We start from the raw sequence: 144179 nt of genomic DNA, 5'->3' as shown, positions 1-144179 counted from the left end.
TTCCGCCTTCATATTGAGTGGATACATAAATGGGGAAATTATTGTTAGCTAATGCTACACACTACCGCAAGGCCGAGAGATAAATACGTAAACTTGACTCACCAGTGGAGGGATGTGGACGAATAGAGTGGGAATAGCGGTTGAGAGCAATTTTTGCCTCGCTCGCGGTGTGTTCTTCTTTATTAGCAATGATGTGGAGTACATGTCTGAGCTAAAGTGCCTGCTGCAGATGCGGTATCGATCACCCCTCTTGTCCGCAAAGACTTCTAGGACTCTACTTTCAAGCTCAGACGGTGGATATCCGCAATATCGGACCCATTCTCTTATCTGATCTATTGTTTTAGGGAAAACATGCATTATAGTACCTTCAGATTTATTATGGGTCTTCGAAGGGCAACCGCCAATGGAACAGGCAGGCATTGTGGAAAGTTCTGAAAAGTAAAGATCAACAATTCTCTATGAATACCAATGTAAACTCAGAACATGTGACTAGTTCCTTGCATGTACTGTCTTGAACGAAAAGAAATTGGACGCAAAATGATTATGGTACATGGCCTTACCTTGACGAACAAACAGTTAGATGCAGGGATCAGAGTAGTTTCTTGTCGTAGAACAGGGAGCAGTTCACAGGTTGCAAACTGAGGAGTTTCCTCGAAGTGTTCACGGAAGTTCACAGAGACGAAGAGCAGATAACCAGCACCTTCACGGGTTGACTAGCAAAGCGCAAAGAAGTGCTCATTAGAAATATGAAGTGGGTTATAAAGAATTCGAAACAGGGGTGTGTTTGTGAATGAATGACGTGTATGTGTCGTGGCATTATGCGGTTTGCAGGGGGCCGCCCAGAGTGAGGGGGGATGCTTGGCAGGAGACACGGGGTCTGGAGGTAGACATGGGAACAACAACCCATGCTCTATAGACCACCTTGAAGTGTACATGGTCTTTGGCACCTCTTGGCCTTTATCGCTCCCTGACAGCTCCACTTGGCAGCACAAGTACCCCGGTGCGAACTGGCGAACTGCCTTTGATAGGCCGGGGGGTGGATTGGGGCGGTGGTCGTGCAGACAAGACACAGGAAGACTCGTGAATGGAGACACACTTATGTGGATTGCAGGGGGCCGTCCAGCATGAGGGGGGATGCTTGGCAGGAGACACGGGGTCTGGAGGTAGACATGGGACCAACAAACCATGCTCTATAGACCACTTTGAAGTGTACATGGTCTTTGGCACCTCTTGGCCTTTATCGCTCCCTGACAGCTCCACTTGGCAGCACAAGTACCCCGGTGCGAACTGGCGAACTGCCTTTGATAGGGCGGGGGGTGGATTGGGGCGGTGGTCGTGCAGACAAGACACAGGAAGACTCGTGAATGGAGACACACTTATGTGGATTGCAGGGGGCCGTCCAGCGTGAGGGGGGATGCTTGGCAGGAGACACGGGGTCTGGAGGTAGACATGGGAACAACAAACCATGCTCTATAGACCACTTTGAAGTGTACATGGTCTTTGGCACCTCTTGGCCTTTATCGCTCCCTGACAGCTCCACTTGGCAGCACAAGTACCCCGGTGCGAACTGCCTTTGATAGGGCGGGGGGGTGTGTGGATTAGGGCGCTGGTCGTGCAGACAAGACTCGTTTGCCGCAGGGCCTCACCAAGGAGAGGCCATCTAACTGCATGTAAGAGGCAGGCTGAAGGATCTAGTACATGGAAGGCAGGGGGGTGAGTTTATAAATATCTCAGCCTCCCAGGAGAATATATGGGTGCAGTTCACCCTGGAGACCCTGGATGCCTAGGCAGTTAGTCAGCAGCAGGCTGGCCTGTGGTGGCAAGGCGGCACGGGCCAGAGGGGGTCATCTCTGTACCCGGTGCCCAAAAGGATGATTTATTATGATCAACCATATTGATTATTTACCTATAACCATGTTTTGTATCAATAAAATCCAACGGCCTTCCTTTTATTGCCAACGCTTGAACAAAGTGGTGTGGTAAGTATTTTTGGGGGAGGAGGCAAGGCCGGGAGGCTTGATGCCAACCCGCAAAATAACATATGTATGTCTGCTGCAAATGGGTTCAACGGTTATGTGGATTAAAGGTGGGCGGCCAGCGTGAGGGAGGATGCTGGCCGGAGACATGTGGTGTGACAAGACAAGGCACAGGAAGACTATTCAATGGAGACACACTAGATTCATTTAAAAAATCAAAACAACCATTGTTAAAATATATGTTGGGTTTTATTTTAGATCTTAATTTCAATTGAACATAAATAATAAACATTACACATTGTAAAGTTCCGGTTGCAGCACATCCAGGGAAAATCCGCGGTATTGTCCACTGTCGCTGGGGAAATGTTGTCTAATGGCAAGTACCGCACAGGCAGGTATTACTCTCCGAACGCGGTGTCCGAGCCTCCCGTGAAGCCACCAAGTGAAGCAACGATAGGCCACCAGCCTGTACCACCTGTGAAAATGAAAGATGCAAACTGTATTAAAATGACAAAACTTTCTTATCACTGTCGATTCAGGTAAAAAATGTCATTCTGCTTTGAAAAAAATTCTATCTAGAAAATGCACAATATGGAACCAATTTACATGCATTCGAATGATATGTAGATGTAATTTTATATGTTGGAGACGACCATGACATAGTAGTGGCATCACTGACATCACAACCAGAGTATACTTACTCGTTACTCGGATTACGCGGACGAACAGTGCCGCGAAGTTCGCGCATAAGCACCATCATCATCCTCAACACGGTCCGTGAGAGGCAGGCTTCCCTGAACTCTGGCAGCTTGGTGATGCATTGCGGACTTGGCTCGCCTTCCGAAATGTAGGCCAAGCACCCGGAATTTTCACGGCAGCAGCAGTTCTCCTCCTCAGTTGGCATTAGCTCGCACCGATTGCACGTGCACTAGGTGGAGACGCCGTCCATGCGACATGGTCCAGGCTCTTCATCCGTTGACTGGTCCTCCCAACTGCCGTCCGAATCCCCATCGTTTCCGCGTGCTTGCCTTTCCAGTAGTTCCTCCTCGGTGTACTCGGGCTCGTACATATACGCCCAATCTCCATTACTCCCTTCCTGGGCAAGCTCCTGGAGAAACTGGCCATCTCCCAGCTTAACCTCCATGCTGAATATGTTGGTAATCTTCATGACCATCAATCCGGCTTCAGAGCGGCCAGAAGCACGGAAACTGCTCTCCTGAACATCCGTGAGGACCTGCTCCTGAACCTCGATTCCAACACTCCCTGTGTTCTCATTCTCCTCGATCTCTCCTCTGCCTTTGACACTGTCAACCATGCCATCCTGCTCAACCGTCTCCGTGATAACCTGGGTATCACTGGTCAGGCTCTGGCATGGCTGACCTCTTTCCTTTACGGTCGACCCTCCCAGGTCCAAATGGGCTCCTTCCTCTCTGACATCTTTTACTCCACCTGTGGTGTCCCCCAGGGATCCAACCTCTCTCCCTGGCTTTTCAACCAGTATCTGGCACTCCTTGCCCACCGCATCGCCGCTCTCTGCCCCCACTTTCAGTGCTATGCGGACGATACCCAGCTCATTTTCAGGCTACCCTCGGCCTCCTCCTCTCCTTCCCTCATCTCCGACTGTCTGTCTGCTATCCAGGAATGGTGTGCCGCCAACGACCTCTGCCTTAACGCCAGTAAGACTGAGATTCTACTCATCGGCACACCCACTCCCTCCTTTCCTGCAGCTCTCTGGCCGGCCTCCCTTGGCCCCCTTCCTGCCCCTACCTGCAAAGCTAAAAACCTCGGGGTCATCTTCGACTCCACACTCTCCTTCTCTCCTCATATATCTGACGTCTCTAAGAAGTCACACTACCAGCTGCACCTCCTCAGAGGTATTCTTCCCTTCCTCTCCTTCCCCCAGAAGCTCACTGTCTCCCGAGCCCTGGTTCTCTCAAGGCTGGACTACTGTAACAGCCTCTATCTTAATCTGCCTGCCTCCACTCTCCGCCCTCTGCAACTTATCCAGAACAGAACTGCGAGACTTGTCCTTGGCCTCAAGCCCAGGGACCGTATCTCTCCAGGACTGAAATCTCTTCACTGGCTCCCAGTGTCTGCGAGGATTAAGTTCAAAACCCTCAGCATTGTCCACAAGGCCTTCTGGGGCCTGGGGCCTAAATACCTTCAACTCTCTCTTCCTAAATATCTGCCTTCACGAGCCCTTCGCTCATCCGTCTCCAACTCCCTCATGGTCAGCCGCTTCTCGAAGCAACGAGCTGGGGGTAGATCTCTCCGCAGCAGGGCCCTCCCTCTGGAACAGCCTTCCTGCCTCCCTGAAACTTGAGGAGAACCATCTCCGGTTCCGGAAGCACCTCAAAACCTTCCTCTTCGCTTCTGCCTTCTCTCTCCCTCTCCCTTGCTAAACCTGCTAAACTCCCCACTGAAGTCTGCACTAAACCTGCATCTGGGCCACTCTGTGACCTCGGTCCAGGGCCCAGCCACTCTCCACTTGCACTGCCTCCCTGGCTCCTCCTGCACTGTGGGACTGTCACTGCATCCCTACAGCCCCCTTCCCAGCACTTGCTCTGCACTTAATCGCACTTGCCACCAGCTGGCCCTTTTATTTATTATTTATTATTTATTATTTTATTACGCTACTTACCTTGTACTGCACTTTCCCCCCCCCACCTCCTCCCCCTGCACTTTCTCCTTTTCCCCTTACCTCTGCACTTGCACGATCTGAATGACACCTGGCCTAGTAGGATCGTTTGTCTGTCTTCCCCTTGTTTCCCTCCCTCCCTGCCTCGTCGCGCCTTGAAACACTTGTGTATAGGCGCGTTACAAATACCATATCATATCATATCATATCATTATTGTAGCCATTGTGTGGTAAAGAAAGTAAAATAATTTACAGAGATGGTACAGGTGTTCACAAGGCCTAGAAGCGGCGAAGGTAGCTGACCAGAGCACAGAAACGAGTCACAGAATACTCAAAGTAAGACAGAGAGAGGAATGGAATCGAAAATCTGCTGCTGTGTGTTGTGAAACGGTGTGTTTATACTTATTGAGGAAAGAGGCGTCCTGCCATTTCCATGGCGACACTTCATTAGCTGAGGCGCAGCGATTGTTGACACGAAACGTGCTTTGGCGTTGGGAAATGGGCGGTACGCGACTGCTGATGTCAGGCTCAGGGGCGGGGGATTTGATTTAGTGCCGCAAAAGCAGGTGAGCCAGGGCGATGGGGGGAAATGATAGGATTATCAGAAAATGGCGGCTGATTTCGAGTGCGTTAATGGACGAAAAGTCGGGTAAGGTCCATAGGAAAGTTTTCTACGATCTACCGATTTATGCTTAAAAACACATGGCCGAACCATAGGAACAATAAAAAAAAAGTCCCGGAACTATCCTTTAACCAAGTTTTGAAGAGCACTCAACAAACTAGGAACAGTGATGTATCCCAAATGGACACCACCCCAATGCAGTACCATTACATCCGGACTCTTCACATGAAGAAAGTCTTACAAGCTCCAACTACTGCCTGCATATTGGAACCTGAAACAGTTGACCAAAAAACTCCAGTCCTTCAAAACCAAAACTGGCAGCCTTATGTTTAAACATAGCATACCTCTCCAAACCATTTACAAATAGAACTCCAACAGCAAACACTCTCACCTCTGCTATCTTCACTACACACACACCCTCTCTTCCTGCAAAGAACAACTTCAACACCTGATTGGCTAATCCCTACAGTCCCCTTTCCATGCTGGATTTTCTGAGAAACCCCAGATGTGGCACGCCCTGCCGCAAACAGCCGCGGTGTCCGCAGAGCACGTAACACTGGGTCAGCCCTTCTACCCTTTCCACTTCACTCTCTGCACTATTCCCTCATTGGCTACTATTAAGCAGTCACACAACCATCCACCAATGTCATCCAAGAACTCTACATCTAACTCATCATCACAGTTCAGCACTTTAGATGTACTGTTGATCATTTTGAGTACAATTCTGCTGTGATTGAAAAGTGCCTACAGCAATAACAACTGTAAAACTCTCCAAGGTTTCTGCTTGCAGATTCATGCACATCCACATGCATGAACGCAAACTACAGATATTAATATTTTGTGCACAGTATATGTACAACTCTTGTATAAATGCATTTGAACAGGGTACCTGCCAGTAACCCTGTATAACCAGCAAACATGTGTACTGTCATTTCTCCCATCTGCTATGATCAAGTGTCACTTACAAAGCTGTGTGCTTTCCAAATGTTCATTTACCCATATTACTAATTGTAATGTGCAAACTGTTATTCTCTTCATTCATTCTCTCATGTGTGTAACCACTGCCACCTATTTATCCACATGTCAAGCATAATAGTCTTTCATGCATTATAGTGCAAAGGATGTACATAAAGTTGCTTTTGTGTACATTCTGGGCATTTTACATACAATCTATAATTTGAATTTGCTTTAGAAATGATTCTAATAGAAATCAGACACAGCACACACAGCTTTCTAACAAAGTGTCATTTCATGTTAAAAGATGGGAGAAATAACAGTATGATTGTAAATGGCAAGAACCATATTCAAATGCATGCAATGTATGGTTTCCTTTTCTGTGTTGTGATATGGGTAAATGCAAACGTGTAAAACACACACCATTGAAAGTGACACTTGATCATAGCAGATGAGAGAAATGACAGCATGACATGTTTACTAGTTATCCAGGGTAAGTAGCAGGTACCCTGCATTGTAAATACATACATTGCATGCTTTTCACCAGAGGTCATGCCATTTACCCTGTATAACTAGCAAGAAAAACATACTGTTATTTCTCCTATCTCCTAACATCATATAACACTGCCTTAAAAAGGCAAGTGTGCTCTGTGTGCTTACTATTGTAATCATTTGTAGGGCAAATTCAACTGACAGATTCTAAGTAAAATATCCAGAATTCACATAGAAAAAGGAAACTCCATGTACATGCTATGCACAATTAACAGAAAGCACTATTACTACAAAAATAAACTAATACATGTCTACATTAAGAACAGTGCTATTACCACACATATGTACTAACATCTTTCTTTCACAATTGCAGTGAAGACCACTCTCCTGAAAACCAGCAGTGTCTGAAGTTCAAAAGAGAACTCAGAAGAAACCTACTCTTTCCATCCAAAAAAGTAAGTGCAATACTGACAAAATGTTCTAACTGTTACTCAAACACTGTAGAATAATTCTAGTATTGTAATTCAAACAATTGTATTAACAATGCAGAATTAGACTCAGTATTACTGATTGCACCTCAGCAGGTGCACACTTTGTATTGTCATCTGAGCACCATTATAGTAACACACAAATATGAGAATAGCCTTCCAAACCTAAAGTAGCAGCCTATTCCACAATCACACACCTCTACATGCATGCCTACCATCATACTCAGACAATCATGCACAATGCACACATACATTGCACAACATCCCCAACCCACACTTTCCTTTTTTCTCCAACAGATCCCAAAGAATGCTTACCAAAAAGCAACTCTGTAGAAAGCAACGCAAAATAGAGAGAATCAAAATAAAAGTATACAAAATAAGCATCCACCTCTAGCAGAATGTATTCAAAAAGTTCAAACAAAACAGCTAATACAGTCACTAAGCAAAACAAAAGCAGCTTCCAGTAAATAAACTTTGACTCCTCTTTCAAAATGTAAAACTAAGCACAAAGTTATTAAAAAGACTGCAGCTAGCACTAGTGCTAACACTGCACTTATAAATCTTGATGTAGCCACAAGTAAGCATACCAAAAGAATTATTTTACAAAAAAATGTTCCGCCACATAGTCCTTCAGAGCCTTATGAAAACAGGAGAGAAATCATGCACAACCCTTAAAACCTACCGTAGAAAATTAATCCTGGAAGTTCTCATAGACAGTACAATCCTTCTCGAAAGGAAATTATTTATTTTATTTTTAAACAGAATTAAACCACTAACAAAACTAACTACTAACCTACAAAAAAGACTTCTCAATAAATAGAATATCAACAAAGATAGCTTTGCAAACATCTGCGGTGGCGAACTGAGTCACACCACCAGCACAGAACCATATTTCAATGAAGAAGCATACAAACAAAAGCAAAGAAACCCAATTGCCATACATAGCAATGGACGAGGGTATGAAAAAATGTATAATACCATTATGGAACAAGAAACGCTGCTCACAAAAATATCCCCAGCAAACTTAGTATCAACTCTCCATTCCACTGAACCAATACGTCCAGTCTACAAATGGCTGTGCATATCAATGTGCAACATAGGCAACAAATCTTTCACATCTTTACGCCACTTCCTCAATCAGTATGTGAAAGGCAAAGACAAATCGAAAATAAAACTATTACAAACTATGGTTTTGGACCTATTTGCAAAACCACCTTCCACAAAATCAAAATGATAGGAACACACCATTCAACTGTAAGAAATCTTGTTCATAAACTCTACTATGCCAAAAGTCCTGCTTTAGCACTGTCCAATTTAAATAACGTTCTTCTACATGGTACAGCCAAAGAACTACTCGAAGAAATAGACCACATCCATAAAAAATATTTTGAAATTGAAAGACACTTACGAAATTCAATATATTTAGAACAAATTAGCAACAACTTTACAGATGACAACCTTCTGCTACACACATACAAAAAAGAAATACTAAAGTTTAAAAGCACATCTGCTGAAGTACCAAACCATGTGTGTGTGTGTTGCCGCAGGAACTTTTATAAGAATAGCACAAACATTGTAGACATAATGTCCAAAATAGAAGACAATGAAGAATCCAAGTGGTTCCAATTAGCTCTCTATCTTATAGCAGAAAACAAATACGAAATTACTAACCCATTAATACTTTGCAGTTACTGCACTGCAAAACTTGACAAAAACTAAATACCTTCACGTGATATCACTAATAACTTGGAATTATTCCCACTACCAAAACCCTGCAACAACATAACTTGTATGAGAGCATCATAACTCAAACAGTGTACCCATTACAAGCAATAATATGCCTTGAACCAAAAACAGCAAAACTACCTCCCTCTGAATTACTAAAAGGCATTCATGGCAAAGTAGTTTATTTGCCATTAGATCTCAAGGAAAATGTACACACTCTGGGAGTGCAACATCCAATAGATCAATCTTTGATTATCCTAGTAAATGGCGTACCTACAAAAGACAAAAAAAAATGGCAGCAACTAGTGGACTTACATAAAGTTAGAGAAGCCCTGCAATATCTAAAAGACAACAACGAATACTATAAAGAAATAAACATCAAAGAAAACCTGAGTGAAACCACCGAAATAATTCAAGACTCATCAGGAACTGGCCAATTTCAACTTCTAGATCCTACTACAGAATCCAATATTTAAGACCATTGTACAATTCTCCCATTGCACTCTAGAGACACCATAGATGATGCACTGGAAACTTACCAAATGCGACAAGCCAAAGGATCTCCAATCAGCATATGGGAAAAATGTGTAGAAGCATGAGACTTTCCTCTACTCTTTCCTATTGGAAAAGGAGGACGGTACGATGAAAGACCCACACAAATAACAGCATCAGAATGCCGCTCTTCACAAATCTATTCTAAAGACCCCAGATTCAGACAAAATGTGGAATACATATTCCACCTTCTCTTTGAAAGTGAACTAGCAACTCTATGCTATGGAGTTGCAAACACATTGAAATAAGGTACCAATTTTCAAAATATGTCAGCTAAGCAATTACTACAAAAAGGGCAAGAAAAAGATGAAGTTTTACAATCAAACATTACAAACCTTTTAGCAAACATGCGTGGTACAAAAGAATACTGGTTCCGACATCATGCAGATGTACGCTGTATGATAAGAAACCTTCGGCCACCCACAGGGTTTGTGACATTAAGATGTGCAGAACATACATGGTAAGATTTGCACGATTTCCTACGCATAGCAAACAAAAATAAAACAAATATAGATATGAAAACACCAGGAGAACTCTACTCGCTAGATCCTGTAAATGTATCAATATGTTTCCATCATTGCTTCATGGCTATGCTACACCTCATTTGTAATAAAACAATGCCTCCCCTCGGAGAAGTACAACACTTGTTTTGAGAAAAGAATACCAAGCTAGAGCAGCACCACACATCCAAATGCTTTTGTGGATTAAAGATGCTTCTAACTTTGGTCAGGACAGTGATGCCACTGGTTTACAGTTCATTCAGAAATATGTCACTTGTGAAATCCCTTCATAAATTACACATAGTGACCTACACGCACACATTTTATAATTTTAAAGACACAAGCATGGAAAGTATGTTGTCGCAAATATTAAAAAAAGGGAAATACTACACCAAGTGCTGCTTTGGTTGCCCTAGACCAGTTTCAACAACACGTCAAGTGAACAACTTCAAGTCTTCAGTTAGACATAGTGTCAAAGGTAAATCACCTAAGAACACAGAGTGAATTAAAAGAACGGAAGGATCAGAATACATAAATTATTACAATGCAATCATTGCCCTCCTAGGGAATGCAAATATAGATGTGCAATACATTGCAGACAATTCCACTGCAGTGGCACGATATGTTACAGCCTACTTAACCAAAGCAGAAAAAAACAGAGCTCAAAGACCTCTGGGATGATATATCATCTGACAAAACACTGTCAAAGAAATCATACAGTTTAGGCATAAAAATGCTTTCCCATAGAGAATGTGGCTGCTATGAAGCCGCAGATCGTTTAACCGGTTCTGCCTTGTATGGAACATCTGAAAACATAGAATGGCTAAACCTTGGTACAGCTAAATCTAGAAAAAGAGTTCTAAAATCATATGAAGACATAGAAACAATAGCCAAAAATTATCCCAACAGCGAAGACATTTTGAAAAACAATTTACTAGACACATACTACCCAAACAGGAGTACCACTTTAGAAACCATGTGTCTATACCACGTAGCCCAAAAATTCAGATACAAAAATATTAAACCAGATGAGGAGAAAGGTAGATACAGTTTGGAAAATTGAGAAGGCAGCCTAGTGAAATTTACCAAATGAAGCTTAATTAATCATATGAAATTGTCATTAAAAACTCCTCAACATAAAGAAATATATTACATGTCCCTACTACAACTTTTTAAACCATAGGGAAAAGAAGATTTACTAGGTACCCATGACTCCTATGAAGATGATTTCAAAGCAAATGAAAGCACTATAACAGACATAAACTTTACGCAGTATAAAACAATGTTACACAATCAACAGCAACAAGAAAAAGAACTCCAGGAGCAACGAAATGTAGACACTCCAAACAACAGTCAACCTTCTGTCAGTATGAGCAATCTGCAGAAGACTTTGCTCTACTGAAATCACAACTAAACAATGAGCAGCGTAGCATTTTTCTAGAAATAACAAAACAAATTGAACATGATATGCAGCACAAAACTAAAAATTGTACCTTTCAAGGCAAAACATTCTTAATAAAAATCATCAGCAAGTTCCTCCAACAATTGACAAACAACAAACTGTCACCTGTTGAAACTGCCCCCACAGGTTTAGCTGCCTACAACATAGGCGGTGTCACTTAAGTGGGATTACTACTCCTTCCAGTAGAACACCAAAACAAATTAAACTACCCCAAACTTTCTCCAGAAGCTGCAATGGATCTACGCAGAGTTTTGAAACAAATGAAAATGCTGCTAATAGATGAGGTGAGCATGGTTCCCAACCTGATGTTAGCCTTGATTCACCTCCGATTACAAGAGGTCCTGAAAACAGACTACGAAGAACTTTTTGGTGGAAAACACAATATAGTTTTCAGAGATCTTCTTTAATTAACACCAGTTAAAGGTAGACCTATTTTTAAAACCTTAGGGCACAAACTATGCCATAAAACTCTTGGCTGAATAGGAAATGTGAACCTTTGCCAACATTTCCAATATAAAGAATTAACTGAAAACATGTGTCAGTCTGCAGACCTCACGTGTGCGAAAAACATAAAACATAACTATAAAACAAAAACATAGCTATAAATGAAATCTTACAGATTTCATACATGTGGAAACATACATGCACTCTCAGCAGCCATGTGGCACAGGAAAAAGCCCTTAATGAATCCATTCCACATTTAAACTTTAGTATTTCTTTTTTGTATGTGTGTAGTAGAAGGCTTCCATCTGTAATGTTGTTGCTAGTTTGTTCTAAAGATATTGAATTTTGTAAGTGGCTTTCAATTTCAAAATATTTTTTTGGGATGTGGTCTATATCTTCGAGTAGTTCTTTGGCTGTACCATGTAGAAGAATGTTATTTAAATTCGACAATGCTAAAGCAGAACTTTTGGCATAGTAGAGTTTATGAACAAGATTTCTTACAGTTGAATGGTGTGTGCCTATATTTTTGATTTTGAGGAAGGTGCTTTAGCAAATAGGTCCAGCAATGCAAGCTAATGAATGTCTTTGTAGTCCTGTGTATTTTCGCACTGGACAGGAGTCCATAGTTTGGAATAGTGTTATGTTCAATTTGTCTTTGCCTTTCACATACTGATTGAGGAAGTGGCGTAAAGATGTGAAAGATTTGTTGCCTATGTTACATATGGATGTGCATGGCCATTTGTAAACTGGACATATTGGTTCAGTGGAATGGAGAGTTGATACTAAGCTTGCTGGGGATATTTTTGTGAGCAGTGTTTCTTGTTCCATAATGCTATTATTAAATTTGTCATACCCTCGTCCATTGCTATGTATGGCAATTGGGTTTCTTTGCTTTTGTTTGTATGCTCTTTCATTGATATATGGTGCTGTGATGGTGTTGTGATTCCATTCACCTCCACAGATGTTTGCGAAGCTATCTTTGTTGATATTCCGTTTATTGAGAAGTCTTTCTTGTAATTTAGTAGTTAGTTTTGTTAGAGGTTTCATTCCGTTTAAAACTAAAATAAATAATTTCCTTTTCAGAAGGATTGCATTGCCTATGAGAGATTCCAGGATTAATTTTCTATGGTAGGTTTTAAGGGTTTTGCATGATTTCTCTTTTGTTTTTATAAGGTTCTTAAGGACTCTGTGGTGGAACATTTTTTGCAAAATATTTTTTATGGTATGCTTACTTGTGGCTACATTGAGATTTATAGGTGCAGCATTAGCACTAGTCTTAGCTGCAGTCTTTTTTAATAACATTCTGTTAAATTTTACATTTTGTAAGAGGAGACAAAGTTTCTTTAATGGAAGATGATTTTGTTTTGCTTAGTGACTGTATTAGCTGTTTTGTTTGAACTTTTTGTATAAATTCTACTAGAGGTGGATGCTTATTTTGTACACTTTTATTTTTATTTTCTCTACTTCTGCTTTGCTTTCTATGGAGTTGTTTTTTGGTATGCATTATTTGGGGTCTGTTGGAGAAAAAAAGAAAGTGTGGGTTGGGACGTTGTGCAATTTATGTGTGCATTGTGCATGAGTGCCGGAGTATGATGGTAGGCATGTATGTAGAGGTGTGTGATTGTGGAATGGGCTGTTACTTTAGATTTTGAAGGCTATTCTCGTATGTGTGTGTTGCTATACTGGTGTTCAGATGACAATACAAAGTGTGCACCTGCTGAGGTGCAATCAGTAATACTGAATCTAATGCTGCAGCATTAATACAATTGTTTGTTTTACAATACTAGAATTCTACAATGTTTGAGTAACAGTTTGAACATTATGGCTGTGTTGCACTTACTTTTTTGGATGATTTGATTTTGATTTGGTTTTTTCCATTTATAGCGCGCACCAAACTAAATGAACCGCATATGACACAACTGAAGGTAGATAAGAGAAATCAAGAAGGATCCCAGATGAAATGGGGCCATCTACCTAAAAAGGAAGTTCTTCAGTGCCTGGTGAAATTTCAGAAGGGAGCTCTTAGTTCTTAACGGTAGCAGCAAAGAATTCCACAGCATGGGACCAAAAACGGAGAATCTTAGGTCGGCTCTAGTTATAAAAACTGAGTCAGGGATAGTCAGGAGATGTCTGTCGCATGATCGCAGTTGACTCATGGGATGATATGGCTGTATTAGCTCTTGTAAATACAGGGGACTAATGCTGTTGATACATTAATAGACAATACAAGCTGTCTTAAATTTGAGGCGATCGTCGACTGATAGCCAATGCAACTTCCGCCAGAAAGGCGATACATTGTCAGTTTTCTCAACCTAAATATCAGTCTGACGGCCACATTTTGTGCCCTCTGAAGCCGCTGAAGCTGTTTGGCAGGAATACCCAGCAGTTGACTATTGCAATAGTCTAAGTGGGCACTGGTTAGTCCTCCTACCACAGATGCATGATCTTTGGTTGGTATATAGGGGAATGCTTGATGTAGCATTCGGAGGACAGAATATACTGCTTTAGTCTTGGCTCCCACCTGGGCTTCACAGCCCAGGTCTTCTTGCCAAATACAACCCAGATTTTTAACTTTGGACACGCATTTGAGACTCTTTCCCAAAAGTGATGGAATAGGCAGCTTCTTGGCTGCTAACAGCAGATTTTTAGGTCCAAATAGAATAAATTCGGTTTTAGCAGCGTTCAGTTGCAAATAATTTTTGGACATCCAGTTGCCTATTTCTTCCAGGCAAAGCCCCAATTTGCTAAAAGCCGCCTGGAAATTGACAATTTGTATGAAAATCTGGGTGTCATCAGGAAGCAAAGAGTAGGTTTCTTCTGAGTTCTCTTTTGTACTTCAGACACTGATGGTTTTCAGGAAAGTTGTCTTCACTCCAATTGTGAAAGAAAGATGTTAGTACATATGTGTGTTAATAGCACTGTTGTTAATGTAGACATGTATTTGTTTGTTTTTGCAGTAATAGTGCTTTCTGTTAATTGTGCATAGCATGTACATGCTGTTTCCTTTGTCTATGTGCATTCTGGATGTTTAACTTAGAATCTGTCAGTTGAACTTGCCTTGGAAATGATTACAATAGTAAGTACACAGAGCACACTTGGCTTTTTAAGGAAGTGTTATTGGATGTTAGAAGATAGGAGAAATAACAATATGCTTTTCCTGCTAGTTATACAGGGGAAATGGCAGGAACTCTGGTGAAAAGCATGCAATGTATGTATTTACAATGCAGGGTACCTGCTACTTACCCTGTATAACTAGTACAAATGTCATGCTGTGATTTCTCTCATCTGCTATGATCAAGTGTCACTTTCAATGGTGTTTGTTTTACAAGTTTTCATTTGCCCATATCACAACACAGAACAGGAAACCATCATTGCATGAATTTGAATATGGTTCTTGCCATTTACAATCATACTGCTATTTCTCCCATCGTTTAACATGAAATGACACTTTGTTAGAAAGCTTTGTGTGTTGTGTCTGATTACTATTGTAATCATTTCTAAAGCAGGTTCAAATGATAGAGTTTATGTAAAATGCCCAGAATGTACACAAAGGAAACTGTATGTACATCCTTTGCACTATAATTCATGAAATGCTATTATGCTTGAAATGTGGAAAAAGAGGTAGCAGTGGTTCCAAAAATGACAGAATGAATGAAGAGAATAACAGTTTGCACATTACAATTAGTAATATGGGTAAATTAAAATTTGGAAAGCACACAGCTTTGCAAGTGACACTTGATCATAGCAGATGGAGGAGATGACAGTAAGCTTTCTTTGCAGGTTATACAGGGTAAGTGGCAGGTACCCTGTACAAATGCATTTATGCAAGAGTTGTAAATGTACTTTGCACAAAATAATCATACCTGTAGTTTGTGTTAATGCATGTGGATGTGTATGAATCTGCAATCCGAAATCTTGGAGAGTTATACAGTAGTTATTGCTGTAGGTGCTTTGCAATAACAGCAGAATTGTACTCAGAGTGATCAACAGTACATCTAAAGTGCTGAACTCTGATGATGGAGTTAGATGTAGAGTTCTTGGTTGTGATTGGTGGATGGTTGTGTGACTGTTTACCAGTAGCCAATGAGGGAATGTGCAGAGAGTGAAGTGGAAAGGGTAGAAAGGCTGCCCCAGTGTTCCGCGCTCCACTGACACCACGGCTGTTCGCAGACAGGGCGTGCCACATTCGCGGATTCTCAGCAAATCCAGCATGGAAAGGGGACTGTAGGGATTAGCCAATCAGGTGCTGACGTTGTTCTGTGCAGGAAGAGAGGGTGTGTGATTGCCTCCAACCTTAATTTTAAGATTTCACTTTGTTTCTTAGTATCAAATCATTGCTAGTGTGTGTGTGCAACTATCCAAAGTGGCTCCCATATGGATTTAAACAATTTCAGGAATTTAAACCATATTTAGTGTTTTTACCCAATACATTCTCAAGATAACTTAAAAACCATTCTGACCGCTTGCCAATCAATTCTGTTTTTCTCTTGTGTTGCTGGGGGGAAATTGGGATTGATATTTTGTTTGAATTCTTCCATTCCTGAATACCTGCTCTCTCCTTCTATCTCTTTACATTGCCTGTGGGGGGTTGAGGGGTGTGCAGGGGGAACTCGTAACCACACTGCTATTTGATCTGAACACACACACAAAAGTATTATTTCTGTGCTGAATTGTTTTGCTCACTATTACTCCTTGTGTATTAAAGATTTTATTTAATGTTACATCACCACATTGGTGATCATTGTGTACCCATTACATTAAAACATAGTGTGATTAATTTGTAAATACATAAATAAATATGTTAACTTTACAAACCAGCCTGATTCCTGGTTCAGTGTGACCGGGTGGGGGGGGTTCCATGAGAGGGGCGTGATATGAGAGGTACATTGTTCAGAATAAAATAACTTTTGGACACAAATAAATAAGGATTCCAGTTGTGCATTACACGCTAGGCGTTGATTTAGGTTAGTGCCGGATTGATAGCACTTACAGTTTGGAGGCTCATCTCGAGATCCTGAATTAGACATACCACTTGTGACAGTCTAACACAGCGTGCTAACTGACGGGGTACATACACCTTGTTGGGCTACCACACTGTGCTACACTGTAAAACGCCCTTCAATAGAAATACTCAAAGGAGTTTGGCCTGTTTTTCAAAGGTAAAAGTAACCCTGAGATAAGTCAGAAGGAAATTAATATTTCCGGAATGGCGACCCCAGTGGGAAATTGATATGGCAAAAGAACACCTACTGCACAAATTGTTTATCAGGGGTGAATGGGTTGAGCAGGATGAGAACATTTGGCTGTAGGAAATCAAACAACAAGCCACTGCCACAGAATTAGATATATGGCAGGACCAGGGTCCATTACACCAGGCACTTAGTGAACTGAATATGGCCCCAAGGGTAAAAGAAGAGCAATGTAAAATTGCCAACATAGCGGTGTACCTGCACCTCCACATTGGAGTAATACAGGAAAAATATGCCAAAAACCTAGATCTGGCAAAAAGGCAAGTACAAGCCCTAGAGAAAACCCAAACTGATCTGGACTCTGCAGAGCAAAGGCTTCAAAAGAGCCAAAAATCAGAGAGAGAAACCAGACAGAACCTGACAAAATTAAAAGAAGATCTGGATCTCCTGCAGCAAGAGAAGGGAGAGCAGGATACCAAATTACTGGCACTGGAAAAAGAGTGTCAAGAAAGGTTGGACTCTCTACTACAGAGCAAACAAAAGCTGTAACAGCAATTAACCTTTAACAGAGCATGCGCAGAACAGATGGTCACTTCAGAGAACCGCATAGGCAAATTAAAAGAGGAAAATAATAAATTAATCCTCAAAGACCTTGAATCCCAAACAGAATTTGATTAAGAGCGCCAGATAGCTGGTGCATTCAAAAAACAAAGAGACGACATGGCTGCACAGAGGGGTACTCTAATTCAGGAAAGGGACACCTTAGGTCAGGAAGTGAACTATTTAAAAAACAAGGTGGGAGAAAATCACCTGGCCCTTCAGGGACTAGGTGAACTCAAAATGGACTATGAAAAACGGTTAGAGCACACCAGGAGGGTGGAAGATGCTCTGGCAAAGAATGACCAGGCCGGTAAGGACAGAACTCAGGAGGTGAGCCTCCTGCTGCAGAAATTGGCCCAATACTCCCAAATCAGACAGGAAGCACAGAGAGACAATGAGGCCCTCTGTGAGAAAAATGACAGGCTCCATAGACAAATAGCCATGCAAGAACAACTAATAGAGACCAGTAAGGCTTTAATAGAAGAACAAAAGTGTCAGATCCTTGCATGCCTTCTGGGAGTAGGTTCTGAGAGAGATGAGGTCAGATGGGAGAGGGAAACCCCTGAGCATAACCTCAGGAACCCTGGCACCAGAGACTTTAATCTACTCAATTCCATGGACTCTGCCTCCGCCATGTCCACTGGCTCACATGAACCAAGGGCCACGGGGATGGTAGACTTCAACCCAATGGGCAATATGGGGCTAATAGGTCAGTGCCTCCCAGAAATGGATGGGCAGGCATCTATGTACAGGTTCCCAAATGCTAGGACCATCTTCTCTGATCAGGGAGACGTTGGTGAGGGGAGAATCAGAGAAATGGATCCTCAGAAATATAATTTACCCAGAGATCAGACAGTAAAATTTGTTTGGGAACTCCATGAGACTAGGCCCACTAAGAGCATACTAAAAACCTATTGCCAGCTAGGACAGTGGTGATGGGGGGGGTACTCAGCCAATCCTGGGAGCAAGCAAGAGTCAGAAGACTCTTCTGAGCGCCACAGGTCCCTAGAAACTAGGCCCCCACATTATGCCAGCCATTCCCAAGCTTGCAGAATCGGGGAGAGCCTAGAAGACCAGACAGCCATCTCTGGTAGCAGTGCCTCTGAGTCAGAGGATGAGTGGACCAAGGTGACAAGGACTAAAAAGGCTAACAAAGTTAAAAGGGATTTACTCAAGGATCCCCTGAAACAAATAAAAGCTATTAGGAGTGTCATCACGCCCTACTACAAAAATGCCAAATATTCGGTTTGGAAACACCTTGAATTATTTGAACAGAGGATGGAGACTTTCCATCTGAAGGACAGCCAAAGCTGTATTCAGTATGCAAAGAGGACATTTTCTCCTGAGTACTCCAGCTTCTTTGCGGGGCTGGAGGATCAGAACCATTCCAGATGGTGCACCTATAGGGTGGCCATCCTGAAACATTTTTCCATTCATAGTAACCCTCAAGAGGCTCGCAAGGCAGTCTGCAACTTACAATGTGGGGAAGACCAGGCCCCACAAGAATTTGTTCAGGAATTAAAATGTGCCTTTGCGCAGACCACTAGAAGGGTCCGCAATGACAGTACGGAATTTGTGAACACCTTATTTCATACTCTCCCTAAGTATATTATGACCCACCTAGTGAGGGACTATCATGAGAAAAGATCACTAGACTGGGTCATTGAACAAGCAACGCACATCTATGAAGTACAGAAGCTGTTGGAAAATTAAAATAGTAGCAAAAACCCCAAAACAACCAACAACCATGCTGCTGCTAAGGTGGCAGAGGTGAAGGTTGCCCCCATTTTAGATCTGGGGATGGGGGCCTAAGAACCTTCCCGTGAAGAATCCAACCAACTCCAAACACAGAAGGCCCTCGGGCCAATCCCAAACAGGGGGCCAGGGAGGTAACCCCACAAATGGGACCCCTAACTCCCTGACTACATCAGCTCACGCTACAAGGGAAATAGACCCATCCTGGGCTATGTGTGGACTCCTCCAGCCCAAGGGGGGGGGGATTCAACCAGACAGCAGGAAACCCAGGAAACTTCCCTCCTCACTTTCCCCAGGAGGGCAGTAGTCCTCAAAATGCCGGACCAAATTCCTTTCCCCGGTACCCGCCAAACTTCAACCCCCTGAACAACCCTTCTTTCTATCCCCACTTTCCTGAGCCCAGACAGCCTAATCCGGGAGAGGGGAGGCCAAGGGTGGAGGGGTACCCAAACTTTCCGAACCAGGGGTATTTTGCGAGAAGGGATAGTTACCCTTCCCGGGATCATCCCAGGGTATTTCTGAGGACCCCGTACCAGCCAGAGTGGGTGTCCCAAATAGAGCGCCAGGTCCAGAACATGGCACAGGATCTGGGTCGCATGCTGAGGGCTCAGCAGAATCCTGAGATGAACATGGCGGTTCAGAACTCCTCCAATCCAGGGTCTGGTGCTCCAGAACAATGGCGGGGTAAGAACCTCGACAACCCAACGGTTCCCAGGGAGGAGGCACAAGGGGAAGGGGGTGTAAAGCCTTGGAGGAAGGTTCCTTCCCCACTTTTGAAAAGCCCCTGGAAATGCAGGAACCGGATCCGAAATCTGCTGCCCCCGAAATTCTGCAACCCAAGGAGCAGAGGGTGGGTAGGAGAAATAAATAGCCCAAAAAGGCCCATTTTGTGGAGCAGGTACAATTCTTCCAGTTTGAAGGAGAGGGGTCCTCAGAGGATCCTGGGAAAAGGATCTGCTCCTTCAGGGATGGGGGAACTCCTCCCAAAGAAAAATGGGTCCCAAAGGATCCAAATTCAGACTGGGTAGATGTGGGGACCGAGTTAAAACCACCCATCATCAGTACCCAGAATGACCAGCACGAAAAACCCCTGGTTCAAACCCATGCTGTTGACTGCCTCCAAAATGAGGGGGGCAGCCCAGAATCAGAACCAGGAGAATCCAAAACGTCCCCCATATCTAGCTGTCACCTTTTTCTTACAGATTCCCAAGAGCCCAAACAAAATCCTGCCCAAATCACCTCTCTGTCAGTATCCAAAGCAAAGAAACTAACCCACCAGTTGGCCAAAAATGTGCATTATTTTTTTATTTTTTTTATTTACTTGTTTATAATCAAAACAAAAATTTGATTTTTACAAGAAGTCGTTTCACATAAAAGAAACAGGGAGGGGAACAAAGAATACAGATAACAAAATGGGAGAAGAATCACAGTTGAAAGCAGATAAGCCGTTCTTTTCCATGGAAGAAAAAAAAATAGTAAAACTGTGTTAAGTGATACTGGCTTAATTGATAGTCTCTGTTGCCAGTCTAAGTGCAGCTTCCAGCATCTTAACTGCCGCTGTAGACCATTTTGTTTTTTCACCTGACACCAGGCGGCACAACCATGTTTCTTCCTCTCAAAGTGGTGAATCATACATCAAGGGTAGCAGATAAGCTTCTCACAAATGCACGGTTTTAGCACAGTTCAGAAGTAAATGTCTTATTGTTTCCACCGCTTCAGTCTCTGAACATTATCTGCAGGTTTTTAATAGTGATTTGGTCCGGGTAGCTCTGATTACTTGAGTTGGCATTTGGTTGAATCTTATTTTCATAACTATTTTCTGCAGTCTTTTGTGAGGAAATTTTATGCAGTAATTCAAAGGTAAATTCAACTTGTTTGTTGTTGGAGGTAAGTGAGCGAGTAACTTGTTTGCCGCTGTAGTCTCACACGTTTGGATCCAGTCTTCTTGGGCTATTTTTGTTTTTGTCCTCTCAGGATTTTGCATGAGATCCTCAGACATGTAAGCCAAGTCTGACAACTTTTTTGTGAGTTTTTGTTCCCACTTGTTCAAAGCGTTACAACGTCCTTGGTTGAGTTCCACCTGAATCGATTTGTATATCGGAAGATTGTCTGGTGAAATAATTTTCCGAAGGAGTCTCATCAACTGATGCTTTCAGCGATAATAGGCCCAGTTCACGTCTGATAGCTGAAATTGATGACGATTTTGGAAGGCCCAATGTGGCTTTTCACACGAAACCTTCCAGTTTTGGCCATATAGTATCGTGAATATTCAGGGCCACGTCCATACCATATATTACCGATGGAACTACCTTTTGTTTATAGAATTGAATTGCAGGTAGTAGGGAAAATTTCCCGTATTTCCGGTCAACTGGTCTGGTTTGGGTTGTCAATGTTTTGATTTTGGCCCACAGCACCAGGTGGGTTGCTTTTTCGGATCTTGTTGAATCAATCATTATTCCCAGATATTTTATACTAGCGACGGTCTCTACCTTCATGTTATTCAAACACCAGCGTCCATTGTCTGTTGTTGTTAATCGATTTTTCCCCATCGTCAAGATTTTGGATTTGGCGATGTTTATCTCCAGATCGTTTTCATGTATGTACTTGGCCAGGTTGGTTAATTGGCGCTGAAGACCTATTTGGGTCTGATCCATAAGGATCAGGTTGTCCGCATAGAACAATCTTGATATTTGGATGTTACCCACTTTGGGTGGGAACGCTCTTACCGCTGGTTGAGTATGTTGGAAGTCCCCCAGGATAGCAATAAAGAGAGCCGGGGCGAGCGTACATCCCTGCTTCACACCGCGTTCCAATGAGAACTGGTCTGACAGCATTCACTGTCTATTTAAACAGACTCTGAGTTTTGTGTCCGTGTGAAGTGCAGTCATCGGATCTAAGATTTCCACAGGACAGTTCCAGTTTGATAGTTTGGACCACAGCTTTTGCAGGCTGATTTTGTCAAAAGCTTGCATCAAGTCTATAAATGCTATGTATACTTTCGGAGCACCATTCTTTACGTTTTCTTTTATGATGTTTAGGATCATGATGTTGATGCTGGTGCTTGCGTTCTTGACAAAGCCCGTTTGAAGTTGGTCCAAACAAGGAGATGTTCTTGCCCATCTGTGGAATCTGCTTAAAAGAAGAAGTTGCACATATCTTGCCCATGATGTCTAGGAGGGCTATAGGATGGTAGTTAGCAGGATTATCTCTATTTCCCTTTTTGAAAATAGGGACTATTACCGCATCAGTCCATGTTTTAGGGATTTGTTTAGTGGCTTGACATTGCTTGAAAATTTTTGTTATTAAAACGGACCGTTCCTGTGGATGTTGTTATAGATCTATATTAATTAGACCATCAGGTCCTGGTGCACTTGACGTTTTCTATTTCAATATCGTAGCCAGTATCTCGTCTTGGTATGCGAGATCTACCCACGTTGACACTGAGGACCGTGTGTAGTTGCTTGAAATTTTCGGTAAAGATGTGAATTGGGATGTGAAGAAGGTTGTCCAAGTCAGTTCCGATACGCCGTTTGACAATTGATTATTTGTCTCACTGTTTTTGTTTTTGATTAAGGCCCAGAATTCTCTTGGATCTTTTGATGCTAAGGTTTTGAGCATTTGTTCTGCGTCATTTTGATACATGGCGGCTTTATGCTGTATCAACCATGATCTATATGATTTTGTTGCCGCTTTAACAATATCTTTTTGATCCCTGTTGTCAGAGGCTCTGGCTAACCGCTTCAGTTTGCGCAATTCTCTTCTTTTCGTGATCAGTTGGATATCGTATTCATGGACGCTGATTCCATTTGCTGAGATACGGTTTCCTTGTTTTTTCCTGTGCATCAGGAAGAATGGAAGATAGTTCACCTTTTTCAACCATCTCCACGGCCCGGATGGCTCTCTTTTTTTGTTGTGAGACCAGTCAGAACTTTGGTCGCTCGATGCAAAGTGTCTACTGTTTTTCTCCATTCTGTAGTTTTTTCTTGTGTTTTCTACATATTGAGTTTTTCTGTGGTTTGCATTCTCGTTTTCCGAATAGTACTTTGATTGGAATTTCCCTCGACGTACCTCACCATCCTCCTTGTAATTCTCCCTTCTTTTGTGTAAATGCTGGTCTTCAGTTTTCAATCGATGGTCTGGACTCTTTTCAGTCAGTTTACTTGAGGGATGCATGTTATTTACAACTGGTTCTGACACAGAGATTTCCACTAGGGAAAAGCCCATTTGGTTCAAGGCCAGGTTCATGTCTTCTTTTAAATCTGTGCTCACTGCGTTTTTGACGTGGAGATATGCTTTTGCCTTTTTGTCTCTATGGTATGGTTCGATCAACACGAAATCTGCCGTGTTCAGGGATTTCAGGATGGGAATTTCGTTTAAGATTTTTAAGACCGTCTTTCTGTTTAGGAATAAGAAGTTTTTCCCAGCCGTCAGTTGTTCCATCTTGAAAATTCGGTTTGGGGTTGCTCTGGTGTCAGTTGTGGACTTTGTCTGCACCCTGGCCGTGTTTTTAGTTTTGTTGCATTTCGATGTTTGGGAGGGTGTTTTCATAGTCTTCTGGTGCTTGCTTATGATTTGATTGTATTTTCTTAAATATCAGGTCAGATATAACTTCTTGCCCCCCTTCACGAGCAACGTCTTTAGACCTGTCTGGTCCTGGAGCGGTCGTGGCCAAGATTAATTTCTTGTTTTCTTTCTGGGTAGTGGCTTTACCTGCTGCATTTGAGTTCAACTCTATATTTTGTTGATTGCTATCAAGGGGGTTGTTGATCTCCTCTTGGTCCAAATGGACCGTTAGGTCTAAAAGTGACGAGTTCCCTAACGACTCTGCCTCATTAGGACCAGAATTTTCTAATTCAATTATCGTTTGCTCTCTCGATGTATTATGAGAATCTGGGCCTTGAGATGTTACGGGGGTGTCGCTACTTTGATTAATGCTGATGAGGTTGATTTTGCGATGTTGAAAATTGTAGCGACTTTTACAGGTTATTTATTTTGTTTCTCATTCTGTGATTTAGTGTCGGGCCGGCGAGTCTTCGGAGTGGGACTTTCATTTTCAGCAACGGTTTTTGTCTCATTTACATCTGGTGGAGGGGTTTGTTCTGTTTGAAGACTCGGCTGGTTTGCTCGGGAGCAGCTTGCGTTCTTTTTGGTTCCAATTAGGGTTTCAAGTCGCGCGATTTTTAAATCCCATTGCCTTTCTTTCTCAATGTTTTGTTGATTTAAGGCTCTAATGAAGACTTCCAAAAAAGTTACTTTGGTATTCGTCATAGATGAGAGCGTTAATGAGTCTTTCATTGTTTCGTTTATTGACTCATATAGCTTTACGAAGGGTGTAAATCCCACCGAGATAGCTGACATAATTGTTACAAGATCCGTTTTTTTTTGCTGGAGTGTCTTTTGGTAGATTTCCAAACATGTCGCTAGGCCTTCTGTTTCTGGCCGGGGTTGAGGTATCTTTTGGAGGGTCATTGTGAATTAATGATCTCCTGGGTGGGAGATCAGTGGAGTTTGTTCTTTGTCCAAAATGAGCCATCACCGGTTGAGCCAGTGTAGAATGGAACGAGCTCCTTTGGTCCGGTCCATTGATTATGGATGTATTGACTGACGGCATTAATAAATCGTTCCCGGGTCCACACTTCTCAAATCGATGCGACAGGACGTATTCGTCAAGCAGATTAATTGAGACCGTCGCTACTCCCCTAGGAAGTAATTTGGCAACGTTGTTTCTCGCATCGAAGTCGCCAGGACTGCCTGAGCGTGGAGCAATGTCCTGCAAGCCGGGGGCCTCTACCAGAACGTTTTGACAAGGATTTTCTAAAGTTTTCCTTTGTTTGGGGGCCATAGGCGCTTCTAAGACTGTGTCAAGCATTTCTGCATCCGAAAGCTCTACCTCGGCTTCCAGTTTCCTCTTTGTTTGCTTGGAGAAAAAGTCTTTCAGGGCATGAGACGTCAGGGGATTCTGGAAGGTTGACTTTCCTGTTTCTCCTTTTTTTGATATTAATCAACCTGCTTTTTTTGCTGTTGGCATCCTTGATATAGTAACTCCCCCTGCTCCTTAAGGATCTTCTTCGTCAGTGCTCTTTTTTTTAGTATTGCCATTGCTATGTCTCTTTTTTGAGCAATGAAATCATTAGCAGAGACGTTAGATGGACTGAAAGTTGTTTCGTGGTCTATGCCCACCTCCAGAAACTCACCCTCGCCGTGATCGCAGGAAGCGTTTTGGAGAATGACTTTTTTTTGTTGGATAGGCTTGGCCGTGAGGGGGCAGAAGGGGGAGGAGTGGATTTCCACTTGTATGCTAAATTGAGGAATTTGCTGATCGAAAGCTTTATTGATTGCTGCTGATGGCGGTTCGACGTGCGCAACACCAGCCGGAGGCACACTGTCCATGGCACGCACCAAAGCAGCATCTGCTGAAAATTCACCTGGTTCACCGCTGACTGTAGAATCCACGGGCCGCAAGCTAAGGTCGGCACCGCGGCATCCTTCGACTCCGCTTGGCTCCACCTCACTCGCTGCAGCGGCGGCTTGCGGGATGCGTTCATCCAGTGACAGAGGAATCTGGATCGCCGAGGGCGTGTCTGCCAATGGTGGGTCGGATAGTGGATGGATGCCGCCTCTCTGATCGAGGCTGGCCCCCCCGCAGGTAGGTGTAAAGCTGGCGGGGATGTAAGGTGAAAAGGGGAAGGTAATGATTCGGGACGGGAAGATGAAGCAGGCATAGAGAGAGAATCTTCCTCTGTGCTTTCCTCCGAATCTCGAGGCAACGCTCCGCTCTGAGCATCCTCGTAGTCAATGCCCACTCCCTCAGAGAGGCAGGCGGCCGTTGTGTTGGAAGCTGTAGACAATGATGAGGCTGTGGTCGCCGCCTTTCTCTGTGGTGCGACGCTGAGGCTGGAGTTGTTACCCTAGTTTTTTCTCGCACCACAACCTTTTCAAGTGTTTTTTCGATTTTCTAATCGGGTATATTTGCTCCTCAGCACCCTGCCTGAAGGACTTTTCAGCTGGGGCGTTGAATTGTCAAAGTTGTCGATATTTGAGTCTTTAGCTCTGGGGAGCAGCGGTGCTTTGAGGTCTGCTTGCACGTCCATTATTCCTTGCCTCCTTGCATCCTATCCTCCGTAGACTGCTGTTGACTGCTCGCACCTCAGCGAGCAAACTTCGCATGCCGCTCCACGTGGATGCTGGCGGTTTTAACCACTGGCACTGTAGAAAGACTGCAGGCATAAAGACAGGTAGAGACTGCTGTTGACTGCTTACACCTCAGCGAACCAACTCTGCGTGCCGCTCCACGTGAATGCTGGGGGTTTTAACCACTGGCACTATAGAAAGACTGCAGGCAGAAAGACAGGTAGAGACTGCTGTTGACTGCTCGCACCTCAGCGAGCCAACTCTGCATTATCTTTGCCCCCTTGAGGAAAAGGAGGGAAGATTTTATGCCCCAGTCCAAATACAGGGGCAATGTACAATTTTGGCACTGGTGGACACTGGATCCCAAGCTACCCTTCTGTCAAAAAGGGCCTTTGATCAACTGAATTTGGTAAGGGGGGAGAAATCCCAAATTCCTCTGACCCTGCTTCCTGGACAACTTCAGAACTTCGACGGGAAGGAAATTCCCGTGAAGGGGACTGCGGATTTGGACTTTAAAATTGGGTGACACAAAGTGAAGCATCCGGTCATAGTTGTGACTCCAGAGGGCACACCTTTTTTACTAGGGAATGACATCCTGCGTAGATTGTCTCCCCTCATAGATTGTGTAAACAAGGTCCTCTGGACCCAGACTAACCGACCTATGAAATTAAAACAGAGTGTCAACCATGTTAGTTTAAATGGCACATGCCACATGGTTGAACAAAACCTGACCAAATAGAATTTCACTTCCAGAATAATCAAATCCCAGACGTGACAGTAATTGCAGTAGGACAACAAACTGGTGATGGGGAGTCCTCTCCATTTCTGAAAATCACCCTTCCTTCCAGTCTAAGGTGGCATTCCACACTGAAATTCTATACAAATTCACAATCAGAAAATTCCATTCCTATAGTCCAAAAAGATGAGAAATCAGCTCAAAGCTTGGCTCATATTCAGAAAATTGGAGAGCAGTTGTTCATCCCCATTCAGTTAAATGAGTTGAAGGACTCTGTTCTTGACCGAGTATGTGTGAACAATGGTAAGAGCTTCATCAGTGAGGCCATGTTCCGCAAACTCCCAAAAGATGCAGCCATTCCCACATTTAAACTGGTAGACAAATCAGAAATGGACCTGGAAACACCCAATTACAAACATCTCCTGCCTAGCAGGTGTATGCTCAAAATGTCCATAGACAACAAGAACATAGTCCATAATTGTTGGGTCGTGCGAGATGTCCCTGTTGCATTTGACTTAGGTAGTGACATTCTCAATCGCTTTGCCATTACTTTGGACCTAATAAACCTCAAAGCCTGTTCCCAATTAGTGGGTAATCCCATGGACTTTGATGACCCAGAGAAAGCATTTTGGTCAGCTCTACTACTGCCATGTGCGGTTGAAATTCAGATTGGAGAGGAAGTCACCATCCCAGAACAGACCCAACAATTCTCACTGGAAGTAAAAATTAAAAGTGGACAGAAACTGAAAAACCCTGATGCCTATGTCCATCTTAATGCTCATTTCCAACAGCAAGGGTTGGGGGTAAACCTAACACCACTAGTCAACCTAGAACACGACACCATTCCAATAGAGGTGGAAACCGCTACCTAAAGAGTATCACTCTGGCCGCAGGCACCATTCTTGGAATGGCGGTTGATGACTGACATTTTACCATAGATTTAGGTAATGAACTGTTAGAACCAATCCCCAAGGACTGTTTTGACAGTGATAGCGATGATGACACAACACCAGACAGGATCTTCATCCGGCATGGGGGGAATTTCCTGATGTACTCCTCCTGCCCTTATGGTAAGGAAGATGTGACCTGTGACTTCAAGCGAGATGAGGTGATCTTCCAAGTCCACAAGGAGTGCCTTCCCTACCTATAGCCAAACTGGAAGTCTTTCCAGGCTTCAGGCAGATGGTTGAAGTGAGAGGCAACCTAGCAGATTCCTGTGAGACTCGGGAGGAAAACCAAAAATTGGGACAGGTTTTCTTAGATTTTCAAGATCTCTTTGCGGTGGACTCATATGACTGTGGTTGCACCAACATCCACACCACAACAATTCCCACGGACCCTGGCATGACTCCAGTGTTTGTGAGGCAATATCGCTTGTCTCTCGCATCAATGGAGTCCCTTACTGAAATAATTAAGAACCTTGAGTCCCGTGGGAAAATTCATCCAGTCCACAGCACCTTCAATAATCCGGTGCTGGGGATTTTGAAACCGAACGGCCAGTGGAGACTCTGTGCTGACCTAAGGGAGCTCAACAAATGGGTCCATACTTCCTGATGGCCTCTTCCTTACATTAAACAAGGGCTGGCCCAGATCCAGGGGACAAAGGTATTCACTGCCATTGACCTGACCAATGAGTACTGGACTGTACGTGTCAGTAGGGAGCCAATACAAGCTGGCCTTTACCTTCGTGGGGGCAGTAGTACACTTGGACCCGGACTCCCTTTGGATACATCAACTCGGCCAATGAATTTAACATTTTTCTACACAAGGCCATGCCCGAACTGGGTGAAAGTGGTAACCTGGCCTATGTAGATGATGTTCTAGTCAAAAGCTCAACTGTGGAGGAACACGTAGCGGAGATCCGTTATGTTCTTACACAGTTGAGGGCTGCCGGAGCAAAACTCTCCTTTGAAAAGGTACAGTGGTGTATAACCCGTGTCAATTTCTTGGGGCATGAGATAACTCCACAGGGTTTCTGTCCCCATGAAAAGAAAGTGGAAGCACTCCAGAAATTAAAAGACCCCACAACTCTGCGGGAACTAAGGAGCCTCCTTGGACTAACTAATTACAGTAGAAAGTTCATTGAGGACTACGCAGAGATCACAAGACCCCTGATCCATCTTTTGAAGGGGGAGGTCAACTGGGAGTGGGGTCCAGAACAAGCCGAGGCAGTAAGACAACTCAAAAGAAGCCTCTCACAAGCGCCTTGCCTAGCTTACCCTGTCAAAAACAAGGAGTTCTTCTTGGAGACAGGGTTCTCAAATTCATGCTTGACTGCAGTATTGTATCAAAAGCATGACACGGTCAGTAAAGTAATCTCCTATGTGAGTAAGACTTTATCCACTGTGGAGGAAACATTCAACGATTGCGAGAAGGCACTCCTGGCAATGGTGTGGGCATTGAAGAATTACCGCCTGTTTATCCAGGGGGAACACATTATAGTAGAGACTCCACACCAACCTTTGCAATATCTTCAAAGTGACAGAATCCGGGCCGGAAATGTGAGTAATTCCCGAATTACTTCCTGGATCCTGTCAATGCAAGGCTTTCCTGTGGAGGTCAGATATGGCCAAAACAAGAAGAGCCCCCTCGCGCAAGGTCTGGCTGACTTACAAGATTGTGCCAGAGAAAACTGTCTCTAGGATCAAAGTCTCAAAATCAAGGAAAACATGGAGGTATACCTTAATTCCCCACACACAGTCTATGAAGAAGACCAGTGTGAGGTAATTCCCACTGTCTATGTGGATGGGTGCTCCTACCATGTTGACAAGGACAGAGAAAAAGAACTTGTGGTCGGTGTAGGGAATGCATGGGTGAATGATGCCCCAGAACCCTCCACTGGGTACAAAAATCGGTCCCCGAAGTAGTCAAGTGGCAGAGCTGATGGCTGTGCATCAAGCCATCCTCACTGCTGTCCAACACCAACTCCACAAACTGGTCATAATCACTGATTCAGATTATGTACGGAGCAGGTTCGTGGAGCACCTGCTTAACTGGAAAACAAGGGGCATGCTATGTGCTAATAATAAACCACTGAAACATGGGAAATTAATACAAAATACTGACAATCTGGTCACCTCGAATGGGATGACCATCTACTGGAAAAAGATCAAGGGTCATTCTAAAGTAGATGGACCAGACAAAACTGGAAAGGACCGAGCTGATCAGCTGGCAAAAACCGGAGCCATCCAAGGTGATCTACTTGAGATTAAGTCCCTGTTGGGGGAAATCGAGGTCACTGCGATCACTAGGTCCCAGACAAATGCTCACAATTAACTCTCAACTGCACAATGGAGTAAGGAGACCCAAGAGGCTGATTTGATTATGGCTCAAAAAGGGGATCCAATAATTGGTAAGTTTTATCAACACATTGAGGACCCTGAGAACTTCCCCCTGACGGATACCGATTACATAGGGAAAGAGGAACTCAGAGTGTTGATGAAATGTCCAAAAATGTTCCGAATCCAAGACGGTTTGTTGGTAAGGAGATCCATAGCTGGCCATGATCAGTGGGTGGTCCCTACCTCATTCTGAAGCCTGATGCTAAGTCACGCCCATGATGCGGCCACAGACGGTCATCGGGGGTTTCATACGACACTAGAAATCTTGAGAGAGGTTGTATACTGGCCACACATGGGGCAGGACTTCGACCAATACTTGAAGGGGTGTCTTGTGTGTGTACAATTTCAGGCAACATCACTCACACACTGTGCTCCCCTCCAAAAGAGGGGGATGACACTGCCTTGGTAAGATTTACAAGTTGATTTTATCGGGCTCATGATTCGCTCCTCTAGGGGGAACAAGTACATGTTGACCGTAACATGCTTGTTCACTAAATGGGTGGAATGTCTCCCAGCCCCAAATTGCAAGGCAGAAACAGCAGCTGCCCTGATGCTCAATCACATCGTCTTGCATTTTGGACAACCCCAAAGAATTGAGTCAGACCGAGGTAGCCACTTCACTAGCGAAGTGATGACAAAGATGTGGGAGATACTTGGGGTCAAAAGGAAACTACACATTGCCTACCGGCCAGCCTCTAGTGGTGGAGTTGAGAGATACAAGACTATTGTGAGCATATTAAAAAAGTTTGTGGCAGATTCTGGGCCAAGTTGGGACATTCAATTACCTCTTGTCCTGATGGCCATCAGATCTACCCCTTCTTCGGCAACAAAAATGTCCCCGTTTGAGCTGATGACTGGACAAAGGATGGTGCTTCCCCAGCATCTGCTCTACAGAACCCAAGAGCAGACCTTGATAAATGCCTCCACAACTCATGAGTATGTTGAGAATCTGAGAAAACACCTTCAACATGCTTTTGCCTACGCTCAGCGGAATCTAGAAAGAGCTGCACACAGCATGAAGACCCACTATGACCTTAAGACAACTAAAAAAGAATACCAAGTCGGAGACCGGGTCTATTTGTACAATTTCCAAAGGAACCAAGCCAAACAGCGCACATTTCTCCCTAGTTGGTGGGGTCCTTTTGAAATTGTAGACAGAATCTCACCAGTCACCTACAAAATCTGCATCCGCAAGGGTAGTTTGGCAGAAGGGGAAGACAAGTGGGTCCACATCAACCAGCTGAAGAGTTGCCATCCTAGGCATACTCTGCGGCAAATAGAGGAGCCAACCGGAAACCCAGAGGTGGACATTCCGGGTCCCTAGAAAATTCCAACTGTTAAAACCATTCCACCTGTTAAAATCATAGGAATTACAGGTGGGGGATATTGTAATTGATATGTCAAATGTATGCATCTGTCACACTACATGAATAGTAGTTGGGGAAATTCTATAACCATGCTCTGTTCTGTCTCATAGCACTAAAACCAAGGATTCTAAGTACCAAGGAGGACAACTCGGGGACTGGGAGGAAAGACCCAATGGGCCTGGAGTATAGTTCCATACTCCCATCCAGAACCGGCGAGGAGAGCATGTCGATCCAGCACCGATGTGAGAAGCAGATGACTTTCTCCACCTGGACCAAAGAAAGAACATCCCAATCTCCCGAATTCCCCTTGACGGGCGGTCAAACTCACGTCAGCTGGGGGGGCTCTGTGGGATGTCTTGACCCACCTTTGCTCTGCCATGCAGCATCACTTTGTTCTGATGGTGCCCGAAAAATCAAAATGGCCGCAAAACCCTTGTGCTCCCCGAAACCTCTGAAAATCGCGCTCTGCAAAGCACAAATAGATAGCTGCCCAATCTACCACACATGTTGTCAGTGGTGGAACAGAGATCTCACTCCTGAAATATGTCACTGGGCTCCACAAAATGTGAAGATGGAGTACAGAGGGAAAAGCAGTGTTCTGCTAAAAGAAATCCAAAATCTTGCTTTAAATCCTTTTTCTTTGTTGCTGAAACTGCAGAATGCCAGCACAAAACACCCTTAAACATCCAAAATTCTTACTGGGTGCTACAATTCACTTAGTTCAAGAAATCATTGTGAACTTACAATATCCTGAAAAGCTGAAAGCATCAAAGAAACATCCAAAGCAAAAGTTGCCTGCCTGTGGAATCTGTCAAAATCTGGGCGCAGTACCCTCGGCTGCCTGAATGACAGCTGTCAGAAGCCTGCATGATAAACTTTAAAACCTGTATAAACTGAAATGAAATGTGTGCAATCTAAGTGGCCTGTTACTGACAGTAATCTTTGTGGTAATTGTTTCAGCCCATGGTTTAAAATCTGGAATAAGTGTTCTAGCTGCTCGTTTGAAATCACAAGTTTGTGTTAAGCTAAGGAAAAATGCAACAGAATTAACATTTAAATTTAAGCCTGGATAAAAGCCACACAAACTGGAATAACAGCTTTCCTCACAGAAGCAAGGCCTCTCCCTCCAGCTCTCCACCAGGAAATCACACCTAAGTGATGATTACATGGTGGGGGAAGAATTTGGTCTGCAATGGGGAAGAAGACAATGGACATCCTCCAGCTAAAGGAAATGTGAGGTGTGAAGGGTCGTAAATGGCCTCTGCCCAGGAGAAACAGGGAGGAGATGCTCCTGGGTCCCTGGGAGAAACCAAAGGGGTGGAGCTAAACAACCATGTGTTGCTTAACAAGGACAAAAGACACATTTTAAAAAGACTGATAACTTACTATGTAAAATGGTGCAAAATATAGAAATAACAGCATTGTTAATGTAATTTCTGGATGCACGAGTGAAAAGGCGCCAGAACTCTGTGAGATGTTCTGGGAAGAAACGGCGGAAAAGGTGATATTACACAAAATTTATTTCTGATAGAAGTATGAAATTTTATACAAGTATGCCCATGTTCAATGGGCACATTTGTAGAGATTTGCTCCTAAATTGGATATTGTGTTCCGGATGAAAAGGGCAAAATTCTGTGAAAAGCAGACACAAGATCCCACAGCGACGGGACTTGGAGGAGTATCTGCTACACAAAATATGTAATCTGTATAAATGATTGTTATAGAGGTTGCACATGTGGAAATATGTATTGTACCAACAGCAGATTTTGTGTTCAAGAGGATAGGGGTGGACTCTAGGCCTCATAAACCCACACCATAAAGGTGACACCCTGTTTTTCTCCTCCTATCAAGGCAGAGAGGAGAGCTTGACCAATCCCTGTCAAAGGGGCGAGCTTAGGAAAAACCAGCAAACACACCCCTTTTATCATAAGCATAAATAGAGACAGCTTAGCACTCAAAAACACAGACAGATTCACCCACTATCCGAATGCTGACAGAGCACCCTGCTGCAGAACTATCCATCTTACTTGCTCCAGACTCCAGAAACTTGGCAAAGCAGAAAGGCCCATTGCATAGCTGAACCGTTTTCAGCTAGGCCTTAAATTTCCAGAACCAGAACCAACCCCAGAAACCTGAGGGGAACCAAAAGACAGCCGGGCTGTGCTGTACTGCTTGCCTGCTGAAATAATCATCATCAGAACCAAAAGATCCAATCCAGTCCTGTGTCATGCTGTGACCAGAGCCATTGCAGATCTGATCCAGTCCTGTGCCGTGCTGTAAACAGTCCCAGTCCAATCCGATGTGCCCAGCTGTCTGTCCCAGAACCAGATTCCCTTCCCTGACCAGAATTTTGATAGACCAGAATCATGACGATTCCGTTTCAAAACATATCTAGTGAGCATCTATAGATAGAACTGTATCACTAGCATATGTACTGTCCATAGTAATACCTGTCTTAAATCCATTCTATATTGTCATCAGAACCTGATATTGTTAGGAGTATTGTTGAATTGTCAGAACTTTCTCTTATTTGTATTCTAAAATCAATCATAAGTCATTAGTGTTGTGAGTAACTAAAGTGAATCCCAGAAAGAAATGGAGTATTTTTTTTTTCTTTTTATATTTGTGTTTAATCAAAAAGATTTTTACAAAATGACGTTCTGTCATGAAATTCACATAAAACGGAGGGTCTCGCTAAAATGTGCCCTTGTCGCGGGCTATGTCCGTGGCAGATTTACTGATTCCAGTATTTTGTACGTAGCTATCTGCCATTTTGTCTTATCTCCTCCCATTAAACGAGCCCAACAAGTATCTTCATCAGCTATAATAAAGTCTGAAAAAAATGTGTCTTAAGTAACGACTTCTTACTTGTTGGTTTGCGGCACATTTTAGAAGTAAATGTCGTATCGATTCTATTTCTTGTGCATTGCAAAAACGACAAAAGTTAGATGTGGCTTTGCCTCTTATTGCCAAGATCTCTTTTGTAGGCAGAAGGTTGAGGCGAGCACGTAACAGCATGTCTCTCCCCTTCCTACAAGGGAATTTTTTGATGTATTCTTGTAATTCGTTTAGTCTTTTAACATTTGGCGGCAGGTGTGCAGTTAATTTATTTTTTCCTGCAATTTCCAAAGTTAATATCCAATCATATTCTCGTAATTTTTTGAGGACTTTTTTCGGATTGGTGATTAGTGTATCTTCGTTCTCCTGTATTTGTTTCAACACTCGGATGTTATCTTTTTTCCATTTCATTAGACTTCTAATAGTGGCTCGTTTAATTTCCTGATTTATCAAATTATAAATTGATGGAGGCTCCGCCATCCGGCATTTCCTGTAAAGCATCAATTTCGCCTGTTCTACGGAGCTTTTAAGGGACGGCAAACTAAGCTCTTTACGGATTGAAGCACCAGATGTTGAGTTAGGCAACGTGAGGACTTTCCTCCAAAACTTTGCCTCCATTTTGGTCCAGATATCCAATGGCAAGTTTATCATGGCGTCACCTCCATATGATAGTGTTGGCATCACCTTTTTCTTGTAAAATTCTCGCACTGGCATCAGCGAGTATCTGCCAAACATTCTATCTATGGCCCTGGCTTGGGCTGCCATTTTATTTACTTTCCCCAATAATGATGTTTGCATAGCTTTATCTTGTTTTGTGCTGTCTAATGTGACTCCTAGATATTTGAAGTCCAAGACTGTTTCAATCGGCTTGCCCTCAAGATTTAAGCATGGTCCTTTTCTTTTTCTGGTCGACGTCTCGAATCTCAGCAGTTTTGTTTTTTTAACGTTAATTTCCAGCATATTTTCTTGCATATAACTCTGCAAACTTGCCATTTGTCTCTGTAGTCCCACGGGAGTGTAGTCCAAAAGGACTAAATCGTCCGCATATAGGAGCCTCGTTATAGGCGTTTTGCAGAGTTTTGGTGGAAAAGATCGTGTTGCTATGTCTGAGCCATTTATGTCGCCAGTGAATGCCAAGAACAAGGCCGGGGTCAATGGGCACCCCTGTTTCACACCTCTGGCTGTTGATATCGGGTTTGATAGTAATCCGTTTTTATCCAAACGGATCTGCATGTTGGTGTCTGTATACAATGCCTTAATTGGATTTAGCAGGGTAGCTGGACAATCCCACGCCTCCAGTTTAGACCAGAGCCTAGATCTGTCTATGCGGTCAAAGGCCTGGGTCAGGTCGATGAATGCCACAAAAATGTTTGGACCACCTTCCAGGACTTTGTTTTTCAGCACGGAAAGGAGTAGAATGTTGGCCGTCGTACCCATATTTTTCTTAAATCCCGTTTGAAACGGGTCTTCGCATGAGGCATTTGCTGCCCATAGCTTAAAGTGATCTAACAACATTGATCCAAACACTTTCCCTATGACATCAAGCAACGCGATTGGTCTGTAATTCGCTGGGTCCTTTTTATCACCTTTTTTGAAAATTGGTACCACTGTTGCTGATTTCCAGGACGGCGGTATGGTTCTCAAATCCGAACATTTTCTGAAGATTTTGCTCAGTAAACTTGCCCACTCTTCAGGGTTTGTTTTTAAATCCACGTTGGTGACCCCATCGGGCCCTGGGGCTCTTGAGTTCTTTAGACTTGAGATCTTTAGTCGGATCTCCTCTGGATCATCCACTTTTAGCCATGGGCCAGGCTCACATCCAAAATATTTGGTAGTGGGTTTCGTTGGAGCCGAATACATTGTTTCAAAGTGTTTTACCCATGTTACTTCACCCACCTCACTTATTAAGGATTTTTCTTGTACATCCATCGTGGCTCTCAAAGTGCTCCAGAATTCCCTTGTGTTTCTACCACCTATAATTTTTAAGATGTTTTCCGAGTCTTGTTGATAGAGTTTTAACCTGTGTCCTCTTACCCAGGATTTGTAGTGTTTTGCTGCAGCCACTGCTTCTTCGTATGCCGCAGGTGTGTCTTTAGTTTTCGCTCTACGTTGGATTTTGCGAAGGATACAGCGTTTCTCCACCAGAGATTTATCGAACACGTGTTTTGGTGGATTTCCGCCGAACTTTTTTACACATGCAGTTTTTTTATACTTTGTTAGAAGCGGAATATAGTTGGTTTTATTCGCATCCGCTATCTCCGTCATGGAATTAAATCTGTTCTCTATTTCCACGATGTGCTCCTTTGATAGTTTAAGATGATTTCCTTGTCCATTGATTGCAATATTGGCTTCCATATGGTCGTTCGGGGGCCTTGATGCCTCCCAAGAAGTTGAGAGCAGATTATGGTCACTAGCCCTTGTTCTAATTATTCCAAAATCTTTCGTTATGGCCAAAATCGGTTCTGTAACAAACATGTGGTCTATTGTTGCCTTTGAATTGTTTCTTTCCCATGATGGCAGACGCTTTGGGTCTGGGAAGGCTTCATGTAAATTGTGTAAATTTCTCGATTCCATCAGACGGGTCCATAGTTCTCCACGCTGTTCTCCCGGTGATCTGTTTACTTGTCTATTTCCATTCCCTGGGAATGCAGAGCAGATTGCATTTAAATCCCCACAGATCAGGAAGTGTTTTACTAAGTGACCTGCCAAGGCTTCATCTATTGCTTCTTCAACTTTTTCCAGGAAGGTAGTTGTTTCTGTGGCCGCTGGATTCCAATAGACATTTGCTATTATTAATGGTGTTTTTCCGTAACCCTCCTTGTTGTTTGTCTTGCGGGTCCATGAGGCTTTCACCATCAATATATCAAGGTTACTGATCAATGTCTTTTCTAATCTGATCCCGCATCCATTTTTACAGGCGATCAGAAGCCCTGAAGATGGTCTTCCCAAACGACCCTGCTTAGCGGGTGCCAGGATTAAATCAAATCCCCTCATGGAGGGTGGTTCACACAACCAGGTCTCCTGAAGGCATATTAGATCATATGCTCCCAAAATCATGTCACTTGCGGATAGGAGATGAAGATGTCCTCTCGTGTTCCACAAGCACATTTTTATTGACTGCTTCTGTTGTCCTGACTTACATTTTCCTCGTTGAATGTGCTCGTCTCCAATAAACTGCTATTTTTGCTTCTTTTCTGTTAACGCTTTTGGCAACCGGGACCATATTCCTTTCATTGGGACACATTTTAGTGGAAGTTCGGTCTCGATTTTGTTTTGTTGTTGTTCCTGATTCTGTTCCTTTTGGGCTGTTGTTTTCCTAACTCTATGGGTCTTTCTTGTGTCTTCTTGTTTTTGTTCCTTATTTTGATCCTTTTGAGGGGATGTTTCCCTGACACTATAGGTTTGTCTCTTGTCTGCTCTCTCACTTCTTCCGTGGTGGATGGTTTCCTTTGGGTTCAATGGCTTTTGCCCTTCTCGCTTTTGCATTACTCGTGTCTTTTCCTTAACTCCGGGACTTGTATGACTTTTCTTTGTTTGAAAATTGAAATTCCGCTGTTTATTCAAGTTTATGCTTTCCTCTTCCTTTCTTTACTTTCGTATTTCTGCCCTATCTGCGTCACCGGATACACTCTTAAGTCGTATCCCATATTTTCTAGTTCTCTTTTATTTTCCAGGAAGGTGTTTTTTAGCTTCGTTGACGCTATATGCAAGTAAGTTCTGGCCTTGGTGTTTCTATGGCTTGGCTCTACCACAAGTAACTCTTCTGATTTGATATATTTTAAATTTCGGATGTGTTTGAACAGTTTTAACACCGAATTTCTATTTAGTGTTACCTTGTCCTCATCTTCTTCCACTTGAGTTAATTTAATCTGCCATTTCGCTTGGTCCCATTTCCTTGGTTTTTGATTAGACCACTTGGTCCTACTAGCTCTGTACTGCGAACTCATTTCCCCTAAGCCCCTTGATGAATTTGCAGAGGTCTTTTCGTTTTCTCCACGTTTGCCATATTTGGGTTTCGTGTCAACGCGCATTGGCGTATGCCCTCTTGAGCTTTTACTTTTACTCTTTTGCTCATCTTGGCGATACTGAAAGTCGTCACGCTGTATCCGGTTGGAACGTTCACCCTCCCAGGCCTCTGATCTTGCACGGGAACGATGATCTACCTTCTCTAAGTTTCTACTACTCTGATTTTCCGGTGTTCTTGATCTAGCCCTTTCTCTCTCCTTTTTTGTGTCCATCATTTGTTTTAGAATTTTTTGTCTCGAAGTTTCAGTTACCTGGGTTTCTTTTTTGTTTTGACTGCTGATCTTTACCATTTTTTGTTTTTGACGTTGTTCATTCCATTGTGAATTTTCCTCTATGTTATTATCTGCTTTATTTGTTTTACTGGCAGATTGTGGAGGCGAAATTTTAGAAGTTTTCTTTGGGCTCATGCCTGAAATAGAGTCTTCCGACACATATTGACTCAGGTTCATCAGTTCCTCATTTGCCAGAAAATCGTTTGTTGTCGTCGGTGATGGTGTCTTGTTCGTTTCCGAGCTTTCCTGTCTTTTCCTGGGTTCTATATTTACGTCCAAACTCTCCCCAAGGCATACTTTGTCTTTGTGGTTTACTGGCCGCTTAAAAACTTGAAAAATCGCTTCTACTGATTGAGTACCAGGCTTGGCCAGCCTAGATGACAGTGTCTTTGTTCCCCCTTTTTTTTGGACGGTTTTTCGCCCTTGAGATTTTCCTCCTGATACTTCAATTGTAATTTCTGGTTTATTTGAGTTCAGTATAATATCTGGATGGCCTGGTCGGGTGTTCGTCTCTGCTACGTTAGTGGCTTCTTCTACTGATGATTTGCTCGCTGTTAAATCTATCATGGTAATTGTTTGAGTCTCTATAGTTTTTCTCGCCACTGTCTGAGCCTCACCTTTCCGGCATGCTTGTTTAGGTGTGACTGATGAATCTTGATTCGCTTCTCGGTTGTTTGTTTTTCTTGCTTCTAGGGCCATGATGTAGGCTTCTAAAAAGATGACTTTGCTATACATCATTGCTTGAATACTAGTGTGGTCCTTCAATGAGTCAGCGATGGCTTCATAGAGCTTCATAAATGGAGAGAGTGCTATGTTTACCGATGACATAATGGAGAGTAGGTCAGTCTTTTTGTTTAAATGTTCCGCTGGACTCGATGAGTGTTGTTGCATTGAGGATCTCCTTGTTGGGGCGTCAGTTATAATTGTTGTCGTATTTCCCCCTTGATTTTTTAACGGTTCAGCAATATCCAGTGAGCATCTTCGATTCTCCGTCGTATCCAGTCGGGGGCTAAGTGGTTCAAGGCCCCACAGGTTTTGATGATGGTTCTGCAAATGTTTCTTCGTTTGAACCTGAACTGGTATTGTCAAATTGGACGGGGTTGGTAGGTCTACTGAATGTATATTTTTCTCCTTCTTGCTCAGATGTCGTTCCCGTCTAGTACCATTGATTAGTTTCGGATCGGGCTCCTGAAATGGTTTAGTAGATGTTACGTAATCTCGTTCAAACGTGCCTCCTTTATCAAGCTGTGAAGATGATGTGGTATCTACTTCCCGCAATATTTTATTTGACTTGTCCGTCCCTGTTGGTATGCCACCAGAGACTTCTTCTTCATCCCTGGTGTCTGATTTTTCATATGGACTTTCTATTTCCAGTTGGTTTATTGATTTCTCCTGCTCCCTGGCAATCGAATTATCCAGTTTCTCCCCCTCTTCTCTCTTTTCTATGTCGGCTTGTGGATGCAAATCGCCATTTGGTGTCTCCATTTCTTGTGAAATCGTTAGGAGGAGTGGTGACTTGGATGTCTCCGGCTCTTCCCTTACTCCTTTTTCTAGCTGGTTCAATGACCCATCTTTCTCCTCCAGTGGTGAAGCGTCCCTGGCACTTTGCTTTTTTCCACTATTTTTACAATCTAGTCTTCATAGTTTAGAAGGCAAGCATTCATTTAGAGCATCGAGAATCTCCATATCCGATAGCTCCATGTGATGTCTGTTAACCGCTTTTGTGTTTACTCGAGACGTAAAGTAATTTGTCACTGAATTCTTTTCATTTGTTGTTGGCCTATTTTTGTTGAAGTATTTACCACCATTTTTTCTTTTAGTGGTAATTTTAACCATTTGTCTTTGCCTTTTTTTGTAATTGGGCGTTTTACTGACTTTACTGTCCACAAAAACTGCTTCCGTGTCTGTTTGATCATCCTTATCGTCTATGCTGCCCTCCGCCTCCACGTGGATCACCGCCTCTACTTGGATCCGGGCCGGCGTCAACTCCGGAGGCGGCGACCGGGGCGTGACCCACTCCCACACGGCTCCCGCCGTCCGAATCTCATCCCCAGGGACACGCTCCTCCACGTCCTCCGCGGATGCCGTCTCACCCCTCGAGCAACTCCTGCCCTCCCCCCCAGCACCCGACACGGATGGGGGCCCCCCTCCGAGGGACTCCTCCATGCGGCGCGGCTCACCTTGTTGGGCCGCGCTGGGAGGGATTTGGCTCGGCTCGCCGGGTGGTGCGCTTCGCAAGGACTCCACCGCCTCCCCACCTTCCCCGCCTCCCTGGCCGCTCCACTCCCCACTCATGGAAGGGGGACCAACTCCATGAGCCCCCGGCATCCAAACCGAGGGATCCCCACGCAGGTCAACCAGGTCAACCAGGACCGGGACCGGCTCCAAGACGGGATCGGGGTCGGGATCAGGCTCAGGCAATAATTGCAATGGTAGCGATGACTGCGGTTGTAGTTTTTTCATTTCGTTTAGTGTGCGCGCCCATGATGAAGTCGTTGACGATTTTGTGGGTTCTGTTTGTTCTGTTTGTACAATTTGTTCTGACTGCGTGGCCAAAATCTGGTGTAAAGTCTGTTGGCCTCCCTTCTCTGGCAGACCCCATTCACTGAGTCTGCCATTTTCGTTTATCTTGGGACTACATGCCAGTATTCCCTCCTGACTCTTAAGGATAATTCCCTGTTGTTTTTGTGACATTTTCGTACTTCTTAAACACCGACCTTCGTCTTCTTCTAGGGGGGATTCCTTTAGTTCAATTTTTCTGTTTGCTCTTGCAGCCCTGACAGTCATGACTGCATGACTGCCACTCGTCGTCCACTCCGCGTCCGCTCCGCGGGTGGATGGTGATTTTAAGCAGGACCTCCCACAATAGTCCAGCAACAGAAAGAGGAGAAAGACTCTCCGGCACAGCACTCCAGGACTGCTACTCGTCGTCCACTCCGCGTCCGCTCCGCGGGTGGATGGTGATTTTAAGCAGGACCTCCCACAATAGTCCAGCAACAGAAAGAGGAGAAAGACTCTCCGGCACAGCACTGCAGGACTGCCACTCGTCGTCCACTCCGCGTCCGCTCCGCGGGTGGAAGGTGATTTTAAGCAGGACCTCCCACAATAGTCCAGCAACAGAAAGAGGAGAAAGACTCTCTGGCACAGCACTGCAGGACTGCCACTCGTCATCCACTCCGCGCCCGCTCCGCGGGTGGATGGTGATTTTAAGCAGGACCTCCCACAATAGTCCAGCAACAGAAAGAGGAGAAAGACTCTCCGGCACAGCACTGCAGGACTGCCACTCGTCGTCCACTCCGCTCCGAAATGGAGTATCCACCACATGAAGGGTTCCCTGGCCAGGAACTGTGGAGATTCATGTGTGGCCTTCTCTTTTTCTATAGTCATAATCTAGTGTAAGAAATCCCATTTGTCTTTTAAAAGTGCATTTCTGTTTCCCATTCTTGCGCCTATCTCGAAAAAAACCACCTCCACTAATATGTCCATAACGTCCTCAGTTTTTGTGCTAGAAACAGGATTTCAACTTCTGCTTGTAGCTAACATCCACAGCTTTAAATTACCATATCCCAAATCCATACGGTACTCCCATAATTGCGATTATCGGACACTGAAATGTTTGCTGCAAATTTCGTTTTAGGGAAATTCTGACATGTGTAAAACAGCTTTTGATTGCTTCTGACCTTAATTTTAAGATTTCACATTGTTTCTTAGTATCAAATCATTGCTAGTGTTTGTGTGCAACTATCCAAAGCGGGTCCCATAACAATTTAAACAATTTCAGCAATTTAAACCATATTTAGTGTTTTTACCCAATCCATTCTCAAGATAAATTTAAAACCATTCTGACCACTTGCCAATCAATTCTGTTTTTCTCTTGTGTTGCTGGGGGGAAATTGGGATTGATATTTTGTTTGAATTCTGCCATTCCTGAATACCTGCCCTCCCCTTCTATCTCTTTACATTGCCTGTTGGGGGGTTTGAGGGGTGTGCAGGGGGATCTAGCAACCGCACTGCTATTTGATCTGAACACACACACAAAAAAAGTATTATTTCTGCGCTGAATTGTTTTGCTCACTATTACTCCTTGTGTATTAAAGAGATTATTTAATGTTACATCACCCCATTGGTGATCATTGTGTACCAATTAAAACATAGTGTGATTAATTTGTAAATACATAAATAAATATTTTAATTTTGCAAACCAACCTGATTCCTGGTTCAGTGTGATCGGGGAGTTCCAGGAGAAAGGTGTGATCTGAGTGGTACATCGTTCAGAATAAAAGAACTTTTGGACACAAATAAATAAGGATTCCAGTTGTGCATTACACGCTACGCGTTCACTTAGGTGTGTGGCTGATTGAAATCACTTACACAGCGAAACGCTTCTGGTGAGCAAAACCGATTTTGGTGACACCAACATACCAAAGGTTATGAAGAAAAACTTAATGTGGGTCTCTCTGTAAATGTGAGAACCATAAACATTTGAGAATATATGTAAAATGTGATCCATATTCAGCCCATCGTACACCATATTTTTCATTATTATAGTTCGGGTGTAAATGTGCAATACTGTAGCTTCGCACCAGTAGGTCGCACAGACACCTGAAAAAGTTTATTGGATTCACTGAAAAATATAGTATTAATAAAAACATGCTGTCATATGTGTCCAAATATGAAGATGAACGGCATTTGTCATACATTGAGATTTCCATGTGCAAAAACCAGACGGAGCACCCAGTCCAAGTTAGACAAAAGCCAGACCAGCCCCCTGTCCTCCCCTGGTTCCCACAACACTCCCACATTCTCTGGACCTATCGACCCACAGATGGTAGGGAACCCTCCAACACTGCCAAATCTATTTTGTGAGAGAACCATGACACATAGGTGATGTCACTTGCCTTATAAATAAGTCACTCTGCCTCAAATCTGGACTCTCCCCACCAAACCTTGAGGCGTGAAGCTGAGAAAATCTGGAACCATACTAACAAAGTGAGACCTAAATCTTTGAGTGGAGCCAGGAGCTGTATTAGCTGGATTGGGACACTTTTTGGAGGACAGAAAGAATCATTCACTGACTTCTTGATTGTCCCAGCAGTGATGCTCCGATGCCCCACTGATGTCCATCAAGCCCTCTCCTGTAAGTATAGACATCCTCTGAGCCAGGGACTGAATAAGTCCTATCCTCTTCTGCAGTGCCATATAGATTTCCCCATGAAAAAATCCCCTATCTTATTTGTTTGTGCAATTCAGTCATTTTCCTCATTTTCCTTATGAAAAATAATTTACTTATTTGTGCATTGTAATCATTTTCCCATTGAAAAATCCTTTGTTTGCCTGTGTATTTCAGTCATCTCCCATTGAAGAATCTCCAGTTGCTTGTGTAGATCCTTAGGATATTTTTCTCAGTAAATTAAATTCATTTCCACATTTATTTCATGGGATTGGGATAGTTGGAATTCAAAACCAATTATCTCTTCCCAGTGCATTGTGAGTCGTTACAGTTATAAAGTGTTCCCTCAAAGAAGTCATTTCATTGTGAGCTGAAAAACGTATTTGTTCATGCATTTAAATTGTGTCCTACAAAACGGATTTCTATCAGCATTTGTATTTTCTCCTGACTCTGCCATCCTAACCCAAAACAATGATTTTCCTATTGTAAGCTGTTCCTTTTCCCAGATCATACCTGTTATTTATCTTTCACGTAACCCCAAACCGATTTTCCTATTGTGAGTTATGCCTTTGCCCAGAGCCTACCAGTTATTTGCCTCTGTCATTTTGACTAATAGCCGATTTTCCTATTGTGAGTTCCCTATTGCTTAGAGCTTTCCTGTCATATACAGCCTTAATAAAAAAGAGTTTCATTTGCATTTTCTTTTCCATTGAAAGTGAGATTGGCCTTTTGAAAACCGGTTTTCCTAGTATGTTGTTCTTCCCCTACTGTATTTTTAGAACACATTTCCAATGGTATTCCTTTTCGATTGGCCTATCTGTTGCCTATTCTAAAATCAATTTTTGTGTGCTAGCTAGTATGTTCTAAAGCCCTATTGTATTCTAAGCATAAGCAGTATGAATTACCTTTTGTGCTGTCCCATAGCAGGTGTCCTAACTAGTTAATAAACAATTTTCCTGGTGCAGAAAATCGAATTGTTCCATTCATTGCTGACTCCCCATATTGTTTCTGAAAGCCCCACTCAAAATCTGATGTTAACCTTGTGTTCCCATTCCTCGCCACTGCCTTCCATTTAAAGCTGACAAGCTTAGTGTTGGTCTAAAGGGGGTGAGGGTTCCTGGGAGTCAAGAATTCTTTGTGTGTGCATGCACTTTCCTGTGAGTTGCATTCATTTTCATGGTGTTTTGAACTGTTTTGATAGTAGCAGTGAAATAAGTATTTGTGCTCTGCATTTTTGAGTAGTCTCAGTGTGCCGCTTGACCGAAAAGACTCTGACATATGTGTTGCCACACTTTGGTGGCTATTGTAACGGTTTATTCTATTTTCCCATTAGATCATAAATTAATCAAATATTCATTGTTAGCACACCGGCCTGGTTCCTAGTCTACTGTGACAAATGGGTGCTTGGTGTGAGACGGGTTGGAGGCCTCCTTAAAAAGAGTCTAGGTGGTAAAAATAAAAAGCAGTTTTATTGTGCGCCACATTCTTTGCAGGGGAAAGATATCCCTGACTTGCTTGTTCTGTATAATATATTACGATAAAAGCCCGCAATGTACTGGTTGAGGAGATCCAACGCCACTTACAGCCCCTACCAAAAGTACTTTTTCATTTGCATAGCCCCCTATGTACTGGAAGGAGAGATCCCAGACTAAATGAATATACAGACCCTCTATCCATATCCTTTTTTCTTCCATCATACAGCACTGCCTTCTCCCCTATCACCTAAGGAGAGGATCCCGTTTCTCCACAAACCATAATATAAAAACTGCAGGAAAAATAAATACAACTGTCTGCTTCATCAAACCAAACTCTCCTTGTCACAAATACATACTCAATCTCCTTTACACTCCCCACCACTCCACAACACGCATACTCTCCCTTTACACCTGCACTTACATCTGAACATTCCCCTGAAGTTCTCCATCACCGGGTCCCCTCAATTGCCTGCACAATCCGGGAACAGCGCCCAGCTCCAAAGAACAGACACAAATTCTGATCATTCTAATAACACAGCTCCTATAAACCAATAAAGGTTGTGCACAAAGGGGACTGGTCACTGTAGGTGGGTGCGGCCCCTCCAGATGTGCGGCCAGGAAACTGCAGTCTTCGCTGCGGTCACTAGGATCACATTGGGGTCACCAAAAATGTGGGGCAACTCCCAGTGATCAAACCAAGAAAATACAACCTGCTAAGGTAAAAGGCTATGTGCACCTTCTTTGAGAAAGGCTAATGCTTTATTTTGTATACAAAAGGAAAAGGTAACAGGCTATTACAAATCCACTGCCAATGAGCTCTCTATCATCTTTCATACAAGATTCATGTTATAAACAGACAAATCGCCACTCATGACGCACTCGATATACAGTGTTACTCCCGCACCTTCATTGACTGTTTCCAATATAAATGCTAATGATAAAATATTGCCCTTTCCTCCAATTGGTTCTGCTGTGTTCTTGCTCCTCCACCACGTAATTAACGTTCTCGTCCATCATGGAATGCTGCAAAGCAATTGGTTAACATAAGCTGGCACCACGCTACCTTTGATCCTTACCATGTGATATGCCCCTGGTTATCAATGTGAATTCAGTGGGCAACTTCCAGGTCAGCCTGGTCCTTGCAAACAAAGCAGCCATTTGGCCCCCCATCATGCCCTCCTCGCCGTATGAACATCATTCTTAGCTCAACTTGGCACAAAACATAGATCATGTCATTGTCTGCTTTTCCCTTTATCAGCTCCCCTCCACAAGAGTAAACCTAGCGTCCCACCAATCAATCCAATTCACGAAAGATTTAGGGCCCATTTCCTTGCACATAAAGTAGTTCAAATAGAGTGACTGTGCTAGTGTCTTACATTTTGGTTTGTGTTTTTCAATCCTAAGAGCTCTGTATTCGCTCCCAAGAATATGACCTTGGTACTAGGCTGCAGCCCGTCACTTCGTTGGCTGCACACATTCCAACCTAATTGGTTCAAAGGCCTAACTGATGTGGGGGCATATGCAAGTTCTTTGTCCCACATGGGAATCACCATGCAATGGTGAGACGAGGGATAAGGCCTGGTTGTTCTGTATGTGTTTCTGTGAAAACATGGCCTGCGAGGATTCAGGCCTACTCGTAAACGTGGTGTTAGTTAATGTTAGAACTATCGTGTATATGTGTATTATACATCCTACATAGTTCAACTGAAACACTAGTGGATAACTTCCCCTGTATGATTTCCCACTCCTGCCATTTATCCACACCCATAACACAAACCCATCCTCCTACACCATCCCGTGTTCATTTTCATATTTTAATATTTTTTTTGCAATCTAAATCATCTAGGTGGGGCGGTGGTCTGAACATGCATCCCAATACTATTCCAGAATCTTCGATGAGTAAACCCAGAGGCTCCATGTAAACCCAGAGGCTCCATGTAAAGGTTAAAAAGGATTGGTTAGAGGATGGAACCATAGGAAACTATGCAGGAGACTGGGAGTGGGATAGAACGCAATGTGTTCATCTGGATGGCCAGGTGTCTGCTCGAGTAGTAGGAGGTAAACCAATTCAGGACAGTGTCAGAGAATCTCATCCTGTCCATGAGGAGGGCGAGGAGGATATGATACGGCGGTCGAATGTATCAACTTCAGCCAAGTGGTAAAAGACTAGGCCTTATCCTCTGGCTTGATGCTTTGGAGTTAATGTGATAAGAGATTTTTTGTATGCAATAACAGTCTTTCCCCATTTCCCCTTTGGATTTTGGCATTTTTCTGCATGTAAACACTATCATTACTGCACGTGCATCAGTAACGGCCAAATACGTGGAGACACTCAGATCCCTAATGTTCCAACATTAATAATTAAGTGCAGATGTTTTGTTTTAAAATCCTCCAAACTCAAAACGAGGCCATATTAGTTCTGTAAACAGATTTCAACACCTTTCATCTTTAAATCCTTATAATTCGCCATACTTTGTTTGTTGTTGGATACATATCCATTACTGAAATTTAGCAACCCCAACACTACCTGTATGGCCATGGTACGTACTTGCTAGCGTAAAGATTCAGAAAAATCGGACCCCGCGTTTCTTCTCTGATGGCCGTTAGGACGAAGCACAGAGAAGCAAAGCTGAGGTGGCACGTGGCTGCGTGCCTCAGATTGAACTGCATGGCAACGGTGCTGTTGTCATTCATCTCGTTCCAGGAACTCTGCAAGGCTCCAGAGAATGTTGATCAGTCCACTCTTCCAAGTGATGCCCAACCTAACTGCGTTTGCTACAGTCATTTACAGACTGAGCCTTAGCTCCATTCGTCTGCTGCTCGCAAGGCTTTCCAACAGTGCTTTAGTACCGGACGCTAACACTCAGTGCGAGCGCACACAGAAAGACATGACTTCTCAAGGAATCTGAGGTAAAGTGGAACTGCATGAGGCAAGAGGAAAAAAAGCAAGTGGCACCTCAATAACATGAAATAACTGCAGGGATATGGCACAGGAAATACAGTTGGTAAAGAGGGAACATGAGCTCTTTCTCTGAAACTCTTTGGATAGACTTGGTCGCTGGTTACTTAGTACAGAAAGAAATCTCTATAAACAGAGTGCTGCATTTAAAGATATCTCCAGCGCAATTAAGCGTGCAAGTATGGAATTGGAATATGTCACACAGGATGCTAATCTTCCTTTGGAGTGCCTCTGCCACAGTTAGGGAGTGTGAGAAGATCCCCTGCTCGGTCTGAGAATGATCAATGCAGTGACTCAAGGGGCAGGGTGCCACCTCAAACTGGTGGATGTTGGACGCATGGTGGTATGGGAAGGAACCCCTTGTAAATTGGCTTATTCCATGGAAATTGTCCGGGGACAGTCACATCGACTCAACCCCAGCCACTCCCAAATTCAGGCCTGGCCCACCTCGTTGACCTCTCAGGGCAAAGCAGTGGTGTCTCTGATGAAGACCTTTGTGATCGTCTACACACTAGTGGAAAGGCTCCTCCTCCTCAATTCAGGGCCCAAAGCTCCACGTAACCAGATCCAAGTCTACAACACTGTAATCAAATTATTTCCCTTTAATGGAAAGCTTTTCATTGTGATCAATGAAGATAATGAGGGCAGCACTACTGTTACTATTTCATCCCCGCACACCGAAAGGACTTTTATTTGAAGGACCACGGCAGAGATGTCGCTCGGTGGGTTTGGGGGAATAGCGGAGGGGGCTGTATCCCCAGGTCTTTTGGTTGTAGCCCCAGATAGAAGCTCAGGTGCTAAAACCAAAGGTCGCTCACACCGAGGACCAACAGTCCTGACATTAGCGTAGCTGCAGATCTTTTACAAACCTAGCAACGCTGGTAACCACAGAATTTTCGATGAACATCGCAGTCCCAGGGATACATTGTTTCAAATCCAGGACTCTCTGAACAGGGGAAATTCACATGGAAAGCAGCATACATTCTTTTGGCAAACATAGTGTCCCCCTCCCCATGCACATCATGCCAACACTGAATCAAACAATGCAGAGGGCTTACCCAGCATGGTTGCAATCAGTAATCTACACAAGTGGTTTCCTCAATGAACTTCTGATGTAGCTTTGGAGTCAGAGGGCCGCATGCCACGCTTTATATGTCAATGGTGTGAGCAACGTAAAAAACTAGAAATCTATTTTATTTCTGCAACTAATCTGAGTTTTGGGTGAGAATTGTTTCCTATATTGATGTTTAGAAAGATACTGTGAAAAGAAATAATTGAAAGAAAAGCAGAAAGCATGTAGTGCTGCAAGTGGCTTTAGTACAAGCTGCTGCGTTTACAACCTGGAAAAGATTGGAAACGTTGATTATCCTTTTTTTTGTTGAACTTTTATTTTCCAGTTAACAATACAGTAAACATTATCATACAAACCCATAAAGCATAATAATTAAGAAGCAATCAATTACCAAACTATATACACCCCCACCCCCCACCCCCACACATACATATCATCTAATTAGTATAAGAATAGGAATGTTCCCCAGATTTTATCAAACAGACCAATCTTCCTCTCTCTCCTGTACAGCTCCCTTTCCAATTCTGCCAAGTCGTGCATTTCACTTATCAACAACTCAAAGTTCAAGGTCAAATTAGTTTTCCAGTTGCACAGAATTATCTTCTTACCCATCATGGTTCCCCTGAACAACCATTTCTCCTGACGTGCATTTTGGACGATTTTATACAATGTTGGTTATCCTTGTGGTGCATCGTCTCTGTCATAATTAAGTATTTGCTTGTATTGTGTCACCTTAATAATGAATTGTCATGTTTTGTGGTGGGCGACAGTAGCAATGTCTTCATCTACACAGAGTCGTGTTAGACTTACTCAGAGTGCTTGTTCCTGCACACTGAAGCAATGAAACACAATCCCACAGAAATGGTGTGTAGTTGAAATGATTGTAATTAGGTTTAACTTTTACTGGAAGGCCTTAGACTCGCTGACGTATTGTGAGGGCACTGAAATTTAGCACTAAATCAAGGCGCAGAAAGTCGATTTCCTCTTTGAGGAGGCCAAGTGGTGAGGATTCTTTTTCACACGAAACTGATCAAACGTGAGCTCTTCTGTCAGTTTACATTTGAAAACACGGATTATTCCACCTCGCAACTGTTTCTATGCCCCACCCCGTCGTCCCCATTTTCTTCCACAAGAGACCATTACAACCCTTCCTGCCGCTTTACACTTTTTATGGCATCCCTCCGTTTGATACCCAGGATCCTCATATTAATGCCCTTTAGCTGTTGTGCCCAGCAGGGATAGACGGGGAACCAAAAGAGGCCTTGGAAATAACCTTGCAAATGGCCCCATATTACACATTTTTAGCCAGGCCAAGCCTTTTCCTGTGAGAACATTTGGAAATAAAATAGGGTACCACACAAAAGAGGCCCCGGTGGAGAGGCCTCCTGGGAAATCTCAGGAGTTCGCTATAGGCCAGTCCACCCCTGGTCCCGAGTAGTAATACTATCAGGGCAGTCTGAAGCAAGTGTGTAGGTTCTCTGGACAACATCTTGGTTCTTGGGCCTTCTTTCTGTGTAGTTTACCATCATAAGAGGCATCCAAAATCAAGCAATGGGGGTGGGGGGCGTTAGATGGTAGAGCACAGAGCCTCGTACATTCTCTTCATTAACTGGCTCGCCTTGCCATTTCCTTTAGAACATACTCTTCCAGTCTTGGGTTTTTCATTTCATTTGAGACTTGTAGTCCTTTGTTTACAATAGGGAAAAACAATATTACAAGTCCCACAATGGAAAGAACTGCAAAGCAGTGCTTGATGGGCACCCCGGTTGAACAATTGGATTGGTGGCATGTGTGCTACCATTGTTTGCAAGGGCCACCGCCAAAGGAGTGAGGCTGGTTGTCTGGTCTTCAGGGAGGAGCTTCTTGGGAAGGGGTTCACATGGACATTATATTTTTCTGTGGGGAGGGAGAGTGGACAAGTGTGATATATCATGAGACCCAGGCTAGGGCTTTCACTGAATCACTTATTACCTTTTCTGTGGGGCCTGGAACTCAATTTTTGTACACAGCAACTCCAGCCTATTACCACGTTAAGGACATATTTTTCTATGTATTCCTTGGGATAGGACATGATTGAAAAGGAGATGGTGCATAGTTACATAACTGCTCTCCAGACCCCCTCCACCATTTAGGGTGTCTTCTCCAATTTTGCGTGCAAATATTTTTTCCATTTTGGTATTTCAGACACTACAAATGTGTCTGCATGGTCCGCAATGGTATGACTGCTCAGCTAGTTTGGACTACTGCGGGAGAGAGATACCACCTGGCATTGCAATCCTCTGTCTGGCGCATTGAGAGTTTTAGACAGTGCCAGTGGTGAAAACCTTGCCTGTCCTTGACTGTTCCTCAGATATATTTCCCCAATACATTCCTAAAGAAACACCTCAATGCAAGACGAATTAAAATGCAGACTACGTGGTAAATACATTAAATTGTAAAAGAGCACGGTTAATATGCAGGCTATCTGCTATCATTTGCTTTACCAAATAGTTCAAAAATCATTTTATCACAGTCCAGTTCCTTGAAGCGGGTCTCTTCCTTGGGAGTAGTTACCGGGAGAACATGCAATCATAAGTGACCTGGTAGCCGTCATTGTACATGTAGAGCTTGTGGTCGTTGGCATTGTAGCTCAGACTCTGCACAGTCTCCATCATCTTGTCCATCATGATGCTCACTTGCCCTTCTTGGCCTGTATTTGTATCGTACGTGTAGAATATCTCTTCCCTGCGGGTGTTCACTGGCCTGGTCACGTAGAGCACTCCACAGATCATGAAGGCATTGGTCAACCCTGGCTTATACTGAGAAGTAGTCCAGGTATTCTCCACCATCAACGAAGAATTGAGTTTCGCGATGATCATATTGCCTGCACTCGCCTCACTGGAAAAAAGGGCCCAGACACCTTCTTCGTCAGCTGCAATGTCGATGTCCTGGTAGGTGACTCCGGCGTAGGAGAAGCGGTTATTGAACACAGCATTGTTCAAGGTCTTACGCTCTACGGTGTTGGTGTCCATGTTCCACTTGCACAGATCCCTGCTGTTGTAGCAGTTGTAGAGGAGGGAACTGTTAAAGGCAATCATGCCACTTCCTTGGCCACAGCTGCTGTAGTCGTAGGTGTTACCGTAGAGCAATCTGGAGAGTGCCCTGTCTGTTGGATTCTTGTAGAGAAGGAGGTCATCATAGGACTGATAACGACGGAAGGATTCCATCATACGAGCATCTGGGTTCAACGGGGCCACCCAGTACATGTCCTTTTTAGTGCTGCCAATGAAGGAGTCCTTGCCCCATCCACCATATTTAGAGCTGAAGCCTTTCCAATTGAGCTGCACAACAAAGGGCTTGCTGACATTCACCAGACCACCGTGGCTGCAGGAACCTGTAGACAAATAGAAAACGTTAAAAAACGGGATTAAGAGAAAGGATATTGTAGAGTATGGTGCCGTGTGGAATGGTAGGGTATGGTTTGGTAAAGTATGGTATGCTACGGTACAGTGTGATATGATATAGTATGGTCCAGTATCTTATGGCATCCTGATCACGGTACCTTGAGTTGGTTTCTTGTGATAGGGATAGTTAATAATGATATTCCCTTTAATGGATGTTTACTTGTTTATGACATGGTAGTGAAATAACTAATTGAGTAAAGCTCCGGCTAATTATATATGTATCCAACCTGCAAATAATGTGTTTCAAGAGAGCTGGCTCCATCAGCCATTCACCTAAAGAGGTTGACAAAATATGTACCTAGGGCATGGTAAAAAAAATAACACCTGTTCTCTTAGAGCACTGTGAAGCTGCAGGTTGGTTACAGTAAAATGGTATGGTATTGTGAGTAGTTGTTGTTCAACAAGCTGTATTCCTTGATGCCAAATCTACGCACGGTGCTGACTTTACACTATGGCTCACTGGCTTCAAAGTATAGCAGAACGCGAGGCGGAACTGTAGACTCTAGCTTCCATTAGCACCGCAGGGCGTGGTGCCAGCCTATCGAGATGTTGGGATCCTGGGCATTATCCCTTGAGACAAGACTGTGTTCCATTCCCACCACCCACACCACTGACTCCCCAGAGCTCCAAAGTGTTTTGCCCTCCGCTGCCCTGGGACGGCTTTCAGCCCTGTCACTCCTTCCCTCCCCACCACACACACCTGCATGCATCTATTTCTGCCAGCATTGCCAAGCCCAGCATCCTGGCCGTGAGTAATGGTGTCAGAAACAGGAAACAGAAAGTACATTTGAAATTTTCCTCTTAGTGATATCGCTCAAATGTGATGAAGTTAAAAAAAAAAGAAATTGGTAATGCACCATTCAAGCAGCACCCACTTCCATTAAAAAAAAAAAAATAATAATAATAATTATATATATCACACACATCTGGTGGCAGCCCGCCGCCAGTTGTTAATGTCATTGTTTCTCTCTGGACATTACCTAGGTATGCGCTGCCTTACCACACATTGCAGCTCATTCCATTCTTTGTCAACTCGCCTGCTTTTGGCGAGTGACACCCGCAAGATTGTCAGTCTCCTCACCCGCCAATCCTCTTGCCGTTTCACCCGCATTTTCAATTATAAGGTTAACAGGTATGCCTCCCGGGATGCCATTATCCTTAGTTACATGTCTGCGATTTCCAGGGAAGCTGACAGCGCTCTATCGCCATGCAGGCCTGAGCACTCACTGCAAATTGAATGTGTTCTGACTCGCCTATGCTGTGCTGTTCAACAGCCCGCACTGGAAATGTAGCCTTCCTATGTCTTCAGCGTTCATGTACAATAGTAGCAAGAAAGAACAAGCATTGGCAATGCCAATAATGTTGGTGTTTACTGCTGTTCTTTGCATTTTGCATTTATAGGCACCAGGGTGCAAGGAGGAGAGTGAAAAGTTTCAACAGAGGATGTGATAAGGGGTGCAAGTGTGCAATAGAATGAGAAGGGGAATAGAGGAAGGAAGGAAGCCATTGACAGAGGTTTCCATCAGTGATGATAAGAGGAAATATGAGCAAAAAAGGGTGAGAGTGAGAGGGTAAAGTGAGAGTATCAGAGGATTGATGAGAGGGCATAGAGAGATGGCTTAAGGTGGGTGAGGGAATAGATGGGGTAGGGTGGGTTTGGAATAAAGGGTGTAGGGTGGGTGGAGCTAGAGAGATGTAGGGTATGTGACTGGGTAAAGAGAGTGGGGGGAAGGTTGAGAAGAGAAAGGGGGTAGGATGGATGGCAGTTAAGAGAAGGGGGTAGGGTGAGTGATGATAAAGAGAGACTGAGTAGGGCGAGTGTGTGGGGGTAAAGCGAGAGAGAGAGGGGATGATTGGGGATAACAGAGGGTGTAGGGTGGGTTGGTGGGGCAGAGGGGGTTAGGGTAGGATGGCTGGGGGTAAAGAGAGTTGTTAGGGTGCATGGGGGTAGAGAGAGTTGGTACAGTGGTTGGGTGGGGTTAGAGAGAAATGGTAGGGTGGGCGGGTGTAGGTAGAGACAGTTGGTAGGGTAGGTGGATTGGGGTATAGAGTTGAAAGGCTTGATGGGTGGGGCTTGAGAGAGTTGGAACGGTGGGTGGGGTAGAGAGAGTTGGTACAGTGGTTGGGTGTGCTCAGAGAGAGTTGGTAGGGTGGGTGTGTGTAGGTAGAGATAGTTGGTAGGGTAGGTTAGTTGGGGTACAGAGTTGGAAAGCTGGGTGGATGGGGTAGAGAGAGTTGGAAGTCTGGGTGGGTGGGGGTAGAGAGAGTTGGGTAAGCTGGGTGGGTAAGGGTAGAGAGAATTGGGTTTTTAGAGAGAGTTGGTTGGGGTAGAGTGGGTAGGGAAGAGAGAGTGGGGTTTGGTAGAGAGAGTGGGGGTAGGGTGGGTGAGTGGGGGTAAAGTGGGTGGGGAAGCGAGAGTGGGGGTTGTGTGGGTGAGGGTAGAGAGAGTGGGGGTTGGGTGGGTGAGGATAGAGAGGGTGAGGATATAGAGGGTGGGGTAGAGAGAGTGGGGATAGGGTGGTTGGGGGTATAGAGGAGGGAATGCAGAAAGTGGGTGGGTGGATGTAGAAAGATTTGGGGGTAGAGTGACTGGGGTTGCTGGGGAAGAGAGAGAGGGGGTAGAGACTGGTGGTAGGGTGGGTGGATTGGGTTATAGAGAGCGAAGGTACAAAGAGTGGAGGTAGGGTGCGTGGGTGTGGGTAGAGAGTGTGTGGGTGGGTAGACAGAGTGGGGTAGGGTGAGTGAGTGGGGTAGAGTGGGTGAGTGTGGGTAGGTTGGGTCAGGGTAGATATACTCAGTGTATGTTGGGCGGGGGTAGGTAGAGTGGGGTAGTTTGGGTGGGTGGGGATAGAGAGTGTTGGGATAGAGAGCGGGGGACAGGTAGAGAGATTGGGGGTAATGTGGGGGTTAGAGGGTGGGGTAGAGAGTGTAATTAGGGTGGGTGGCTCTAGGGAGGGTGGGTTGGCACAGAGAGAGTGGGGGTATGCTAGGTGTGTGGGGGTGTAGAGAGAGTGGGGCTAGGGTGGATGGTGTATAGAGAGTGGGGCATGGGTGGGGGAGAGTGAGAGTGGGGGTAGGCTGGGTGTGTGGGGGTGTAGAGAGAGCACAGATAGGAAGGGTGGGTGGGATGTAGAGAGAGAGTAGGGCTAGGGTGGGTGGTGTTGAGAGATTGGGGGTTGGGTGGGTGGGAAAGAGAGAGTAGGGGTAGGGTGGGTTTTTAGGGCAGAGAGAGTCGGGTAGGGTGGGGTGCAGATAGAGTGGGGTAGGTTGGGTTAGGGGAGAGAGTAGGGTGGGTGTTGGGAGGCAGAGAGAGTGGGGTAGGGTGGGCAGGGTTTAGAGAGAGTGGTAGTTGGTAGAGTGAGTTGGGAATAGAGAAAGTCAGTAGTGTGGGTGGGGGTAGAGAGAGTTGGTAGGGTGGGTGGGGTCAAGAGAGTTGGGTAAGGTCGGTCAGTGGGGTAAATGGTGTTGGGTTTTTTGAGAGAGTTGTATGGGGTAGGGTGGGTGGTTTGTAGAGAGAGTGGGTGTAGGGTGGGTGGGGGCATAGAGATAGTGTGGGTAGGATGGGTGGGTGGGGTTGTAGTGAGTGGATGTAGGGTGGGGGTTTGAGGAGTAGAGAGTGGGGTTGGGGTAGGTTTGTGGGGGCAGAGCGAGTTGGGTAGGGTGGCTGGGGACAAAGGGAATGGGATAGGGTGGGTAGGGGGCAGAGAGAATGAGGTAGGGTGGGTGGTGGGGTTATTGTAGAGAGAGAGTGTTGGGTTAGAGGGAGTTGGTAGGGTGGGTGGGGGTAGATAGAGTTGGTAGGCTGGGTGGGGTATAGATAGTTAAGAAAAATGGGGGTATGGGGTAGAGAGTTGGGTTTTACAGAGAGTTGAGTAGGATATGGTGGATGGGTGGTTTGTAGAGAGAGTGTGGGTAGGGTGTGTGGGAGTGTAGAGAGAGTAGGGGTGGGATAGGTGGTGTTGCACAGAGAGTGGAGGTAGGGTGCATGATTGGGCATAGAGAGAGTGGGGGTAGGGTGGGGCTGTGGGGGTAGAGAGAGTGGGGGTACGGTGGGTGGCATAGAGAGAGTGAGGGTTGGGCAAGTGAGGGTAGATGGAGTGGGGTTTGGGTAGGTGAGGATAGAGAGGGTGAAGATAGAGATGGTGGGGTAGAGAGATTGGGGATAGGGTGGGTGGGGGTAGAGAGGAGGGTATGCAGAAAGTGGGTGGGTGGATGTAGAAAGAGTTGGGGGGTAGAGACTAGAGGTAGGGTGTATGGAATGGGCTAGAGAGAGTGAAGGTACATAGAGCGAGGTAGGGTGTGTGGGTGTGGTTAGAGAGAGTGGGGTAGGGTGAGTGAGTGGAGTAAAGTGAGTGAGTGTGGATGAGTTAGGTGGGGGTAGCAATAGTCAGGGTAGGTTAGGAGAGAGTAGGGAGAGTGGGGAAAGGTTGGTGAGTGGGGGTAGAAAGAGTGGGGGTATGGGTAGAGAGATTGGGTAGTGTGATGTTAGAGGGAGGGGGTAGAGAGTGGGATTATGGTGAGTGGATGTAGAGTGGGTGGGGGTAGAGGGAGTGGGGATAAGGTGGGTGGGGGTAGAGTATGGGGCTGTGGGTAGGCATAGAGAGATTGGGGGTATGCTGGTAGTGTGGGGGTGTAGAGAGGGTGCAGGTAGGGTGGGTGGGTGTATGAGGGTGTAGAGAGAGTGGGGGTCGGCTGGGTGTGTGGGGGTGTAGAGAAAGTGCAGGTAGGATGAGTTGGTGGGTGGGTGGGTGGATAGAGTTGTGGAGAGAAAGGGCCTATGGTGGGAAGTGCAGAGAGAGTAGGGGTTGGGCGGGTGGTGTAGAGAGAGTGTGGATAGTGTGGGTTTTTAGTGCAGCGAGAGTGGGGTAGGGTGCTTGGGGTGCAGATAGAGTGGGGTAGGTTGGGGTAGGGCAGAGAGAGTGGGGTAGGGTGGGTGGGATTTAGAGAGGGTGGGGGTTGGTAGAGATTGGGTTGTGGTAGAGACAGTTGGTAGGATGGGTGGTGTAGAGAGAGTTGGTTAAGGTGGGTAGAGAGTGTTGGGTTGTTAGAGAGATTAGGATGGTTAAGGGTGGGTGGTTTGGAGAGCAAGTGGGGGTAGGGTGGGCGGAGTCTTAGAGAGAGTGGAGGTAGGGTGGGTGATTGGGGTGTAGAAAGAGTGGGGGTAGGGTATGTTTCGGGGACAGCGTGAGTGGTGTAGGGTGGCTGAGGGCAGAGGGAGTGGGGTGGGGTTGGTGGGGGTTAGATAGGGTCGGGTAGGTTGGGGTGGGGGGGAGAGAGTGGGGTAGGGTGGGTGGGGTTTAGAGATAGTGGGGGTTGGTAAAAATTTGTGTTGTGGTAGAGAAAGTTGGTAGGATGGGTGGTGTAGACAAAGTTGGTTAAGGTGGGTAGAGAGTGTTGGGTTGTTAGAGAGAGTAGGATGGTTAAGGGTGGGTGGTTTGGAGAGCGAGTGGGGCTAGGGTGAATGGAGTCTTAGAGAGAGTGGAAGTAGGGTGGGTGATTGGGGTTGGGTGGGTGGTGTAGAGAGAGTGTGGATAGTGTGGGTTTTTAGGGCAGAGAGAGTGGGGTAGGGTGCTTGGGGTGCAGATAGAGTGGGGTAGGTTGGGGTAGGGCAGAGAGAGTGGGGTAGGGTGTGTGGGATTTAGAGAGGGTGGGGGTTGGTAGAGATTGGGTTGTGGTAGAGACAGTTGGTAGGTTGGGTGGTGTAGAGAGAGTTGGTTAAGGTGGGTAGAGAGTGTTGGGGTGTTAGAGAGAGTAGGATGGTTAAGGGTGGGTGGTTTGGAGAGCGAGTGGGGCTAGGGTGGATGGAGTCTTAGAGAGAGTGGAAGTAGGGTGGGTGATTGGGGTGTAGAAAGAGTGGGGATAGGGTAGGTTTGGGGCACAGTGTGAGTGGTGTAGGGTGGCTGGGGGGCAGAGGGAGTGGTGTGGGGTTGGTGGGGGTTAGATAGGGTCGGGTAGGTTGGGGTGGGGGGGAGAGAGTGGGGTAGGGTGGGTGGGGTTTAGAGATAGTGGGGGTTGGTAAAAATTTGTGTTGTGGTAGAGAAAGTTGGTAGGATGGGTGGTGTAGACAAAATTGGTTAAGGTGGGTAGAGAGTGTTGGGTTGTTAGAGAGAGTAGGATGGTTAAGGGTGGGTGGTTTGGAGAGCGAGTGGGGCTAGGGTGAATGGAGTCTTAGAGAGAGTGGAAGTAGGGTGGGTGATTGGGGTTGGGTGGGTGGTGTAGAGAGAGTGTGGATAGTGTGGGTTTTTAGGGCAGAGAGAGTGGGGGTTGGTAGAGATTGGGTTGTGGTAGAGACAGTTGGTAGGATGGGTGGTGTAGAGAGAGTTGGTTAAGGTGGGTAGAGAGTGTTGGCTTGTTAGAGAGAGTAGGATGGTTAAGGGTGGGTGGTTTGGAGAGCGAGTGGGGCTAGGGTGGATGGAGTCTTAGAGAGAGTGGAAGTAGGGTGGGTGATTGGGCTGTAGGAAGAGGGGGGTAGGGTAGGTTTGGGGGACAGCGTGAGTGGTGTAGAGTGGCTGGGGGCAGAGGGAGTGCAGTGGGGTTGGTGGGGGTTAGATAGGGTCGGTTGGGTGGGTGGTGGGGTTATGGCAGAGAGATTGGTGTAGGGTGGGTGGGTTGGATTAGAGGGAGATGTTAGGGTGGGTGGGCGTAGAGAGAGTTGGTAGGCTGGGTGGGGTTAGAGAGAGTTGGGAAAAGGTGGGTGGGGGCAGAGAGAGTTGTAAAATGAGACTTGAGTGGGATAGGGTGGGGGTGGTTTGTAGAGAAGGTGGGGGTAGGGTGGGTTTGTGGGGGGTAGAGAGAGTGGGGGTAATGTGGGTGATTGTGATAGAGAGAATGGGGGTTGTCTGGGTGGTGGTAGAGAAAGTGGGGGTAGGTTGAGGGTAGAGTGGATAAGGCTAGAGCGGGTGGGGGTAGAGTGGGTGGGGGGGTGCAGTGGGGGTGGCAGAAAGAGTGGGGTGGCAGAGAGAGTGGTAGTTGGTTGGGGGCAGGAAACATGAGAAAACATGGTAAAATATAAAAGACATCTCCTGGCTGCCATCAAACGGGTTACTTGTAGATTTCTTTTAATCAGACTGTCATATTCCAAGTACAGCCGCTGGGATGGAGATGGGAAACCTTCCTGTGGCCTTGAGCTAAGGTGCGCACAGGTGTTGGGCATAGTACATTACCATGCAATTTTAATGGCAGGTTCACAAAACTTATTAGTGGACCAAGATGCAACGATCAATTTGGAAACTAACACGAACACAGGGAAGGAGTCCATGAAGTGAGCAGCTTGCACGTAAAGGCTTCATTTCAGTTCCAGTGGCAGGGCACCTCTGTTCTTGCACCATAAAAACAGATATTTATATAAAATTATTTCATAATCCATGCCTTGCCCAAACAGGCCCTGTTGAGTTGTAGATAGCTAGACATCACCAGGAGGCCACAATCTATAGTCATCTAAATAAATAAATAAATACCTGGTTCATGCATCAACCGCATCCCGACCTCTGTACCTCATACATGTAGTCCTATGACTATAACGTATTTAATTTTATGACGGTATGTAACACTGTGGGCCTCATTACAAGAATTGTGGAATGGGTTAACGGGTGCCGCTAATGGTGGCGGCACCCGTTAACCCATTCCGCAATATTACGAGGTCCCCTCGCGGGACCCGGTAAGGATGCCTGGTAAAACCAGGCATCGTTAGCGGGTCCCGCGAGGGGACCAGTGAGCTAACAACGGGCCGGTCGCAATCGGCCCGTTGTTAGCTCCCTGCACCCATTCCCATTCAGCCCTATGGGGGCTCAAATGGGAATGGGGAAGGTCCGGCCCCGGTTCCCTCTAGGGGGAATTACCGGGCCCTCCAAACTCGGAATGGCCCGGTAATTCCCCATTCAGGGAACCCGGACCCGGTGTTGGCTACCGCCAAAGCCGTAATGAGGCCCTGTAACTATATAACCTATTGTGCATTAAGGCCTCTTGTAACCGGTTCACGCCAGTGCCCTGATGCCCGAGGACTTGTGCGCGCTATACAAATTAATACATAGATAAATACATATTCACGCTTAAATCTGGAAAACTAGAGCTCTGTCTGCAGCAGTAGGGCATGCGTTGGTGTTTCACACTACAGTGTTGCTGCTCCATGGTGCTGTAAACTACAGATGTCCCCTCTGCCCCAGGAAGCACACTCATTGGGCCTCATTACGACTCAGGCGGTAAGGGGTTAACGGCAGCGTTAACAGCGCCGCCCCTTACCGCCTGATTACGAGGTCCCCTAGCGCCATGGTGCTTTTAACACCTGCTTTTAGCAGGTGTTAAAATCCATGGCGCTAAGGGACCATGGAGTTAATTACGCCACCGTAATTTACGGTGGCGTAATTAACGCCTTCCCCACTCCCATTATGCCCTATGGGGCAAAAATGGGAATGGGGAAGGGTAAATGGGGATTGGGGACTTACCGCCCCGCCTAGGTCGGAATGGGGCGGTAAGTCCGCCAACCACCATGGCGTAAACATAGTTTACGCCATGGTGGTAAAGTCACGGCCCAGGCGGTAACTTACCGCCTGGGTCGTAATGAGGCCCATTGTGTGTATCACAGAATCATAAAAGACGGATGTTAACCTCTGGGATTTGAAGCCATGACTTGCAGGTTGCACACATTTCTCTGTGGCAGGTGGTATAGCTGTAGACTTTGGTCTGCTCAGCATATTACGGGTTCCCCTCAGAGTAAGATCCACTCACCATAATCGATACGAGTGCCAGTCAAGGGGCCTCATTACACGTAGTGCGGTAAACCATGGTGCTATTAGCACCATGGTTCATGCTGGTAATTTACTGGTACCGCCTTGGAGGAAAGGGGACTTACTGCCCTATTCCAAGGTTGGGAAGGCGGTAATTCTGCATTCCTCCATTGCCCTTCCCCATTCCCATTTTTGCCCCATAGGGCTCTATAGGAATGGGGAAGGCGCTAATTACGGTGCCACTAATTGCGGTACCGTAATTAGCACCCTGGTCCCTTTGCGGGTTGTTTTTTAACACCTGCAAAAAGCAGGCGTTAAAGTCTCCAACCCGCAAAGGGACCTCGTAGTAAGGCGGTAAGGGTTAACGGTCACCGGTACCATTAACGGTGACCGTTAACCCTTACCGCCTTCCGTGTAATGAGGCCCAAGGTGCCATTAGTAGCACCTGCTATTGACGCTGCAACACAGACAAGTCTGAGGCAACACGTTATATATTATATGAATGGCAAGTGTTATTGCTTTGGTAATATGATTTGCCATTGGTTCATTTTGCATAATTCATCAATAAATAGAAAGCCATCACTCCCTCCCTGCACCCTCTTGAAATTGGGGTGCTACCACCTAGTGAGACAAAAGTGCGCTGCGTCCCCTTGTGCGAAGGAAAATTCTTTACAACAATGGCCACCTCTTCCCTTTCCATGGTGGCCTGCAGAAGGCAAGGGGAAGGTGCAGATCCAGCAGAGGCACCCACCACCACTAAAACACGGTAAGTAGAGGGGTTAACAAAAAAAATAAGGGACTGTGAGTGGGGGGAAGATGGCGCTGGGTGGAGCCGGCAGTCAGGCTATATGGAAAGTGAGCTTCACCAGCGGTTCAAACCCGAATTCCTAGTCATCTGATTGGCTGGCTCAGACCGCCGAGGTGGTAATAGGACAACAGTTGCTTTAGCAAGACATTATAAAGGTCACTTAAAGAGGTGACTTAAGGTTCCCGCTCTAGGAAATGCAGGGATATCGAGGCGTGAGGTGGCTTGGTGGAGCTGTGGAGATTACCGGAATAAACTGCGTACTGGAAACCAGTATTCTGTCAGAGTAGCAGAGCTGATGTCATGTGACAGAGGTGATGAAGAAGCACAGGGGGTTCAAATGTTGCAGGGTAGTATCGAGGTGTATGTAGTAGCAGGGAGGCATGTGTGAGTACTGGCACTGACATTTCAGGGTGTGGGGTATCGGCACAGAATGGTGATGACTGGGCTGGACTTTGCGCAGGTCCTACTTCTGGATTATCAGAGGGGGCAGCTGGGGAGTTATAGTGGCCCAGCAGCGTGGGGTCTCAGTACGAGAGGGCCACTGGACAGGGCTGTCACCTAGTGGCTCAGCTACTGCACATGGAATGCTAGAACTGCGGGTTATAGAGATCCACAGGCAAGGGTGCTGCTACACATGTGAACCTTTGGGGTGGGCCCCGCGTGGTGTTAACCTGCTTGGGAACCTCTGAGAAGTGAGTGGGACACTGACCGTAGCTGGGGGGAGTTGGGTGGACTGTCTCCCGGTTCTTCTCGCAGTCCTGCAGGCGCTTCCGCAGGGCCACAATTTCCCGCCGCACCGCCAACACGTTGTTTTTGTCGTATGTTTCCAGCTGGCTCACCATGACTGAGATGTTCCGGATCTGAAAAGAAGGGAAAAAAAGAGAAGACGAAAGAGGGAGCGTATAACCATCTTGAGTAGATAGAGTTTAGCTGGCGTCAGAGGTTGCCTGGGGCAAGGGTAAGTGAGGTTATGGGTGTGGGTAGGGTCAGGGGTGCTAGCTGCTGGTGGTATCGCACAACATGATCAGCTGCAGTTAATAAACTTGGTTGTTGTGTTAGGCTGATGAAAGCCACTATCAGCAGAGAGAAGTTGATGGCTATAAGAGCTCTCTGTACCATGCCGCATTGTAAGTCGGGCACTTTACTAGTTGTATTCTACTGCCAACTAGTAGGCGTCTAAAACACTCTTAAAACGTTGATCTAACTTATTTTGCTTTCTGTGATATATTAATTAAGAAACTGGTCGGCCAACATTAGACAAAACGGTAGATAAATGTATTACATTCGAATTCAAAAGCCAACAGGCATCTTTAGGAGAAAAAAAAATGTGTATATAAACATGACTTCATCCATTCTATGATATCGGTTTGAATTACATGAAAAAATAATCGTGGCAAAAATAATGAAGTATGATATGGAAGCTTCATCTAAATGAATTCCATGAGGACTATTGTGTCCTTCAGAATGTCGACACATTCTGGCTGATCCGATTTTGAATAGATATTCATGCCTGTGTGCCCGCCACAGTCTGCAGCACCCAGTGCAGACCAGCACAACATGGCATATATATACGAACTATCGGAGCCATCCCGCAAAACCCGAGGTGTTCTCAAGGTGAATCCATGGGCAGAAACTACTAGAGCGGACCTAAAAGTTAACTTCTTCTCAGCCATGTGTTTACGCCAGTGGTTTGTTTTGACACCTCAATAAAACACCTGGGATTCATTTGGTAGCTTTAAATTGCCTCATGGTGCTAACTAATCCATGGAAACTGTTTCGGAAAGTACATTTGTGCGAGTGCGATAAAGCTCCTAGGTGTGCTGCAGAAATGTGTGCTGCATTCAGGACCTGGCGCCATTGTGGAGGCGCATGCGTACCTCAGCGTAGAGCGTCTCCACGGTGACGCTGCTGCCATTCATAGATGCCTTCAGCTGCACCACCAGCGACTCCATCTCCCTGATCTCCAGCTTCAGCAGCTCGAAGTCCAGCTCGCTGTATGAGACGCCGCCCATCTCCATCACCTCCACCCTGCGGGTCAGGTTCCGCAGCCTCTGCAGGTACAAGCTGAAGGTGGCCTGGTAGCTTTGCATCTGCAGGTAAAATACACAGGAGAGCGTTGCAGTGAGGGTTGAGAGGTGGCATAAGGAATGTGGGACGAGGCCTATGCCATTGTGGACACTTTCATGGGCGTCCCCAGTTGGTGGCAAAGAGGGGCAATTGCCCCACATCCAAGATTTCTGCGCAGCAGTCGGTGCCCCCCAATCTCCATGCGCCCCCTTACTTCCGGCCTGGTAATGATCACTTTCAGGAGTCTTAAACGTACTGCTTTAACCTGCAGTCACTTGTGAGTATTCAGCTCTTTTCTTTGCTGAACATGGTCGTTCTTCGAGCTGGAAGCAGGTTCCGTGGAAGTAGAGGGGCCATGAATATCAATGGGGTGGGGGCCATCGATAGTAAAAGCAAGCTTTGCATATGCTGGATAAACTATTGTTTTCTAACTATGCAGTTTACAATGTCCTACAAACAGCAACAATAAGACTTGTCCTAAGTGAAACATGCTTTTCAAACTCAAATCCACCCTTTTTTTTTTTTAATTTTACTAGATTTCTTTAAACTGTGTTTAGTTGTTTTGTTGGACTATCCCTACAAATACTGTGTTATGTTCATGCCCCTTTCCTTGAGTTTTATCAAAGGATGATATTTGCTTGTCAAACTGCTCAATCAAAAATAAAGGTTTCCATTATGCTGACAGCAGGTATTAAAAAACTGAGCAGCAGGTTAATGGTACCAACTTTTGATTTTCTCTAAGGGGGCAGAAATTCCCCCACCCTCACCCTGAATATAAGCAAACATCCAGCCCAACCCATCCTCTGGCTGAACAGTGCATTTCACAGCACCTATGTTTGTTATAAGGAATTGTAAAAAGCATTGGATTTACAGTCAACTTTCAACATATAACATCTCAGAAAGATTGACTCAACTTACTGAGCTACCATTGTGGCTTTCTACGTTAGGACGTGCCACTCTCCTCACAACAGAAGAAATTAGGTTTAGTGCAGCACAGGGCAAATGAGTGCATGGGCAATAGAAGTGAAAGCGTATCTCACGATGAAGAGAAACATTCATTGCAAGATACACCCTATCTTATACCTTAACCTTCTAGCTCTCTCTGTCTGCACTCCTGCTGACCACAATCAACTCACCCCCCTCTATTATAATTTCAATATTTGGCCATTTTGATCCATGCAGCAAACCCATGCACCCAAGACACAGCCTTGTAAATGTATATGCTTGAACTGTACTGATGCAGTAAAACCATACAATTCGACTGGGACTCTCTACAGGCCCCAAATCTCCCACTCCCCTTTGCAATCTACTAGCACCTTTAAACTACTACAACACACACTGGAGATGTGTGCCTGTTAGCACCATGCCCACTACTGCAGCTCAGAGCTCATCACATGGCCTTCTACGACTGTAGGCTCTATCACATGCTGTTCTCTCCCAGTGTCACAGCGCTTGTGTTTACCTACTAGATGGATCACATACTCAAGTGTCAATGGCAGGAACCATACAGAGTCATACTAACACTCAGGACTATGGTACTTTCAGCTCACACTCATGAATGCGACGTGTTTAGTACCTGCCTCCCCGTGATAACCACTCCCTTTCATTTTGGGAAAACCACATGCCACAAGGCCACCACGCATGTCAGCGATCGGCTACAAAAGACCACTTTACATCACTTACTACGTGACTTAGACAAGGGAGGAATCTTCGTTGAACACTAGCTAAAAAGTGATATTATTGTTAAAATTGAAACCATGAACTAGGATTAGAAGGAACATTGACTTTTTTTTTGTTGTGACACTGACTGGGCACTTTAAGGAAAACAGTGAAACTGTCTTGTGGAAGTTGTAATAGGTAAGCTTGACTGGGTGCCATTCAGGCTGCTGTGGGTTGCACCTTGAAGGTACCCGAATAATGGGAAGAGTGGGGTTGATTCCATACCGTTCATTTCTTTTGCTGTGCAATTGTTCATGATTTTTTTTCAAAGCTAGAGCAACACATTGGGCCTCATTGTAAGTTTGGCGGTAAGGTAACAACGGTGCCGGTAGTGCTACCGGCACCGTTGCTACCGTACCACCATAATACGAGCTGTGCTCGCGGTTGCCTGTCAGCCCACCAGGTCTGCACTGACGGGCAGAGCGGGACCCGCGAGCACAGCAAGTCGGATGCACCGGCACCATTGTAAACAGTGCCGGTGCATCCGACATCCGCATTTCCTATGGGCTCAAATGGGAATGGGGATGTACCGGTACTGGTTCCGGCACCCGCGAAAGGGCAATTACTGGGTCCAGTTTACCCGGTTGCGGTTTTACCGGCAAGGCTACCTCCAACCTCGTAATGAGTCACATTATGTTGAATCACGCTCAATCATAAACAGTAAACCACTTGTAAGACTCAATGCCTTAGGGCCTTTTTGCAACTGTTGAACATGAGTTTGCATTTTTGGATGTATGTGAACTTGCTGCAAAACCTTTATTGTCCCCAACCTACTCTGAACTTGCAAAAAGTCACATGTATTGATCAGGTTGGTAAGTATGTTTACATAAACCGGTTCGGAATATGCACCCTTATTGGATGTGCCGCCACCCCTTCCCTCTTGTTTCACTAGTGACCCCCTGCCCCCGCCCCCTGACATTCTGGCTGCCTGCCTTTACCGCTCATGATTGTGACAAGACAGACAAAGCTGATGGTCATCACTATATGAGGATATTCCTGGTATCAAATGCAATGAGTCAGAAACCAGCCGGATGCCCAGATGCCAAACAGATCAGCATCACTCAGATGGGACCGGTGCCGAAACTGAGACCTTATGTGCATACCAATCTCGGGAAGATAGCTCAGCGGCATCGTGCTCGCCTTGGAAGCAAGACGACACGGAGCATCATAGGTTCAATCCCTGGGTCCGCGCTTAGAAACCTCTGGGTATTAAGCGCGTTATAAAAAACCTATCATATCATTTCATTTCAATTAATATGTTTGTATAATCAGGGATTCACAGAGGAATGAAAATTTTAAATGATCCCAGCTCCGCTGTGTAATATTCCTAATGGCCACATCATATATTTCTATTCAGTGATGGTGTAGGAGAGTAAACCTGCATCGCTCATGGAGGGGGCGGAATACGTGCAAGTGTGAGTGTAGGGGCGGGTTAGTGACTGGATGCATATTGACTAGTATGAATGGGCTGACCAGTAGGATTTATAATGGCCATGAGATGCGAGGACTGCTGCAGCTGTGTGGTCAGCACGAGGGCCGTGACCAGTGAGGCTTGGTGACTGACAGGACTAAGACACCTTCTCTTACCTGCCTTAGTCCTTCCTACCTTCTTCAGTGTGAAGGTAGCGGAAGAGGACAGGCAAGCTCAGGTCAGCTGGGTGGTATTGGTCGTCAGAGCCAGGGAGGGGAGATCAGCTGTCAAGTCAGGGAGCTGTGTGCCCCCTGGCTGGCTCTGACAGCACCACACGCAGAGTTTAAAATAGAGCTGTTGCATGTACCCGGAAGCAAAAGGAACGAGGGGGCGAGCAGGTATTCCAGCTACACAAGGCAGGAGCCCTGTCTCCCCTAACACGCCATATCCAAGCAAAACTGCTTCTGTCCTCTTTTGGGTTATTTTTCAGGTGTTAATATCGAACTGATCTCCCGAAATAGAAATGTTTCTTTAAAGGGGGCGGGGGCCTAGAACATTCTCCGTGTTGCTGGTGGAATCCACCATTTCCAGCGTTGCGCTTCCAAGTGTTCATTTGCTCATTGCTTTGCATGCACTTTGTTTCATGCTTAACTACACATTTTCTTCACTCTTTTTCTAAAGGCTGAATACACCGTGGCACAAGAAGCTGGAACACCAGATGTTGCCTTTCTTTTCATCATTTGACCCAGCAGTGCTTACGTTCTTTGTGTTCCATAGCTGTTCTACTACATAGATAGGCTGCCACTTCTTTCCTAGTCATCAGCACCCTTTTCGAGCAAGTCCGTGGTAGTCCTGTGGGGATGGACTTTGTACTGATAGCCCTTCACTCGTGTACCGGGTATTGGCTGGAGTAGACTGCAATCTGTGTTTCTCCATATGTTTTGGAATACACCTCCCTTGATCCCTCACAATTAACCATGCAGGCTAGGGCTCCTGGGACTTGTAGTCCAAAACATCTGGAGAGGTAAAGGATGCAAACCCCTGACCTAGGGAAATGTAGTCCCATTCTAGACTCCAAAAGGAAGACAACCAGTGCTGTGCTCTGTTGGACCATGTGAGTTGCTAGATATGTAGCCATCTTGCCTCCACCCTGAACATGTGTATGCTTGTAGTGTTGGCAGTGGGTAATGTGGGCAGGCCTCACCTTGGTGATCTCTTGCTGGACGGTGACGTTCAGACTTTGCGCAGTGAACTCCAGGGCCTCCATTCGATGCATGGGGAAGGTGCCATCAGGAAGGACCACTTTGCAGAGGCAATGGCCGCCCTCGTCCACCTCGCCGATGACGTTCTGCCCCTCCTGCAGCACAAGGAAGGAAAGGCCAGATGAGAATGAAGAAGACACATTGTAACAATTCAGGCGCTTTTGGTGAGAATTCATACATAACTCGGCTGTCGACGGAGTTGTGTGGTTTAAATCACATAGAAACAAGCGTTGGCCAAGTCTTTTCCTTTACAATGTGACACGCTGTAGATTGGTCTCACAACTTTGGTCATTTATCAAGAAGCGCTGTGTTACCCCCACTGGCACGCCTTTCCTCCTCTCCCTCTGGTCATTGCTGGATATTGTACTAAGTGGCAACTGCCCACGCCGGAAAGCCAGCAGCTTTTCTGCTCCGGCTAACATGCAGGCTCGGACTGGCCTATAGGGCAATAGAAAAATGCCCGAACAAAAAACACAAAATGCTAGTGTGGGCCTGTTTTTCGGGTCAAAATGGGCCAATTTTTTGGCCCATGTGGGTCAGTTTGAGAAGTTACTTCACCATGCGGCTAGTAGTTTTGGCCAGTATTGCTGAATAAATATTCTTTAAAATGCACAATTTGCTTCACATTTTATCAATCCACCCCACTTTGGTACTACTCAAACAGTCTGTCACCAAAGGAATGAATAGCCGTTTGCAAATGTAGGCCACTTTTTCATTGGTGCCCGAGACAATGTTGTGCCTCAGTGCCGCCCTGCTTATATGTGACAAAAGACAGACGATGCAAACCTGAGAAAATCACATCATGTTATTCCAAATACAATACCTTAGTTATGAGACAGAAAAGATCCATTGCTCATAGCCACATGGCATAACAGAAGCCGGGTGCACTGTGCAGATCACACGGCATAGCAGACGTAGAAATGCACTGTGCAGAAAACATGGTAGAGGATAAGCAGAGATGCACTCTGCAGATCACATGGCATAGCAGAAGCAAATATGCTCTGTGCTGATCACATGGCATAGCAGAAGCAAATATGCTCTGTGCTGATCACATTGTTCGGCAGATTCAGAAATGCAATGTGCAGGTGATGGCATGGGAGAAGCAGAGATGCACCTTGCAGCTCACATCTCATAGCAGACACAGAGAGGCAATGTGGAGATCGCATGGCATAGCATAAGCAGAGATGCACTGTGAAGGTAGTGTGGCATAGAAGAAGCAGAGAGGAACTGTGCAGATCATGTGGCATAACAGAACAGGGTTGGACTGTGCAGATCACACGGCATATCAGAACAGGGATGCACTGTGCATCACGTGGCATAGCAAAAGCAAAGAGGCACTGATGCACATCTAGAGCTGGGGAAAAACTACTAAAGATGTATAAATGTTTGGCTTCAGCCCTAGGAACACAGACAGGACGTTTCTTGCACCATATAAGCCAATCTCGTTTGTATACGAATAACAAGTCAAAAGTTGTTGAACAGAGAATATGCAGTGTTTTTTTCTGAACTATGATATAGTTCTGATTTGTGTTTCAATTAGGAGTGTGCCGAATTTTGGCTTCGAGTAAGTATTTAGCTGAATTCTGTCTGAAAATCAGCTATTCGGCTTCATCCGAATATTTACTTGAATTCTTACTCGAAGGCGAAGTCCAGTCCACTTTCTATGATTAGCTAGCTCTCTGTGTTTGGGTGAGATAGCTAATCATAGAAAGCAGGGACATGCTGCAGCAGCCAACTAAGGTATTTACTTATTGGATGCTGCAGACTGCCCCAGCTCTGAGGCCAAGGTAAGCCCTCTTCCCACCTTCCCCGCCCCTGTTGTTAGGGGGGGGGCACTTGTTAATGCAGCCAATTGTTGCTGGGGGGTTGCCGGGCCTTGCCCTGATGACCCACTGTCTTGTTAAAAATAAAATGCAGCTGTGTGGCCGCCAAGGCAAAACCCAGTGACTCCTGCAGTTGTTGCTTCGGGGTGGGGGGGTTGCTGTGCCTTGCACTGGCAGCCCCCCATCTCATTAAAAAGAAAATGCAGCTGCAAGAGTAGCCAGGGCAAGATCCAGCAAGGCCCGCAATTGATGCTGGGAGGTCGCCAGGCCTTGCACTGGTTCCCCCCCACCTCCGAGCAGGTTTTCTTTTTTAATGCGCATGCAGGGGTTGCCAGGGCAAGACTCCACGACAGCTACAATTCAATCTGGAGGTCGCCCAGCCTTGCCCTGGTGGCCCCACCTCATTTACAAACAAAAACAGCAGGGTGCCACCAGGGCAAGACCTGGCGACCACCGAAATTGTTGGATTGCTATCCTTGCCCGGGTTCCCTCCCAGGTAATTAAAATAAAATACTGCACAATGGACAGCTGGGGCAAGGCTTGGTGACACCTGTTGCACAGAGTTTTAAAATACAAAACAATATGGGGGGCTACCAGGGCAAGGCCAACTAACCCCCCAATGCTACAATAGGGGGGAAGGTGGTGGTCGCCGGGTTTTTTCCTTGTGAACCCGTATTGTTTTGTCTTTTAAAACTATTCGTCTCCCGCTTCGGCTCTGGCCGACTACGTGGAACAGCTATTCAGTATTTGGACGAATAGTAGATTCACTATTCGGTTCAGTCCTAGTTTGAATTCTCTCAAGTTGGACTTGGACAGTTGGCGTTCCCAGCTGAAGTGTAAAGTTTTTCCTGGCACCTTGGTTCCTAGATGAGAATAAAATATCTTGATAAACAGCAGTGGAATGTGTGCTCATTTTCATGGGGACTTTATTTTTTCTACTGCACTTCAGGGCAGATGGAATTTCCATTAATTTCTGTCTAACAGGAATGCCCCCTTATTATGTTTCTGAATAGCCTTACCACTAGAACATAATATAGTAAAAAGTGTGTACGTTGAGTTCCACCGCACGGGTTCCTTGGCCGTGTGCATATACAAGCATGGTCATGGAGTTTCTAAAACCTCCTTGCCTTACCGATGCAAGGAGTACAGCATTAGGGCTATGGTTTAAGTGGGCCGGTGCTAGTCAGGACAGAGCCCCGGGAGACTCCCGAAAAGGCTTTGCACCGGGGCCCTGCCAGGGCTCACCCCCAACTAGCCCCAGCTATGTCAACCACTCAGGCAGCCCATTTATCAGAAGTGCTGCACGTTAAATGACTGCCTGCAGTTGTGAGCATTTAGGATTAGAAAAAGGAAAAGGTATTGATACCTCATCTTTTTTCTAATCTGAAGTGCTGACACTTGCAGGCAGCCCTTTAACAATGCAGTGCTTCAGCTAAATGGGCTGACGGCTGGTGGTTTCGCTATTTATTCAGAAACAAAAGGAGAGGCCGGGTAATCCATCCCTCCTGTTTCTGAATAAAGAGCCAACACCCAGCAGGCAGCCTGTTCCCTGAAGGAGTTGCCTGGTTAAAGGGTTGTCTGCAGGGATCAGCGACCTCCACAGGCAGCCATTTATCCATGCAGCTCCTTGCAAGAAAGGGCTGACTGCTGGGTGTTGGCCCAACATGAAGACACAACAAGAGAGTGGGGGTGCACTGATGGCATACCTTTGGTGCTCCCAGCCTTTCCTTTTGTTTCTTAATCATAGGCTCCAACCCCCCATTTGGTCTCTGAGCCCATGATTTGGCACAAAAAGGGGGTCTTTGTGCACCAAATTTAATAATACCATTGAACCCCAGCTCTCCTGCTCTTACCAGGCCCCCACTGTTTCATGGGCAGGGGGGCAGACGGCTTGGCCTAGGTACACACACCTGTACCTAGGGTGCCCCATAACTACCCCCCCTCCATTTAGCCTCCCACTTAAAGCACTATTTAGAGCAGTGCTTGCTGCCGCATTCCAAGGGTATGTGGGGACTTTTCCTCAGGAATAAACGCCTTCCCGCCATTCCAACGCACTGGCTGGAAGGGCAAATCACAAACATCGGTAGACTGCTCCCAGAGGTGGAGAATTTAAAATTGCTGTTTACTTTAGGTTAAATGTGCAGTTATGCACACCTTTAAGTAAAGTGGACATGCATTAGATAAAGGTGGCAGGGACACAGTTAATTCACAAGGGGGATCAAACATGGTTATCTTCCTTGTGGCAGGTGCAATGTAGCAACAGCTTCGCACTATACCAGAGCACCGACCCACATAGCATGAGAGAACCTGCACCGGGGCCTGTACACTCCCACTGGAAGTCCTTCATCCCTGCTGTTAAGTGCTGCTATGCTCCAAATGGAGGTGCTGCATATTTGTTGTGAAGTGCTCATACAGTCTGTCACCAAAGGAATGAATAGCCGTTTGCAAATGGAGGCCACTTTTTCATTGGTGCCAGAGACAATGTTGTGCCTCAGTCCCGCCCTGCTTATATGTGACAAAAGACAGACGATGCAAACCTGAGAAAATCACATCATGTTATTCCAAATACAATACCTTAGTTATGAGACAGAAAAGATCCATTGCTCATAGCCACATGGCATAACAGAAGCCGGGTGCACTGTGCAGATCACACGGCATAGCAGACGTAGAAATGCACTGTGCAGAAAACATGGTAGAGGATAAGCAGAGATGCACTCTGCAGATCACATGGCATAGCAGAAGCAAATATGCTCTGTGCTGATCACATGGCATAGCAGAAGCAAATATGCTCTGTGCTGATCACATTGTTCGGCAGATTCAGAAATGCAATGTGCAGGTGATGGCATGGGAGAAGCAGAGATGCACCTTGCAGCTCACATCTCATAGCAGACACAGAGAGGCAATGTGGAGATCGCATGGCATAGCATAAGCAGAGATGCACTGTGAAGGTAGTGTGGCATAGAAGAAGCAGAGAGGAACTGTGCAGATCATGTGGCATAACAGAACAGGGTTGGACTGTGCAGATCACACGGCATATCAGAACAGGGATGCACTGTGCATCACGTGGCATAGCAAAAGCAAAGAGGCACTGATGCACATCTAGAGCTGGGGAAAAACTACTAAAGATGTATAAATGTTTGGCTTCAGCCCTAGGAACACAGACAGGACGTTTCTTGCACCATATAAGCCAATATCGTTTGTATACGAATAACAAGTCAAAAGTTGTTGAACAGAGAATATGCAGTGTTTTTTTCTGAACTATGATATCGTTCTGATTTGTGTTTCAATTAGGAGTGTGCCGAATTTTGGCTTCGAGTAAGTATTTAGCTGAATTCTGTCTGAAAATCAGCTATTCGGCTTCATCCGAATATTTACTTGAATTCTTACTCGAAGGCGAAGTCCAGTCCACTTTCTATGATTAGCTAGCTCTCTGTGTTTGGGTGAGATAGCTAATCATAGAAAGCAGGGACATGCTGCAGCAGCCAACTAAGGTATTTCCTTATTGGATGCTGCAGACTGCCCCAGCCCTGAGGCCAAGGTAAGCCCTCTTCCCACCTTCCCCGCCCCTGTTGTTAGGGGGGGGGGCACTTGTTAATGCAGCCAATTGTTGCTGGGGGGTTGCCGGGCCTTGCCCTGATGACCCACTGTCTTGTTAAAAATAAAATGCAGCTGTGTGGCCGCCAAGGCAAAACCCAGTGACTCCTGCAGTTGTTGCTTCGGGGTGGGGGGGTTGCTGTGCCTTGCACTGGCAGCCCCCCATCTCATTAAAAAGAAAATGCAGCTGCAAGAGTAGCCAGGGCAAGATCCAGCAAGGCCCGCAATTGATGCTGGGAGGTCGCCAGGCCTTGCACTGGTTCCCCCCCACCTCCGAGCAGGTTTTCTTTTTTAATGCGCATGCAGGGGTTGCCAGGGCAAGACTCCACGACAGCTACAATTCAATCTGGAGGTCGCCCAGCCTTGCCCTGGTGGCCCCACCTCATTTACAAACAAAAACAGCAGGGTGCCACCAGGGCAAGACCTGGCGACCACCGAAATTGTTGGATTGCTATCCTTGCCCGGGTTCCCTCCCAGGTAATTAAAATAAAATACTGCACAATGGACAGCTGGGGCAAGGCTTGGTGACACCTGTTGCACAGAGTTTTAAAATACAAAACAATATGGGGGGCTACCAGGTCAAGGCCAACTAACCCCCCAATGCTACAATAGGGGGGAAGGTGGTGGTCGCCGGGTTTTTTCCTTGTGAACCCGTATTGTTTTGTCTTTTAAAACTATTCGTCTCCCTCTTCGGCTCTGGCCGACTACGTGGAACAGCTATTCAGTATTTGGACGAATAGTAGATTCACTATTCGGTTCAGTCCTAGTTTGAATTCTCTCAAGTTGGACTTGGACAGTGGGCGTTCCCAGCTGAAGTGTAAAGTTTTTCCTGGCACCTTGGTTCCTAGATGAGAATAAAATACCTTGATAAACAGCAGTGGAATGTGTGCTCATTTTCATGGGGACTTTATTTTTTCTACTGCACTTCAGGGCAGATGGAATTTCCATTAATTTCTGTCTAACAGGAATGCCCCCTTATTATGTTTCTGAATAGCCTTACCACTAGAACATAATATAGTAAAAAGTGTGTACGTTGAGTTCCACCGCACGGGTTCCTTGGCCGTGTGCATATACAAACATGGTCATGGAGTTTCTAAAACCTCCTTGCCTTACCGATGCAAGGAGTACAGCATTAGGGCTATGGTTTAAGTGGGCCGGTGCTAGTCAGGACAGAGCCCCGGGAGACTCCCGAAAAGGCTTTGCACCGGGGCCCTGCCAGGGCTCACCCCCAACTAGCCCCAGCTATGTCAACCACTCAGGCAGCCCATTTATCAGAAGTGCTGCACGTTAAATGACTGCCTGCAGTTGTGAGCATTTAGGATTAGAAAAAGGAAAAGGTATTGATACCTCATCTTTTTTCTAATCTGAAGTGCTGACACTTGCAGGCAGCCCTTTAACAATGCAGTGCTTCAGCTAAATGGGCTGACGGCTGGTGGTTTCGCTATTTATTCAGAAACAAAAGGAGAGGCCGGGTAATCCATCCCTCCTGTTTCTGAATAAAGAGCCAACACCCAGCAGGCAGCCTGTTCCCTGAAGGAGTTGCCTGGTTAAAGGGTTGTCTGCAGGGATCAGCGACCTCCACAGGCAGCCATTTATCCATGCAGCTCCTTGCAAGAAAGGGCTGACTGCTGGGTGTTGGCCCAACATGAAGACACAACAAGAGAGTGGGGGTGCACTGATGGCATACCTTTGGTGCTCCCAGCCTTTCCTTTTGTTTCTTAATCATAGGCTCCAACCCCCCATTTGGTCTCTGAGCCCATGATTTGGCACAAAAAGGGGGTCTTTGTGCACCAAATTTAATAATACCATTGAACCCCAGCTCTCCTGCTCTTACCAGGCCCCCACTGTTTCATTGGCAGGGGGGCCGACGGCTTGGCCTAGGTACACACACCTGTACCTAGGGTGCCCCATAACTACCCCCCCTCCATTTAGCCTCCCACTTAAAGCACTATTTAGAGCAGTGCTTGCTGCCGCATTCCAAGGGTATGTGGGGACTTTTCCTCAGGAATAAACGCCTTCCCGCCATTCCAACGCACTGGCTGGAAGGGCAAATCACAAACATCGGTAGACTGCTCCCAGAGGTGGAGAATTTAAAATTGCTGTTTACTTTAGGTTAAATGTGCAGTTATGCACACCTTTAAGTAAAGTGGACATGCATTAGATAAAGGTGGCAGGGACACAGTTAATTCACAAGGGGGATCAAACATGGTTATCTTCTTTGTGGCAGGTGCAATGTAGCAACAGCTTCGCACTATACCAGAGCACCGACCCACATAGCATGAGAGAACCTGCACCGGGGCCTGTACACTCCCACTGGAAGTCCTTCATCCCTGCTGTTAAGTGCTGCTATGCTCCAAATGGAGGTGCTGCATATTTGTTGTGAAGTGCTCATACTCTGCCATTGCAAGTACTGCAGTACTAATGAGAAGTGCTGTGTCTCCAGCAATGGAAAAAGTACACCTCTGTTGAGAAGTGCTGCTACTCCCGTTTTGAAAGTATAATATGCTTGCTGAGATGTGCCATGGCTTTCCTATTGCATGCACTGCTCCTCCCGAACCATCTTTCTGTGTGTCAAGAGCTTTGCTAAACAGCAAGCTGCTGGCTGATCTCTTTCCTCGGCTGGCTCCCTCCTATGGAACAGCCTCCTCTTCATCTTAAGCCGGATCTCCTCAAGACCTTCCTTTCACTTCCTCCTTCCCTCCCTCCCTCCTCTGCTAAACCCCACAGTTGCTGAGATCTGTGGTCAGGGCCGTTATGTGTACACCCGTGGCCTGACCTCCCACACCCAATCGCCTCAGCCTCCGCCTGGTCCTAGCACTTGCCTGTGCTATCACAGGTCTGCACTTATTTATTGGCAGTTGACCACTCCCACCAAGTCACTTAACAGCTGCTCACTCCTTAGTACTTCCCTGTGTGGTACTCCTAGCACTTATCACCTCTCCCTCATCCCATCTCTCTCTCTCTCTGCACTTGCACGTTCTGAATGCTCACAGGTCTGTCTCTATCAATGTTACATTTGCATCTAATTCCCACGTTCCCTCCCTGTTGCCCTGTGGGCGCTTTGAAACACAATTTACTTGATGTATAAGAACCTTACAAATGCAAAATATATTAAAAAAAATAAAAAATAATCGCTACTGGGAAGTGCCTCTGCTCTTGCATTGGAAATATTGTATCTGTGCTGAGACGTGCTGCTACTCTCCCTTTGAATGACTTGCATGCTTTCTGACAGGTGCTGCTAGTCTTGCTTTGGACTGGAAGTATGGTATCCCTGCTGAGAAGTGCCCTTACTCTTCCATTGCACGTGCTGTATCTTCACTGGGAAGTGCCTCTACTCGCATGGAAAATAGTGTATCTTTGCTGAGAAGTGCCACTACTCTCCCATTGAAACCATTGCATGCTTGCTGAGAAGTGCTGCTACTCTCCCATTGAAAGACTTGCATGCTTTCTGACAGGTGCTGCTAGTCTTGCTTTGGACTGGAAGTATGGTATCCCTGCTGAGAAGTGCCCTTACTCTTCCATTGCACGTGCTGTATCTTCACTGCGAAGTGCCTCTATTCGCATTGAAAATAGTGTATCTTTGCTGAGAAGTGCCACTACTCTCTTATTGAAACCATTGCATGCTTGCTGAGAAGTGCTGCTACTCTCCCATTGAAAGACTTGCATGCTTTCTGACAGGTGCTGCTAGTTTTGCTTTGGGCTGGAAGTATGGTATCCCTGCTGAGAAGTGCCCTTTCTCTTCCATTGCACGTGCTGTATCTTCACTGGGAAGTGCCTCTACTCGCATTGAAAATAGTGTATCTTTGCTGAGAAGTGCCTCTACTCTCCCATTGAAACCATTGCATGCTTGCTGAGAAGTGCTGCTACTCTGCCATTGGATGAATTGTATTCCTGATGAGAAGCGCCATTCCTCTACCATTGGAAGATGTGCATCCCTGCCTAGATGGGCCCAGAGCCGGCCATCATGAGCTGCTTATGCATCCACTACAGCGATCCGAGTTTGACCTCATGGTGCAGGTTTTAATTCTGACAGCTCCCCTCCCCTGAGGTAAGCTGTGTAACAATACTTATCTGTTATCATAGCCTTTGCATCCCTTTAGGGGTGCAAGCGCACTCTATAAATGCACCTGTTATGTTACTGAGAATGTCTGACTAGCTAAAAGACGGGCACTGGGGTTTTGTTTCAGAGAGACAGGCTGCTGCTTTCCCTGAAAGAGCGATGGCCCTTGTGTTATGCATGTATTGACATTCCATTATCCGAGTACTGGAGGGAGTGTGGACACTAAACACACATGCGTGGTTTAATTCCCTCTAGCTATTGTAAAGCATTGTGTCCATTAATGTCATCAACAGCTTGCCTTATATCTGCCCACACTGTGACCCCCAGGGCTAACTCCAACACTATTGGCGATTCAACATTGTTGCCTTTTGTGAATGTGGGATACACTTTCATGAAGCTATTACTTGGCCATCTGATGGCAACAGCTGTAAAAACTCTAGCACCTACACACAGACAAGACTTTTGGCTTTTCAAATGCTTGTTTTTAACATGACTTCAGTGCAAGAAACGGGTGCAAGAACATACATACTCCTTATAAATGAAGTCGCTGAGGGCAAACTAGGTTAAGTCATTTGCATTATCACACCAGTGGCACATTTAGAGCTGCTATTTAGCCATTAACTCTCAGAAGACTGCTACGAAATATCACTTGCATGCAGGGGCGTAGAATTTTGGTTTTCCCGGGCGGGGAGGTGGGGAGTGGCGGCAACAACAAAAAAGCCTCTGCTGTAACTTATAGCGACTTTCACACAATTGACCTTTCCTGGGGGGAGGGCGGGCGCCCCAGGGCAGGCCCCAGAACACCCACGTACATGGCGCCCCTGCTTACAGGCCTTATAGAACATAGTTTGAGTTTACTGCTTGATAGAGCTACCACAAAGATATCCCGGGCAGTGGCCAGAGGGGCAGTTAGCGGGATGGAATGTATCATAGAGATTGGCATAGCCATGGGTGGTTAATGGAGTGGGGTACATAACCAAACAAAGCACTCAGGCTGTGTGCCGCTTCACACCCCATCTCCCTCCCGGCTGTACTCCAACGCAAGGGTGCAGGGAGGCAAACATGTTGGGCGAGGGGCTAACTTCAGAGACTGTGTGGGGAAGGGCAAACTTACTTGTGGGGGGGGGGGGCATCTAACTACTTTACATTTTCCAAAGAGCCTATTCTGTTGAAGCTACAATGTTAAAAACAGGGAACTCTCCTTCACATCTGAAACAGAGACTTGACTGTGAGAAGGAGCTCTACAAACCCATTCATATCACTCCTCTGATATGCAATCATTACCCCATCAGGATTTCAAGTGCCTAAAAATGTATGCATATGAATGCAGTTGCTAACTATGAAACGCTTTACACAAATAATTGCTGGCCCGTTGTTGTCTGTGTCCTGTCCCAGCTCTGGAGGTCAGCTGGGTCAAGTCAGTATAACCCCAAATTTGGGGCGCAAGGGGCTAAAGCCCTATCTTCCCACTGGATGTGCCACTGCTCCAATTAAATAGTTTCGGCTTATAGGTGAAGCCTGAATGTCAATTAATAGGCAAACCTCAAAAAATTGCTATTATCAGAACCAACACGCAACATGTTACAAAAGCGAAAACATGTAGCACTTAACAAAATAGAGTTAAAAGCAACCGTAAAGAACGGGCAACGACGGGGCCCTATTCTAAATGGCAAACCAGACCTGAGTAGCCATTATCCCCGCCGTTATAAATTCCAATCCTCGAATCCTGAGCTTGCTCCGAGGCAAAACGCCGACATTTTGATGACGCACATTCATTTTCCTCAGGTTCATGTTTCGCTGGTGAGCCTAAAATTTACATGGAGCTAAATCCCCTGCGTTTCTACAAATAAGAGAGGTGACTAGGGCAAGCGTGGTATCGATTTTATCGACCCCAGACGGATGAAGTCCTTAACTGGTGGGCAGGATACGAAGTTTGTGCCCGCAGGCCCTGATGAAATGTCTGCGGTAACCGCGGCGTCCAGCTCTTAGCTGCCCCTTGGTTGGGGTACCGGGGGCTGTCTCTCATCGGCCAGAAAACACAGCTACAGGACAGTGTTTTTTGCCCTATTTCGTAAGACAAAAGTGTTTGAGCAATCTCGAGAGAGCTAGAATGGTACCACGCCGCCAGTGTATTTATTAAAGGCCTCAGAAAACATTAATATGTGTAATAAAAGGGCTCAACCCAGTATAAAAGGATGATACCCTTATTCAAGGGACCGCCTCGGTTAATAACATTGAAACGCACACGCAATGAACTTCACACCCCCAGGTTCGAATTAGAAGAGACAATGGGCAAGTTCAATAAATCTGACGAAGGGCTGTGAAGGTGGGAAGCGTGCCCTTGATTTTAAGCCGCAGCGGCTTCTCTGGGCTCGGGGGAGCAGCTACTTACGGCGGAGCTTGGAAGGAGGCACGCCACAAGGAGAAGGACGTAGCGCAGCATCTTGACCTCGAGTCTGCTCTCTGCCTGTCTCGGACCTGGTGCTCCCAGCTACAGCCCCTTTTATACTCGAATATGTCCAGGAAGGGCTGTGCTGCAATGTCCCCCAGAACAATCTAGATCTTGAAAGAGAGTCTTGAGCAAACACAGGTGAAGAAATCCCCCTTCCTGTAAGCCTGTCAGGCGGCCGTACCCTGATACGATCAGCCGCGGGCCATTACTGTGGGAAAGGCATGCACTAACACAAAGCTGCTCACCTCCTTTGTCCAGCCGTACGCAACCCCCTGCCCCCCCACCCCCTCTGCAAACAGCGGCGACTGGGCTGGGTGGCGCTGGGATTTTCCCCCTGCCGATCTCATCGTCTACGGTAATTCTTTAACACAGCCGAGGAACTTCACATTTTCTTATGAATGCAAACTTGAATGTCTTTGTTGAATTATGAGGTCCTTGGTTAAGTGTGTAATTCGGCGAGGCTGCGCCAAATCATTCCGTTTTTCTGTGTGCCAATGAATGACGCTGCAAGGTAGCACTTGCATGTCAGGGGAGCGATTGCCATGGTGGGGTGAGTACAGCTCATAGGCTGAGTAGTGTGGGTTCTCCCCCCTGCTCTTGTCCCTGTTGTTCTATGCCCTGACCCAGAAATGATAATGCGTACACAGTTATGTTTGCGTGGAAAAATTAGTGGCCGTAGGCCTTTTTATTATATACAAAGTTGACGCTACACACTGGTTATGACAGCTGTACAATAACCAACGCTTTTTGGGCACCTCGTGTCCAGGGGTTGGGATGCCCCCCTCCCTTTAGCCTCCATTTCGTTGTCCTGTGGCATCCTTTTCTGGACACGTGCCGCCGCCTACGACTTTTCTTTTACCGTGTACCGATGAAAGTACTCGGCGTTACTGTTCCCGCTTTCTTCCTTCCTTTCTTGTAGGGCGGGTTGGGTGGAAAAACGTATCCTTGTCCGCCTTATCCAGGCCCTGGGAGCTTACCCGAGTGAGGTGAGCTCCTAACCTGGTTGTGACTTGGTCCTGCTTCCATGGGGTACTTATACCCCTTCCCCCTTTTGTTGTGCTGATTAGGGGCCGGTGCTCCTTCCTGTCCTCCCTCCCTGTTCTTTTCACACCTTGTCTTTTCCTGTTTGTGTGTCTTTGGGAACGCCGAGGGTGGGGGCGCCGCTCTGGCTGCCCCTCCCTTTCGTTTTCCCGCCGGTTGTACCCCCCCCACCCTGCGCCTAACTCCCCAGGCCCTCCATCGTGCCGCACTTCGTGCAGCACGGGGCCTGTGGCATAGGCTGAGTAGTGTGGGTTCTCCTCCCTGCTCTTGTCCCTGTTGTTCTATGCCCTGACCCAGAAATGATAATGCGTACACAGTTATGTTTGCGTGGAAAAATTAGTGGCCGTAGGCCTTTTTATTATATACAAAGTTGACGCTACACACTGGTTATGACAGCTGTACAATAACCAACGCTTTTTGGGCACCTCGTGTCCAGGGGTTGGGATGCCCCCCTTCCTTTAGCCTCCATTTCGTTGTCCTGTGGCATCCTTTTCTGGACACGTGCCGCCACACCTGAGGGGTTGCTTGTCTACACCGCTCAGGTCCCCCCAAAACAGCGACCCTACCGCCCCCTTATTTGCAACCCTGTACCGCTAATGCTTGAAAGATGTTGTCTGCAAACCTCCCCCAGCCCTTGTTGGACAGGTGTACCCCGTCCTGGTGGAACCAGTCTGGGTCGTTCTGTGATAGCCCATGTTTTATAAAGTGGAGTCCCGTGCTCCTGCAGTACTTCTCTATTGCTTTGTTCAATTTTTTTTGTGCCGTCTCAATGGCCTGCCTTTTGCGCGCCCCGTACCAGATTCTGCGGGTTATGATCTCTGACATAAAGATTTTCGTTTTACCCCAGCAATGCGCTATCGCCCTTAGTGATTCACACATGTCGCGCATTAGCTCGCCCCGGTTTGTTCTGACCAAGTCGTTCCCCCCGAGGTGGATGACCAAATACTCGGGAGGGTCCCTGAAACCAATCAGATCTGACAGCCTGTCGTGGATGTCCTCCCAATGCATCCCTGGGAGGCCCCACCATGAAGTTATTGTCCGTTTGAAATGCAAACCCTCTCTGTAGTCCTCGATCCACCTGCCTGCTCTTGTCACGAATGAATGGCCGACTATCCATGCTGACTTGTAGGGTGTTTTGTCTGCATGGAAATGGGAAATGAATCATATCATGTTTTCTCGCACATATCTCTTGAAACATTGCGATTTCCAACCCCCAATTCTCTTTACTCCATCTGCCCCCAGTCCCCCTGCCCATGCCGATGTGGCTGCACCTATTCTGAAAGAGTGGGTCCCGAACTCTGCCTTGTCCCACCCCGCCTTTGCTATAGTTTTCTTTAGTACTGCCTGAAATTGATACCTGCTGAGGGCACTGACGTCCCTATGTATTAATAGCTGGCCCTCTACTTCCGGACGCACTTTGAGGAATTGTGTTGTGATGCAACTCGGGCAGTGCTCTTTTTCCTTGATACAATTCAGCTCTATTGTCCGACCCCTCCCCTCCTGGTCTGTTTTAGATTTCCTTATTAGTATTGCCATTCCTTCGGCCCTCATGCATATGTCGGTTTTTGCTAAACCATCCCCTGCTGTTGTGTTACGCGCTACTAGCTCCCCGACCCTTAGTGCCCCATAATATGCTAATGCAAATGCTGCCCTAAACAGTTTGATCTCGTAGCTGCTGTTACATGTGCTGTGCAGGAGTTTCAACAGTATTGTCATCTTTGCAAAATTCAGAGGCCTCCTGCTGTCAGGTATCTTTCCTTCTAACCTTGCCCACCCCTTCATTGCGTATTTTATTCGTGAATTTGTTGTCGGGTCTGCTATCCCGGCCACTTTCACCGTGTATGCTATCGCCGCCAGATGTGCTGCCGCCCAACTTTTCCTCTTTCCTTGTGAAAACGCGCTCCCCACAAAATCACATAACATTGCCACTGTGATGTCCCCGACCTTTTTGGCTCCCGTTTCTCTTAACACATTATTCACATGCTTTTTATATTGCTCACCAGTTCTGTATGTTATAGCGTTTCTGGCCAACTTCTCTACTGCCTGCTCCTGCGGTTCCTTTTCCTCTTCTGAGCCAACCTTGTAGTTGACCGTGCTTCCTCCCATTCTTCCAGAGGTACCCATGCCTTCCTTGGCATGGGCGTTTTTTTCCTTCTTGCATCCGGGCGCAATTCTCTGAACCTGACCCACTGAAAGCGAGATAAGGCGTCAGCGACCACATTTGCTTCACCTGCGATATGCCTTGCTTTTAAACTGACATTATTCATAAGACAACTTAGAGTTATAGCCCTCATTATTTCCAGCACCAGCGGGCATGAGGCGCTCCCGTTATTTATGACATGTACTACTGCCATGTTATCCGACCATACCTCTAAATCCTTGCAGCTCAGCTCCTTTTCCCATGCGCATAGCGCTACCCATATTGGGAATATTTCCAACAACGTAATATTACTAGTCCATGCTGCTTTTTGCCATTCTTTTGGCCATTCTTCCGCACACCATTCTGTACCTAGGATTGCCCCGAAACCGAACCCCCCAGCTGCATCTGTGAACAATACCCTTTTGTTTTCTTCGTTTATAGGTGTGCGCCAGATTACTGAGCCATTGAAGGATTTTAAGAATTCTGCCCATACCCCCAGGTCCCTTTTTATACCTTCCCCAATTCTTACTCTGTGGTGCCCTTCCTTGGCCCCTCTTGTCCTCAGCTCTAACCTTCTCTGGAATATCTTACCTTGCGGTATGATTCTTCCTGCAAAGTTCAGTTTTCCTGCCAGTGATTGTAGCTCCTTCACGGTGGCCCTGTTTTTCCCTATCAAGTCTTTGATTTTACTTAGCAAGTCTGCTACCTTTTCTTCCGGGATCCTGCATTCCCCTATTCGTGAGTCTATTTCGATGCCCAGGAATTGTATTGTTTGTGTTGGGCCTGTAGTTTTTTCTTCTGCTAATGGGAAACCCCACTCTTTTGCCAATGCTATGAATTTCTGCAGCGTATTTTGACATTGACTGGAACCATGTGGCCCCACGAATAGAAAGTCATCCAGGTAATGAACTACCTGCGCCCCCTCATCTTCTTTTGTAAGTGCCCATTGCATGAATGAGCTTACTTTCTCAAAATATGCACATGAAATGGCACAACCCATCGGAAGGCACCTGTCCACAAAGTATTTGCCTTCCCACTGCATGCATAGCCACCTCTGGGACTCTTCTCTCACTGGTAATAGGCGGAATGCCGACTTAATGTCTGCTTTTGCCATCCATGCTCCCTTTCCTGCTTCTCTGACTATGCGTACGGCTTCCATGAAATCTGAGTAACTGACTGACACTGCATCTTTGTTGATACCGTCATTGACTGAAGCCCCTGTTGGGTATGATAGGTGGTGAATCAGCCTAAATTCACCTGCCTCCTTTTTTGGAACTAATCCTAGCGGCGAACATATGTACTCTTTGAATGGGGGGGAACTGTAAGGGCCTCTGATCCGCCCTAGCTCGATTTCTTTGCTGATTTTCTTGGTTACTAATTCTTTGTTTGCTAATGCTGATTTCAGGTTTTTGGGTATGTTGGTAGAACCGTGTCCGTCAAAAGGGATCTTAAAACCCTTTTGAAACCCTTGCCTGATCGTTTCTGCCATTTCTTGATCTGGAAACACCCGTAGCCATTTCTCCATTTTTTCCAACTTTACTGGAGTGACCCCTTTCTCGCCTACCCTTTTAGTTCCGCTTCTCTGGCCCCCTGTACTTATTGTATGCTGCCCTTGTGCATTTACTGGTAGCATGCTCCCCCCCGCAATTCTCGCATTTGTGATTGAATTTGCATTTCTTCCTCCAGCTGCATGGCACCCCTTTCTCGAAATTTCTGCATTGCCCTGGCTGTGTTCTTGGACCCCCATTCTCTCCCTTGCCACCCCCCTGTGCTGTTGGTGGTATGCTGCTCTGCCAACTTCTTTGTGCCTCGTACTGCCTGCTCTGAAAATTCTGCTCGCTTGCCCTGTCTCAACTACCATCGAACCTCCTGTTGCTGTATCTGTAATCGCTTCTATAATCGTTGTACCCATACTGTCTCCTGTAATAGCTGCCTGCATTTGGCTGTTCTCTGCTGTCCCATTTCTCTTTTAATACATTAAAAATGTACAGGTTGTAATTCTCTTCATCCCACCCAATATCCGGGAAACAATCCATCTCTTTCCTAAACTCATGATCATACTCTTTCCATGCATCACCCCCAAATGCTTTGTAGGCTTTCAGTACACTCTGCTGATAGGTGACCAGCGATGGGCCGTCCTCGGGGAATTTCTGCAAAATGATGGACGACATTATCTGGAATGCTGCTGTCCAATTGTCAAAATTCCTTGTTACTGCTGATCTTTTCAACAAACCTTTCTCGTCTTCTTTTATGTCCTCTTTTGCTACATCGTGTCCCCTTTTCTGTACATCTAGCAAAGTGAATATGTCTATTAACTCCTTTCTCCATATTTTTTCCTTAACTTTGTCGCTAATATGCCAGGCTTGTGCTTTCAATGATCGCCCCTGTGCATCTTTGCCTATCGTGGGTCTCCCATACTTTGTCATATTCGTGGGTGGCTCATTTACTGTTACTACGGCAGGCTCTGGCGCTGTTATAGGGTTTGGGCTTTGGGGTAGCCCCGGTGTAGGGGTGTTAGCCCCGTTGTCTGTTGGCCCCTGCCCCCCTGCCCCCCTACCCCCACCTGTCCTGTCCTTAGTGTTTCTTCCATTCCCTATTACCCCTTTCTTTTTCACCCAGGCTCGCAGGTGGTCCCTCTCTTCATCCTCGCTACTTTCCCATTCTGCTCCCGTGTTGTCTTGCTCTCTTTCCTTTCCCTTTTTGGCTCTGGGCGAACTACCCTGGGCCTTCATGCATTTGACATTCGCATTTAATACTTTAATCATTTTGTTAATGTTGTTGGTTAATTTTACGATACCTTTGTTTTTCTGCTTTTTCTTAGGCCTCTCTGGCTCTTGCGACTCTTCCTCAACTCCTCTTGTCCTCTTCTGACCTTGGGGTACTGCAGCTTCCTCATCCCTGTCTGTGGAATCCTCCAGCAGCAGGGGCGACATTGCCCTAGCCCTTTCTTCCTTTTGCATCACCTCCAGGACCCATTTGGCCCCATAGTCTTTTTCCGCTTTTTTGGCCCATGCGCTGAATTCCTGCGCTCTTCTTATTTTTTCCTCCATCCTTCTCAATTTTCTGCTTCTTCGGGTTTATTTGCGTCTGGTTTCCTGAGCTGCCTTCTTCCGCCGATTGTTCCGTTAAATCGCTTCTTGCCCAGCACTTGTTGTTTGTTTAGTAATTATTTTTGACAGAATTTTGAAGTTGGAGGACTGGCTCGAGCACCCAATCTTTCAGGTACAAGTCACAACACTTACTGACTGTGCCACAGAAAATGGCTTCGAAATTTTTTTTTTTTTTTTTTTTTTTTTATATCAAAAACTTTCTGCTGTCCGTGTCTGTAGTTGGAGGGTTGGCGCGAACCCTCAACCTTCCCGGTGCCAGCCTCAAACACTTCCTGCCTGCTCCACCGTGACTGGCAGCATGTACTGCCGCTTTAAATCCTCAGCTGCGTGTCCTTCGCCCCGCCTCCTAGGCGCAATGTTTCTTCTGTAACTTCCGCGGGTGTCTGCTTCCCCTCTCCGGCTCCCTTACCCGGTGACGTGTTGCCCGGCTTCTCCCGCTTCGTCCGCCGCTCCCGCTTCGTCCGCCGCCTTCGCTGCATGGTCTTCCCTGATGTCTGCTGCGGCGGTCTTCTTTCTTCTGGATGCAGCTCCGGCTTCCTGGGTACGACGCTGTTGGTTCCGCTTCTCGCCTTCCGGGACCCCGCTCTTCGCCGATGGATGCGCCGCCAATACGAGGTGGGTCTTCCTTCTGCACTCCTCCTACGTTCTTTTGTTCCTCTCGCCACTTAAGCCCGCAGAGGCGAAACTGACTTAGGGGATCCCGCTCTTCGCCGATGGATGCGCCGCCAAGACGAGGTGGGTCTTCCTTCTGCACTCCTCCTATGTTCTTTTGTTCCTCTTGCCACTTAAGCCCGCAGAGGCGAAACTGACTTATGGAACCGACACGTATTAACGCCTAAGCCCGCAGAGGCAAAAACGAAAAACGTATCCAAAAAACGTATCGCCACAAGGAGAAGGACGTAGCGCAGCATCTTGACCTCGAGTCTGCTCTCTGCCTGTCTCGGACCTGGTGCTCCCAGCTACAGCCCCTTTTATACTCAAATATGTCCAGGAAGGGCTGTGCTGCAATGTCCCCCAGAACAATCTAGATCTTGAAAGAGAGTCTTGAGCAAACACAGGTGAAGAAATCCCCCTTCCTGTAAGCCTGTCAGGCGGCCGTACCCTGATACGATCAGCCGCGGGCCATTACTGTGGGAAAGGCATGCACTAACACAAAGCTGCTCACCTCCTTTGTCCAGCCGTACGCAACCCCCTGCCCCCCCACCTCCTCTGCAAACAGAGGCGACTGGGCTGGGTGGCGCTGGGATTTTCCCCCTGCCGATGTCATCGTCTACGGTAATTCGTTTAACACAGCCGAGGAACTTCACATTTTCTTATGAATGCAAACTTGAATGTCTTTGTTGAATTATGAGGTCCTCGGTTAAGTGTGTAATTCGGCGAGGCTGCGCCAAATCATTCCGTTTTTCTGTGTGCCAATGAATGACGCTGCAAGGTAGCACTTGCATGTCAGGGGAGCGATTGCCATGGTGGGGTGAGTACAGCTCATTCTCACAGCAGCTCTTACGTGTGGGGTTTCAGACATGAAGGAGAGAGTTAACTGCTTGTAACATCGATGCTGAAATGGAATAGTCTCATTAGAATGTGTAAAAAATGCAATACCGCCACACAAGTAAGTTTGTCCCTCCTCCACAGTCTCTGAAGTTAGCATCTCTCCCAACATTTGAAGGGTTGGCTCTGCCGCTAACCACCGAAATGTTAGCTTACTTGCACTCCTGACCAATATTGTGCTGGCAACTTTTGCAATAGCGTGGCACCCTCCTAAAATGCTCTATTGCCCGATTTCTGGTATGCTTTTGGGCATATGAATAGCGCCTTTTAGAATTAGTATGATCTCAAAGCTTTGTGGGTTGAACGCCTTTGGGACCGTAGTCCAGGTCAGTGGAGAAAGTGGGCTAGTATGTAGTGCATGTGGGCACGCTGTATGTGTGCAGGTAGGCCCTATTTTAGCTGCATTCTAACGCAAGGAGTGGTCTGAAGGTTGTGTGAGATCAGTTGTATGTTAGCAGCAAGGCCGAACTGTCATGGGGGTAGCTGCATTCTAGCAGAGGGCATCCTTGTATATGATATTATGTGTGCAGCTAGGCCGAACTGTCATGGGGGTAGCTGCATTCTAGCAGAGGGCATCCTTGTATATGAGATTATGTGTGCAGCTAGGCCGAACTGTCATGGGGGTAGCTGCATTCTAGCAGAGGGCATCCTTGTATATGAGATTATGTGTGCAGCTAGGCCGAATCTTTCATGGAGATAGCTGCATTCTAAAGATTGTTGAGGTGTGCATAATTCTGTGTGTAGCTAGGCTGATTTAATCATGGGGAATAGCTGCATTCTATTGTTTGTTGGTGCAGAGGAGGGAGTTAGCATATTGTTGTGTGTTAGTATCTGTGCAGCCAGAGGAGGCCCCCTGCTCTGGACCACCCCCTGCGCCCACCGAAATAGCCTCTGATTCCCATCCCTGAGTCCAGTGTCCCAGCACTCCGTGAAACACAGAATTCACACATAGTGGTAGTGGGCAAAACACCCAGAATTGAAACACAGTGGTACTGGGCAAAACACCTAGAATCGAAACACAGTGGCAGTGGGCAAAACACCTAGAATCAAAACACAGTGGCAGTGGGTAAAACACCTAGAATTGAAACACATCGGCAGTGCGCGAAACACCCAGAATTGAAACACAGTTGTACTGGGCAAACACCTAGAATTGAAACACAGCAGTAGTGGACGAAACACCTAGAATTGAAACAAAGTGGTCTTCGCCGAAACACCTAGAGTTGAAAAGCGCATTGGGTCCACGAACATGGTGAGAGGTATTATAACAAATGACAAAATGAATGGATGAATCCAGAGCAGTTTTGCAATGGTGTCTGGGTGATGGCGTGCTTTTGTAACCCAAGCACTAACCAGCAACAAGGTGTCTAAACAAAAGATTTCCTCACGAGGGTAATCAGAAACATCACTTGACTATTTCTTGTGATTTGTTTTATTGGGTGTTGTACAGTTGGAAGACACTTACAAGCAACTTGGGCTGGACACTGCGCAGGCCACACAATTCATTAGCACCCTGGAAGGGGTGCTGGCCAATCAGGAAGCTTGGAACACAGGCTCTATTCTCTGGTATAAGCCCACCTTCCAAGCAGACTGAGTGCTGACAAGTGCACCCTTCTCTTCCCCACTCCTCCCTCACCTCTTAGCACCCGTGAGTTCATAAACTGGTCCTAAGTGTGTGTGTAACTTACAAAAAAGGAAAACTTACTTTGCGATGCAGTACTGCGTGGTAGTTTCTGAAGTTCGTTTCCTAGTTGATGACATCACCATCATCAACCTAGAAAACGGACTTCAGAAGGAACGCCAAGCACCGCATGCAAGGTACGTTTTCTTTTCTTTTTAAAGTTAAACAACATTGGCACCTGTGTATAAACTAAACAGGTGCTAATGGAGATATAACCCTTGGGGGAGTGCCAACACCCGTGGGAATGGCCCGCCACCCACGTTAATGGGGCCGTGCGTCACGCAGGCCCTTAACTTGGGCAATGGGTCATTACTGGCAGGGTTGGCCCTTCCCCAAGGGTTATATCTCCTCAGTTTGAGAGCTGATTCTGATCCAAGCCAGAGCCATTTATCATAGATGTACAGTAAACAAATACCATGCCTATCCCATGGGACATCCCAACGCCTCACAGACGCACACAGTCAATGTAATGGGTGAGTCGCTGGGAGCCCAAGGGGCAGGCATAGTATTTGTTTTTACTAGACATCTATCATAGATGCCTAGTTGTTTGTTTGTTTGTTAATTTGTATGGTTCACCAAACCCAAAGGTAATTGGGTGCAACAGAGAAGAGAATACATGGATACTTCAAGCTTAGTTACAGATTAGGGCACAAGGGCACATGACAGATAATTCAAATAACTGGTAGAAAGATCTAGAATATACATATATACAAAAAAAGAGTAGGTTGGAATCAGGACGAGATTTCAAGAGCTAGTTAGTCAGCGGTAGGTCCTAGAGGTCGTTAATGTGTAGCCATTTGAGGATATTGCGTCTGAAGGTGTTATAGGATTGATCTATTCTAATGTCGGGTGGGAGTACGTTCCAATACCGGGATGCTTTAACTGGGAAACTGCTGCTGCCTGATTTTTTCAGCCTGAATTTGGGTATCTGTAGGCAGTAGGAGTTGGCCGCTATAGTAGGACGGGTCGATGTTCTTCTCAATATTCTTTCCATCAAATAAGGGGGAGCTGCATTATTATGGCACTTGAAGGTTAGTGAGGCTATTTCAAGAGAGATCCTATCACTGATTTTTTAGCCAATGATGTGTTCTTCTTATGTTAGAAATGTGATCTCTAGTGGGTAAGTTAAGGGCTGTTCTAAGGGCATTATTTTGCAATATTTGAATTTTGTCAATGATGTATTTATTAGCTCCCAAATACAAGGCATTGCAATAGTCGAGTTTGGAGAGTATCAGGGCGTTTGCAAGGATAATGCAGCTGGCTTGTATTAGGAAGGCTCAGCATGCCCTAATAAGCTTGCAAGTAAAGGCAGTGGAGTACGCTAAGGAGTTTACCTGTTTTGTCAATGTCAGGGTGGAGTCCAGGTTAAAACCTAGGGTCTTCCCTACTTTGGCTACTGTAATTATGTTACCGTCTAGGTTAAATGCAGAATAGTTAGGGCTATTTTTTTTAGGTTGGCTGCAGAGCCAAGGAGCAAGATTTTGGTTTTGTCATCATTCAGGTAGAGGCCACGAGTAGCCATCCATGCCTGAATGATGAGGTATATTTCATTTACCAAGGCCGTATCAGAGACAAAGTTGCCCAAAAGGGGAATGAGGATCTGGGTGTCATCTGCATAATTTGTTTAGGTGACACCTAGTCTGTCCAATTTGTCAAATAGGGGCTTGGTAAAAATATTGTACATAGTTGGCGAGACGAAAGAGCCTTGGAGAACACCACATGCTATTTTGATGGGGTCTGCTGATGCCAATGTGGAGAAAACTCTCATAGTACGGTTGTCCAGAAATGATTGGGCCCAGGCTATGGCTTCGCTTGAAAAGTGGGCAGGCGATGCCAATTTTTTACATAGGACTGTGTGGATCACCAGGTCAAAGGCCGCGGACAGGTCAAGGAGGAGTAGCATAGTGGTGTTTCCCTTGTCGTTGAGCTCATCAATTTGTGTTTTAAGATCAATTAAGGCTGTCTCTGTGCCATGTTGTGGTCTAAACCCAGATTGGTGGCCACCTACGAGATGGTGAGATTCAAGATAATGCTGAATTTGTAAATAAGCTACTATGTCTATTATCTTGAGACAGAAGGGTACCGTGGTGATGGGCCTATTGCTGGTAAGGATAGAGGGATCTAGGGCTTGCTTCTTGAGTAGAGGTAAAACCCATGACTCTTTTAAGTTACTTGGGATAGTGTTGGTAGAGAAGGAGGCATTAATCAGTTTAGTTATAAAGGGGGCTAAGTCCCTTGCAGCATCCTTAATTAGTTGGGCTGGGCAGTTGTCACCCTTGCAATTGGATGGCTTAAGGGATGCAATAATCTTTTCAGTTTCCTGTATGGAGACTTTGGTGAATTTGAAGGGAGCTGGGCCTTGTATGTCTGTAGTAGGGCTGGTGAATGGTGTCTCGTTAGGGGATAGGGAGGCTTTTTTGTTGTGATTTTAGTTTGGGGTGTTTCAATTTTGTTGGCTAAGGCATTTTGGATGCTGGTGCACCATTGTTTATCTTTGGGTGTATTGTCAGGAGGAGGTACAGGGGATTCTAGTTCCCTTAGGATAGCAAATAGTTCCTTGGTATTGGAACTTGCATTAGAAATCCTTTCATTAAAGAGGTTTTTTTTGTGAGTATGATTTATTTTTCGTAGTTGATGGCAAAGTGTTTTAGTTGCACTTTGTTTTCTTCAGAGGGGGTGTGTTGCCATTGAGATTCTAGTTTCCTTTTTTGAATTCTTAGTTCTTTTAGGTGAGGGGTGAACCAGGCATTAAGGTGTGCTTGTTGTTTTCTTTTATGTAACTTTAAAGGTGCAATTGTATGTAGAGCTTTGTTCATAGCATTATTGTAGCCCTCAACAAGGAATTCTGGGTCTGAGTTATTAGGGAGAGCATTGATAGTAGGGAGTAGGAGTGTCAGGAGGTTGTCCGGTGTGATTTTCTTTGTTGGATCTAGTGGGGGGGAGGGGGTGCAATGACTTTATCTTTGGTAAGCTGTTTATCTAGGGTTTAGGAAAAGTCGGTTAGGTGGTGGTCTGTCCATTGTTGAGGGGTGATTTTAGTGATGGTGGTATACAAGTTCAAAGTGGTGACCCAGTGAAGAGTTCTTCCTTTATCGTGCGTAGGGAGGAGGACTTTTTGGGTGAGGCCATGTTCAGCTAGCATAGTAGCTATAGATTGGGCTGGTTTGTCTTCAGGGTCATTAAATCCTAAATTGAGATTGCCTAGTAATAAGAGTTGCAAGGATTCTTTGGTGTTGTTGGCTAAAAGGCTGGAGAGGTCCTCCTCAAAGGTACCGATGGGACCATGTGGCCTATATATTAAATACATTTTTAGAGTGCAGCAGTTGGATATAGGCAGTTTTGCTGTAAGCAGTTCACAAGATTTAAGGGGGGGTTGAGTCATTAGTCTTAAAGCAAGGTTAGTTTTTGAAATAATGGCAAGACCACCTCCTCTACTGTTTGGTCTGTCCATTCTGATTAGTTGGTAGTTATCTGGAATGGCTAGGGATATTGCAGGACCTGCTGCTTCATGCATCCAAGATTCTGTGACTGCCAAGAGGTCAAGGTTATCAGAGGATAAGATGTCAGCTATTTCTGTGGCATGGGCCACTAAGGATCTAGCGTTGATCAGGGCTCCAGATACTGTGGCTGTATTTGTCCCAACTGGGGGATTCCGCCAACTCCCGTTCCTCCCCACTTTCCTCACCTGATTCCAAGTCCTCCGTTGCTGTTGCCTGTGAGAGAGATAGTCCTTCTTCTTTTTGTGTAGAACTATCTGTCTCGAGAGGAAGCCACAGTGAGCGCTAAAGTGTAGCAAACCTGGGGCCTCCTTCCCGCGATCAGACAGTAGCGAAGGGAAAAAGCCTGTTCAGGCAGAAAAAACCCTCCGATGAGAGAAGCAGCTTGAGAAGGTCCGGAGCAAGCAGCTGAAGTGGCGTTCTTGAGATAGGTAGCTGATGGGAGCAGGTAAAGCCGGATATCAAATGTAGAGAAGGAACCAGAGAGAGGGAGAGCCACCGGAAAGAGAACCAGCGGGAGAAAACTACTCCGGAGCAACTGAAACCGAGGCGGCTGGAAGACAGCGCAGCCGAAGGTAAGGCAGAGAAGGCGGGCGCGGAGGGGCCGCGCGCCGCAGGAGAAAACAAGCCGAGAGGAAAGGAGAAAGCGGGAAGGAGAGGCAAGACAGAGGTAGAAGGGGAGAGAGAAAGATAGGTGGTCCGAAAGAGGCAGACCGAGGAAACAAGGAAGTGACCGGGGCGGTCGAGACTGGAAAACTAGTGTATAGACCCAAAGATGCGAGCTAGCACAGTGAAGGGGGTTGCAACGCAGCGATCGCTGGGAGAGAAGGAAAGAAATACTTCCCAGCGGCGCCATGTTGGAAAACCACTAGACCGTAGGGTACGCTGAGGAGAAATCACGTAGCAGAACCTCTGCTCGCCCTTCCAGCGCGTAGCCGCCAACACGGATACAAACGCCAAACAGGACGCCGGATGACAGTATGCCCCCCCCTAGAGCGCAGAACCCCTGGCTTAAAGGGGAAGCGGGCATGAAACCGAGCCAACAATCGAGGGGCATGCATGTTGGAAGCTGGTTCCCACGAGTCCTCCGACCTAGGGTAACCCTTCCAGGACACCAAATATTCCAACCTACCACGGTAGTGGCGGGAGTCACGCAAAGTGGAGACCTCATATTCCATAGATGAATCCACCTAAGGGAAAGGCTGGTCGGGGACAGCCCTCTGGTGGATGTGCGGAATGAAAGGTTTGAGAAGAGAAGCATGAAAGACAGGATGAATGCGGCTGAGGTAAGAAGGTAGTTTAAGCCGAAAGGTAACAGAATTTATTTTGGAAAGAATGAGAAAAGGACCCAAAAAGCAAGGAGAAAGTTTAGAAGGGTGAACCCATCATGGCAAGAATCTGGTGGACAGTCAAACCTTGTCCCCTTCCTTCCAATCAGGGCAAGGCCTACGATGTTTGTCCACTTGGAATTTATTGTATTGGCGACTCTTCTCCAAGCACCTTCTGGCAGTGACGTGTGCATCAGAAATAGACTGCAGAACCTCTTCAGCCGTCGGGGAATTGGTGGGCGATGGAATGTAGGGAAGAAGAGATCTTGGGTGTACCCCATAGGTGCAAAAGAAAGGAGAGAGTCCAATGGCTGCATGAGATGAGTTATTATAGGTAAACTCCGCCGTAGGAAGCAAAGAAACCCAATTGTCCTGGAGACGATTGCTGTAGCATCTAAGGTACTGTTCTAAGGTGGCGTTAAGGCGCTCAGTTTGACCGTTAGTCTGTGGGTGAAAACCAGAAGACAGGGCACGTTCCATACCTAGGCGAGAACAAAGAGCCTTCCAAAACTTCGAGATGAATTGGCTGCCACGATCAGAGATGATTTTGTCAGGGAGACCATGAAGACGGAAAATATCCTGGGCGAAAACCTCAGCCATTTCGGTAGCGGTAGGTAGACCAGACAGAGGGGAAAAATGAGCCAGTTTGGTCATGGTGTCAACTGTAACCATAATACATGTGCAGGAATTGGAAACAGGAAGTTCCACGTGAAATCAGTAGAAATCAATCCCCAAGGGCGAGAGGGTACCTCAGGTTGGGTAAGAAGGCCCAAGGGTTTGCCAGTCATGGATTTAGTCATGGCACAAACAGGACAACTGAGAATGTATTCCTCGACATCCTTCTTGAGTTCTAGCCAAAAAAAAGAACGAGTGATAGATTCAGTGGTATTAAGCTTCCCTCGATGGCCTGCAGTGAGTGAGTCATGACACCATTTAATGATCTTGAGATGTAATGGACCGGAAGGTATGTATAACCGATGGTCGAGGTATAGCAAACCCTCCTTTTTGGTGTAGGGTGTCTCTCCTCTGGGTTGTGGAACAGTACCTTCCGGAGCCACACCAGCTCGAACCTCTTGCAAAAAGGTATTGGCAACATTCAGGATCCTATTCCTGTGGAACATCTGCTCTGAGGTATGTCTTTTCTCTTCACATTTGGGACCCCTCCGAGAGAGAGCATCCGCAAGCGTATTGTTGGTACCAGGCAAGTAAGTAATTTGCAGATCATATTGGGCAAAGAAATATGCCCAACGGGCCTGCCTGGAGTTGACACACTCCATATTCTGTAGAACCTTGAGATTCTTATGGTCCGTTCTGATGATGACGGTCTGCCTAGCTCCCATCAGTAGATGTCGCCAAGTCTCACATGCTTGTTTAATGGCCAGTAATTCTTTTTCCAGTCCAGTACGGAGTAGATGAGTTGGCTGGGAGTCAACCTCTTAGAGAGGTAACAAATTGGGTGCTCCCGTCCTTCGAACACTTGTAGCAGAACAGCTCCAATGCCATGGCCGAGGCGTCAGTCTTGACGACGAACTGTCTGCTCTGGTCAGGATGGCGCAAAATGGGAGCAGTACAAAAGAGGTTCTTGAGATCGTGAAAACTATGTTCTGCTTCGAAAGTCCAGCGAAAGGGATTGTTGACTTTCTTGAGTAGACAAGTTATAGGGAGAACTGCTTCAGAGAAGTTTGGGATGAATGTGCGGTAGAAATTAGAGAGTTCGAGAAACCTTTGCACCTCTTTGATCGATGTCGGAGAAGGCCAGTCCAGAATAGCTGCTACCTTGCTGGGATCCATGGAGATACCTTTTTCAGAAAGGTGATACCCTAGATAGGGCACTGAAGTAGCAGCAAAAACACACTTCTCTGGTTTGACAAGGAGTTGGTTGTCTTTAAGCCTTTCCAGAACTTGTTGGACATGGGTCTTGTGATCCTCTAGATTGCCGAAATATATCAGGTTGTCGTCCAGGTATATGATCATGGAGACAGACAATAAGTCTGAAAACATCTGGTCCATAAACCGTTGAAAAACAGCAGGAGCATTCACCAAACCGAAGGGCATGACTCGGTACTCAAATAAGCCGAACGGAGTGCGAAAGGCGGTCTTCCATTCATCTCCTTTGGCGATGCGTAACAAATGATATGCATTTCTGAGGTCTAATTTGGTGAACCAACGCGCTCCTTGAACAGCTTCGATGATCTCATGTATTAATGGCATGGGATACCAATCCCAGATGGTAACCTTGTTGAGGCCTCGGTAATCGATACAAGGGCACAAGTCAGTAGAGTCTCTCTTCTTGACAAAGAACAAAGAAGCCCCGGCAGGAGACTTGGAAGGTTGAATGAGCCCATTCTGAACATTGGCATCTAGATAATCTCTTAGAACCTTTCTTTCTGCTTGAGTTAAAGAGAACATCCTACAGAAAGGAACCAGAGCATTAGGTTCTAGGTCTATGGTACAATCTTCTGGCCTATGGGGAGGTAAGGTCGCTGGCTTTCTTTCGACGAACACCTCCAAGTAAGGGGAACAGTATAGAGGTAGAGCATGAACCCCGGCCAGCTGTTTGGTAGACCCTGGAACAATCTGAGGAAGACCGTCGTCAGAAAAACAGTTAAGCTTGCAGTAGGAGGAACAAACATTTAGCTGATTGTCCGCCCAATTGACATGAGGGTTATGCTTTCTGAGCCATGTGATGCCAAGAATAACTGGAAAATGTGCAGCTCGAATAATGTCGAACCGGATTTTCTCGGAATGTTGAAAAATGGTAACCGATAGGTCCTCGGTGGTGTGCGTAATGGGTCCTGAAGAGAGAGGAGAACCGTCGACCCCTTCAACCTTTTGATCTTCTTTGCGAGGCAGTGTGCGGAGACCCATCTGTTTGGTCCAGATGATGTCGACAAAATTTCCGGCGGCCCCGCAGTCCAGAAGTGCGAGGCACTCAACTGCCCTGCCGTTTACCTCAATAAGAACAGGTAGAACCATAAGCCTGGAATCCTCGGGGATGTAAGGAGCAGAAATTGAGAGAGAAACATAGGGACTCGTGGATGAATCGGAAATCCCTCAGAACCAGGTCCCTACTGGCGCTGAGGGACTCTGTTTCCCTGCCGTTTCTGAGGAAGTTCGGTACATTCTTTGAGGAGATGTTGATCCGACCCACAATAGGCACATAGTCCCTTCTCCTTCCTTCTTCTTCTTTCAGCAGCAGTTAGAGGTTCTCTAGTAGATCCAATCTGTATGAGTTCGTCTGAAGTATGGGAAAGAGAGGAGGAGACGGTGGAGGATGAGGCGGGATCGGCAAAATGAACAGTAGGTCGTTGTTTCCGACGCTCTGATCGTCATTCCTGCAGTCTATATTCAATTTGTAAGGCTGCGGAGAGCAAATCCGGAAAAGAAGGCGGTCTGGATGCTCTGGCGAGTTCGTCCTTAATTTCCTCCTTGAGGCCTCGCCGGAATATGCCAAATTGTGCCTGTTCAGACCACCCAGCACCCGAAGCCAACCGCTTGAACTCTGAAATGTACGATAGGACATCTGATGACCCTTGTCAGATATCCAACAGGTCCTCACAGGCGGTGTAAGTCAACTCGGGCCTCTCAAAGGTTTCCTTCAACAAGTTCTAAAAACCAGCAAAATCGTGTAAGATGGGGTTAGCCCCGGTAACCAGCTGAGTAACCCATGCCAGGGCATTGCCGGTCATGTTCGACATCATGAACCCGATCTTTGTCTGATCGGTGGCAAACAGCCGGGGCCTGAAAGTAAAATATACTATGCAGGCCTCCAAAAACTCTTTGGTTTTTTAGGAGTTCCATCGAACTTCCCTGCCGAAAGAGTCATGACAGGAAGTTCTGGGGATAGTGGTTCGCGGGCAGTAATCATCTGTTTCAAGACCACGTTCTCTGCCTTAACAGTTTGTAGCTCTTGGGACAATCCCTGAATGGCCTTCCATAGTTCTTGTATCTGCTCTTCTGCCGACATTTTTTCTGATGGGCGTTGCAATCTTTCCCAACTGGGGGATTCCGCCAACTACCATTCCTCCCCACTCTCCTCACCTGATTCCAAGTCCTCCGGTGGCAGTTGCCTGTGAGAGAGATAGTCCTTCTCCTTTTTGTGTAGAACGTATCTGTCTCGAGAGGAAGCCACAGTGAGCGCTAAAGTGTAGCAAACCTGGGGCCTCCTTCCCGCGATCAGACAGTAGCGAAGGGAAAAAGCCTGTTCAGGCAGAAAAAACCCTCTGATGAGAGAAGCAGGTTGAGAAGGTCCGGAGCAAGCAGCTGAAGTGGCGTTCTTGAGATAGGTAGCTGATGGGAGCAGGCGAAGCCGGATATCAAATGTAGAGAAGGAACCGGAGAGAGGGAGAGCCACCGGAAAGAGAACCAGCGGGAGAAAACTACTCTGGAGCAAATGAAACTGAGGCAGCTGGAAGACAGCGCAGCCAAAGGTAGGGCAGAGAAGGCGGGCGCGGAGGGGCCACGCGCCGCAGGGGAAAACAAGCCGAGAGGAAAGGAGAAAGCGGGAAGGAGAGGCAAGACAGAGGTAGAAGGGGAGAGAGAAGGATAGGTGGTCCGTAAGAGGCAGACCGAGGAAACAAGGAAGTGATCGGGGCGGTCGAGACTGGAAAACTAGCGTATAGACCCAAAGATGCGAGCTAGCGCAGTGAAGGGGGTTGCAACGCAGCGATCGCTGGGAGAGAAGGAAAGAAATACTTCCCAACGGCGCCATGTTGGAAAACCACTAGACCGTAGGGTACGCTGAGGAGAAATCACGTAGCGGAACCTCCGCTCGCCCTACCAGCGCGTAGTCGCCAACGCGGATACAAACACCAAACAGGACGGCGGATGACAGTATTAGGCAAATTCTGGAGTTTTATAAGAATTAGTTTGGGAAGAATAGTGTTGTGTTTTATAGGAATTAGTTTAGGAAGATTAGTGTTGTCACAGGGTGTAGTTAGACTAGGGTGTACCTTAGGGTGTAGTGAGGTGGATTTAGGTTGGTTGTTGAGGCCCTTGTTACTGTAAACTCTGGGCTCACAGAGATGGGGTAATCTAGCTCGGAGTCTAATATTTCTGTCCACGGTAGGACATGGTACATATTTAGAGAGAGACATGATTAAGCAGATTAGTGGTAGTTAAGACACAGCAGAAAGGTCGCCTGGGTCTTTCTGTGGCACATAGTTATATGTGGGTAAGGAGCAGTAGAGAAACAGGATAGTTTAGCGTAGGCAAGACGCACACACTTCAAAATAGGCTAATCCCACTCAGTCTATGGTGCGTACAATTCAATATAGGCTAATCCCCACACAGGCTGTGCTGCATACAATTCAAGATAGGCTAATCCCACTCAAGCTATGGTGCATACAATTCAAAGTAGGCTAATCTCACACAGGCTATGGTGCATACAATTCAAAGTAGGCTAATCCCACTCAGGCTATGGTGTATACAATTCAAAGAAGTCTAATCCCACTCAGGCTATGGTGCATACAATTCAAAGTGGGCTAATCCCACATAGTATATGCATGTATCTAGCAAGTCAGAGCGGTTCAGCGTAGGGTGCATACAAATCAATAAAGGCTAGTCCCACATAGGTTGGTCATATGACAAGTGAAACAATGGCAGCAATTGACCATTCATTGTGATACGGGTACCTAGTACCAGCGTAGTATATGTGATTGATACTGTGTGTACTTGTTATGGCTAATTGACGAAGGTGTCACATGGGGCACTCAGAAAAGTCATAGGTAATGTGTACCAGGTGCTGTGGTAGCAGCATGATTATAGAGTCCAGCATCAAGGCGTTAAAGCTGAGTAAAGGTTTGTAGTGGTGGCTAGTATCATCGTGACCGTAGCAGTAATTTCAATAATGTATGCGGGTGCCAGGCCGGTGCATACAGTGTGAGATATCAATCAGAGCACAATAGTAGAGTTGGACATAATGTACTTACAGCTGCGGGCGAGTGTTAGCAATAGTAGCGTGCCAGGTCGACGGCCGCGCACGGACAGGCACAGACAGGCTTGTCGTGCCTTAAAAGGTGCCTTGCATTGGGGCCGGCTCAGGCCTACCGGTCCTGCGGGGCTGAGGAAGTGGATCAGCTCACCAATGGGGTGCGCGCATGTTTCTAGGCAACCTGGCAGTGTAGACGGTCAGCGAACATCTTTGTAGACTCAGCGTGGTTGATGGCACCGAATAACAGCAATCAGCTGTTCACGGGAGAATCGGTAGGCTCTGGAGGAAAGGAAGGGGCAAATAAGCCTGCAATGGTGCAGAGCCCAGTCGAGCAGCTGATCCGGGCATGCTGGTAGGCTTACCTAGCACTGGGTCAGCATGCAAGAAGCGTTGTGGGTGCAATACTTTCCTGGTGCATGGGATGGGCTCCTGCGAAGCGCACAGGCAGGCTTTTCGTGCCTTAAGAGGTGCCTTGCATTGGGGCTGGGTCACACCTTCCAGTCCTGCGGGGCTGAGAAAGTAGATCGGCTCACCAATGGGGTGCGTGCATGTTGCTAGGCAACCTGGCAGTGTAGATGGTCAGTGGTCATCTTAGTAGACTCAGCGTGGTTGATGGTGCCGAATAACAGCAATAAGCTGTTCACGGGAGAATCGGTCGGCGCTGGAGTAAATGAAGAGGCAAATAGGCCTGCAATGGCACAGAGCCGAGTCGAGCAGCTGATCCGGGCATGCTGGTAGGTTTACCTTGCACCGGTTCAGCACGCGAGAAGCGTCGCGGGTGCAATCCTTTCCTGGTGTCTGGGATGGGCTCCTGCCCATCCGAGGAAGAGGTGAGGGCAGGGTGAGTAGTAAACAACACTATTCCTGTCCCCTGGGCTCCAGAGCTCCACAGAAGGCAAACTGAATTTGGCCAGTGAGGGGGTTGTGCGACAAAGCCATTTTTACAATGCCGTTGTTGTACAACTCCCCTCCCCTCATTCGCCAAAATCAGCTTCCTCGCCAGGCACAAACACACACACACACAACATTAATTTCACACGCAGCGTTCACACAAGCACCCGTCATCATACACTCACTCATAACACGAGCATAAACACATCCATACACTTATTTAAAAAACCTAAACGTACCTTGTGCCCTGTCCGGTCCTGAAGTTTGTTTCCTCCCAGTGCTCCAGCTCCCTCCTAGCACAAGCAGGAGTCAGCTTCCTGTCTCCTGCACGTGCAGGCAGGAGTCAGAGCATTGGTAAGGAAGCGCCCTGCACTGTCTGCATGTGCGGGAGGCGCAGGAGTGGTCCCTCGCACATACAGATGTGCAGTTCCTTACCCAGCATTTCCAATGTACTATAAAAGGTTGGGGAAGCAACACACCACCGGCATTGGATGACTCATTGAGCATGCGCTGCTGCGGAACAGAATTATCAAAGGGAAACCGTGTTTCTCTTTGCCAGTTCAACCAGCCCATGAGTGCTCTCCCAGCTGCAAAAAGCAGCTGAGGAAGTTCTCAATGTTTAGACTGGGTAGGCTCCTCGGCTCCTACATGTTGGGTGAGGGGTCGGTGTATTTACGCCCCCTCACCCATTATGGACGAGCTGTCTCTGGTTTTTTAGGCTTCCACAGTAGTAATTTTCCCCAAGAAGTATGCAAGCTACATCACACTAACAGGCACCAAGTAGGAGATGTGTCTTTTATTGTTGAACATCGTTGAGAGCTGTCTATGATCCAGTCCTGGAGGTCCAGGGCTTAACTGAATCTCAACCCCTCCGATACCAAATTCCTACCCCTGACCAAAAGCACTGATAACCCCAAAATTAGGACCTGACTCTCTGCTATGAACTTCGAGGGCTTCACACCGCAGTTGACCATCTGCGCCAAGTCCCTTGGATTCTACATCAACAGATACCTCTCCTTCAAGGAGCACATAACAATGAGGACACAAAGGCTTGGTGCCAGCCTTACTTCCTGCAGTACATTAGGTCCTTTACCCCAAAAAACAACTACAGATTTGCTGTCCAGGCCTTGGTCCTCTCCATCTTGGATTTTGGCAGTGCTCTCCTTGAAGACCTTTTGGTAACTGCCCATGCAACACTGAGCCGTGTCCGACATTTTACAGCATGACTCATAAAAGGACTCAGAATATTCCACAATATCACTCAGACCCTCAGCAAACTGCACCTGTTACTGCTTTAAGGACATATCACCTTTAAATCCTGCTGCATGATATACATGGCCATTAGCCCCAAGTCCCCAAGCTACCCCGCTGAGAAACTCAGCATCCAGGAGGCCTACAATCCACCAGCCAGCATCCAGGACATGTGCAGACTTGAACTGGTGCAGGAAGGAAAGAACCAGAAGTCAGGCTTTCTCTGCCAGGACATCTCAAACACATGCAGCATTTGCTCCTTTCTGAGATGCCCAGTTTGGCAAAATAATTTGGTCACCTAATTGACAAATGTAAAAAGTTAATTTAAGGAATGACCATGCATCAGAGCAAACCCTGCACTGACAACCCTTTTAATGCATGAGTGCCAGGGACGCTCTCCCAACAATAATGCATTTTTCGGCTCACAAATTCATTGTAGACCCTGGGGAGGACTATTCAGCATGACAGGCCTAGCCTGTCCTGCTAAAACGAAAAGTAACAGTAAATACATTTGTATCCCTTATAAAGAGTGAGTCATGCATCTGAGACAGAAGTGACACAGAAAGTATATTTGCTGTGCTTTTTCTGAACGGACAAAAAATATGCAAGGGCATTTACTTGCATTTGTGTGTACAATTTGTTTATGCATATGTGCTATGCTTAACGATGTGATAACCCTGTTCACTTCTGCATCCCCCCATGTCCCAGATTTCGGTACTTGGCCACAGCAGTAAAACGGCTGTCTGATTGTGAGCACCCGTGACACACTGCATCAGATTTTCATTGGTAAATCACTCACATTATTTTTCATACATGTTATGATGTTTCATAATTGCATACTTTCCAAGCACGAATACACTGAACCTGCCCCAAAGAGTGCAATGAAAAAAGGGTCAGCTGTAGCTTCTTTGTCGTCAACCACGAGTGGAGTGCTGCCTCAGTAGATGGCATAAACAGGGTTTGTGATAGGTAGATAGATATTCATGGGCAGTAGCTTTATTTTCTGCTTCACACTTTATATTACTTAGATAGTATTGAGGTGAGTGTTATATTGTGCATCTACATTATGTTAAAATGTGTATCCTTAAAATGGTGGCTGCAAGCAGTCACTGCACTACTGAAGCATTTGTATATATTAAAAGCTGTTTGTTCATGTTCAGTCTGGGGCTCCTGTCCAACCTGTTGTATTATGACATGTTAGAATGTCAGCTATGTATATATTGAGCTCACTAGGTGAAGCACAGGCAGTTGCTGCAGCCTGATTGTGGAGAGGGGCATTTGGAGGAACCCGAATAAAGAAGATAAAACAACGTTGTGGTGGACTCACTTTCTTCCAGGATACCACATTTGGCAACAAGGGTGGGATTTGCCCCTCTCCCTGCCTTTCAATTCCTGGCAGTGGATGTTCTGCTGTTTTTCTCCTCCTTCTGGATCTCTTGCACGTAACATTTGGGGTGCTAATGGTGTGCCCTGCTTCTGCCTTTGCCTGTCAGGCATCGCCTGATTCAAGTGCGCTTTTTTGGCTGCTTTGGCTGCATGCCTGAGGAGAGCACTGGCTCCCAACTGATGCCTCACAAGTGCTGTGTTCACCGGGCGAGGAGTGCCGGGGCCCCTGCAACATTGGAAATATCCCCAGGGTCTTCTTGACTGCCCGCGCAGCCCCGTATGCTGCGCCCATGCCTTGCTACCTTCCAGCGAGTCCCCCTCTTCTCCGGTCTGCTCTGCTGGAGCAAAATGTGAGGGGAAGTACCCATAGTGCTTGCACCCACATGTGCGATGCAAGGCGTACACCAGGAAGTGTTTGCCCTTTGCCAAATTGGCTTACAGTCCTTCACTACAGTTCTGGGCCGCGGCGGTGATTGAAAGAGTTTTCTTTTCTTGTTTCCAAGATCTGTTCACAGTGCTGCTGTCAAGGAGCATTTGAGGCTGCACACGTAGTGGCAATCCCTCAACTGCAGCCTCACTGCTCCCATCTACACGTAGTGGCAATCCCTCAACTGCAGCCTCACTGCTCCCATCTACAGCGATTGTCATTGTCACCTCTGTATAGCTGCAATGTTCATTTTAGTTCTGACATCTTGTGCTGCAGCTCACTCATTCAATTCCCTGGTTGTAATTGTAACACAGTCATTGCAGAACCATCTCATACCAGTTACACACATTGCAGTGTGTCTCACTCCAATATTGTTGGGTGCCATAAGTACTGTTCTTTATTTGCTCTCCGAAGGTGATTTTGTGACATTAGTGAAAATTAGTTGTCTCCTTATTCAATGCTTGCCCAAACCAGGGGAACCCTTGATTAAATAGGAGGTCTGGAAAGAGGATTTTCTGGACTACGTCATGGCAGTGCATGTGCCCAATTGTAGTATGGAAAGGGGCAGAGCCTTACTTATGAATAGTTAAAAAGAATGCCTGCCCTGAATATTACAGCTGCTGGTAATGGGGAATTGGTAGATGTACCTAAAGATTTTGATGCTATTATCAAAAAGATGGATAGATATTATGAAAAAATGTGAGTATTGTTTTACAGAGGTACCGCTACTCCACCAGATATCAATGTGAGGGAGAGTCAGTGGAGGTGATTATTACTACACTACATGAATTAGCCAACAGTTGTACATTTGGAGTAACATATGATGAAAGACTGAGAGACCAGTTCATGCTCAAGGATAATAAAATAAGAGAGGAGATATGGACTAAGGGCGATCCCTCACTGGATGAAGAGTTAGACATTGCTAAGCACATAAAGCACACAATGGCCTGTGTGAAAGAACTTGACATGAAGCTACCCACGAATTATGTTAATTCTGTTAACACCTGCTGCCAGAAGGTTTCTAATTGAAAAGCCTTAGAACCTTAGAACAAAGGTAACAAGGGTAATGAACATGGCAAACTCAATGAATGGAATCTAGGTTTACTTAAAGGGAGGAAATGTTTTGGGTGTGGACATTTTTCACATTATGCTAATGCAATAGATTGCCCTGCTCTTACTGTGGCATGCCTAAAATGTAGTAAGGAAGGCCATTTTACTAGGTGTGGCAGACACTTCATTAAAGGTATTGTTAAGGAAACAACAGGTAAGCATATGGTTCAAGAAGGATCATTTTGACATTTAGGTGTTGAGTTAATTTTTGACACAATGCCCAGGCCTCATTTGGTAGTGATTTAGTCTGTGTTTGTGGTTTCATTGTAGTTGGTTGGAATGGAGAAAAAGTGTTGAGGTGTCCATACAATACATGAAGGCGGTTTTGTCTTTCTTGAGGAGGATTCACAATAGAAAACATCCTGAAGAATGTCAAGCAGAATAGCAACATCGAAAGAAACATATTGGGTCTTGATGTATACATTGTATATAGATTAGCAATAGGGTTGAGACAATCACCTTGCATATCCTCTTATTGTTACATTAATGTTTGCCTTGGAAACTTATTTTGGTCATTTAATGTATGGATTGTCTAATTCCTGTATTTTGGTTGATTGTTCTACAATGTCAAAATATTGTTGGGTGTAATTTGTGTGATTATTCGTGAATTCATTTTATATTTGTGACCCCTGGTTGGTGAGACATTATAAAGTTATAATATGAGGAAATTGAAAGCATAAATGTATTATAAATGCCCCACTACTGAGCAACCTTGATACGACATGTGAAACCTTGGTACGCACTGATGCCAGTAATACTGGTCTGGAAGCTGTTTTACTGCAGGTACAAGAGGGCAGCAAAAAGGTTATAGTATTTGCATCTAGATGTTTAAAGGGAGCAGAAGAAAATTACACTGTCATAGAAAAAAAGGCTCTATGCGTGTAAATTTCCATAAAAACATTCAAAGCATTTTTATGGGGCAGAAACTTATACTGATCACAAAACACTTGTAAGTATTTTCAACTGCAGTGGGTTTTACGTCATGTCTAGAAGAATTCTCAGGTGTGTTACTGCATTGCAGGGCAATCAATATGTGGTACACCATATTTCAGGGAAGGACAACGTCAATCACTCATTTCTTGTCTAGATATTAGAGTTGTCAGGTTGATGAAGAAAATACCACTGATGAGAAGTTGGTGGGAGAAGTAATTTGGACATGTGGCCCTTCCAGTTTGGAAGCTGAGTGGAAAGAGGTGGATGGTAAATGTACGCAATTAAGCACAGTGAAGGAACTTGTGCAGGGTAATTCGACTAATTGGACGTTTGAGGATGGTTTAAGTGCATTCAATAAAGACAGAGATGAACTCAGTGTTGAAGAAGGATTTTTACTCAGATCAAGTAGAGTGGTCCAACATCGAGGAAACAGGTGTAAACCTTTGGAAACTGGCCATGAAGGACATCTATGCATGTCCAAGACCAAAGGGTGTTTGAGGGCTGATTACTCGTGGCCTGCATTGGACAGCCAGGTGGAGAGCTTAATCAAAAATTGGGATGTGTGTAGATAGTCTGACAAAGCTTTAAGGTGTAACACTCAACTATTGAGACCTACTGAATTTCCAGAGATGCCTTGGGAGTTTGTAGCCATTGACATACTTGGACCAATAATTGAGTGAGTAAATATATTACAGTTTTAACTGACATGTTCTAGATAGAAACATGCATTGTACAGGAGACAGACACCAATGCTGTAGTGTCATATATTACAGTTTTAACAGACATGTTCTAGGTAGAAACATGCATTGTACAGGAGGCGGACACCAATGCTGTAGTGTCATTTCTGGATAGTGTTTTCCAGAGAGAGGGTTTCCCCAGTAGGATGTTATCCGAAAATAGAGGTCAATTCACATTTCGCATAATGAAACAATTTCTGGAAAGCTTTAGTGTTGTCCACCAGCTTTAGTGTTGTCCACCTTAAGTCATCTCTCTTCCATCTTGAAACCAACAGGATGGTTGAGAGATTCAACAGTACCATAGTGCAAGGCATCCGCATGGCTGTGAATGAAGGGAACATTTGGGAAGATGAAGTTACCAAAAGAGTTTATGCCTACAGGTTAGCTCCTCATGCAATGACAGGTTTGGTACCGTTTGAAGTTTTTGACATTTTTTTATGATTGATCAATGTATGTTCCAAAAAACATGCCAGATCAATTGGGCCAATAAAATCCCTAAGAAAACTTTGCCTTTAAGTCTTAGCCTGAAAGGCTGGCCCATTGTCATCTTGTATTAATTGGTGCTGTCATAGCTAATAAGGACAGCAAAACCTTTATGGCCTTGTTACAAACAGCTTTCTTCTGGGGAATTAGCCTAGTTAATCTTGTACATAAGTCCACCACGACTAACAATATTTGTACTTGTTGGCGGGTGTCAGTGGTCCTCTGTGATCCGTATTGCATTTATCCCAAATTGGTTTGTGGCTACACTTTCATTTACAATTTTCATGTGCAGCAGAGATTAGTTTTAATATATCCTGCTTGTTCGGTAATACTCCTCCATTTGACCTAGATATAGTGGCTATTACTATATTCTCTTTGACAATGTAGGCATATGTGAAGGGAAACCTGGCAGGTTAGGACTTTTTGCATCTAGACATTCTTTTATGAACTCATCTATGTATGTGGTAGAGCATGTTAACACTGCTACCATCTTTTGTATAGTCCACTGTCTTGCAGACTGATTGGAAAGGCCATTGTCTGCACTGTGCACAGACTCATTTCTGTGTACTTTTGTGTGCATAGCCCAGATGAGAGGTCTAGCCTTTTTGATGTCCCATACATTTTGCCAAATTTCCGTTGACAATATTGTCTTGCCTTTAGAGTATCTAAATGAATTGGCTTGACACCATTGAAGGTAGGTCAAAATTATAACTTTTTACTACATAATCTGAATTAGACACAAGTGGATTTAACTGGTTCAATGTGTCACAGTGCAAGAAGGATGCCTTGTAACTCATCAAACTGAGCTGATGTATCACCTAAATGTTTTTAATTGGGCATCCTCGTGTCATTCATGTCATCACCTATTCAGCATGGCTATATATCTTCTAAATCGGATCGTATTCTACTTGAGAATCACCCTGGACTTTAAGCAATCACATGGTTGCCTAGTCACTGGTTTATCCTGCGAGTACATGTTAGTGCTTTTGCCATCGTCCAGTCTCAATGCTGCAGCTTGTTTCCTTTCTCCTTTCTCCTCCTCCATCTTGGTGGTCCTCTGCTCTCGCTTTGGTGCTGAGCCCTGTTTCTTCTCCTTCTGTGAAGATGAAGGAGTGGGCGGATAGTCTTCATCTCTATACGCTTGTAGTTACCTAAGCTGTGCCCTATCCCTTAACAGATAAGTACTTTCCTCACCACTTCTGCCCATGTAAGATCTTCTACCCCAATCAGCTTCCTGCCTGGGACTTGTACTATCCCTCTCTATAAATACAGTTCTGCTGTGAGAGGTTTCCCTTTCTTCCTCTCCTACAGGAGGCATACTGGAAACACGTGTCCTTCTCTTTCCGCCTCTAGATGAGAAGGTGTTTCTGACGGTTACATCTGATTATATGGAGTTATAAAACAAAGAATGCATTTTGAACGAACACAAAACATTTTTTTTTAAAATACGTTTTTTGTCGTTTTTTGGGGGCTTCTCCCACCCTCAAGCCCCCCTTTTTAAAAATACATTTCCCCCACCCCAATAACTTCTATTCACATTCCTAACCACATATGTATATTTTTAAAACATTTGTTATTTATTTTAATATGTTTTGGGTTTGTTTAAACTTACATTCATTGTTTTCTATTCCATAATATCACTGCATACCATTTCTTTTTTTTTATAACTTTTATTTTTTCTGTCAAATACATTACATCACCTGAGCATTCGTCAATTATTGTATCACTTTTTGACATTTACAAGCATTAACGATTTAACAAATGAGTATACTATATTCTGATAGTACTGAATATTATACTCTGTTATATATATATATTTTTTTTAGTCCGCTTCCTCCGTTGACTCCTCTCTGCTGGCGTTTAGATAGCGTCTTAAGGGGCTCCAAATATCCTTTGGTCTACAGGCAGCCACTATTCCTTTTATGTAGTTTTCTTCGCATTCCTGTACAAATATTAGGTCCTTTGGCCACTCTTGCAGGGTGGGGGCCGTTTTAGTTTTCGATGCCCTCAGTATATATACAGGATTTGATTGAGGTTTTGCCTATGTCACCGAGCAGGTATTTCAAAGGGGTAGCAGGGATATGTGTGTTCAGAAAGTCGCTTACAGACCGAGATACTTCTTCCCAAAAATTATTAACTGGTGGGCACTCCCAATACATATGTATGGAGTTGGCGGCGGGAGCATTGCATTTTGGGCAGCACTGTTGTTTTGAAGTGTCAAATTTGGCCATTTTGTTATGTGTTACGTGCAGATGATTCGAGATCTTGAATTGGATAAGTCTGAAATTGGAACCTATAGCGATAGATTTAGTACATTGACAGTACTTAGTCCATTGTGAATCTTCTATACTGATTCTTAGGTCACATTCCCACTTCTCCTTCATTTTGTTGTTAGCTGGGTGTGTGTTTGTACCACTCTGTACAGTGTGGCTATGCCTCCTCGGAAGCCCTCTTGTGACATGGTAGAGGTCAGAAACTGGTGAGGGGTCGGTTCTGCTGGGAATGAGGGCATTTCTTTTTAATTGCTGCTTTCAGGTGATGGTATTGTAGCGCAGTGGTAAGGCCAGCTCCCACCTTTGCCTGTATGATCTCTAGTGATGCGAACTTCCCATTCGTGTACAGGTCTCCCACTTTCATTTCACCATCAGGATCCCATTTGTTTTGTAGTGTCGTATCTAGCGTGGGTGCAAGGTCTGGATAGTGCCACAGGGAGGTTCTGGTAGGTGATGCCTTTTTAGTGTGCTTATCTTCATCTGATGGCTTCCTTCGTCCCTCCCTGGGCCTTATACCCAGGTTATCTTTACCTAAGGACCTGTAAGTAGCAGTCACAGTGTGACCAAACTGGATCTTTCGTTCCCGTTCACTGGGCAGCTTTGTTAGGTGTCTGTAAACCTCTAGTCTCACTGAATCACCTTTTATGAGGGACATGAGTAATCCATATACCATGGGAAAATAACCCTCAGCTATTGCCAATCCTAATTGTGTTGCTGCTTCTGCTCCATGAGAGTTCAGTATCTCTCCCAGAATAGAGGTTAATGCTGTAATTGAAGGTGCCCCTATTAAATGGAGGCACAACTAACTTTAGACTGAAACCCAGCTGTTACAGGGTTGCATAGGTGGATTACAACCTGTTGGAATTATGATTGCTAAAGCCCTCTGCCTCTGCTGCAGAGTGACTTGAGATTAGTCTGCCTCCATCTGACTCAGGTTAGAGGAATACCATCTAGGGCTATCAGCTTTGTAGGGTAGGTGCCCAATAAGGCTTTGGGGGTCTGGAAGGGAAGTGTTCCTTCCTCCCCTATTATTACTTGTCATGTTGCTTCTGGTGCAGCTCCCAAAGCTCTATATTCTACAGCTTGAGTGCAGAGAGTGTCAACATGTTTCCTCAGGTGTTCATAGTCCTCCCTGGCACACAGGTCCTTTGCCTACCTATTTGGGTGAACCTAAGGATGTGTTCTAAGGTTAACCCTTTCATTGCAAATTGGTCATGTCTGGCTTTGGTAATGGGGTATGTCAAGCTCCCTTGAAACTTTTTCAGGTGGTCTACCTGCTGCAAAGCCAACTTTGCATTCCTATAGGGTGTATACTGTATTTGGCCTAGATCCCTCCTAATGTTTAGGGTTTCAAATACGTCCTGTGGTTTGGCACCAGGTGTCCTCATATATGTAAACAGGGGTACGCTGGCAATCCACCCGACACTGTCACTGCCGCTGTAAAGTTGGTGATGATATCACTAACACCTGCTTCCTGTAACCACCTGTTCCTGCTCGGCAGCAGTTTACATGTATAGGGGCATCAACATGTGGGTTAGCCATTCTAGTATCTTTCAGTTAGATAGCTGTTAGAGTACCTTCTTAAAAAAGACACCCTGCTCTTCACTAGTGTGTGATTTTTATTCCAAACTCTGCTCTTCCTTAGAGTGTATTTTAAGATCTTTGTATTTATTCTACACCCTGCTCTTCCCTAGAGTGTATTTTAAAATCTTTATATTTATTCTACACCTTGCTCTTCACTAGAGTTTATATTATTATTTGCATCACCAGGCCTCTAGCAACCCCATTAGCCCCTCTTCAGTAGCTAAGTGGGGAGATTATTTTAGGATGTAGGAGAGGTTTACCTCGGTCCCTTTGCCAAGGTGACATAATTTGTATCACCCTTACCCCACAGCGGCTTTCCTCCAGTCCTAGGGGAGTGTCCAAGACCCCACAGCAGGGGCTGTGGTAGGAATAGAGGTATGGAAAAATCATATTCCTGTCACTTTGCAGAATTAAAGAGAGCAGGCAATCAACTCCCTGCAGTGGGCATTCATTCTCATTCGCCAGCACAGGAGTCGCTTATTGTTGTCACATATATTTTATTGATGTCCACAGTAACGCTTGGTATGTGTATTAAAGACATGCACCATTTGTAACATATAAATACACAGTATTTCAAATAGATGCCCCACTCTTAAAGTTCATGTACAAATGCTTACTGGTACAGTAATGAACATTCAATGAATGCTTCTTACATTCTCATGTTTAATGTAAACCTTTTAATTGTGAGACATACATAAAAAAGAAGCACTGCTACAATTATAGTCACTAAACACAACACACCTAATATACAAAAAGTAATTCATGAGAAAGCAGCTACCATTGTCACTACCTTTATATCTATTCAATAGCAATAACCCCTCTCAGAAGCATACTACCCACTTCAATAGTAAGTGCTTGCCTCATCAGACCTCACTAGGCAAGCTCATAGAATGATCTGCTATCTCAATGCTCAATACCTGTTTTCCCAATGTGATACCAAATATGGGTAGAAAAACAATTCATACTCACTACTCTATAGATGGTAGAAGGTAGGGAGTTGAATGGAGGGGGGAGTCCAGAAGACTGTGGTCTTCACAATCTGAAGAAATCCTCCAAATATCCAAAAATAATTAATCAAATCACCATGGTCTCTTTTATCAAAAAGCAGGAAAGATAGGAGAAAGAGTCAATATCAATTTGAATGAACCTTAGTGCCAGCAGCAGCCAATTAAGAGTAAGATCTGTCCATAGGTGGTGAGCTGTTTTGCCTTGGTTTGAAATGTAGTAATACTGTCAGTGCAGCTCAGTCAAAGAGGATATTTCATCTTAAAAGCAAAGAGAAAAAGTCCTCTTCCTACTCAAAAAAGAATGCAATTTAGTTTTGATAGGCTTTTCAAAAGTCTGCCAGAAAAAAATGAGGCATTTAGCCCCTGCCCCCTCCAGAGGGTTTGCATGGGAAGAGGTTTCCAGCCTACTTCTAGGTGTTCTCCAGCCCTTATTTGTCTGCCTTCTGTCTTCTTCCAGCCCTGATCACAACAGCAGCTCTCTGTCTCAGAGCAGGCCTATTTTATAGTCAAAGCCCACTTCATATCTCACTTTCTACCAATCAGCGTAAGGAGTATGATGGAGCTCAGGTCACTTTCTACCAATCAGTGTAAAGACTAAAATGCAGCTGTGGTCATCCTCATGCTGTCAGCATTTTACAGGAGTATTTTGCTTGTTTATATCTAGGGCAAGGCCAACAGTAAATTGGTGTTACCGGTCACCCACTTACAAAATGAAATGCTTCCTATTTTTGTTACAACATCACAGGACATGCTGTAGTGCTTGCAGTTCATTGTAGTTCTTTCGATACCTGCTATTACATGTGTTTTTTTACTATTATCAAGACACTTTTCACCTTTCCCAGACTGTAAACATTGTTATTATTAACTAGAACATGAAGTCTTCTGTTTACCCTAATAATTGAGGCACCTTGCGCACTTCCCAGACTGTCTGGAGTGGACACTTCCCAGACCTCAAAACAAATATAATATTTTGTGGTTTAAATGTGCACTGGGAACTCTTTCGCATTGCTTTGCCTGAATGTATTCGTAAATATATTTTCAACCTCAATTCTTGAGTGAAATATGACTATAGGCTTGGAATAACTCTCCGACATCAAGCTCTAAACATCGCTAAACTTGGAATAAAACTGAAATTACATGTCAGGTGGTTGTACACAGGCATGATAGTGTGTGTTTGCTTCCCAAGCATGTTAGTTAGCAGTATGATGCAAAAGTGATTGGCAGTTTTCAATCAGTAATTGTTGGGTTTAATCACAATTGTGAGAACCCCAACAGAGATGACTACTTATTTGCTGTGATCAGTTAATAATTTCTTCTCACCTTTCTTCTTGCAGAATTGATTTTTTAGTCACTGACTTAGAAACAACCCATTATTATTAGGGTATTTACTGAGTATGGACCTAGCTTCATGAAGTAACAGAGCACTTTACAACCACAGGTGGAAGAACACTGTGAGGGAAGCAGAGAAACAAGGCAGTGGAGAGCTAACAGAAGAGGGGGTGGCCAGGCAATATGGCCGCAAAGGATCTAAAAGCTACTAGGGGAGATAACAGTAAGGAACAGATCACCAGGCACCATTCTCTGAAAAGGAGGGTCTTCAGCTCCTTCCTGAACAGTAGAAGTGAGGAGGTGAATCTGATGTTGATTTAAGTGGTTTCGTGCATAGACAGAAAAGGCCTATCTTCTGGTTCTTTCCTTCCTGCAACAACAAAGTTCAAGTCTGCACATGTTCTTACTTCTTGTAGATTATAGGCTTCTGGAAATGCTGAGTTTCTCATAGAGGTAGCATTGGGACTCCAGGGTGACAGTCTTGTAGATGATACAGCAGGATTTGAATATGATATGGCTTGCAATGGGAACCTGTGCTGTTCGATGAGGGTCGGTGTGATGTGGCCAGATTTGTCCTTTGACGAGTCGTGCGGCAACTTGAAGGACACATCTCAGGGATTCCAGGGTAGTCACCATAAGGCCTTCCAAAATGGCATTTTCAACATCCAGGTGGGAGAGGATCAAGGTTTGGACAGCAGATCTGAAGTTGTTTTCTGGGATGACAGGCTTGGTTTTCCATTGGAGAGAAGATGGTACCAATCCATTTCCATCTTCACTGCTATGTACTGTTTGAAGGTGAGGTGTCTGTCAATGTCGAACCCATGGGATTTGGCACAGGTTGCCATCTGGGGTCTGAAGCCTTTGAGGTTCATAGGTCTGGACGTCAGGGTGCTTGGTGAAATGGTTACATGCACAAAGGATTCGTTTTTTCGTTTTTGTTAAATGCAACTCTCGTAATGTATACTGTTTCCAAACCATTATGTGTAACCCTTCTAGGAGGTTTGTGCTCGTTTAGATAAGACAGCAATTAGAGACCCACAGACCCTCGGGAGGATAGCTCAGCAGCAATTTGCTCACCTTGGAAACAAGAAGACACGTAGCACCACAGGTTCGAACCCCAGGTCCACGCTTAGAAACCTCTGGGTATTAAGCACGTTATAAATATCACATCATATCATAACTGTCCCTTGAGCCAAAGAAGTTTAACATTTTCCTTTTTTCTTCATTTTGAGAATGATCTGTGCTGTTGCTTTCTCTTATTAGCCATTTCACTCTGCAATGTCTGCTGAAGAATTCTTTAGGACTTCAAAAGCTAATGCGTTGCTCCATCTATGCGCTGTATTTTCAGTTAGTCCAGTAAAAGGTCTTAAAACCTGCATCTTGCATGTTTTATCTGCTGGGAAGAATTCAACAAAAGTGACTTTGCATACAATTATATTTCCCAGTTTTTTTCTGTTTCATGCCTTTCATTAGTTCATCTCTGTTATATCATGTTTAAAAAAAAAAAAATCTCTCAACTAGTTTATGTGGTTAGTATCTTTGCCAGCCTGTCTTTTATTGTTTTCAATCATATAAAGTAATCTTCTTTGATGTAACAATTTCTGTGTAACCTGTGCAGGGGGCACTCAGAGGAAGGCTGAGTAGTCCTGCCCCTGGTTTTAATGGATTCCCATACCTCCAGAGCCAAGGGGAGCAAAGGAAGGATATCCCCCTACCAACTGTACCAGTGGAAAGGGTTTCAAGGAGGGTCAACACAGAGGCCCATACGCTCCCCTCTCAACCATGCCCTTACCAGTAGCCAGAGATGGGAGAGGGGTCTGCCCAGACCTCTTAAATAAACCAATTCCCAGATGTTGAATACTTTCAGAGATCCATTCAAGTTCCCCTGTTCTTTTTAAACAAGCAATATGTTAACCCTTCAGAATTCCAGAAGACAGAACAAATACATTTCTTTCTTCAGTTTGGGTGTTAGTGAAATCAGTTTCCATTGTGACTCATACTTGCGCAGCCCACTGAAGTCCTATGTGAACAATAAGAGACTGATTAATGCCTAGCACATACACACACGGAAATAAACACACCATTATCTCTGAATAGAGGGGATACAAAATTTGCAAATTACCCATGATGAAGGAGGAAGCAAACAGTCACCCGAGCATACCAAGAGATGCTCTGACACCACATTCACATGTTAGGTGAGCAGAGTGACCCCGACTCTGAAAGAGAACCTCTAGACCTTCCAAAGCCCTTTAGAAATCCCAAAATAGCTGCAGGTCTTAAAATATGTTCAGGCTATCCCTCTCTCAGCCCACTTGTACCAGAGCACAGGTCCCAACCAGAGGGCAGGCTAGCCCATGTAAACCAGGTACAATCAATGTCCAAAAGCACCACCTACAGGCAGTACAGATCAGCCATCAAAAAGCAGCCCGCACAGTCAATCGCTGTCAGTTCTGTGAGAACTAGTAGGAGAAGAGCACCTTATCCTGGAAGACCCCTGATCTGGAGACCCCAGGTGGGGAGAGCATTATTGGGAAAATCAGAAATGAGGAATTACTGGCCCATGGTAAGTAAAGAGAAGCATGGAGGAGTGAGGAGTGACAGAATGGTTTCATGGAGTATTTCAGAGAAGGGGGGGTGTCCTGTATGGTTGGCGACATGCAGAGTAAATGAGGGAGCAGAAACTGAGGGGTATCAGTTTGGTGAGCAAATCAAGGGGCAGCATCTGGAAAGAGACAGAGGAGACTAGTGTGGGGTTCAAGGAGGAAGTAGATACCAGTTTATAGAGAAAGGAGGGGGAGACAGTAAGTGAGAGGGGTGAGAGAGATACCATCTGGAAGAGGAGAATAGTATTGGAGGTGGAGAAGTGAATTGGAGATTGGAAGGAGAGGAGAGTATTGCAGGAGGAAGAGAATTACCATCAGAGGAGAGTACTGCCAACAGGAAGAGGAAAGAAGATACTGTCAAAGGGGAAAGGTGAAAGAAATCAGATTGGGAATTTGTCTTGGGGAGAGAACAATATTGTGAAGAGGAGCAAAATGTGGACGTCAAGAGAAGGGTAACAGTTAGAAGGAGAGATCCCATCAGAGAAGAGAACCCTGTAGGTATAAGACAGAAAACAAGTATAAACAGGAGGGAGACACGAATACTGTACTGGGCATTTTATAATGCTGGTGGCCGATCTCTTTCCTTGGCTGGCTCCCTACTCTGGAACAGCCTCCCCCTCCCTCTTTGTCTTGAACCGGATCTCCTCAAATTCTTGAAGCTCCTCAAGATTTTCCTTTTCACCTCCTAGTTCCCCCTCTCCCTCCCTTGCTAAACCCCACAGTCACTGAGATTGGTAACCAGGGCTCTTATATGTCCTTCTGGGTCCCACCCCCAATTGCCTGCAGACTCCGCCCACTCCCAGCACTTGCCTTTGCGCTCATTGACCTGTGCTGTTTTACAGGCCTGCACCTATTATGCTGGCAGTTGACCACTTTTACCAAGTGATCTCTGGCAGGCACTTAACAGTTGCTTGCAACTTCCTCCCTAGTACATCCCCTTTTGGATCTCCTAGCACTTACCCCCCTCCCTCGTCCCTTCTCTCTCTCTGCACTTGCACTTGCTGAATGTTCACATGGCCTAGTAGGACTGCCTCTTTTTTTTCTCTTCATTGCTATTATATTTGCCTTTCGTCCCATGTTCCCTCCCCGTTGCCATGTGGGCGGTTTGAAACACAATTTACTTGATGTCTCACAAATGCACAATAAATAAATACATAAATAATGGGTGGACAATAAATGAAGGTGTTAAAGCAACATTGTATCCTTAAATGCCTTGATTTTGACTTACCACTCCCATTTTTAATTGCTTTCAAGGCAGATAGGGGGCGCCATGAGAGTTAGTATCCCTGCAGTATTTACCTCCTCCATCGTGAAGTTACAAATCCTGTTATACCTGCATGAGGTTTTCATGCCAGCGCAAAATGAATGGATTCTTTTGGAATCTGCCTCCATTTAGCACTTGCTAAAAGCTGGCAGATTCTATGGGACTCTGTATGTAAATACAAGGCTACATTTTCATTTTTGAGAAACCAGAGAATAAAAATGGAGAGTAAAAGTATTTTTTTACTGGTCGTACTCTTCATATTTAAACTCTGCTTTGTAAATATTTAAATCTGGATGTGAGAGTCCGCCAGCATAAGAGTTAACATTGGTGGTCCTCTGCAAGTAATTAAAATTATTTTTATAAAATTATCTCTTTAGTGTCTAAAAAAAGTACAATAGAACCCGTGCATCAACGGAAGCAGGGGGAAGGTGAGATTAAGCCCTTAGATAATAAGAATATTGAGATTTCATAGGACACCATCAGTGCAGACAGGAGAGAGTGTGAGGCTGGAGGACATATTATGGCTAGGTATGACAGCGAAGGGCCAGGAGAGAATATCACAAAAGAAAAAGGGGTGGAAGGTGAGAGCAGTGCCATGCTTCTCTGCAAAAAGACCACCAACTCACAAGAGAATATTCTGCAGTCACAGAACCTGTGCCCAGGCTGTCAGCAAGCTTCTTACACGCTACCACATGTCGAGCTTGTGGGAAAAAAGCTTGTGGGAAAAACCGAGGCAGCAGCAGCCTGGATGACTCCTAAAACAACTATCCCACAAAAGCGATGAGTGCGCAATTCAACGAAGCCCACCAACCAAACAAAAATGTGGAGGACATGACATATCCTTCCCTACAGAAGGGGTGAGATGCAATCCCTAGTACACGGTTGTGCAACCTTTAGCTCTCCAGGTGTTTTGGACTACAACTCCCATTATCACTAGCCAACATAGTCAATTCCAAGGTATCATGGGACTTGCAGTACAAAACATCTGGAGGGCCAAAGTTTACAGACCACTGGCCTAGTATTTTATTTTTCTTCGGAGGCTTGGAAAGACTTTGGAGACATTTCTTTTTGTTTTTTAAACGTGTGTGTCTTTCACCTTCCACCTATATTTTGGATTGTCAAAATGTGTGAACTTTGAAGTACTTTGTCAGAGATCCGCTTTGGAGCAAGATACAGGGACTCTTCTTTTAAACCCGTGTTTAGAAACACCCACTGCCCTTTCATCAAATTATACCTTAACCCCGGACTTGCATCCTAACACCTTTTGTTAAACTTGCGAACACTTCTGATATAATCACCATCAAATTATACTATATGTCTGCATCTCACTTATGTAGCACAGTGATAGTCATCATAGTTGTCTGTCAGATGTGGTGTCATAAGTGGGATGCAGGACGGCTAGACCAGGTAGTCGTCCCATGGACATTAGACCAGAGACATGCACATTACATTACCTGGGTTGGCTGTCCTGGGAAACATTCAGGCCAGGGGTGGCAGAATCCAAGAGGACAGCCACTCAAGACTTTATTTGGTTTGTGTTGTTGGACAAGACAATGCTGGAACTGGCAAATTTGCACCCACCCCTAAAGAAAGGGACAACCAACCTGCCCATACCGGTCATGATTAAGAAGGCCATAGTACCTCGAATGAAGGACCATAAAAATTGGTCATCGATAGGACCTAACACCGTAATCTGAGATGGCCAAAGACCAGCCATGAAATTCACTCTTCCCCCAGGCACCACTATCTGAGGACATGTGCCCATGAAGATGCTGACCCAAAATATTCAAATGGTGTGACTTCCAATTCAAGAGAGAGGCAAGAGATGACTTCCTGGGTCAAATCCTCCACATGATCAAGGAAGGCCCAAATAAAAGAGGTAACTTCTTAGCCAGACGTATTACCTAAGTGGAGACCAAGAAGGATCCCAAAGTCTGGGCTAAGAAACCTGAAAACTTAGAATGAGAAAAGGCAAAAATCAAGACATAGGAGAAGCCCAAAATCCAGACCTGAAAGAAGGCTGAAAACCCAGGTCTGACAGAAGGCGAAAGCCCTGGCATGATAGAAAGCTGAATCCTTGGGCCAAGAGAAGGCTGAAGCCCTGGTCCATGAAAAGGCAGAGTCCTGGTCTTGGGGAAAAAGCTGAAATGCTTGACGGAAAGGAAGCTGAAGCAACTTGTGCTCAGAAAGAAACTCAAGCTCCCATGAAAACTGAGGGTTGCATACAAACACAGACATAAACTGATCAAGAGGAGACCGCAGGAAAGATTGAATATCTGGACCCAGAGTAGTTTGATATGAAGGAGTGTTCTCAGCAGGTTTAAATATGGGTTAGCTGTGTAGGAACCTGCCCAAGGTTTGAGGGAATTTCAGGATAAGCAATCAAAATCTGGCAACCTTTTACCTCCTTCCTGGAACCGAAAAGGGCCACAGTACTGGTTCCTGCTTTTTTAATGGAGAACAAATGCCATTGGGAATGGCCCAGTCTTTTGTTTCCCCTAGGTCAAACAGACAGAAGAAGCGCTGGAAAGCATCAACATGGAGGCATGGGAGTATTACAACCAGGAGGGGTGATGCAGTCATAAGGGAAAGCATTGTTGGCAGGAGAGGGGGCAGCAATGCTCTCAGGCAAGAGAAACATATACTAAGTATGTAAAAGTGGATTAGAGCTGAGAAAAGGGGTGATCATGGGAATGGGGAGGTCGGATGCACCGGCACCATTCAGAATGGTGCCGGTGCATCCAACATGCTCTGCTCGTGGGTACCAGTCCGCCCGCCAGGTCCGAGCTGGTGGGTGAAAAGGCACCTGCGAGCAGAACTTGTAGTTTGCCGGTCTGGTAACTCGTATTTACTGGACTGGCAAACTTGTAATGAAGCCCAATTTCAGTTAAGGGGAGAGCGTAGAGACAGGGGGGATTAGAGACGTAGCTCTCATGCTGGGGTGAAGGGTGGAGATATTAGTTCTAACTACGACAGAGCGAACATCACAAGGACAAACATGTTGGAAAGTGAGAGTAGGGCCATGCTTCTCCACTAAACTCTCCCAAGGCTCAATAGAATATTCAACAGGCGCTGGCCGTGCACCCAGCCAGGAGAGAATTTTGTATTTATTTATTTATTAGTCATTTGTAATGCGGACTATACAGCAGAATTGTGTTTCAAGGTGCATCAAGACAAGGGGGGAGTAAGGTCTTGGAACAATCAAAACGTGCAAGTGCTATACCATGAGTACAGGTGAGAGGGGGAGGATGGGAAAGTGCAAGATGGGGTATGGATTAAAGAAAACAAAGATAGTTCTGACTAGGTCGTGAGGCGATTTGGAATGTGCAAGTGCTGAACATGAAAGAGGGGGAGAGGGGAAGTACAGGAGGGGAGGTACAGGAGGGGAGAAGAGAGGTGCATACATACAATCAACAAGTTAAGTGCGTGAACAAATAGGAAAAACTGCATAAAGGGGAACATGATATGCAATTGCGATAATCAGGTATGAGTGTCTGCCTCCTGGAAAACCCTCACGTCATGCGATGAGCGGCTACGTCATGCAAAAGAGGCAAGCAAAAGAGACTAAACTGGTGTGAGTGACTGAAACCTGGAAATGCCTCACCCCATGGGGGCTATGTCAGTCTTACAGGCAAGGATATGCAGCTAAGAGAACAACATTGGAATGGATGGTAAGTACAGACGAGGAATGCCTCGCCTCGAGCAGCAAGGTAGAAGAAAGGTAGCATGGCAACTTTGAAATTCAGACAATCAAATGCAAAGTCAGTATAAGTACATGCCCCAGATACTCTACCTTGAGAGGCCCTAAAGAGGAAGACCTATTCAGCAGCAGTCAGGAGGACCCTTAATACATCTACCAGCCCGAGAGCCATAGGTCCACAGACCAGGGAAACCCCAACCCAAATAAAATAGGGCATTGAACCCCCTCTCATAGCGACCCCTAGAAAGGGAGAGAGGCCCTCCTTGAAGAGGGAAGAGTTTTGGTTACATTTACTTTGCGGTTCCTTTTGGTGATGGCTAGCAAAGACTTTAGGGACCCTTCTTTTTGTTTTGACTCCTCTGAAGGACTTTCCACCTGACCTTTACATTGTTGAACTTTGTTAAATATGAAGCCCTCTGTTTTTGTATCCCTTTGAGGCAAGAGGGAGGAGATGCTATATTTTTAACTTTGTTTGAGAACTCCACTGGCCCTTCCCTCACATAGAATACACTTTAAACTATGCAACATCACCTTCAAGGCACTGGTCCTGAAGGATCATATCTTTCTGTTAGAAATGATTCAGGATCTAATGTAGCTCTCTTACCGCACGTGGTGAGGATATTCTTTGCTACCAGCCCAAAATTTCCAAGATACATCGATGGCAATATCAATAAAGTCGCAAAAGATGTAAAAACTCTAGGAATCCACATCGACTCAGCACTCTCACTCACGAGACAAACTAATGTCTTAGCATCTTCCACAGCTGATACATGCAAGCTTATCAAGGCTTGCCACCCCTACCTAACTTCGACTGACTGTACCTCAGTAGCAAGAGCACTAGTCTTATCAAAACCTGACTACTGTAATCCGTTCTACTTGGGCACATCTCAACAGAATATCAACAAAATAAAAGTTATGCAAAATAACGCCATCAAATCGGCATGCAATATTCCCAGAAAACAACATATCACAACTACCAGACAGTCTATAAAATGGCTTAATATTAAGCAAATTATAGATTTGAAGTCACTTTCACTTACTCACAAGTGTCTCTACAACCAGGCACCCACCTACCTCTCTGACACCGTCTCACACCACATTTCAACTCGACCTACCAGAACTGCACAAGCGCACTGTGTTTCCACCCCACGATTTAACCAACAACGTGCAGGTGGAGTCAGCTTCCCAGTCCTTGCTGCAAAGAAATGGAATGCACTTCCCATCTCCATTAGAGAAGAACCTTCCTTTGCACAATTTCATATGAAGGTAAAACATTGGTTCTGTGAGCAGGACAACAACCAGTCCGCTCTTCTAAAATAATACGCTCAAGATCCTTCTGCCACTCAACGCCTCTGTAAATATCTGCCTTTATACTCTTTGCTATTCCTATGTTCATATGTGTTGCTTGTTTACTCCTTGCCTGTGTAACCTGTAAATTCCTGCCTGTAAACTAAATTGTGTGCCATATCTATGGCTTATGTACTGCCTGTTTAATTTCATGTATGTGCAACCTGCAAGATTAGAACCCAGATGTCCCAGGGCTTGGCTGCGCTTTACAAATAAATAAATACAAATACAAATTCTTGCACCTGTATGCTTTCATGCACTCTCTTCTAGTTCCAATTCGTCTCTCTGTTCATTTCTTTCCTTTTGGTGGATTCTTGAAACTAATATCTTCGGATTAGCTCATACCAATGCTGGCTCGCAAACTATCTAGTTGTTCAGCATATTTCTTGTTTTATATGGTAGGATCTAAAGTTCTCTTACCTATGCACCGCGTCCTGATGTCTTTTTACATTAGCATTTGCAATATTCAATTTTTAAATAAGTAAGAATCCATATTGCATCTCAACAGGTCTTGCAACTTATTCATTAGGGCTTCTTTACTTGATCTTAAAGTATGCATCTTCTTTTAATCCGACAGGGCAGCTAAGCAGCTCTATCACAATTATTCATTTATTTGGGGTTGGTGTTAAGGGTTGTGGCCCAAGACCCAATCACTGGGGCACTCAAAACCTGCGTTAACATCCAACTAGTGGTGCACTCTATATTAGTTTACTTTATGTGGGCTTCTTCCTAACAATACCTCAAGATGTGGATTCACTGTAGAAACCCTATTCATAATGGCTAACACTGGTCTTGGGGTACTTTGCATCTGGAAATTGTGGGATGTTTTTACCCATGCATCCAAGCCCTACAATAAAACTGTGCCGTACTGGCATGGAAAACATCATGATGGCCAGAACTCCCCAGAGAGTGCACAGGGAAAACATGAAGAATAGGCTGCCACCCATTTTTGCCTATGTTGTGAGCACAGGAGGGCACTGCCTAACCACCATTGGGCTACACACACAGTAGCCTGAAACCATAGGGAATGGCAATGCTGATTGCCAAAAGCAACCCAGAACTGTGGGGAATTAATTTTCTTAATCCCAAAAATGGTTGCATTACCAGTACTCACCACTATCAGAAAGCCAGCGTTTTAAAACCACCAGACCTTTGTGTAAAACTGAACAAATGAAACAAAACCAGACCAAGGAAAGACTTGCTAAGAGGTGGATACAATGTAAAACTATATTCTGAAATGACTTGAAGGAAGTAATTATTTAATGTATAGGTAAAAATTGTCAGTTTGATTTGAATGTAGAAAACTGGGAACAAAAAGTGACATTTAGCTGAAACCTGGCTTAGTGAAACTGGATTCTGCCTGACAACTACCCCCGACAGGAGAAACCTGTTCAGCCACTCTTCCCAGGCCTAGCTGCATCCTGCTGCCCCTTGCCAAAAGGAGTTGTCACCCCTCTGATTAGATTAGGGGTGGAGCACCTGGGAACTGGAAGGAATAGAACAATGCAACGCCCTTGACTCAGGCAAATGTTATATTGGGGGCGTCGTAAAGTGGCTTCCTCTTAGGGGAAACTGGAAGGGACAGTGCCTCTGCTAGCAGCTGAGCTTGGGGGAAGTGGATAAACCAGTTATTCCACCCTGTGATGTGGGAAGCCACACCACTTTTTGACCAGGGCATAATTTTAAAAAGATAGATAACTCATAGTGCGGACTTGTCAGAATTATATAAGTAATATCATTATTTTTGTGATTTTTCTGTGAACATTTTGAGAGGCGTTAGGACCCTGTGGTGTATTCTGGGGGGTTGCTAGCGGAAAATAGGGTCTCACTCCAAATGTCTGCATGTTAAAAATCTGACACTTCATCAATTAATGTCCATACTCCTTGCGCACATGTGTGTAATTTTGGGTAAATGTCCGATATTGCAAAACCAGTTAAAAAGCGCAAAATGTTGTCATTTTTGAATGCAAGCCCCCAGGAAGATCAGAGGCGGACAAGCATGGACCATAAGGAATATATAATGTGTACATGTAATTCCAACAAATTGTATATCTGGGAAAGATGTATTTGAATCAAATATAGATTTGTGGGCAAACTGACCAGGGGAGGATCCTCTGACCCATAAACAGACCTCATCATGATGACAATCCATTTCCTTCCCCCAATCATGGGAGAGGGGAGAATTGGGCCAATGACAAGTAGAGAGGGGCAGGCTTAGCTAGGCCCAGGCACACACCCATTTTCAAAACACATAAAAAGAGACTGCTGGGACAGGTAGAGACATTCAATTCCATTTGCTGCGGAGCATGCTGACCGACGACTTCACATCCAGAGATCCAACACTTAGACTTCCAAGCTAAACAGAGACTACAGAACTTTGAACCAAGAAGGCCCACTGCAAGCAAAAGTATTTGCCAGCAGGCCTCAAAATCATTTGCAAACTATTCCACAGCTGGGCGAGCTGTCTGAATTCTTTTGCCAAGAACTCTTGCCATTACCCAGAAAGCAGTGTTACATCCAGAATCCACTTGATCCGGACCGGAAAGCAGAGCAGTATCCAGAACCAGAGGCCGCTGAATCCAGAGAGGCTAGACCAGCAGAGCAGAGCTGACCCAGATCGCTATGAGCAGAAATGGTGCCTGATTAACCCGCCGAGCAGACAGAACCGCAGCCGGACGTGTTGACCAGATCCGTGACGAGGCCTAGTTCAAATTTATATTGTGAGTGCCTAGCAGAACTGTGCAGAACCAATTTCTTAGTTAACATAATCTAATCCAAACTATTTTAACCTAATTAGAACTGCCTCCTAGAAATCGTGTCATCTGTCATTTTTAAAGCTGCACAACTGTCACCTGTCAATTCTGAAGCTGCAAGCTGTCACCTGTCATTTTGAGTTTTACTTTAAATCCGAAAAACTACCTTTATTTAATCGTCCGTATCTCTGGAACCATTTGGGCTAGGAACGAAATTTAAGTTTCCTCTGAAAGCTTAGAACCTAAGCTTTCCAGCAAGCCTGGAACCGACTTGACTTCCTACTCCTTATACTTTGTCCGCAATCACGATTCACGCACTCGCGAAATTTACCGCGATTTGCGATTTTGGCTCAATTTCTCCACTTGTCAAAATAGCAGCTCCATTCTTTCTTTTGTTAAAATCCGTTTGCAACTTGGTAATAACTCATAGAGCATTGCTAAAGTGAGCCTGAACTAATACCAACACGCATCTCCCACTCACCCTGAATCTCTAGAGGGAATTAAAATCATTGGCACATTTTCCCATCCATTGCCATCACATTTAAAAAGCATTTTGGGCCTGTGTTTCAAACTCCTACCTGTTTCCTCTAAGCTTGCTGGGGGGAACTGAATTTTGTATTGTATTTGTTTGCATTCCTGAGAACTGTGTGCTCCTCTTTCCATCTCCTTCCATTTCTTACATTGCATAGGGGAGGGGGGTGAATTTCCAGAGAAAAAGTGATTATCTTATCTTTTGCTAAAATCATATCAAGTATTTCTGTACTGCATTTTATTCCTCATTGCATTTCCTGGAAACCATAAAGCAATTTCAGCTACCTCATCCTCTATACTACTCCTAAGTAATCAAGTGTACCACTGTAACATTACCCATTGTGGATCCACATCATATGTCTCAGTGTACTATCAGATATTAATATATTATAAAAGTGTGATAGATATATATTGTTGAATTGTCCAAATAAACCTTTTAATTTGCAAAACAAACCTACTTCTTGGCTCAGTGGGGTGAGGGAGATTCTAAGAGGGGGGTGTTATACAAGGGTGGTCATCCAGAGTACTGAACTAGACATAAAAATACATTAATAAGGGTTTTCCTCAGCATCCCAGACTAGGCATTGACTTGGCTGTAGTGTTGATTGAATATCACTTACAAAAATGGGGGCTCAGAGCCGGGATATTCTGGGTTAGAGCTATCACTTGTGCAGATTATTACAGTGTGCTAATTGACAGGAGACATCGATCCGGTCAGATCACCACGCTGTGTTACCCTGTAAAGCATTCCTCAAAGGAACGCTCTAAGGAAACGGTCTGTTTTACAAAAATAAAATACAAACTTCTGTAAGTCAGGAAGGAACTCAAATTCCAGAATGACGACCTTGGTAGATATGAAAATAGCCAGAGAGCACTTCTTACATAAGCTTTTTGTGAGAGGTGAGTGGACTCATCAGGACCAAATGGTCTGGTTGCAGGCAATCGCGCAACAGGTCACTGAAACAGGGTCAGAGAAATGGAGAGATCAGGGTCCATTACATGTGGCCCTGAGTGAATTATACATGGCTCCTAAAGTTAAAGATGAACACGACAAGATGGTTAGGATAGCAGCATTTTTGTATCTATTTATGGGAGCCATGCAGGACAAATGTGCTGAAGGCCAAGATCTGGCAAGTAGGCAACAGCTGGTGTTAGAAAAGGCCCAATCTGACCTGGCCTCTTCTGAGCAGAGGCTGCAGAGGAGCCAGGAGTCAGAAAATGATAGTAGGCAGTATATCATTAAAATAAAAGAGGACATGGATATACTGCAACAGGAAAAGACAGACCAGGATACCAGATTTCTGGCCTTGCAGAAGGAGTACCAAGAAGGTTTGGACTCCCTTCAGCAGAGCCAGAAAAAGCTGGAGCAACAACTGGACTTCAACAGGGCATGCACAGAGCAGGTAGCCACCATGCAAATTCGATTAGACAGAGAGAAAGAGGAAAGCAATAAATTGATTCTGAAAGACCTGGATACCCAGGCAGAGTTTGATCAGGAGCGCCAGAAAGCTGTTGCCTTCCAAAGGCAAAGGGACGACCTGCGGCACAGATGCAGGCTCTTAGTCAGGAAAGGGATACCTTAGGCCAGGAAGTCTGCCACTTAAAATGGAAAATGGAAGAAAATCACCTGGCCCTCCAGGGACTGGGTAACCTCCAAAAAGAACACCAGAACTTGTTAGAGCACACCAGGAGGGTGGAGGATGCTCTGGCAAGAAAGGAGCAGGCCAATAGGGACACAGCTCAGGAGGTAACCCTCCTGCAGCAGAGACTGGCCCAGTACTCCAGGACCAATCAGGAGGCACAGAGAGAAAATGAGGCTCTCTGTCAGCACAATGATAGGCTCCAGCAACAGGTAGCGACACAGGAGAGACTGATAGAGTCTAGTAAGGCCTTAACTGAGGAACTGAAAGCGCAGGCTCTTGCATTGCAACAGGAAGCAGGGGCGGATAGAGATGAGGTTCGCTGGGAAAGAGAAACTCCTGAGCATAACCTCAGGAGCCCTAGTACCAGAGGCCTTCATCTCTCCCAGTCCCTGGACTCTGCCACCCCCATGTCCCCTCGCGCACATGAGCCCAGGGCCACGGGGATGGCAGATTACTATCCAGCTAGAAGTATGGGGCTCATAGGCCAGTACCTCCCAGGAATGGATGGGCGGATATCCGGGTATGGGCACCCAAGCACAGTGAAATTTAGTGGGGAACCCCAGGAGAGTAGGCCCATTAAGGGCATCCTGAAAACCTCTGCCCAGTTAGGTCAGTGGGGGGGATACCCATCAAATCCTGGCAGCAAGGAGGGATCCGAAGCCTCCTCTGAGCATTACAGGACACAGGAGACCAGGTCCCCACATTCTGCCAGCCATTCCCAGGCTCGCAGAATCCGGGAAAACCTGGAAGATCATACGGGCACCTCTGGGAGCAGTGCTTCTGAGTCAGAGGATGAATGGACCAGGGTTACCCGAACCAAAAAGGCCAATAAGGCAAAAAGGGCCTTGCCTAAGGACCCATTTGAACAAATAAAGGCAATCAGGAGTGTCATCACTCCTTATCATAAGAACGCCAAGTATTCCATTTGGGAACACTTGGAGCTCTATGAGCAAATGATGGAGACTTTCCATTTGAAGGACAGCAGTAGCTGCATCCAGTACGTCAAATGGACATTCTCCCCAGAATACTCCAGTTTCTTTGCGGGGCTGGAGGACCAAAATCATTTAAGATGTTCCACCTATAAGGCGGCCATCTTGAAACATTTTTCTGTTCACAGAAATCCTCAAGAGTCCTGCAAGGCAGCCTACAATTTGCAATGTGGGGAGGATCAGGCCCCACAAGAGTTTGTGCAAGAATTAAAGCGTGCTTTTGCGCAGACCACCAGAAGGGTGCGCACGGACAGCAGAGAGTTCATCAATACGTTTTTCCATGCTCTGCCCAAATACATCATGACCCAGCTAGTGAGAGATTTTCATGAGAAAAGATCTTTAGACTGGGTCATTGAACAGGCTACCCGGATCTATGAGGTGCAGAAGCCCATCGAAAATAAAAATAATGCGCCGAAGAACCCCAAAACCAACAGCACCCCTGCTGCTGCCAAGGTGGCAGAGGTAAAGGTTGCCCCCGTTTTAGATTTGGAGATGGGGGGCCTAAAAACCTACCTGCACCGAATAATTCACAGCCCAGAAGGCCCTCGGGCCAGTCACAGACAGGGAGTCGAGGAAGTAGTCCCACAAATGGGGTCCCCCGCTCCCCTGACTATGTAAGTCCCCGCTACAAGGGAAACCAACCAATCCTGGGTTATGTGTGGACTCCTCCAGCCCGAGGGGGGGGATCCAGACAAGCACCTAACCCAGGGAACTTCCATCCCAACTTCCCACATGAGGGCAGAAATTCTCCAAATCCTGGCCAGAACTTTTTCCCCAGGTATCCATCCAATTTCCAGCCCCAAAATCATCCATCCTTCTTTCCCCAATTCCCTGAGCCCAGACAACCTAATCCGGGAGAGGGGAGGCCAAGGGTGGAGGGGTACCAACATCTTCCCAACCAGGGGTACTACCAGAGAAGGGATAGCTACCCTTCCCGGGATCAGCCCAAGGGAGAAAATAGAGCCCCGTATCAGCCTGAGCGGGTTTCACAACTTGAGCACCAGGTCCAAAATATGGCATGAGATCTGGGTCACATACTGAGGGCTCAACAGAACCCTCAGATGAGCATGCCACCGCAGAATGCCCCAAACTCTGGACCTGGCGCTCCAGAACAATGACGGGGACAGCACCCCGATAACCCACTGTTTCCCAGGGAGGAGGCACAAGGGGAAGGGGGGTGTAAAGCCTTGGAGGAAGCTTCCTTCCCAACTTGTAAACAGCCCCTGGAAAACCAGGAACCGGAAACAAAATCTCCTACCCCTGAAAGTCTGCAACCCAAGGAGCAGAGAGGAGGTAGGAGAAACAAAATACCCAAAAAGACCCAGTTTGTGGAGGAGGTACAGATCTTTCAATTTGAGGAAGAGGGATCCTCAGAAGATCCTGGGAAAAGGATCTTCTCCTTCAGAGATGGGGGAACTCCTCCCATGGAAAAATGGGTCCCAAGGGATGTCAATTCAGACTGGGGAGATGTGGAGACTGAGCTACCGCCACCCATCATCTCATCCCAGAACCGACAATACCGAAATCCCCTGGTTCAAACCCATCCTGGTGACTGCCTCCAAAAAGGGGGGGGGGCGGCCCAGAACCGGAACCAGGGGAACCCACAATGGCATTGATCTCCAGTTGCCAACTTTTTCTTTCAGATTCCCAAGGCTCTCCACAGAATTCTGCCCAAATCTCTTCGCTAGCAATGTCCAAAACCAGAAAGTTAGCCCACCAGTTGTCCAAAAATGTGCATTATCTGTGCCCCCTTGAGGAGAAGGAGGGAAGATACTATGCCCCGGTACAAGTACAGGGCAGGGTACAATTTTGGCACTGGTGGACACTGGATCCCAAGCTACCCTTCTGTCCAAAAGGGCCTTTGAGGAACTAAATGCAGGAAGGGGGGAGAATTACCGAATTCCTCTCACCTCTCTTGCTGGACAACTGCAGAACTTTGACGGGAAGGAAATTCCCATTGAGGGTACTGCAGATTTGGACATCAAAATTGGGCGACACAAGGTGAAACACCCGGCCATAGTAGTGACTCCAGAGGGCACCCCTTGTTTACTAGGGAATGACCTCCTGAGAAGGTTGTCACCCCTAATAGATTGTGTAAACAAGGTCCTCCGGACCCAGACTAGCTGACCAATAAAATTAAAACAGAGTGTCAACCATGTTAGTTTAAACAGCACCTGCCACATGGTTGAACAAAAATCTGACCAAGTAGAATTTCACTTCCAGAACAACCAAACTCCAGACGTGACAGTAATAGCAGTAGGACAACAGACTGGTGATGGGGGGGTCCTCTCTATTTCTGAAAATCAACCTTCCTTCCAGTTTAAGGTGGTATTCCACACTGGAAGGAAACACCCTGAAATTCTTTACTAATCCACAATCAGAAACTCCCACTCCTATAGTCCAGAAAGATGTGAAATCAGCTCAGAGCCTGGCTGATATTCCGCAAATTGGAGAGCAGTTGTTCATCCATGTTCAGTTAAATGATGGGAAGGACTCTGTTCTCGCTCGAGTGTGTGTGAACAACGGTAAGAGCTTCATCAGCGAAGCCATGTTCCGCCAACTCCCAAAAGATCCAGCCATTCCCACATTCAAACTGATAGACAAATGGGAAATGGACCTGGAAGCACCTAATTCCAAACATCTCCTGCCAAGCAGGTGTATGCTCAAAATCTCCATTGGCAACAAGAGCATAGTCCATAATTGTTGGGTCTTGCAAGACGTCACTGCCGCCTTTTACTTAGGCAGTGACATTCTCAATCACTTTGCCATTAGTTTGGACCTAATAAACTTCAAAGCTTGGTCCCGATTAGCGGATAATCCCATGGGCTTTGATGATCCAGAAAAAGCATTTAGGTCAGCTCAATTGCTACCTTATGCAGTTGAAATTCAGATTAAAGAGGAAGTCACCATCCCAGAAAGGACCCGACAATTCTCCCTGGAAGTGGAAGTTAAAAGAGGACAAAAATTGAAAAACCCTGATGCTTATATACATCTAAATGCTTCTCTCCAACAGCAAGGGTTGGGGGTAAACCCAACACCATTAGTCAACATAGAACATGACACCATTCCAATAGAGGTGGATAACAGCGACTTAAAGAGTATTACTCTAGCCGCAGGCACCATTATTGGAATGGCGGTTGATGACCGACATTTTTCCATTGATCTAGGAAATGAACTGTTAGGACCAATCCCCAAGGACTGTTTTGACAGTGACAGTGAGGACAATACAACACCAAACAGGATTTTCACCCGGCATGGGGGGAACTTCCTGGTGTACACTTCTTGCCCTTATGGTAAGGAAGATGTGACTTGTGACTTCAGGAGGGATGAGTTGATTTTCCAGGTCCATGAGGGCTGCCTTTCCCACCTGAAGCCTCCAGTCCAAATCAGCACTCTGACCAGGGACTTCTCCACCCAGCTGGAGGAGGCCGCTGAGATAGGCAAACCAGAAGTCTTTCCAGGCTTCAGGCAGATGGTGGAAGAAAGAGTCAACCTAGCTGATGCCTGTGTGACTCTGGAACAGAAGCACAAGTTGAAACAAGTTTTCTTGGATTTCCAAGATCTCTTTGCGGTAGACTCATATGACTGTGGTCGCACCGACATCCACATCACAACAATTCCCACGAACCCTGGAATGACTCCAGTGTTTGTGAAGCAATATCATTTGCCTCTCGCATCCATGGAGTCCCTTACTGAAATCATTAAGAACCTTGAGTCCCGGGGAATAATACGTCCAGTACACAGCACCTTCAATAATCCGGTGCTGAGAATATTGAAGCCAAACGGCCAGTGGAGACTCTGCGCCGACCTTAGGGAGCTCAACAAACGGGTCCATACTTCCCGATGGCCTCTGCCCTACATTGACCAAGGGCTGGCCCAGATTCAGGGGTCACAGGTAATCACAGCAATAGACCTGACCAATGGATACTGGACCGTGCCTGTCAGTAGGGAGGACCAATACAAACTGGCTTTTACCTTTGAGGCCAGCAGTACACATGGACCCGGACTCCCTTCGGATACCTGAACTTCGTCAATGAATTCAACATTTTCCTACATAAGGCCATGCCCGACCTGGGTGCGAGGGGTAACCTGGCTTATGTAGATGATGTCCTCATCAAAAGTTCATCTGTGGAGGAACACATAGCGGAGATCCGTTATGTTCTGACACAGTTGAGGGCCGCCGGAGCAAAACTTTCCTTCCAGAAAGCACAGTGGTGTAGAACCCGTGTTAATTTCTTGGGGCATGAGATTACTCCTCAGGGTCTCTGTCCCCAAGAAAAAAAAGTGGAAGCACTCCAGAAACTGAAGGATCCCACAACTCTGCGGGAACTAAGGAGCCTCCTTGGACTGACTAATTACAGCAGAAAGTTCATTGAGGGCTACGCAGAGATTACTAGACCCCTGATTCATCTCCTGGTTAGGGGGGGTCAAGTGGGAATGGGGTCCAGAACAAGCCGAGGCAGTAAGACAACTCAAAAGAAGCCTCTCACAAGCGCCTTGCCTAGCTTACCCTGTCAGAAACAAGGAGTTCTTCCTGGAGACGGGGTTCTCCAATACGTGCTTGACGGCAGTATTATACCAAAAGCATGACAAGGTCAATAAAGTAATCTCCTATGCGAGCAAAACTTTATCCTCTGTGGAGGAAAAATTCAACGATTGTGAGAAGGCACTCCTGGCAACGGTGTGGGCATTGAAGAATTACCGCCCGTTTATCCAGGGGGAACACATCATAGTGGAGACTCCACACCAGCCTCTGCAATATCTCCAAAGTGACAGAATCCGGGCTGGAAATGTGAGTAATTCCCGGATTACTTCCTAGATTCTGTCAATGCAAGGCTTTCCTGTGGAGGTCTGATATGGCCAAAACAAGAAGAGTTCCCTCGCGCAAGGTCTGGCTGACTTGCATGATTGTGCCAGAGAAAACTGTCTCGAGGACGAAAGTCTAAAAATCAAGGACAACATGGAGGCATACCTTAATTCCCCACACAAAGTCTTTGAAGAAGACAAGTGTGAGGGAATACCCACTGTCTATGTGGATAGATGCTCCTACCATGTTGACAACAACGGGGAGAAAGAACTGGTGGCCGGCGTAGGGAATGCCTGGGTGAAGGAGTTTCCAGAACCCTCCGCTGGATACAAAATTGGTCCCCGAAGTAGTCAGGTGGCAGAGTTGATGGCTGTGCATCAGGCCATCCTCACTGCTGTCCAGCATCAACTCCACGAACTGGTCATAATCACCGATTCGGATTATGTACGGAACGGGTTCGTGGAGCACCTGGTTAATTGGAAAACCAGAGGCATGTTATGTGCTAATAACAAACCCCTGAAACATGGGAAGTTAATCCAAAACATTGATGATCTGGTCACCTCGAATGGGATGACCATCTACTGGAAAAAGATCGAGGGACATTCCAAAGTAGAGGGACCAGACAAAGCTGGAAATGACTTAGCTGATCAGCTGGCCAAAACCGGGGCCATCCAAGGGGATCTAATAGAAATAGAGTCCCTGTTGGGGGAATTCCAGGTCATTGCTATCACTAGGTCCCAGACAAATGCTCACAATGATCTTTCAACTGCACAATGGAGTAAGGAGACCCCTGATGCTGATTTAATTACAGCTCAGAAGGGGGATCCAATTATTGGTAAGTTTTACCAACACCTTATGGACCCTGAGAACTTTCCCCTGACGGATACCGATTACAATGGGAAAGAGGACCTAAGAGTGTTGATGAAATGTCCAAAAATGTTCCGAATCCAAGACGGTTTGTTGGTAAGGAAATCCCAAGCTGGCCATGATCAGTGGGTGGTTCCTACCTCATTCCGAAGCCTGATGTTAAGTCGCGCCCATGATGCGGCCACCGCCGGTCATATGGGGTTTCACACAACACTGGAAATCTTAAGAGAGGTTGCATACTGGCCACAGATGGGCAGGACCTCGACCAATACTTGAAGGGGTGTCTTGTGTGTGCACAATTTCAGCCATCATCCCTCACACACCGTGCTCCTCTCCAAAAGAGGGGGATGACACTGCCATGGTCAGATTTGCAAATCGACTTTGTAGGCCCTGTAATTCGCTCGTCTAGAGGAAACAAGTACATGTTGACCGTTACATGCTTGTTTACCAAGTGGGTGGAATGTCTCCCAGCCCCAAACTGCAAGGCAGAAACAGCAGCTGCCCTGATGATTAACCACATCTTTTCCCGTTTTGGTCTACCTCAAAAGATTGAGTCAGACAGGGGTAGCCACTTCACCAGTGAAGTAATGACAAAGATGTGGGAGATACTGGGGGTTAAAAGGAAGCTACACATTGCCTACAGGCCAGCTTCTTCTGGAGCAGTAGAGAGATATAACCAAACCATTGTGAGCATCTTAAAAAAGTTTGTGGCAGATTCTGGGCCAAGTTGGGATATCCGACTACCTCTGGTCCTAATGGCCATCAGATCTACCCCTTCATCTGCAACTAAAATGTCACCATTTGAGTTGATGACTGGACGCAAGATGGTGCTTCCCCAGCATTTGCTCTACAGAACCCAAGAGCAAACATTGATAAATGCCTCCACAACTCATGAGTATGTGGAGAATTTAAGGAAACACCTTCAGCATGCTTTTGCCTATGCTCAGCGGAATCTAGAAAGATCAGCCGAGAGCATGAAGACCCACTATGATTTAAAAACTACCCGAAAGGAATATAAGGTGGGTGATCGGGTCTATCTATACAATTTCCAAAGGAACCAGGCCAAACAGCGAAAATCTTTGCCTACATGGAAGGGACCGTTTGAAATTATAGACAAGATCTCCCCTGTTGCCTACAAGATCCGCATCCCCAAAGGCGGTTTGGCGGAAGGGGAAGACAAGTGGGTCCATATAAATCAGCTAAAGTGTTGCCATCCCAGGCACACTCTGCAACAACTGGAGGAATCCACTGGAATCCCAGAGGGGGCCGCTCCAGAGTAATTCAGTTCCAACCCTAAAATATTCCACATATAGCATATAAAATTATGTGATCCTTGTATATATATATGTTCTTGTCTCCTAATTTAAAATTGAAAATGTATATGTTCATATCTTCTGATTCATAAAATGTGTATGTTCGCCACACCATTAATAGTGGTGAAGAAATGTCTACGAATAGGTATTGCCGCTTTGCTTTATCATCCTAGGAGAGATGAAACCATGGAGACTGACCAAGGAGAACGACCGGGGAGCGGGAGCAGAGACCCGAGGGGCCCAGGGTACCGCCCAATCATCCCATCAGGACCAGCAAAGAGAACTGAGTGATCGACTGGAGGGAGGAAAAGATGCTGAACTGTGCTATCCATGGAATTGGAAGAAGAGGAGGCGAACATCCCAAATCTTGCGAGTTCCATCAGCGAAAGGTAAGAATGGCCTTTGCAAGAGGGGGGGCTTGTGGGATGTTTTTTCCCATGCATCCAAGCCCTACAATAAAACTGTGCAGTACTGGCATTGGAAACATCATGATGGCCAGAACTCCCCAGAGAGCGCACAGAGAAAACACGAAGTATAGGCTGCCACCCATTTTTGCCTATGTTGTGAGCACAGGAGGGCACTGCCTAACCACCATTGGGCTACACACACAGTAGCCTGAAACCATTGGGAATGGCAATACTGATTGCCAAAAGCAACCCAGAACTGTGGGGAATTCATTTTCTTAATCCCAAAAATGGTTGCATTACCAGTACTCACCACTATCAGAAAGCCAGCGTTTTAAAACCACCAGACTTTTGTGTAAAACTGAACAAATGAAACAAAACCAGACCAAGGAAAGACTTGCTAAGAGGTGGATACAATGTAAAACTATATTCTGAAATGACTTGAAGGAAGTAATTATTTAATGTATAGGTAAAAATTGTCAGTTTGATTTGAATGTAGAAAACTGGGAACAAAAAGTGACATTTAGCTGAAACCTGGCTTAGTGAAACTGGATTATGCCTGACAACTACCCCCGACAGGAGAAACCTGTTCAGCCACTCTTCCCAGGCCTAGCTGCATCCTGCTGCCCCTTGCCAAAAGGAGTTGTCACCTCTCTGATTAGATTAGGGGTGGAGCACCTGGGAACTGGAAGGAACAGAACAATGCAACTCCCTTGACTCAGGCAAATGTTATATTGGGGGCGTCGTAAAGTGGCTTCCTCTTAGGGGAAACTGGGAGGGGCAGTGCCTCTGCTAGCAGCTGAGCTTGGGGGAAGTGGATAAACCAGTTATTCCACCCTGTGATGTGGGAAGCCACACCCCTTTTTGACCAGGGCATAATTTTAAAAAGATAGATAACTCATAGTGCGGACTTGTCAGAATTATATAAGTAATATCATTATTTTTGTGATTTTTCTGTGAACATTTTGAGAGGCGTTAGGACCCTGTGGTGTATACTGGGGGGTTGATAGCGGAAAACAGGGTCTCACTCCAAATGTCTGCATGTTAAAAATCTGACACTTCATCAATTAATGTCCATACTCCTTGCGCACATGTGTGTAATTTTGGGTAAATGTCCGATATTGCAAAACCAGTTAAAAAGCGCAAAATGTTGTCATTTTTTAATGCAAGCCCCCAGGAAGACCAGAGGCGGACAAGCATGGACCATAAGGAATATATAATGTGTACATGTAATTTCAACAAATTGTATATCTGGGAAAGATGTATTTGAATCAAATATAGATTTGTGGGCAAACTGACCAGGGGAGGATCCTCTGACCCATAAACAGACCTCATCATGATGACAATCAATTTCCTTCCCCCAATCATGGGAGAGGGGAGAATTGGGCCAATGACAAGTAGAGAGGGGCAGGCTTAGCTAGGCCCAGGCACACACCCATTTTCAAAACACATAAAAAGGGACTGCTGGGACAGGTAGAGACATTCGATTCCATTTGCCGCGGAGCATGCTGACCGACGACTTCACATCCAGAGATCCAACACTTAGACTTCCAAGCCAAACAGAGACTACAGAACTTTGAACCAAGAAGGCCCACTGCAAGCAAAAGTATTTGCCAGCAGGCCTCAAAATCATTTGCAAACTATTCCACAGCTGGGCGAGCTGTCTGAATTCTTTTGCCAAGAACTCTTGCCAGAACCCAGAAAGCAGTGTTACATCCAGAATCCACTTGATCCGGACCGGAAAGCAGAGCAGTATCCAGAACCAGAGGCCGCTGAATCCAGAGAGGCTAGACCAGCAGAGCAGAGCTGACCCAGATCGCTGTGAGCAGAACCGGTGCCTGATTGACCCGCCGAGCAGACAGAACCGCAGCCGGACGTGTTGACCAGATCCGTGACGAGGCCTAGTTCAAATTTATATTGGGAGTACCTAGCAGAACTGTGCAGAACCAATCTCTTAGTTAAAATAATCTAATCCAAACTATTTTAACCTAAGTAGAACTGCCTCCTAGAAATCGTGTCATCTGTCATTTTTAAGGCTGCACAACTGTCACCTGTCAATTCTGAAGCTGCAAGCTGTCACCTGTCATTTTGAGATTTACTTTAAATCCGAAAAACTACCTTTATTTAATCGTCCGTATCTCTGGAACCGCAATCACGATTCACGCACTTGCGAAATTTACCGCGATTTGCGATTTTGGCTCAATTTCTCCACTTGTCAAAATAGCAGCTCCATTCTTTCTTTTGTTAAAATCCGTTTGCAACTTGGTAATAACTCATAGAGCATTGCTAAAGTGAGCCTGAACTAATACCAACACGCATCTCCCACTCGCCCTGAATCTCTAGAGGGAATTAAAATCATTGGCACATTTTCCCATCCATTGCCATCACATTTAAAAAGCATTTTGGGCCTGTTTTTCAAACTCCTACCTGTTTCCTCTAAGCTTGCTGGGGGGAACTGAATTTCGTATTGTATTTGGTTGCATTCCTGAGAACTGTGTGCTCCTCTTTCCATCTCCTTCCATTTCTTACATTGCATAGGGGAGGGGGGTGAATTGCCAGAGAAAAAGTGATTATCTTATCTTTTGCTAAAATCATATCAAGTATTTCTGTACTGCATTTTATTCCTCATTGCATTTCCTGGAAACCATAAAGCAATATCAGCTACCTCATCCTCTATACTACTCCTAAGTAATCAAGTGTAGCACTGTAACATTACCCATTGTGGATCCACATCATATGTCTCAGTGTACTATCAGATATTGATATATTATAAAAGTGTGATAGATATATATTGTTGAATTGTCCAAATAAACCTTTTAATTTGCAAAACAAACCTACTTCTTGGCTCAGTGGGGTCAGGGCGATTCTAAGAGGGGGGTGTTATACAAGGGTGGTCATCCAGAGTACTGAACTAGACATAAAAATACATTAATAAGGGTTTTCCTCAGCATCCCAGACTAGGCATTGACTTGGCTATAGTGTTGATTGAATATCGCTAACAAAAGGCATGGGATGCAGGCTATGGCTACATATGGCTACACATGTACCCACCCCCCGTACCCCTGCACACACACCTTGTAGAAACAATGTTCAACTCCAGGACCCTGCCCTGGGTTTAAGGAAGTGAGTAATCATGTGGACTCTCCTGCAGTACAGCCATTCTGTTGTCCCTGCATTTGATCAATTTTGCTGCTATTATCACGGGAAGAGCACCTCATATTCAACCTAAGGGGGGATACTTGTCTGTGGAGTTTTATAGGTACATCGTGTTAACCTACCCATGCCATCCTGTCTTCTGGAAAACATGCCTGTGTTATGGATCATATCGAGGGGTGTAATTAGGCATGCCACGGTTTTACTTGTTCATCTGAGGCTGTCCATAGGCATATCTGTCTGTGGCCGGAGGTATGAGGCTACCCTGGGCATACGAAGAAGTATCTGGACATATAATGGTTGTGCCCGGGCATACAATGTCTGTTTCTGATTGTATGTGATTGTTGATAGACAGGTGTGTCTGTAGAAAGATATAAGCTACACACCTCTTTCTTTTCATACAATTTAAGTACCAGGGCATATAATGGTCTCTTCATACACATTTAATGTAGCAGCCCTGGCCTTTTCACATGTGAAGAGCATGGGAGGGTTATGTATGATGCATGGCGATAGCCATGGGCCGTAAGACTCGGCTTTCCAGGACAAATCAAGTGACATTTGTGGCAGACCAGAACAGAACATTGACTCAGAGTAATGGACACTGGTGGTAGCTAGTCATGAGTGTTATGAAGCAGGTATCTTAGAGGTGGCAGGTAGGTTGTCATCCAGTTTCTTTATTATGTTACATCAATTAAGGTGGCAATTAAGATAAGATAATACGATAAGGAGCAAGAGTGGAGCTACTTAGATTCTAGCTGCCTGGGTTGGAACACCCTCTCAAGCACAAACATTCCAGACAAGCACTGAACATTCTCACCACGACTTCATACGGTCCAATATTCTCACAGGGTCATAGCACAGTCCTAGAAAGGAGAACGACACCATATAACATGCTGTCATGTTGCTGTCATGTTGCTTTGTTTGTGGTTGGCTGGTGAGGGTGGGACGCTTATCACATTCCAGTCTTGTGACATTTCTACTTGTGTGGATCAGGGCACCTGCCGCAAGTCCGTGTTTTGAGTTATGAATAGAACGATGTCAACTTATTTTTGAAGTTATTGTAATGTTGTTATGCACACTTGTAGAATTGTAGAATGTCAGTGTCGTTGTTGGAATGTACAAGGTTTAATGCACAGTTGCACTTATTCAGGATTCCTGTCTGGTGATCCAGTTACAAGTACACCTTAGCGTATGTTGTTGTGTAGAGTTGACAGTTGAGTTGTGATGTAGTAGATGGGGCTTGGTTATTTTGATGAACTTTACAACGTGATAATAGCCTCATGTGGGTATTGGCTTGAGCACTGTCCAAAATGTAATAACTTGTGTTTTTGACCGAACCTCTCAGCATAATCAATGTTCTGTTGTTCCAAGTTGTTTGCTGGGATTTCAACTAGTGTTAGTTCACTGTGGCAATACTTCAACATCCTTTATGGTCGTAAGTGATTCTTTGGTTTAAGGTGTGGCCCTGTCCTCATTCTAGGGCTTATTGGTGGTCTTTAGTTTGCCTGGCAAGCAGATTAAGAACTTTTGGCAGTGATGTTTTCTTATAGATGGGCATCAGTTGTTGGTGTCATTGCTACCTGCTGTGTGTGTGTATGGTGAAGAGTGGCTGAAGGTATGGTGTGTTGTTGTGAGAAACCAGAATATGCTTCTCCGTTCTGATTCCTGAGTGTGATCATACTGAGCTTGAGATGGGTGCTCTTGTTTGTTAGTAAGTTTGTAATTTGTTCAGTCGGTTTAGCACCAGCCCAAGTAGGGTTTGACTGTGCTCAAGTGTGGCAGGCTAGAGACCCACTGGTGGCAGTGGTGGGTATAAGGCGACTTGTTCATTTTTAGTCATTGCAAATGTAGGAGGTAGGCCCAAGTAGGGGCAGGCTGTGCTCAAGCGTTGCAGGCTTGAGAAACACTGGTGGCAATGGTGGGTATAAGGTGACTTGTTCATTGTTTGGTGGTTGCATGTGTAGTTAGGTGGTGCATACCTACTGATGATTGTTAATTAAGCCTGGTTGTGGCAACCTCATCCCTTTGTTCCACAGCTGGATGGGTGTGGGGATGTGGATGTCTCTATAGCATTTCAGTGTCCTCGTGTGTGTGTGTGTGTGTGTGTGTGTGTGTGTGTGTGTGTGTGATTGGTGCATGTGAAGAAGGGAGATGTGTTATATCGTGTCTGAGGCCATCAGTAGGACTCCTAAGAGTTCAGGGTGCTAGAGCAATACAGTCAAGGGCTCAGGAAATCAATGCTAGATGCCTCTAGTATTCAAAGCAGGGCACGCAGCAACCAGGTTATTGTCAACATGTTGCTTTCTTGTGGAGCTCATGTGATGGTTGTGCCTGAACAAATAATGTGTGTGCCCTTGCATTTGAGTCATTCCCTAGACCATATAGCCTATAGCTGGTTCTTTGAGCCTTCAAGGTGTGCACACAAATGTACCTAGACATATGACGGCTGTGTCCTCAGATATACGTTTTGTGTCTGGTTATTTCAGTGTATGCCTGGGCAAATTAGTCTGTAGAAAACAATATATGAGGTGGCAGTGGGCATAATAGGTGTCTTAGTCTGGTAACAAACAAGACTGTATATGAGCATATCATTGTTTTCCCTGGCCATGTTATGTTTGTGCCTGGCCATATGGGTTTCCTTATAGGACTGTTATTTTTGATTTGACAATCCAATCCATTTTGAACACTTCCTAGCTGTCATTTAATGTTTTAGCACAAGGCAACAGGCATTACATGTATTTATGTTTACCCAATCGTAAACATTAAAAAATGTAAGCAAAATAATAAGCAATGATGCTCAGAAGGTTTTGCCTGGGATGAGTCTGCACAGTGTGTTGGAAGTAGTGTTGGGCATGTGAGACTGCACAGTGTGTTGGAAGCAGTGCTGGGCATAAGAGTCTGCACAGTGGGTTGGAAGTAGTCCTGGGCATGTGAGACTGCACAGTGTGTTGGAAGCAGTGTTGGGCATATGAGGCTGCACAGTGTGTTGGAAGTAGTGCTGGGCATATGAGTATGCACAGTGTGTTGGACGCAGTGCTGGGCATATGAGTCTGCACAGTGTGTTGGAAGTAGTGCTGGGCATGTGAGACTGCACAGTGTGTTGGAAGTAGTGTTGGGCATGTGAGACTGTACAGTGTGTTGGAAGCAGTGCTGGGCATATGAGTCTGCACAGTGGGTTGGAAGTAGTCCTGGGCATGTGAGACTGCACAGTGTGTTGGAAGCAGTGCTGGGCATATGAGTCTGCACAGTGTGTTGGAAGTAGTGCTGGGCATATGAGTATGCACAGTGTGTTGGAAGCAGTGCTGGGCATATGAGTCTGCACAGTGTGTTGGAAGTAGTGATGGGCATGTGCGACTGCACAGTGTGTTGGAAGCAGTGCTGGGCATATGAGTCTGCACAGTGTGTTGGAAGTAGTGCTGGGCATGTGAGACTGCACAGTGTGTTGGAAGCAGTGCTGGGCATATGAGTCTGCAGAGTGTGTTGGAAGTAGTGCTGGGCATATGAGGCTGCACAGTGTGTTGGAAGCAGTGTTTTGGAAGCAGTGCTGGGCATACGAGGCTGCACATTGTGTTGGAAGTAGTGCTGGGCATGTGAGGCTGCACAGTGTGTTGGAAGCAGTGCTGGGCATATGAGGCTGCACAGTGTGTTGGAAGCAGTGCTGGGCATATGAGGCTGCACAGTTTGTTGGAAGCAGTGCTGGGCATATGAGGCTGCACAGTGTGTTGGAAGCAGTGTGTTGGAAGCAGTGCTGGGCATACGAGGCTGCACAGTGTGTTGGAAGCAGTGCTGGGAATATGAGGCTGCACAGTGTGCTGGAATCAGTGTGTTGGAAGCAGTGCTGGGCATACGAGGCTGCACAGTGTGTTGGAAGCAGTGCTGGGCATATGAGTCTGCACAGTGTGTTGGAAGTAGTGCTGGGCATGTGAGGCTGCACAGTGTGTTGGAAGCAGAGCTGGGCATATGAGGCTGCACAG

The 144179-nt window shown here is 45.6% G+C and overlaps 1 protein-coding gene across 1 annotated transcript; it reads right to left on the bottom strand.

Annotated features, from left to right (window-relative positions):
* Positions 1–50075: 50075 nt before the first annotated feature.
* LOC138566767 (olfactomedin-4-like) lies at positions 50076–81240 on the bottom strand. Its single transcript, XM_069644412.1, has 5 exons — positions 81087–81240; positions 69160–69312; positions 64636–64848; positions 63468–63618; positions 50076–53157 (listed from the first exon to the last, which is right to left on the bottom strand). The coding sequence occupies exons 1-5, from the start codon at positions 81135–81137 to the stop codon at positions 52334–52336; spliced, it is 1392 nt and encodes a 463-aa protein (XP_069500513.1). The 5' UTR covers positions 81138–81240; the 3' UTR covers positions 50076–52333.
* Positions 81241–144179: the final 62939 nt, after the last annotated feature.

The sequence above is a fragment of the Ambystoma mexicanum genome, chromosome 2p (genome assembly GCF_040938575.1).
Source record: "Ambystoma mexicanum isolate Mex_15411 chromosome 2p, UKY_AmexF1_1, whole genome shotgun sequence".
Classification (NCBI taxonomy): Eukaryota; Metazoa; Chordata; class Amphibia; order Caudata; family Ambystomatidae; genus Ambystoma; species Ambystoma mexicanum.
This window is presented reverse-complemented; position numbering and strand designations above follow the sequence as displayed.

Bases quoted from the DNA above. Each gene is read 5' to 3' on its own strand.
- LOC138566767 (XM_069644412.1), bottom strand. From the start codon at position 81,137: ATGCTGCGCTACGTCCTTCTCCTTGTGGCGTGCCTCCTTCCAAGCTCC. The intron at 64,849-69,159 runs GTGAGGCCTGCC...TTTTACCTGCAG, and splicing joins TCCAGCAAGAGATCACCAAG to ATGCAAAGCTACCAGGCCAC. The intron at 53,158-63,467 runs GTCAGTGTCCCA...ATTTGTCTACAG, and splicing joins CCCAACTCCCCCCAGCTACG to GTTCCTGCAGCCACGGTGGT.